At 48.9% G+C, this 141753-nt stretch overlaps 3 protein-coding genes, 3 long non-coding RNA genes and 1 pseudogene across 20 annotated transcripts; 3 read left to right on the forward strand and 4 right to left on the reverse strand.

Moving 5' to 3' along the window:
* Window positions 1-3167: 3167 nt before the first annotated feature.
* LOC146401542 (uncharacterized) lies at window positions 3168-4716 on the reverse strand. Its single transcript, XR_014810124.1, has 3 exons — window positions 4577-4716; window positions 4195-4263; window positions 3168-3441 (listed from the first exon to the last, which is right to left on the reverse strand). It is a non-coding gene; the product is annotated as an uncharacterized LOC146401542 (long non-coding RNA).
* A 331-nt stretch (window positions 4717-5047) lies between these two features.
* LOC110261526 (uncharacterized) lies at window positions 5048-66452 on the forward strand. 8 transcript variants are annotated; one of them, XR_014810121.1, is made up of 8 exons: window positions 5048-5156; window positions 8807-8919; window positions 9637-9743; window positions 31059-31152; window positions 33280-33495; window positions 35039-35293; window positions 43868-43941; window positions 65154-66401. It is a non-coding gene; the product is annotated as an uncharacterized LOC110261526 (long non-coding RNA). The 8 variants fall into 8 exon arrangements; XR_014810118.1 differs by lacking the exon at window positions 9637-9743; XR_014810117.1 differs by lacking the exons at window positions 9637-9743; window positions 35039-35293 and having other exon boundaries at window positions 65154-66452.
* TREML2 (triggering receptor expressed on myeloid cells like 2) lies at window positions 6016-19722 on the reverse strand. Of its 8 annotated transcripts, XM_084968063.1 has the most exons (8): window positions 19463-19531; window positions 18292-18465; window positions 14969-15289; window positions 14711-14833; window positions 9846-10236; window positions 8784-8890; window positions 6478-8530; window positions 6016-6215 (listed from the first exon to the last, which is right to left on the reverse strand). In XM_084968063.1, exons 2-4 carry the CDS (start codon window positions 18350-18352, stop codon window positions 14811-14813), a joined length of 405 nt encoding a protein of 134 aa, XP_084824189.1. In that variant the 5' UTR covers window positions 18353-18465; window positions 19463-19531; the 3' UTR covers window positions 6016-6215; window positions 6478-8530; window positions 8784-8890; window positions 9846-10236; window positions 14711-14810. The 8 variants fall into 8 exon arrangements, with proteins under 8 accessions (XP_084824189.1, XP_084824187.1, XP_084824191.1 ...); XM_084968061.1 differs by lacking the exons at window positions 14711-14833; window positions 19463-19531 and adding an exon at window positions 19627-19722; XM_084968065.1 differs by lacking the exon at window positions 19463-19531 and adding an exon at window positions 19627-19722 and having other exon boundaries at window positions 6016-8530.
* TREM1 (triggering receptor expressed on myeloid cells 1) lies at window positions 34880-56367 on the reverse strand. Its single transcript, NM_213756.2, is given in 4 exon segments — window positions 34880-35244; window positions 41948-42152; window positions 43400-43756; window positions 56293-56367. Coding segments are annotated over 4 exon segments (717 nt in total). The 5' UTR covers window positions 56342-56367; the 3' UTR covers window positions 34880-35138.
* Window positions 66453-67316: 864 nt separating the features above from the next.
* Window positions 67317-77683, forward strand: NCR2 (natural cytotoxicity triggering receptor 2). The gene is made up of 6 exons (XM_084970548.1): window positions 67317-67386; window positions 70051-70198; window positions 70330-70654; window positions 76118-76226; window positions 76297-76444; window positions 77153-77683. Exons 1-6 carry the CDS (start codon window positions 67317-67319, stop codon window positions 77559-77561), a joined length of 1209 nt encoding a protein of 402 aa, XP_084826674.1. The 3' UTR covers window positions 77562-77683.
* A 19758-nt stretch (window positions 77684-97441) lies between these two features.
* On the forward strand, window positions 97442-102573 carry LOC146401543 (uncharacterized). Its single transcript, XR_014810125.1, has 2 exons — window positions 97442-97913; window positions 99902-102573. It is a non-coding gene; the product is annotated as an uncharacterized LOC146401543 (long non-coding RNA).
* A 3570-nt stretch (window positions 102574-106143) lies between these two features.
* Window positions 106144-106867, reverse strand: LOC146401544 (uncharacterized; annotated as a pseudogene).
* Window positions 106868-141753: the final 34886 nt, after the last annotated feature.

Here is a 141753-nt window from a genome sequence, read left to right on the forward strand (position 1 = left end):
GGTGGCACTGTTTCCCTGGTTTGCCCTGACCTGAGCTTGGTCCTAAGTCCTTCCCTCTGCACTCAGCATGCACTAGGCAATCAGGGACCAAGAGGGAGATAAATCTTGAGACCAATGTGCATTTAGATCAGCCCCTCCAAACATGGTCATGAGACGCTCTTAAAATTACTCTAGGAGTTCCCACAGTGGTTCAGCGGGTTAAGATCCTGACATAGTGTCTGTGAGGGTAAGGATGCAGGTTCGATCCCTGGCCTCACTCAGTGGTTTGGTGACCTGGGTTGACACTAGCTGCAGTGTAGGTCACAGACGTGGCTCTGATCCAGCATTGCTATAGCTGTGGCATAGGCTGGGAGCTGCAGCTACGATTTGACCTCTAGCCTGGGAATTTCCATATGCTGCAGGTATAGCCATGAAAGGAAAAAAATAATGAAGTAAAATAAAATAAAAAACTCTAAATTTTGAGACCTCAGCAGGAGCTCTGGAATTATCATTTGTGCCTGGATTAGAGTAGAAAGCAAAACAGCCTTAAAGCCAAATTAGTTGCTGCAAAATTGACTCAATTTGCTGAAAAAAAAATTTAAGCAGAATTTTTAAAATCTCAATTTAGAAAAATTAGATAAATTTTCAAGACCTGGTATTGAAATTATAAGACTCAAGATTTAGGAGTTCCCATCATGGCTCAGCGGCAACAAATCTGACTAGGAACCATGAGGATGCAGGTTCAGTGCCTGGCCCCGCTCAATGGGTTAAGGATCAAATGTTGCCATGAGCTGTGGTGTAGGACACAGATGAAGCTCAGATCTGGTGTTGCTGTGGCTGTCATGTAGGCTGGTGACTACAGCTCTGATTCAGCACCTAGCCTGGGAACTTCCATATGCCTTGGGTGTGGCCCTAAAAAGACAAAACAAACAAAAAACCCTCAAGATTTAACAGTGCTTAGTAAGCAAATGACATATACCAATGATATCAACAATTATTTGGTAAATACTTCTTTTTTTTTTTGGTCTTTTTGCCTTTTCTAGGGCCGCTTCCCGCAGCATATGGAGGTTCCCAGGCTAGGGGTCTAATCAGAGCTGTAGCCTCTGGCCTATGCCACAGCCACAGCAACGCGGGATCTGAGCTGTGTCTGCGACCTACACCACAGCTCCCAGCAACACCGGATCCTTAACCCACTGAGCAAGGCCAGGGATTGAACCCACAACCTCATGGTTCCTAGTCAGATTTGTTAACCACTGAGCCACGACGGGAACTCCAATACTTCTTGTGAAGTCGAAACATCATACTTCCAAGCCATAAGCAATGTCCCACAGGTTGTGCCCAGCTTTAAAGGGAGGTTACATCTGCAACAAGAATAGCTATATAAAATGTTCTCAGCATTTACAAAGTCTTTTAAAAACTATATTCAATTAATTTTTCAAGGCAAAAATATATAAAATTTCACTCAGAAAAGGTAAAAGTTGTCCATAATCCTAACACTTAAAACACACTTGCAGAAGTTCCCATGTGGTGCAGCGGAAACGAATCCAACTAGGAACCATGAGGTTGCGGGTTCGATCCCTGGCCTTGCTCAGCGGGTTAAAGATCTGGCATTGCCGGGAGCTGTGGTGTAGGTTGCAGACAAGGCTCAGATCCTACATTGCTGTGGCTGTGGCGTAGGCCGGCAGCTGCAGCTCCAATTCGACCCCTAGCCTGGGAACCTCCATATGCCACAGGTGCAGCCCTAAGAGGCAAAAAAAAAAAAAAAGAAAAAAAGAGAAAAAAAAATTAAAAATAATCATAATTTAAAAAAACAAAATCATGTTGAATAAACTGTTTTAGCAAAGTGTAGCTTTGTGGAGACTGGTCTAGAATAGCCAGTTATTAAGTCATAGCTTCTAAGGAATGTCGCATGCTTCCACCAACTGCCGATCTGGGTCCTCTGAGGAAAGGGCTCAGCAGACTCACAAAGGGCGATTTGAGCCCCCACCATCACAGAGGAATGCAGGAGAGGATTTGCAACTCGGAAGTTTTCGGGAGGAATACTGGGGGACTCAGGTTAAGGGGGACCCCAACCTCCCATTCTGTCACTTAAGGTCCTTACTCTCAGGGGCAGGTCCAGGCCCTCGGAGCCCTTGGCTGCTACACCCCTCAGCCCCACCTGCTGGGGCCTCACATTTGTCTGGCTATCTGGCTGTCTCCTGTCTGTCGGCCTTTCTTGACCCTCATCCAGCTAGTGACCCATCTCAAGCATAGCCCTTTGAGAGAAGGTTGGGGATCAGGGTCAGGGGTAAGGACGCCTGAGAATGGACCAACAAGCCAGTCTTGTTTAAGTCTCAGGAGGGTCCACGATCATCACAAATCAATTTGTGTTTGTAGCAACAAAAATGTTCTGAGAAATGGAGTTCCCGTCATGGTGCAGTGGAAATGAATCCGACTAGGAACCATGAGGTTGCAGGTTCAATCCCTGGCCTCACTCAGTGGGTTAAGGATCCAGCGTTGCCGCGAGCTGTGGTGTGCACCAGCAGCTACAGCTCCAATTGGACCCCTAGCCCGGAAACCTCCATGTGCTGCGGGTGAGGCCCTAAAAAGACAAAAAGACAAAGAATTGTGCTGAGAAATGTGTGTGGCGGGGAAGGAAGAACCCACAGGGAGCCAGCCAGGTTCTGTCCCTGATCAACTAGTGACCTTGGGGAAGGGACCCCTGTTTTCATCTGTGAGAGGGTTGAAGGAAGTGATTTTTAGGGTCCTTTGGGGCTCTAACACCTTGTGATTCAGGAAGTCTGAGTGGCAACACAGAATGAGAAAGAACTTACCCTGGGGTACACCAGATGGATGGTTCTGAGACCAGTACTCTACAGCAACAGAACCCCGAGTCCTTTGCCCTGAGTTCAGCCATGACGAAGGAGCCTGAGCTGAGGACATCTGGCTGGAGAATCGAGGCCCCCAGGGCTTGTCCAGAGCCTGGGACAGTGACTAAACACAGTTCAATGACATGCTGATGTTTTCCTGCCTGGGTTTTCAACTTTGAGCCTTGCTGGGGCAGGTACCAGTGTCCCTGGCGATTGTCTCATCCTCCACTTTCCACAGCAACTCTGGCTTCTGTTCCCAGGAGCCTGAGAATAAACCCTCAGGTCACGATGTTGTCCAGCTCCTGTTCATCGTCATCGAATAGAAACGTAGAGACAGAGTTTGGGGAGTAGAAAAGCATAGATTTATTGCTTTGCCAGGCCAAGGGGGCCACAGCAGGCTCGTGACCTCAAAACCGTGTCTCACCCTAGAGGTGGGGAAGTGAGGAGTCTTATAGTGTTCAAGGAGCAGGGCGTGGTCAGCTTATGGACAGTCTTCTGATTGGTTGGTGGTGAGGTCATTGGGAGTCAGCATCATCAACCTTCTGGTTCTGAACAGTCTGGGGTCTACATGCGTGTAGGCAGCATACAGTTAACTTCTTCCGCCTGGTGGGGGCTTCAGCACATGCAAAACGTCTCAAATGACACAGCTCAGAATGTTATCTACAGCCCTTGAGGAAGAACTTAAAGGTCCTTGACTTTGACTAATGGCTAAAGTATTATTATTTTATCTTGCTTGACTGTTTTCCTTTCTTTCTTTTCTTTTCCTTTTTTTTTTTTTTTCTGGTGTTTTCAGGGCCACATTCACAGCATATGGCAGTTCCCAGGCTAGGGGTCCAATAGGAGCCACAGTCACTGGTCTACACCAAAACCACAGCAGTGCAGAATCCAAGCTGCGTCTGCGACCTACACCACAGCTCACGGCAACGCTGGATCCCTAACCCCTTAAGCTAGGCCAGGGATTGAACCCGCATCCTTGTGGATCCTAGTTGGGTTCGTTAACTGCTGAGCCACGACGGGAACTCCCTTTTTCCTCTCTTTCTGCATTTTCTCACTTCTCTGATTAAATTTATTTTTGGCTAAAGTTTTTCTACAGACAAAAGGCAAGCTGAGGACATGGTGGGGGTCTATTCTGGGAAGGCCCCATAGGATCCTGCTTGGTTATGAGGGAGCCCCTCAGCTGCCACTGCAGGGCTGTGAGATGTGACCGCCGCCCTGCAGGGAGCCACCTTCTTTGTGTCAACATTCAGAATGTGCCCCAGAGCCAGCCTCTGGTCCCTGCCTTCCCCTCCCCTAGCCCCCTTTGTGCCCATATCACCAAGCCATCTCCCCCTCCTCTTGCCCTCTGCCCTCTTGCCCTGCCCCTCACCTGAGACCAGACGCACCAGCAGAACAGGTGGCAGCAGGTGTGTGACCTCCCAGGCCACAGGCCCTCTTCCTGAGTTGGGGTGGGCACAGAATCAAGGCAACAAGGAAGCTTTTAAGGAGAAAGAGCCGGAGCTGGGGGGATTCAGCCCAGCTACCAAGCCTGCCTGGGAAGTGGGGGCCTGGAGAGGAGGGGGAGGCCTTGGCATGCAGGCAGGACCCTCCGCTGCAGGTGCTCCATCTGGGACTGGCCCTAGGCTCCAAGGGACTCTGGCTCCCTTATGCCCACCTCCTCCCCATCAGCCTGTCTCCCTCCTACTGGGGTGGGGAAAGCCACCAGAGCCCAGGAGGAAACTATGGTGAAATTGTAACAGGGAAGAACAAACCTGACTCCATGTTGGATCTGCTTCTTTTGCTTTAAACTTTGTATCCCATTATGCCTTTGCTACAGTTAGGAATATTTCCTGCAGCCTGAAATAGATAGGATAGCCCATTCTCAAGGCTCTGACCTTTAAAGGTGTAACATTTCCCCATTCATATAGAGATAAAAAGTTGCAGTGCAGAGAAGAGCATTTGTTTTGTCTGGAAGTTTATAGGAACATGGTGACCTGACCTTTGCAAACAGCTGCAAGAACAAAGGATTCTGATACCACCAAGTTTGCAGCAAGCAACCACACCCTCTCCCCTTTCAGTATCGAAGAAGCCTGAAGTCTAACTCAGATGAGATGGTTCTGTGGAAAGTCGGTCATTCTTCGGAATGAAGTCACCATTCCTTCCCTCGATACGTCGTCTCTCGATTTATTGGCCTGGCATGTGTGTCCTCTCTCGATTTATTGGCCTGGCACGGGCTGAGCAGTAGGAGCTTAGACTCGATAACAAATGAAGAACCTCTTTCTCCGTTCTTTCCTACCACTGCCTCCCAAGCCTCAACTTTCTACCCCGCCACCGAAGAACAGGGGGCTGAAGGTAAGCAATAGAATTAGGGGACCCTCCTGAGGTCCCCAGGGCTCAGAGACTTCTGGCCGGGAGAAGTTGGGAAGTTCCATGGGGGTTGAGGGAAGAGAAGGGAGATGGAGAGTCTTTTCCAGGCATGGAGGCGCAGAGAGGGTCCCCAGCAAGGGTGGGAGAGAGCAAAGCTGGGGGCATTAACGCCATGGGTGCAGAAGGAAGGGGAGGGGGGAGGAGGAGAAAGAGGACCTCCACCCCACAGGTCACCCGTGTGTCCCAGCTCCCAGCCGGCCACAGTCTGGTAGTACTTGTTGAAAGGTCGCGCTAATCAAGCACCTTTGAAAAAATTGTCACCAGATGAGCTACAGAACATAGTCCTCACAAGCTGTCTATGGATAATAGAGAAACAGCAAAGAAGAGACGAGTGTGTAAACCATCAGCGGAGCAGGTTGGGCGGGTTGTGGGGAGCAGACTCTTCAGCAGCAGCGAGTGGCCCTGGGAGGTTCAAGGTGCTCGGGACCAGGCTGGGGAAGCCAAGGGCGGGAGAGGTCAAATGCCCAAGGGACAGGAAGCTCAGGTCACTGGGGATGGGAGACCCTTCAGGACTCACCAAGGAGGTGGGGACTACATGGGCTTCGCATCCCTGTGTCAGTTGGGGGGGTTGCCTTGGGAGGTGCCCCCCACAACAAGGGAACAAGGCGACTTCCACCCTCACTACTTTTCATCAGCCCGAAGGAGCAGCACAGCAGGCGTCCACCCACCCAGTTGGATGCAGACGGGAAGCACCAGTTTGCAGCCATTTGGGACCATGAACTTCAGGCTCCCTGGTGGCCTCAGAAGGGGAGGATGTGTGCTCTGAAGGCTCCCAGAAGCGAACACCGAACATCCCTTGGGGGATGGGTTTCCTTTATTTGTTCCTTCCTTTGGCCAGGACAGGAAGTCTTTCGCAGGTGTGTCCCCATTGTCACAGTCCATGGCCCAGGAAGCGTCCGTGTGTGTCGGCCACCAAAGGTGGCAGCAGCGCTGACCTGTCTGATATCTGACCCCGCTCTGCATCTGCCAGGCATCCGGGGTCCCCTGGAGCCAAGAAAGGCAAACAGGAAGGAGGACATGGGAGGAGGAGGTTTGGAGGGAAAAGTCCCGGAGGCCTGGAGGTCCAGGGAGGCCACCCAGGCCTGTAAGAGCTGGGGACCCAGAGGACAGGGTCTGCTCCTCCTCATACCCTGTGTCCATCCTCACCACGGATTGACAGGGAAGCAGGCTCCATGGGTGGGAGGGGGGGATCCCCCTTGTCCCCAGGAGCCCCTCATCCTGGGCAAACAGAGGAAGGTTGACCCACCTTACAGCTACTGTGCATAACATCAGGGCACAAAGGCCTCTGCCAGGGTCCAGACCCATCTCCTGGGGCCTGAGCATGTGTTCCTCCACCCTCTCCAATCAACGGGGTCTGACGGTCCTACAGGTAGAATGTGACAAGCACCAGACCTGGAAAAGACTCAAGGACCAAGCATCACGAGGCATTCACTCAGTGGTATAAGGTCCAAGTTACTTTGTTTTATCCTAAGAACAGTTTTGAGAGGTAGGAATTAGTGTCTTCTTTCCCAAGAGAGAAAAAATGACGCCCGAAAGGGTTAGTGACTTGCACAGGGTCTCACAGTGACAGGTGGCATAGCTAGGTCCCATCCTGAGCCTCTGCACTGCTTGCCCACGGACACCCTGTTCTCAGCAGGGCAGGGCCGTCAGCATGTGGTTTTAGGGTGGAGAATAAACCTCCTCCTAGTTACCCACTGGGTGATGGCCACACCCTCCTGATAGGGGGGATGGTTATCACTGTGTGTGTGTGTGTGTGTGTGTGTGTGTGTGTGTGTGTGTGTGTGTGTGTCTGTCTGTCTGTCTGTCTGTCTGTCTTCTGTCTGTCCGTCTCCTGGCAACAGGCTCTCAGTGCCTTAGTCTGAACCTCCCATCTAGCACCCTTCCCTGGACGTAGGGAAGAGGTGCCGCTTCCCTGCTGTCCCCCAGGATTGCCTCTACCCCTTCCTCTCTCCCTACTTCCATCCTGGGGTAGCCCCCCGCCGGCTGGCTGCCCACCAAAGGCCTGGCTGTGTCCTGCTGGTCCCCACACCCCACCCTGATGAGGACATTTGCTCTCCCACCCTGGGAGGTCTATGGCCCAGGGCCAAGAGAGGAGAAGACACAGCTACCCCGAGGCTCTCATTCCAGTGGCCCCAGGCCGGTGGACACCCCTCTCCCAGGGAGGAATCCAGTCCCTCTTCTTCAGCCTGAGCCACGAGCTAAGGGCAGGGCACACTCCCCCAGGCTTTGGGCCCCTGGCCCAGGCTCCTTGGCTCTCTCCTCCATGTGACCTTTGCTGGGTCACAGGTGGGTCCTTTCTTCCCCACAGGGCAGGTGGGTGATCCCCCCCTTCTCTGAGCCATGGCCTCCCCTCCAGTGGACCCTCAAGGGCCCTGAGGCCCCTCCAGAAGCTCAGACCCAGGGTGGGGTGTGGGGACTGGTGGGGAGAGTCCTGATTGGCCTGTGCACACAAGTCTGGGGACAGACTGGTCCTGAAGGTGAGGGGCTCCCAGCTGCCTGCTCCCAGCTTTCCCTAGGGGAGGGGGTGGCCTGCTAGCAGCAGCTGGGGGCATGTAGGCTCTGCTGGCTTCCAGTCAGGTTAGGGCACACCCAGGGGCCCTGGAGAGGACATGTGGCCCAGGATGTGGGGGGTTGGACAGCTCTGAGGTCCCCAACACCTCTGGCGACCCCCAGCTCTTAGTCACTATCCCTTCTCCAAGGTGGGACCCTTGGGATACAGGCTGTCTCTAGGACTCTTTCTTCCCCCCAAAGGCCTGGCGACGCTTGAGGGGAGCAGAGGGAAAGTGAGGGGAGCTAGTGGCCCCAGCTGTGCACCACTCCCCCCATCAGCTCCACAGTAAGAGGCTCCAAGGCCCATGGGAGCTGAGGTTCTATCTGCAAACAGCGCCATCAGGGCTTCTCTGCCATCCATCCAGGGCCCAGGGGTCTGTGAACAGAATTCCCTGGGGGGAACCCCCCCTCAACCCCTGGGGACTTCCAACCTGGTGCCCTCTGCTCTGCTCCCCACCCCCATCTGCCCCCATCAGGTTCCTGGAAGCCCAGGGGATCTGAGCGGGTGCAGTGCAGCCTCGGTTCTGGAAAGGCCTGAGTCCTGCGTTGCACAGTCCTCAGCCCCAGCCTGGCTCCAATCCAGGCAGGTCCCGTCTTCACTCTTCCTCTGGCTTCCCGGGGTCCCCTCTGGAAGAAGTTCCCCCCGCCCCACAGTTAGATGGCTTCAGACCAGATGGGTTTCTGCGGAGACTCCAGCCTTGCAGGTGGGTGCCTCCAGGATCTGGCAGGACCTCGGCTTATGCTGTAGCCTGTGAGGAGGGGGAGAGAGAGGGAAGAGGGTGGTCCTGCTCACCGCCCCCCAACCCCACTTGCTGCAAGCTCAGCCCCAGAGGACGATGCTCTTGCTGCCGGCCCACCCTCCTCCCTCACCTGGGTGCCGCCCAGTCCTCCTGACCAGACACAGGCAAGGCTGGAGGACCGAGGGCAGTCGGGAGCTTTGGAAAGAGGGTCAAGCCCCCACTGCTCTGTCCTCAGGGGACCGGAAGGGTGGGCTTTACTCACTTCCCATGTGTCTTTTCTTCCAGAACCCGTAGACCATGATCAGCATCACAGGAACTGGGAGCAAGGCCAGCACCCCCAGGAGCACAATGGGATAAGAATCCTGGTGCCTGGGGAGACGGAGCAGAGCGGGGAGCAGGTGAGCACTGGGGTGCCCTACCCTGGCCCGCAACTTTCTGCAGGTCTCGTGAGAAGAGTGGGACCAGGGGAAACCCCGACAGCCCCCAGTGGGCGTAATGGTCCCTCCTCCTTGGGGACCCTGCTGTGGGAGGAAGGAGTGAGGTGCTCAGAGGTCAGGGGATGAAGCCCACCAGCAGATTTACTCCCCCAAATCTGCTGAGGACAGGGCCCTAAGAGGCCTCTAGCGACAGAAGACACCATGGTTCTTCCTCACCTCATGGTGACTGAGGATGGCACCTCTCACCCTTGTCCCCTGTAACAGATGCTGTAGGGCCCCTGCCTGTATCCCTTGCTTGGTCACTTCCATGAACCTGATCCTCAGCATCTCCATCTAAGACAGTTTTGGCCTAAGGGCTTTCTTTTGCCACTGGCACCCTCCATGTCAAGCAGGGCGGGCAATCCTCTACCAATAACCACCGGAGGGGATGTAGAAATACCCTGGCTTCCTTGCCCTCCAGGTGGCAGCTGGACCCTGGACCCTAGAGGTTCCACAGTGGATCCGGGCTCTTGCTGCCACAGGAAGAGCTGCTCTTCCCAGTGTTCCAAGTACAAGGTGAATCCGGGTCTTGGAGTCCACTTCTAGGGGAACCCAAATGCAGGTGTCCCCCATTTCCCACTTGCTCCTACCCACGCTGCTCCCCGTGTCCAGTCCCTACTCTCTCCTCTTCATCCACAGACTCTGAGGCTGACCCGGCCCCTGCCCTCGTTTCCCACTGCCATCCTCTCTATCACATGTCCAGCCCAGCTTCCCGTCTCCCACCTCGCATTCAGCAAGTGACCAGAGTGAGTTCCCGGGGCGGGTCTTCTGTGTCCTTTGCACCTGAGGTCTGTTCAGGCACAGGAACAGACAGGTAAAAGGGCATTGAACCCAGGCGCCCCCGGTACCTGCTGCGGGGGGATAATCGGTTGAGGCGAGGTCTGCTGGTGGTGGCGGGCAATCCGGTGGGCAGGCACCCAGCCTCAGTGGACGTGGAGGCCGGGCCGGCAGAGGGGGCTCGGGCACTGCTGGGAGACGCAGTCACTGTCTGGGACCCCGTGGTCCCCCTGGGCTCCAAGGTGGAGGGGCTGGTGCCAGTCACGGAGGTCCGTCTGACGGTCCCGGTGGGGGAGGGCAAGAGTCTGGCCAAGGTGAGGAATCCAGCTGTGAGCACCGGCACGCTGGTGGTGAAAGGGGATTCAGGGCCTGAGGTAGGGATGGGGCCGGTGGGGACGACAGTTCCGCTCTTGAGGACGGTGGCCAGCTTCGTAAGAGGAGTGTTTCTCTTGGTCGTGGAGGCTGAGGAACCAGGAACATGAGATGAGTAGGGGGCCGTGGTGCTGGAAGCAGATTCTGGCAGCCCACACCCTTGTCTGGGTGCGGGGGTAGGGGCCTGTCCTTGTCTCCCCTCCTTGACCTTGGACCTAGAATTCTGCGCTGCTCAGGGACCAGGTGTGTGTATGCTCAGCGAGTGGGGTCAGGGAGGAGGCAGTAGGCACAGGAAAGAAGGAAAAATCGGAGTTCCCATCATGGTGTAGTGGAAATGAATCTGACTAGGAGCCATGAGGTTGTGGGTTCGATCCCTGGCCTCGCTCAGTGGGTTAAGGATCTGGGGTTGCCGTGAGCTGTGGTGTAGGCCAGCAGCAACAGCTCCCATTAGACTCCTAGCCTGGGAACCTTCATACGCTGCAGGTGCAGCCCTAAGAAGACAAAATACAACAACAACAACAACAAAAAAAAAAAAAAAAAGGAAGGAAAAATCTTTTACAAATTTTTAGCGTCCCCTGTCAGGCCACCTAGGCCCAGAGGACACTTCCCTCCCCACCTTCATCTCTCTCATCACACCTGGACCTTTCTCTTTCCTGTAAGTCAGAGATTGCTGTGCTCTGATGCTGAACAAGAAATTTCCCAATTGCTCCATGATGTGCAGCTGGGATCCAGAGATGAGGACAACGGAGCATCAAAGGCCCAGATTCCAAGGAACATTCAAGGTAGCAGGGCTCAGATGCCCTCCATGGGGGCTGGTTAAGAGACATCCAGGAGTTGCTGTTGTGGCACAATGGTAACGAACCCGACTACTACCCATGAGGACACGGGTTTGATCCCTGGCCTCGCTCAATGGGTTAAGGATCCGGTGTTGCTGTGAGCTGTGGTGTAGGCTGCAGATGTCGCTTGGATCTGGCCTTGTTGTGACTGTGGCATAGGCTGGCAGCTGCAGCTCCAATTCGACCCCTAGCCTGGGAACTTCTATATGCTGCAGGTGTGGCCCTAAAACAGACAAAAATAAGAAGAAGAAGAAGAAACTAAAGAGACATCCAAACCAGTCCTGCCACCCTTGTGCATCCATTCAGGCCTTTACCGCCCCATTTTTCTAGAAGGCAGGAGTTTGGATAATGAAGAGGAGAAAGTGGCAGGAGCTGTGAGGGCTCACTCTAGGGGGCAGTGTTGAGTCTGTCTCAGGGAACAGAAAAGCAGAGAGGGATGGTGGAGAGAGGCTGCTGCTGCATCCCACTATTGTGCACACTAAGATGCGCTCCATAGAAGGTGCCTGTTTTTCTGGGCAAGGGAACCAGAACCAGCAGCATGAGAAGGGGCTGCTCGGGAGTGGGAGCTCCCTCCCTCATCATCTTACTCAGTGTGAAGACCCCCCAGGGGACCCTTCAGAGAATTCAGACACAGATGCCTTGGGAGAGCCAGGACTTGGACACAGACGATCTAATGTTGGGCAGAAAAGGAGCGACATCCAACAGAGACTCCTACAAGGGGGCAGTGAAGTCACACCACCGTTTCCCTCTCCTTCAGCCCTGCCTCAATACACGGAGGAGCTGGGAGGGGCAAGACCAGGAGGAACCCGCCCCCGCCCCCGCTTCCCCACCATCAGGTGCCTGGGGCCCTAAAGCCTGGTTTTCTGGGGGGAGTGGAAAATCATATATCTAGAAGATTCACGCTTTTAACTGGGCTGTGGATTTTCTATTTCCTAATAATTGAAAAGGTCTGCAAAGTTGGAATTTTCCCAAATTGTGCTTAGGAGATGGAAAGTGAGATCTGACATAGTACAGTGCTGGGCGGCAGGGCCCGGGGGGAATAAAACCATTTCATGTTTGCATCCTGACAAAGGAAGACTTCAATAAACTGGCTTCGACCTCTTCCCTGGGGCTTGATCAGAAGTGGAGACGGGAGGACCGGGATTTGCACCACATCTTAGTGACACCAGTTGCAGAGTTCCCGTCGTGTCGCAGTGGAAACAAATCCAACTAGGAACCATGAGGTTGCGGGTCCAATCCCTGGCCTCGCTCAGTGGGTAAGGATCTGGTGTTGTTGCCATGAGCTGTGGTGTAGGCCAGCGGCTACAGCTCCCATTAGACCCCTAGCCTGGGAACCTCCATATACCATGGGTGCGGCCCTAAAAAGACAAAAGCCAAAAACAAAAAAAAGAGAGAGACATCAGTTGCCCCAGCTCGGACCCAACAGAAGAGGGGGATGCAGCCAGGTTAGGGGAACGGGGAGGGTGGAGAACGTGTTTCGTCATCATAGGCTGCTTTTTGCAGGCTCTTTGGCTGGCTTCTCGCCCTTTCCTATCTTATAAATGTGGGAGGAGCACAGGGCTACCTCCTTAACCTTCTCTCTTTTTCTATACTCAAGGGAGCCTTTTTTTTTTTTTTTTAACTTTTTGGCCTTGAAAGTTTCTGGGCCATGGATCAAACCCACGCTGTGCCATAGCAGTGACAATGCCAGATCCTTTTAACACCTAGGGGACTCCTCAAGGGAGAGTTTTGATAGTCCTTTGGTTTTCTAACAGCTTTCCTGAGCTATTATTCACATTCCATATACCGGAGCCCCTCTGTTATAGTGTCAAATTCAATGATTTTTTTTTTTGTCTTTTTAAGGAAGCACCCCAAGGCATATGGGGGTTCCCAGGCTAGGGGTCTAATCGGAGCTGTAGCCGCCGGCCTACACCACAGCCGCAGCAATGCCAGATCCAAGCCACGTCTGCAACCTACACCACAGCTCACGGCAGTGCCAGATTCTTAACCCACTGAGAGAGGCGGGGGATTGAACCCACCTCCTCGTGGATACTATTTGGTTTCGTTAACCACTGGAGCCACGACAGGAACTCCAAATTCAATGATTTTTAGTATATTCACAGTCGTGTGACCATCGCCTCGGTTGAGTTAGAATATTGCCATCTGCTCAGAAAGAACCCTTCACTCATTAGCTATGACCCCTTCTATTCCACTTGCCTGCTCCCCAGCCCTAAGCAACCACTAATCTACTCTTCTTCTCTATTACTCAAGCCTCATCCCCTTGACTTTAAACTGTCTTTACAGAGATACTTGCAAATACATCCCAGCTCTGAGCTCCAGAACAGTATATAACTGCCTATTTCCTTTCTCCACTTGGGGTTCTAGGGGGTACCTTAAACTCAACAGGACAAAACACAGCTCTCAGTTCTTCTCCAAGCCTGCTCCTCGTTCACATTTACCTGACCTGATAAATGGCATTATCACTGTCTTGATGATGAGATAGAAAAGCCTGGAATCATCTTGGTCCCTCCCTTTTGCTTCCCTCTCATGTGAGCAAATCCTTTCTAACCTCTAAAACGCACAGGGTGAGCCAGAAGTCTGAACATCCCCCACTTCTGCCCGCTTCCAGTGTCTATATCCTAGTCCAAGACACTGTGATGTCCAACCAGGATGCCCGTAAGGGTCTCCCCGCCTGCACTCTTACTCCTCCACAATCCATCCTCCACACAGCAGTTATTATAATCTTTTTTTCTTTTTCTTTTTTGTTGAGGAGTCATGTCCACAGTATCCAAAAGTTCCCGGGCCAGGGATCAAACCTGTGCCACAGCAGAAACCAGAGCCACAGCCATGACAATGCTGGGATCCTTAACCCACCGAGCCACCAGGGAACTCCCCTGTCATTATAATCTTTAAGACAAGGCATGATATCACCCCTCTAAACTCTTAATAGCTTCTTATTGTACCTACAAAAAACTCAAACTTGGAGTTCCCATTGTGGTGCAGCAGAAACAAATCTGACTAGGAACCACGAGGTTGTGGGTTCAATCCCTGCCTTGCTCAGTGGGTTAAGGATCCAGTGTTGCAGTGAGCTGTGGTGTAGGTCTCAGACTTGGCTCAGATCTGGTGTTGCTGTGGCTGTGGTATAGGCCGGCGGCTACAGCTCTGATTCAACCCCTAGCCTGGGAACCTCCATGTGCTGTGGGTGTGGCCCTGAAAAGACAAAAGAAAGAAAGAAAACTCAAACTTCATATCATAGACTAAAGAGGGCTGCCATTTGCCTATCCAACCTCATCTTCTGCCACTCTGCTTCACACTCAGTGTGACCAGCTTCTCACCTCAGGGCCTTTGCACATGCTGTGTGCCTACATGGAAGGGCCTTTGGAGCACTGGCATTTCAACGAGGGCTAGAAAACTCATCACCTGCAGGACTCTGCTTGATGTCACCTGCCCAGGAAGGTCTCTGATCTCCAGTTATTCAGTAGCTCCCCCCATCCCCTGCGCTAAACTTCCTGGTTCATCACATTGTTTTATTTTCTTAAGGACATTTATCATTATCTGCAGTTGGTTGACTGATGATGTGCTATTGCCTGTCACCTCCCATCGGGCAGAAGTACGTCTGGTTTTGCTCCTCACTCCTGTATCCTCAGAGCCTGGGATAGTGCCCGGCCCAGAATTGGGCCTCAATAAGTAAATATTGAACAGATGCCTGAATAAACCCAAGCACAATGAGTCCTGAGTTCGAATCTCACCTCAGCCACTTGCTAGCTCTGTGACCCTGGGTAAGGTCAGAACCGCAGAGGCCTTTTTAGATCTCATTTTCTTCATCTGTTCTAATGGTGCCAAGAATGCTCACGAAGGTGTCTGTGAAAGAACTGTGAAAACCCCACTGTACGTCATGGCCGTGGGGGGATTCTTATTCTTGTTACATCCGATGCCAGCGGAGTGCGGGTGGGGAGGACACCACCCCCCCGCCCCCAGCGTCCCAGCGCCCCGGCAGGCCTGCTCACCTGGAGACACTTCCAGCAGGAAGCTCATCAGAGGGTAGAGGGTGCCGGAGCTGTTGCGCATGCACCAGTACCGCCCCGAGTCCTGGCGCCGCAGGGCCGCCATGGTGATGGTGACCACCTTGGCCCGGGTGTCGTCCTGCAGCAGATAGCGCGGCCCCTGCACCCCCGCACGGGGGAACCCCGTCTCACACTTCTTCCGTCTGACTTTGCACCAAGCCTTACCCTCCATGTGGTGTTTGCGGCCCTTGTAGGAGCACTGCACAGACAGAGTCTCCCCTTCAAAGTGATGCACTTTGGAGAACACTCTCTCGAGGGACACACCTGGGGAGACACGGCTTGCTGAGAAAGGAGGAAGGAAGGGTCTTGAAACTCCAAGCTCCTGGTAAAGGGAGAGGAGGTAGATACTGCTCTGCTCTCAAGGATCTCAAAGTTTGAAGGAGAAACACAGCCCAAATCTGATGGAGAAGAGGGATGGATGCACAGGCCCCTCCCCCAGGGAGCTCCCTGTCTGTAGGAGGAGGCACTAGCCCTGCCCTCAAGGAGTTCCCAGACTGATGGGGAAGACAGTCATCCTGTGCCCTTGGGAAATCCTCAGATGATGATGAAGATACAGGGCTAGCCCTCCGGGAACTTCCAGTCTGATGGCGGAGACACAGGCATAGCCCGCAGGGAGCCCCTAGTCTAATGGAAGAAACTCAGCCCTTACAGTCAGGGAGCTCCAGCAGACAAAGTGCTTTTCTTTGTGGCATTTTCTAGTCTGATGGGAGAGTGATAAACCTCCATCCATCTTCAGGGTCTTGTGGGAAAGAGTCAGGTCCTGCCCTCAAGGAGACAGGGACACAGACACAAACAGAGGGCATCATGATGAGTTCCTGTCCTGGTACAATGGAAATGAATCTGACTAGGAGCTGTGAGGTTGCAGGTTCCATCCCTGGCCTTGCTCAGTGGGTTAAGGATCCGGCATTGCTATGAGCTGTGGTGTAGGTCACGGACTTGGCTTGGATCCCGCGTTGCTATGGCTCTGGTGTAGGCCAGCGGCTGCAGGTCCAGTTCAACCCCTAGTCTGGGAACCTCCGTATGCCACAAGTGCGGCCCTGGAAAGCAAAAAAAAAAAAAAAAAAAAAAAAAAAAAAGTCATCATGATGAAATTCTAGGGTATGATGAACTTAGGTAGATAAGAAAATCCAATCTTTAAAAAAAAAAAAAACTAAGAGTAATGTATTTCACAAGCAGGTTTCTGGCTAGAGCTGTCTTTAAGTAGCAAGTTGTGTTTCATTCTAGGTGATGTTTAATTTTTAAAAATATTCTAGTTACCTAAAACCCATAGATTCACTATGTCCAAACATGTATATAAACTCCCAGTGGAGGGTGAACCAGAGAATTGTACAATCACTCCCTGTTCACCTGCAGGGTGTTGCCCTCTGTGCTAGGAACACGTTGTAGTCCGTGAGTTTCATAATCCACGGTCTGATGGGGTGAGGGTAGAACTAGGGGTGAGGGTAGAACTAGGGCTGGAGGTAGAGAGTTAGGGGCAGGGAGACAGAGAAAGCTGCCCAGGGTCCCTCCACCCCTTTATCTGCCTTAAGCTCAGCATTTGCTCCTCTAATACCCTTGAAGCCCTCTGCAAACACACACACACACACTCACTCACTCATTCACTCACACACTTCTCCCCAGTAGGACAGACTAGAGAGGACACATTTTGGGGTCTAAACAAACATGAAATAAAACTCGGGTTCGGAGTTCCTGTCGTGGCGCAGTGGTTAACGAATCCGACTGGGAGCCCTGAGGTTGTAGGTTCGATCCCTGGCCTTGCTCAGTGGGTTAACGATCTTAACCCAGTGGCGTTGCCGTGAGCTGTGGTGTGGGTCGCAGACGCGGCTTGGATTCCGAGTTGCTGTGGCTCTGGCGTAGGCTGGCAGCTACAGCTCCGGTTTGACCCCTAGCCTGGGAACCTCCATATGCCAAGGGAGCGGCCCAAGAAATGGCAAAGAGACAAACAAAACAAAACAAAAAACTCTGGGTTCTACCAGAGTTTCTGTGGCTCAGTGGTAACGAACCCTACTAGTATTCATGAGGACGTGGGTTCGATCCCTGGCCACCTTCAGTGGGTTAAGGATCTTGGCATTGCCTTGAGCTGTGGTGTAGGTTGCAGATGCGGCTCAGATCCCGAGTTGCTATGGCTATGACTGTTGGGTAGGCCGGCGGCCACAGCTCAGATTAGACCCCTAGCCTAAAAAAAACTTGGGTTCTACCACCAGGTAAACAGATCACTTAATGTCTCTGTTTCATGTCTGTCTCAGATGTGAGAACGATGCCCCCAACCAGTGCTTCGCATGGAGTGCACATTCAGTGCATGCCTCCTTTTCCCAAATGCAGGTTGCTCCAGACTTTTCCAGGGGAACCCGAGCTGGGATAGCCAAGGGCCCACCACCCGAGATGTCCCCCTCAATTTCCAACCCAGCTGCCCCTGTAGTTGAGGCTCGGAGTCAGGTAACACCCTCTGTGTATCTCTTGGTCTCGAGCACATTAAGCAGAATGATCTGACTGGCTGAATTGGCAGGTGGCAGGTTTAGGGGACCCCAGGAGGCACTCTGCTGCTCTGGCCGAGGGGGGGGGGGGCTCTCTTGGGGAGGTGCACGGGAGGGGTGACCTTGAAAAGGGTCTCTGGGCCGCTGTGTTCTTGTGTGCCCACCTTCCACCCCTCTCACAGGCGGTGCCCGGAACTGAACGGGAAGTGGTAACTTGGTTGCCATGGCAGCGAGGGAGGCAGGATTGGGTGAGGCCCCCTCAAGGAGCATTCGGTAGATGTTGGGTGGGAAAGAGGGCTTCAGGGATTGCTTCCCCACCCCCACGCCGGGACAGGGGGGTAGGGACGGGGGTGGGGTGGGGGTCGGTGCGTTGCGGCATCGGCATTCTAAGAAGAGCAAGTTCAAAGCACACGCGTCTGGGGTCATGATCCCCATAAAAACCAAACAGGGCTTTCCCTTACAGAGGCCACTTGTGTGACGAAACGGGAGCGGCCCGGGCAGAGGTCCTGAGGAATTGGGGCAGTTAAGCCCCCCCACCCCCACCCCACCCCGGTGGTCCCCCCGCAGGGAGGGTCCAGAGCTTTATCTTAGTTTGTGAGGCCAGGGTTAGCCTTGCCTGGGGCCAGATACTGGGACGGATCCTTCTCACATGTCCCTGGTGAGGAGCTGCGAGGTCAGCCCTTCCTTCTCCTCCTCCAGTCCCGTGAGCGCAGTGGGCCAGGAAAAGCAGGGAGGGCGTCCAGGAACAGGTGGGTCCCTGCCCTCCCCCACGCCGCCCGCCCACCCTCTCACCTGAGAAGGGGCCCTGGAGCCACAGCAGCAGCAGCGGCAGCAGGAGGAAGGTGGAAACCATGGCTCCATGCAGTGAGGACAGGCACCAGCCCCGCACGGGGCAGGGGTCCAAGGCGAGGGTCCCCGGCCTGGGCTGGACGTGCCACTCGGGTCTGCCAGGGAAGGCCTGTGGTTCTAAAAGTGAAGTTGCCCATTTAGGGAAGTGAGTAAGTTGTGGGACCCACTGTGACCAGCAGACCGCAGGGGCCCGGAGAGCCTTCAAGAGGGCGGTGCTGCTGCCGTTTCCGCCTCTTCCTCGAAACTTCGGGCAGGTGTGGCTGCTCCACCCAGTCTGGGGCCTCCCGGCGCAGGGAGGGCTCTCAGGGTCAGAAGACCCCTCACCCTCTTTCGCTGCCCTCCTGGAATCTGGTCCGATGGGAATGGCACCTTGTCTGAAGACGGCCATTCCTCTAGCGGGCTGGCGAGAGGTTTCTAGCCCCTCAGGTGCAGACTTGCCTGGAATCCTCTCGGCTCAGAGGCCCAGGGGTCAAGGCTTTGGGGCTGGGGTGGGGCATCTAGCATCTTATTCACCGGGAGCTTCCTATAAACCCCCACGGTTCATTCATTCAGTCATGCAAGCCCACGCGGGAGCATTCTTTCCAGAACCCTGCCTCTGGCTCCCGGGCTCCTGCTGCTCGGAGCGGTCCCTCCCACTCAGACTTGCAACCCGCCCCTTACATGCTCAACTGCCATCTTATTTTTGTCACGGTTAGAGTGACAGGGGAAAAGACACAAATCACAAGACTCGGAGCATAAGAGCTGGGCTCAGGGAGAGGTCTGTTCTCACATGTGCCCTGGCACACACACACTCATGTCCATACACACACTCTCTCATACTCATACACTCATATTCATACACACACATACTCATTCACATATACATTGTCACACACACCCTCACACACTCATTCACACACACATTCACCTACTCTCATACACACTCATACACAGTCACATACCCACTCTCACACACACTCACCCATTCATATTCTCACACACGTACACACACTCATTCACATACTCTCATGCTCACGTACCCACACTCATGTTCACACATTCACACATGCACTTTTATACTTACACACTCATTCACACACACACACACATGCTGCCCCTCCTTTTCAATATTCACCTGTCTCCTTGTCGCCAGGCCTCCCTCTGCCTCTCCCACCCTCATCTCTAGTCACCCACCAGCTCTCTCCAGATCCCAGCTCCCTCCTGCAGCTTTCCTAAAGCCACCCCAGTGCGCCCCCTTCCCCACCCTTCCCCAGAAGCCACGCCCCCAGCCCTTCTTACCCAGCTCTGGCCCCCAGCCAGCACACAGGCAAGGGCCCTCAACTTCCTCTGAGTCAACCCTATCTCCCCTACGCAGCCTCCCGGCTCCAGCTGAAATGACCCAGCATTTGGCCCGAGACCCCACCCTTCACTCAGTCCCCAGGGCGGAGAATCTGAGGATAGACTTCTGACATCCAGGAGCCGTGTCACAGACTCCTGTGAGTAGGGGAACCCAGGCGGACCCCCCATGACTCTGTGTGCTCCCCCCACTCACGATGCCAACTTGCTTCTCCTTAGAAGGGACTCAGAGTAAAACATCCTGATGTTTGCCTGGCCAAAGTCTTACAATGAGCTTGAACCCCCACATCTCAAACCAAGGAGGTTTTAACTTTGCTGATCCCTAAATTTAGGCTCAACATTCATTCATTCATTCGTTTGCTTGTTCTTACAGTCTGATATTCTGTGGGGGATGCTGGGCATTTGTGGGATAGGAATGAGAGACACCTGTCACCTCAGACCCCTGAGTCTCCATAAGACATATTATTTATTTATTTATTTTTTTGGCTGCCCCATGGCATATGGAGTTCTGGGGCTGAGGATCAGATCCGAGCTGCAGTTCCAACCTATACCTGCTCAACACCGGATCCTTGACTCATGGTAGGTGCTAGGAGTCCAACCTGCATCCCAGTGCTGCAGAGATGCCGCTGATCCTGTCAGTGTCACAGTGAGAACTCCCTCACCCTTCCTTTTAAATATTCTCCCCCAAGGAGTTCCCCTCGTGGCTCAGTGGTTAACAAACCCGACTAGGATCCATGAAGATGTGGGTTCAGTCCCTGGCCTCGCTCAGTGGGTTAAGGATCCAGCCTTGCTGTGAGCTGTGGTGTAGGTCACAGATGTGGCTCGGATCCTGCGTTGCTGTGGCTGTGGTGTAGGCCAGCGGCTGCAGCTCCAATTCGACCCCGAGCCTGGGAACTTCCATATGCGGCAGGTGCTGCTGTAAAAAACAAATAAATAAATAAATATCCCCCCCCCCCCCCAGTTTAACACTTACCTTCAGACCTCTGAGCTCAGAGGCAGTCTCTCCTTCCAGCACGCATGGTGTCTTCCTTTCTTTCCTCCATCAGAACAGTAATTGGCTTCAGGACACTGGAAGAATCTGATTTGTCCCTTGTGGGGACTTCGTGTGCCTGGAATCTGTGCTTCTATTAACCCCCACGGCCTGCCCAGCCCCGAGCAAGGCCTTGTGCAAGGTGCAATCACTGATCCGTGTGTCCCGAAGGCTATAAAACCCAAATCCTCCCTCTCGTTCCCCTAGGAGAGGAAGTATAAACTGGATTCATTGTTCCCGGGGGGACCTTTGGAAGGATTTAGCCAAATCTCTAAAAAGGTGTCTACATGAGTCTTTTACGTACAAAATAATTTTAACAGCATATTTTTCTGTATCTTCTATTTAGTTTTGATTATGAAATTAAGGTCTAATTTACGTGGAGTAAAATTCACCCTTTTCAGGAGTTCCCATTGAGGCCCAGCAGGTAAAGAACCCTACATAGTGTCCCGCCATGCCAGGCCTCGCTCAGTAGGTTTAAGGATTTGGCATTGCCAGTGTCGGTCACAGATGAGACTCGGATCTGGCATGGCTGTGGCATAGACTGGTAGCTGCAGCTCCAATTTGATGCCTAGCCTGGGAACTTCCATATGCCGTAGGGGTGGCCCTGAAAAGAAAAAAAAAAAAATTCAGCAGAAGGTTCTGGGAGTGTTTGGTTTGGGTTTGGGTTTGGGTTTTTTTGTTTTGTTTTGGTTTTGGTGTTTTTTTTTTTTTTTTTTTTTTTTTTGGCTGTGTCCCTCAAGTTCAGATACAGGACTTAGTGGAAGGATAGAGAAGGACAGGTAGGACATTCAGCCTTTTTTTCTTTTCTTTTCTTTTCTTTTCTTTTTTCTTTTCTTTGCCGAACCTGTGGCATGGAGATGTTCCTGGGCCAGGGATTAAACCTGCACCACAGCAGTGGCCCAAGCCACTGCAGTGACAATCCAAACTCTCAGCCCGAGTGCCACACACCTACAGGGACTTGTAACCGCCGCCATCATCAGGATGCAGAGATTTTGTCACCCTCCAGAGTGCCTTTTGTAGTCTTCCCCTCAGTTCCTAGCAAACTGATTTTGCAGTTCCTAGCAAAAAAAAATCTGATTTTTTTTTTTCCTCTTCCATAGTTTTGCCCTTTCCAGAATGTTATAAAAATGAAATGGTACAGTATGGAGCATATGGCATTGGCTTCTTCACTTAGTATATGCATTTGAGATGTTGTGGGTTGAATGTATCAGTGCTTTGTTCCTTTTTATGGCAAAGCAGGATCCCATTGTATGAATGAATCACAGTTGTTTACACATATCCCTCCCAGTTCAGGACATTTAGGTTGGTTTCCAGTTTTGGGTTATTCCAAATGAACCTACTACAAATATATGTGCACAGGTTTTTGTGTGAACATTGGTTTACCTTTCTCTTGGGTGGATTCCTAGAGTGAGAGATGGCTGGGCTGTATGGTAAGATTACATTTAATTTTAAAGAAACTGACTAATTGTTTCCCAAAGTGGGTGTACCATTTTGCATTTTTACCAGTGATGTTCCAGGTGCTCCTCATCCTTTCCAGCATTTTTTTTTTTTTTTTTGTCTTTTTAGGGCCTCACCTGTGGCATATGGAGTTTCCCAGGCTAGGAGTCTAATCGGAGCTGTAGCCGCCAGCCTACACCACAGCCACAGCAGTGCCAGATCCAAGCCGTGTCTGCGACCTACACCACAGCTCACGACAACACCGGATCCTTAACCCACTGAGCAAAGCCAGGGATCGTACCTGCAACCTCATGGCTCCTAGTCAGATTCGTTTCCTCTGTGCCACGATGGGAACTCCCCTTCCCAGCATTTTGATATTGTTAGGTGTTGTTTCTTTCCCCCACTTTAATAGTGTGTTAGTATTCGTTGCATGATTTTATTTTGCATTTCTATAGTAACTAATGATATTGAGTATCTTTTGTTGTGTCTATTTGTCATCAATATATCTTATCTGAAATGGAGTCTGCTCAAATATTTTCTTCATTTTTTATTTCTTTTCTTCTTGAAGTTTGGGGGCTCTTTGTATATTCTAATATGTCTTCGTTATTATTATTATTATTTCTTTTTAGGGCCATACCCTCGGCATATGGAAGTTCCCAGGCTAGGGGTCAAATCAGAGTTGTAGCTGCCAGTCTATGCCACAGCCTCAGCAATGCAGGATCTGAGCCGAGTCTTTGACCTACACCACAGCTCACGGCAACGCCAGATCCCCGACCGACTGAGTGAGGCCAGGGATCAAACCTGCGTTCTTATGGATACTAGTTGGATTCATTTCCGCAGCACTACAATGGGAACTCCTCTAATATGTCTAATATGTATTTTGAAAATATTTTTCCCAGACTGCAGTGTACCTTTTTCTTTTCTTTCCTTTTCTTTTTTCTTTCTTTTTTTTGACTACACCCGCAGCTTGCAGAAGTTCCTGGGCCAGGGACTGAGCCCTGCCCACAGCAGTGACCTGAAATACAGCAGTAACAATGCCAGATTCTTAACCTGCTGAACCACCAAGGAACTCCATGCTTTTTAATTTTCTTTCAAGAGCAAAAGTTTTAAATTTTGATCAAGTCCAATATATCACTTTTTATGGATCATATCTTTGGTGTTACATTTAAGAAATCTTTGCTTAACTCAAGGTCATAGAGATTTTTTAAGTCTTACTGGAATATAATTCACATAATATAAAATCGACCCATTTAGAGTATACAATTCAGTGGTTTTTAGTATATTCACTGAGGAGTTCAATCATCACCACATTCCAATTTTAAAACTGTTTCTTCACCCCAGAATGATGCCCTATGTCTGTTAGCAGTCATGCCTCATGTTAGTTTCCTATTCCTGCAACACCAGGATCAAGGTATTGGCAAGACTGCTGTCCTTTGAGAGACTCTAGGGAAGAAGCTAGTCCCTGCCTCCTCCAGCTTCCAGCGGGGCCAACATTCTGTGGCTCGTGACTATATCACTCCAAGCTTCAAAGCCAGCATCTTCAAATCTCTCTCAGCTCCATCTTCACGTCACCTTCTCTTCTGTGTGTTCAAACCTCCTCGGCCTCCCTGTTATACACGTAGGGAAATCCCTGGTGGCCTAGCCGTTAAGAATCTGGTATTGTCACTGCTGTGGTGCAGGTTCGATCCCTGGCCTGGGGAACTTCCACATGCCACTGGTGCAGCCAAAAAAAGGAAAGAAATGAAAGAGAAATGACAACCAAATGCAATGTGTAATTTCTTAATGAGATCTTAGATTGAAAACAAAATTAAAGAGCAATAGTTTTTTTTCAAAAAGGATACATGTAATTCTTTTTGGTGCCCATCACATAATCCAGGATAATCTCCCATCCCGAAATCCTTAATTTTTTTTTTTTTTTTGCTTTTTTTTTTTAGGGCCACACCAGTGGCATATGGAGGTTTCCAGGCTAGGGGTCTAATCAGTGCTATAGCCACCGACCTACGCCACAGCCACAGCAATGCCAGATCCAAGCCGCATCTGTGACCTACACCACAACTCACGGCAACGACGGATCCTTAACCCACTGAGCGAGGCCAGGGATTGAACCCACAACCTCATGGTTCCTAGTTGGATTCGTTTCTGCTGCACCACGAGGGGAACTCCTCAAAATCCTTAATGTAATCGAATCTGCAAAGACCTTTTTTTTTTTGCCAAATGAGAGGATAGTCACAGGTTTCAGGGATTAGGACGCGGCTTTCTTTGGGGGCCATTTTCCAGCTGATCACTCTCCCTATCCCTGTGTCTCTCCCCCACTGCATCCCCAGACAATCTACTTTCTATCGGCTGAGGATCAAACTGGCTTCCCAGTGCTCAAGAGAAACCACCAATCCTGCTGCCCCACAGTGGGAACTTGTGACGGTCTTCAGCGCCTTGTTTTCAAGGTTTGTCTGTGGTTTGTCAGTACTGGCTGCAACAAATTCTTTCAGTACTTTCATTCCTTTAAATAGCTGAATAAGGGAGTCCCCACTGCGGTGCAGCAGAAACAAATCCGACCTGTATCTCTGAGAATGCAGATCCAATCCCTGGCCCCAATCAGTGGGTTAAGGACCCAACATTGCCATAATCTGCAGTGTAGGTTGCAGGCACGGCTTGGATCCGGCATTGCTGTAGCTGTGATGTAGGCTGGCAGCTACAGCTCCAATTGGACCCCTAGCCTGGGAACTTCCATATGCTGTGGGTGAGGCCCTTTTAAAAAGCAAAAAAAAAAAAAAAAAAAAGGAAAATATGCTTTAGTTTAATGGAAACTATAAAATCAGACTACCCAGATGTGAAAGTACAGTGTGCTATAAAAAGTTTTAATCTGTATTAATAAGGAGCTAAATTTATAATAAGGAACTGAAAGCTTAGCCAGCCAGTTATATTGAAACAGAAATATAGAAAGCAGTTCCCACCGACAGGATTTCCACAGTGATAGAAGATGTTTGTAACTTACCATCCAACATGGTAGCCCCGCGCCGCCTGTGCTTGTTCTGACGTGTGGCAAGTGCGACTGAGGAACTGAATTCTTATTTTTCATTTAATTTTAATTAACTTAAATGTAAGTAGGCACATGGGGTTAATGACTAGAATACTAGCACTGCTTTAACCAGCCCCCAGCCCCACTCCTAAGGCGCAGATTTCTTTGTTGTGTCCCATTTGTGTCAAAACTCTAAAGCTAATAGAATATAATATGTGAGGATATCTTTGTACATGGTCTAAAAGACAATATTCAGAATATTACTGTGCTTCAGATTGGGAAGAGCATCTTAAGTAAGATCCCGAAATGTCAGTCTTAAGGGGGAAATGGATGGATTTAATTACATTGCGATGGCTCGTTTCCCGAATGTCATCAATAGCTGTTGATAAGAGAAAACTGAGTTGACTGCTCACGATGGTCAGGGAGAAGTCCACCAGGAAGAAGTCTCATGGCAGAGCTGTGAGAGCATCATTAGGCAAGGTCAGGGAGTTCCTGTTGTGGCTCAGTGGTAATGTATCTGATTAGTATCCATGAGGATGTGGGTTCAATCCCTGGCCTCTTTCAGTGGGTTAAGGATTCAGCATTACCATGGCTGTGGCATAGGCTGGCAGCTACAGCTCCAATTGGACGACTAACCTAACCTGGGAACTTCCATATGCCTAAAAAAGGCGGGGTGGTGCTGGATTAGATTGTGGAAGGATCACGATACAGTAGTCCAGAATTTGTAGAAAGATCAGCCCTTATCCCCAAAGATCTGCTCTTGGATCCTAAAATAATCATTTCTGATTTTACAAAGCTCTGAAAACCCTCAATTTACAGGATGCTAAAATGAACTATTTTCCTTTATGTGCCTGCCTTGGAAGCTGAATTTTCCAAATGTCACTGCACAGTGAGTGGTCATGTCTGTATTCCAGGAGTAGATTAAGGCAGATTGATGGGAAAGAGGAGTCATTTTTTAAAAACACACTGGAGTTTCTAAGAAAAGTGCCATAAATTTTGGAGTTTAGGTCTGTAACCTTTTATGGTTTCAGGGTGATATATAGCCCATAATCATATCCAATATATTGTTTTTGGCAGCAGGAATTGGTGATTATGCCATAACTGTAATAGAGAAAGGACTATATTTGCCATAACACAACAAAGAATGGGTGTTTGTTTTCCACTCAATTTGTCTTTCATTGACAGGAAAAAACCAAAAAACCAAAACTTTAAATTTTGAACTGTTTTCATCTCAGTTTTGGCTCAGATTGTTCATAGCATCTGCCCAAACAATGTAGATGCTTAGACTTACTCAACCTCCTTCTCGTGGGCCTCTTTATGGTGGAAAGTCTGCAAAATCATTTCTCAGGCTTCCTGGCAGTTAGGGCTCCAGAGATAATTTACAAATCAACTGCATTTGTATGAAACTTAAATTTGGAACTGAGTTGAATGGGAGGAAAGGCAGCCTTTGCTGGTGTGGAATGTGGCCCACATGGAGTGGTTCTGGAAGGTCCTCTCACCTTTAAACCAACTGACCATCAGAGCAGCGCCACCAAGTAAGATATTCCTTCTCCCTTCCTCTCTCCCTTCCACTCCTCCAGTCCTGGAGGCACGAGAAGCTGCAGCGCGAGAGTATTAGTTACTCCATCAAGCATTTAGGACTAACCTAGTAAATTATTTTGAAATGGTTCCGAAGTTATATACCATTGATCCTTGAACAATATGGAGGCTAGCAGTGCCAATGCCCCATGCAGTCAAAAACCCAAGTACTACTTTCTCTGCTCCAGAAACGAAGGCAATGATAAATGATGCCCCAAGGGCAGGAAGCCAAACTGTTTGGATGGAATTAGGACTCAAACGCTAGTTCTTCTGAGTCCACAGGTTGTGATCTCTAATCAAATACAAACTTTTCCTTAAACGTACTTAATTTAAAGATCTGTAAAATGAAAGTACAGGCACCATATTGATTGGAAAAAACCCACATATAAGTGGATTCGCACAATTCAAACCCATGTTGCTCAAGGGTCAGCTGGATAGATAGATGGACAGATAGATATACAAGTGGGGAGACAGATACAAAAGAAACAACAGACCCAAAATGGAGTCACACGCGCTAACCACAGCAGAGAACCAAGATGTAATAGCCAACCTAACTGTAGTTCCAGCCTCTCCTAGGAATGTGACCTTTAACCAGTCAGTCTAGAATTACTTGGTCAGCATGAGTTTGGTCATCTGCCTGATAACCCCCCTGATTTCCCCCAAGAGAAGGTGACTTTGCCGGAAACAATCCGCTCTGCTAGAAACTTCCTTTTTTCTGCCCTGTTCTGCCTTTAGTACAAGTCTTCCATTTTGTACAGCTCCCTGGAGCACCTTTCTCATCGACTGAGATGCTGCCCAATTCATGAATCATTCAGTAAAACCAATTAGATCTTTAAATGTATTCAGTTGAATTTTGTTTTTTAACTATAAATGTGCACGAGCACACACACACACATACAGGCATGCCCTTGCACGTGAGTGCATGCATGCATCTGTGTGTGTGTATCAGCAATATACACACATGGAGTAAATAAGGCAAAAATATCAATCATGGCTGAATGAATCTATGCGATGAGCTTATGGTGGCTATTCTTTCTATATTTTGTAGATGGAAAAAATTTCATGACAAAATGGTTAAAAAGAGAGAGAGAGCTGATAATGTTTTTTTTTTTCCCAGAAATTCTTCAAAGGCTACTTTTTTCTTATTGAAGTGTAGTTGATTTACAATGTTGTGTTAATATTGGCTATATAGCAAAATGGTTCAGTTATACATATATACACTCTTTTTTCCGTCATGGTTTATCGTAGGGCAGTGAGCACAGTTCCCTGTGCTTTTTTTCTTTTTTTTTTCTTTTTTTGTCTTTTTGCTATTTCTTTGGGCCACTCCCGCGGCATATGGAGGTTCCCAGGCTAGGGATCGAATCGGAGCTGTAGCCACTGGCCTACGCCAGAGCCACAGCAATGCGGGATCAGAGCCGCGTCTGCAACCTACACCACAGCTCACGGTAACGCTGGATCGTTAACCCACCGAGCAAGGGCAGGAACCGAACCCGCAACCTCATGGTTCCTAGTCGGATTCGTTAACCACTGTGCCACGACGGGAACTCCTTCCCTATGCTTTAGAGTAGGACCTTGTGGTTTGTCCCCTCCGTGTATAATAGCTCACATCTGCCAGCCCCAGTCTCCCACTCCATCCAACCCTAAACCCTCCCTTTGGCAACCACACGTCTGTTCTCTGTATCTGTGAGTCTGTTTCTGTAGATAGGTCCATTTGTGCCGTATTTTGGAGTCCACATATAAGTGATATCATATGGTATTTGTCTTTCTCTTTCTGATTTACTTCACTTAGTGTGAGAATCTCTAGTTGCATCCATGTTGCCACAAATGCCATTATCTCATTCTTTCTTATGGCTCAGTAGTATTCCATCATATACATGTACCACATCTTCTTAATCCATTCATCTTTCTCTGGATGTTTCATTTGCTTCCATGTCTTGGTGATTGTGAAAAATGCTGCTGTGAACATAGGGGTACCTGTATCTTTTTGAATTATAGTTTTGTCCCCAACAGATGCCCAGGAGTGGGACTGCTGGATCATATGGTAACTCTATCCTTACTTTTCTGAGGAGCCTCTATTCTGTTTTCCATGGTACCACCAATATTCTATTCTTGTTATTGTTCCCCAGACATGTCCCTTGCTTTCAGGTACCCAGTACCTTATAGTAGCTCCTGGGATCCCCAGGTTGAATGCTCTTCCGACCCCTCTCCACCCATATTCTCCCATTTTGCTCCAGAGGGGAGTCTGCCTGGACAGGTCCAGCTGGCACTAATCTCCTTCTCCTCTGAACCCTCAATACCATTGATCACCCCACACCTGTTTACATTATCACCGTCACCATCATCACCATCACCATCATCACCGTCATCACCATCATCCACCATCACCGTCATCCACCATCACCATCATCACCATTACCGTCATCACCGTCACCATCATCACCATCACCGTCATCACCGTCATCACCATCATCCACCATCACCGTCATCCACCATCACCATCATCACCATTACCGTCATCACCGTCACCATCATCACCATCACCGTCATCACTGTCATCACCGTCATCACCATCATCCACCATCACCGTCATCACCGTCACCATCATCACCATCACCGTCATCACCGTCACCATCATCACCGTCATCCACCGTCACCATCATCACCATCACCGTCATCACCATCATCACCATCATCCACCATCACCGTCATCCACCATCACCATCATCACCATTACCGTCATCACTGTCACCATCATCACCATCACCGTCATCACCGTCATCCACCATCACCGTCATCACCGTCACCGTCACCACCATCACCATCATCCACCATAACTCCTACTAAGCACCTACTCTTCCCTAAATCCTGAGCCGAGAATTTACGCAATCAGTGGTTTCTTAGGAAAACACTCTGAAATAGGCACTGTTAACAAATGAATACTTCTGGAGTTCCCTGGTGGCTGTGGCCTAGAGGTTAAGGATCTGGCATTATCACAGCTGTGGCTTGGGTTCGATCCCTGACCCAAGGAACTTTTGCACGCCGTGGGTGTGGCCAAAAAAAACAAATGAATACTTCTAAGTAGGTACTCTTTTTTTTTTTTTTGTCTTTTGTCTTTTGAGGGCCATACCTGCGGTGTATGGAGGTTCCCAGGCTAGGGGTCTAATCAGAGCTGTTGCCACTGGCCTACGCCAGAGCCACAGCAACATCAGACCTGAGCCACGTCTGTGACCTACACCGCAGCTCACAGCAATGCTAGATCCTTAACCCATTGAGTGAGGCCTGGGATCGTACCCACATCCTCCTGGATACTAGACAGATTTGTTTCCACTGAGCCACGATGGGAACTCCCACTGTAATTTTTCCTTCATATTGCTGCTTGGCCCTTTCATTGCTATTTGCCTTTTCCTCTGTAAATGCTTCTCTACCTCAGCGCCTGATTTCTTTCAGGGGACACTGCCTTGCAGTTCTTTATATCTCCCAGGACATCAGCACAGTGATGAGAGATGGTTTGGTTGACTTGACATAACTTTCTTAACCCCAAGATGCGCTAGAAGAACCTCCAGCTTCTAGGTCATCATCCAGTCCCTGCTGGGACCAAGTCAACCAGCACTGGCTGCATTCTTGACCTTCTCTCTCCTTTCCTGTCTCTAACACGTACCCTGATCCTATCCTAGTCCCTCCTTAAGAGATGCAAGAAAGCCCCTCTGGTAGCTGCCTCCCCCTGGCCGTCTGCATCCCTCTCCCTGCCTCTCCTTCCCTGAGGCCCAGATCAGCAGCAGCGGTAGCCATGGCTACCCCCAGAGCTCCTCCCCTCTGCTCCATCCCTGGACCACTGGCTCCAGTGTCTCTTCCATTTCCTGGAAGAGTTACCCCACTTGGGTGTTTTCTATCTTCCCTGAAAGGCTTGGTTGTTACTTCGCAATTGGGAAACCCCGAGGGAAATGTGATGGGAGGGAGCAGCTCAGGGAAATGCAGAAGAAGGATAAAGAGAAAGGAGAGGTCACTGCCCTTGTGACATCTTCCTTCCCTCTTTCATTATGTCACAGCCCAGTTGGGCAACACTCAGTAGCTCCTCGTTTTCCACCAGAGCAAGTCTAGACCCACGCATCTGATATCCCACCTCTGCTCCACTCACTTCCTGGGGTCACCAAGATAGTCATCATTGATGGCCACTGACCACTGCATCCCGCAGCATCTCCTGCCATTCTCGCTACCTGGGGAGTGCTGGCCTGATACTGCACATCCAGATTTGACTTGCCCTTTGAGATCCGAGATAAATCTTCCTGACCCACCGTCTTTCATCTCACTCCACAGCAAGATTCTCAAGGATGGGCGTGTGGCTGAATCCCTTAGGAACCTGGACAGACACATACACCTGCTTGGGATCCACCCCAGAGGTTCTGATTTGGTAAGTCTGGAGAAGACCCAAGACCCTTCATTTTTTTGATTAAAAAAAAAAATTGGGGAGGAGTTCCCATTGTGGTACAATCGTGGAAACCAATCCGACTAGGAACCATAAGGTTGCAGGTTCTATCCCTGGCTTCGCTCACTGGGTTAAGGATCTGACGTTGCCGTGAGCTGTGGTGTAGGTTGCAGACACAGCTCAGATCTGATGTTGCTGTGACTGTGGTGTAGGCCGGCAGCTGTAGCTCCGATTAGACCCCTGGCCTGGGAACTTCCATATGCCTCAGGTGCCACCTAAAAAGCAAACAACAACAACAACAAAAAATGGAGTTCCCGTTGTGGCTCAGCAGAAATGAATCTGACTAGTTATCCATGAGGACACAGGTTCAGTCCCCCTGGCCTTGCTCAGTGGGTTAAGGGTCCAGCATTGCTGTGGCTGTGGTGTAGGTCAGAGGCTATAGCTCCAATTCGACCCCTAGCCTGGGAACCTCCATATGCCACAGATGCAGCCCTAAAAAGACAAAAAATAAATAAATAAAAATAATTTGTTTTTCCTGTTAAGGCTGCTCATGTGGCATAGGAAATTTCCCGGATTAGGGGTGGAATCAGAACTCAGCTGCCGGCCTGCACCACAGCCGCAGCAACGTTAGATCTGAGCCACATCTGAGATCTATGACAGATACCATGTCTGGTTCTTAACCCTCTGAGCCACAATGGGATCTCCAGAGCCTGCATTTTAACAAGCAGCCCAGGAGATTCTGAGGCAAGTGGTCCCCACAGAGGATATCTGTAATAGCTCTGTGTGAGTCAGGTGGGCTCCACAGCGTTCCTCAGGTGCTCTCCTGTGTATGAAGTGTGTGCATTCCTGTGCTCCCAGTCTAGACATGGACATGGAGGCTGGATTATAATAGTCACAGGAGTGACTGCCATGGATTGAAGGCCTACTGTGTGCCATGTGCTTTCCTCAGGTTATCTCATTTAATTCTGTCAGCTTTGCAGTCGTGTCATGGATATTTGTCTTTTCTTTTTTTGGCTGACTGCAGTGGCTCGTGTTGCTGTGGAGGCAAAGGTTCAATCCCCAGCCTGATGCAGCGGGTTGAAGGATCCAGTGTTGCCAGCTGTGGCTCGGATTCAGTCCCTGGCCTGGGAACTTCCATATGCTTCTGGGGCAACCATAAAAAACAAAATGAACGAACAGACAAAAAAGTGTTCTGCAAGAGTTCCCATTGTGGCTCCATGGGTTTAAAACTCTGCTAGTATCCATGAGGATGCGGGTTCAATCTCTGGCCTCACTCACTGGGTTAAGGATCTGGCATTGCCTCAAGCTGTGGCAAAGGTTGAAGGTCACAGCTGTGGCTCTGATTCGACCCCTAGCCTGGGAACTTCCATGTGCCACAGGGGAGGCCCTAAAAAGAAAAACAAACACACAAACAAACAAGCATGAGAACCACCCGAAGACAGCCCATGCCAGGATTCAGTAGGTCTGGGGGGACCCCAGGCAACTGCGTGATTTTTTTTTTTTTTTTCTTTTTTGGCTGCCTTTTGGCATATGGAGCTCCCCGGCTAGGGATCAGAACAGAGCCACGGTTGCAACCTATGCAGCAACTGAAGCACCACCAGATCCTTTAAACCACTGTGCAGGACCAGGGCTTGAACCTACATCCCAGTGGTGCAGAGAGGCCACAGATCCCATTGCGCCACAGCATCCACATTTTATTTTATTTTATATTTTTATTTATACGTTTTTTAGGGCCGCATATGGGAGTTCCCAGGCTAGGTGTCGAATGAGAGCTGCATCTGCCAGCCTACGCCACGGCCACAGCCATCCCAGATCCAAGCTGCATCTGCGACCTACACCACAGGTCATAGCAATGCGGGATCCTTGACCCACTGAGCAAGGCCAGGGATTGAACCCACATCCTCATGGATACTAGTTGTGTTCATTACCGATGAGCCACAACGGAACTCCCCAGCATCCACACCTTAAACAAACACTCCAGGAATATCAGATGCCAGTGGTCGAAGGACTGCAGTTTGAGAGTCACTGCCCTGAAGCATCTGCGTCTCCTCAGTAGCATTCAGCGGTGGTACCTCCCTTGACTCTGAGCTTTTTTGTCAACTCCGCAATCAGGGAAGCATTGCCACTGCTACAATGCAGGTCCCAAAGGAGCAGCCTCAGGAAGCAAACACTGTGCGCCATGTACTCCCTGCTTCGGTGCGGCTGGGCTGTCTTGAGCAGGAAAAGGGATGCGCTGACTGAGATGAGCAGCTTCTGGATCTAGGACTTCTCAGAAGACTCACCAGGGAGCCAGAATTCCCTTCACCACCTTCTGACAGAGTTGACTGGGTAATGAGAGATAATCTCTCGGAGGATTCAGCCCTGGGGTGGGGGGAGGGAGGGGACTGGAGGGTGTTTGGTGTTGTTTTTGGCTGCGCCTGTGGCATGCAGATGTTCCTGGGGCCAGGGATCAAACCCATGCCCCAGCAACGACCGGAGCCAAGCAGTCCTTAACACGCTGCACCACCAGGGAACTCCCAGCTCTGGATGGGGACATCTTCATAGGATGGCAGGGGGCCCAGGGTGGGGAGGCCACCACCTGAGCACTCAGGCTGCTTGTTTCATGGGAGCAGGGGAGGGGCATCCTGATTGTAGGAATATGTTTTCCGAACACAAGATGGATTGTGGACAGTAGAGTGTGTCTGCCCTTGGGGATTGTAGATGAAATTGGCCTTGGCCATTGCTGAAGGGGAATGGAAGGACCGACCCTCTCTTCCTCACTAATGCGGCCAAAGTGGTAGAAAAACAGAAACTACTGATTTAAATCCATGGATGGGCCTGGACCCTTATATCATGGGAGCCAAAGGGGAGCTGTAGGGGCAGAGGGAGAGGAGGAGGTAAGCAGGGGTCAGAGCTAGCAGTGTGGGTCAGGGACAGCCGCCAGCAGCCTGACTGGTGAGTGCTGGTCGCCCACCATCTCTACCCCTCAGGGGATACAAGGAAGAGGCATTTAGCTAAGAGCTGACTCCTGGATATTCTGTTCTGTACGGCTTTGAGGTGCCAGGTCCTCAGTGAAGGAGCTCCAGGTTTTGTTCCTGCCAGTCAGCAGTGACTCACTTCCAGCCACATGCGTCTCTGCCTTCCTGGGGTTGATCCAAGGATCCAGGGATAAAATGCATCCACCAGGAGGCAAACCATAGATGCACACAGTAAACAAGTGACATTCTCTAAGCTGTCTTCTGCGCTGGATCCTATCTCATCCTCCCAGTATTTTCCCAGGATACGACATTCTTGTCTTGTTTAGTTTGGTTTTTTGGGTGCATCTGTGACGTGCAGAAGTTCCAGTGCCAGGGATCAAACCCTCACCCCCGCTGTGAACTGAGTCACAGCAGTGACAACGCCGGATTCTTAACTCGCTGCGCCACCAGGGAACTCCAGGGTACGACATTCTATTTAGCTCCGTTCCTCTTTCCCAGGGTGGAATTCTCACTGTAACATCTAATCTTCTCCTTGTTCCGTGGTTTTCAGCACACTTTTCTGGGAGTGTAGGAAGGGCTGTAAAGGAAGGGGTGGAACCCAAGCATCTGGTTCTAGAGAAGAGGATGCTTCTGTAGCGGGAACCCTGACCGAGTCAGGCCAGGATGCTGTGGTCCAGGGCGAGGACCAGGGCAGAGTTAGCAGCTGCGCCCTCTGTTCTGTGCCTGGTGACCCCCAAGAGACATGGACAATGAAAAGCATTGGCAGTGTCTTTATTGAATGGGCACCCCTGGGGCTGTACCTTCTCTCCTGAGAGGGTAAAAGCGCACACCCCGGGTTATCAGTGAAATGAGGGGAGCTCATTTCAGGGGCCAAGAAGGTGGGATCCCGAGCCTTAGAAACACCTGTGTTACAGATTCAACTCCGGTTATCACCCTTCCTCCCCCTCCCACTCCGGTGGAGCTGCCAGATGGATGAGGATGGAGGTCAGAGGCCATTCTCCTGGGTCACTGGGCCTAAGGTGTAAATGACATCCTGGTGACAACAAACAGAACAATGAAGACCAGGCTCTTACTCAGAAGTCCACACACCGCAGGAAGGATAAGGCTGATCTCAGTATCCCTGGGGGAGAGAGGAGAGTCAGTGCTGCCACGGGGATGCTCCCACACACGTGAGTGCTTGCAAAAGTCCTTCTCTTATCTGCTCGGGTCCTTCCTTTCCCCATACTCCCTGGCGCTGAGCATTGCCTGAAACCACTGATGAGAAACGCACTTCACAGAGGTTGCAGGTCCAGATGGGGTGTGGGGAGAGGGGGCAGGCTCCTTCCTGCTGTGATGCAGCAGAGAGCCCGAAGGTCCCAGGGCAAGGCCGTCTGGTTTCCATCCTCAGCATCAGGACCTATTCACCTCCTTGGCCTCAGTTTCCTCATCTATAAACTGACAAGAATCCAATAATACTCATCAAAATCCCATCATGAAATTGTATAGACTCTAGCAGCAGGCTTCTCAAAATCCTGGGAAAGGAGTTTCCATCGTGAGTCAGTGGTAGCCAACCTGACTAGTATCCACGAGAATGTGGGTTCGATCCCTGGCCTCGATCGGTGGTTTAAGGATCTGGCGATGCATGGGCTGTGGTGTAGGTTGCAGATGTGGCTTGGATCTGGCGTTGCAGTGGCTGTGGTGTAGGCTGGCAGCTTCAGTTCCGATTCGATCCCTAGCCTGGGAACTTCCATATGCCTAAGGTGTGACCCTAAAAAAGAATAAATAAATAAGTAAATAAGTAAGTATCATAAGAAAGTGACACAAATGAGCGAGGACACTTGGTCTGTCTAGACTCAGCAGGTGTGGAAATAGGTTGGAGCCCAAGCAGTCGGCACAACCAAGACACAGGCTCAAAAAGAGAAACAGGCAGCAGAGAAACAAATAGATGTCCAGACATAGACCTGAGGATATCTAAGACTTTAACATCGGAGGAAATCGGCCACCCAGTAGGCAGGCGAGGACTGTCTAGTAAATAGTTTCGTGGTATCTAGATAATAATAATAAGAAAAAGTCGACTGTTGTACAATTTATACCACATAGCAAGATAACCTCTTCAACATGGGTTTAAGATTAAAATAAAGTGAAAAAAAAGGAAATAGAATTAAGCACAATTAAGGAATAAAACAAAGCTATCATGTAAAAAGCAACACATTTGCTTATGCAAAACTTAAAACTGAAGGTCCAAACCAGCAAAGGAAGAAAGGACGGAATGGCTACAGAAGGCCAGGAAGGAGGTCCTTTTGTGCTAAAATCCACCCCTAGCCTGCACTGCTGTCCTGTGTCTCCGGGAACCAGGGGTCCAAGGCAGCCCAGGCAAGTGCAGCTGCTGGCAGCAATGGCTGGGGACAGGGGACATGGGCAGGGGCTGGAAGCCAGCGCCTCTCTGGACCCTCCAGCTGGCAGCTATGCAGGCTTATGCCCGGTTCCAGCCCTGCTGCCCAGGTGGGCTCCCCTAAGTCCACCTACTCCAAGTCTCTCCTGCCAGTGTCTTGCTTTGTTCCTCCCAGCCCTTGAACATTTTCTTGCACAGAATTTCCGGAATGTGTCCACTCTCAAGGGCCAGCAGTGCATTCCTTTTCTTTGTCTGTCTGTGTCTGTCTTTCTCTCTTTCTTTCTTTCTTTCTTTCCATTTCTTTCTTTCTTTCTTTCCCTTTCTTTCTTTCTTTCCCTTTCTTTCCTTCCTTCCTTCCTTCTTTCTCTTTCCTTCCTTCTCTCTTTCTCCTTCCTTCCTTCCATCCATCCTTTCTTTCTCCTTCCTTCCTTCCTTTCTTTCTTTCCTTCCTTCTTTCTTTTTCTTTCTTTCTCCTTCCTTCCTTCCTTTCTTCCTTCCTTCCTTCTTTCCTTCCTTCCTCCCTGCTTGCTTTTTAGGTCCACGCGTGCAGCATATGGAGGTTCCCAGGTTAGGGGCCGAAACAGAGCTACATCTGCTGGCCTACGCCACAGCCACAGCAACGTGGGATCCAAGCCTCGTCTGCGACCTACACCACACCGCAGCTCACTGCAATGCAAGATCCCCAACCCCCTGACTGAAGCCAGGGATCAGACCTGCATCCTCATGGATTACTAGTCGGATTCGTTTCTGCTGAGCCACTACGGGAACTCCATTTCTCTCTTTTTTTTCAATGGCTGCACCCATGGCATGTGGACGTTTCCAGGCCAGGAACTGAATCTGAGCCACAGCTGTGACCTACGCTGCAGGTGCAGAAACATTGGATCCTTTAACCCACTGCACTGGCTGGGAATGGAACCGGCGCCTCTGCCGCAACCTGAGTTTTTGCAGTCAGTTCTTAACCCACTGCACCACAGCAGGAACTCCCCCCCTTTTTTTCCTGCATCCCTTTTTAAGGCTACATGCAGGTGGCCAGGCACCCCCACCCTACGTCTATCCCAGCCCCAGTGCCTGGGAACTCCTGCGCCCCCGGGGCCACCCCTCCCCAAGTTCTGGAAGTACAAAAACTCCAGCTCCCCAGCCCTGGATACAGATAACTCCTGTGGGCCTCAGGACCCCCTGCAGGACCACACAGAGGTTCTCCCTGTGAGACTTGCCTTGGTTATGACACCTTTTGCTAAGTGTCCTTCCTTCCCCAGTCCCCCTTTCAGGGTGGCTTTACCTGGGATCACTTCGTAAAACACTTGCACAAGACGTTCCCCATGGGCTGCCTGCAGAACCCCCCAAACAGGGTGACCGCAGCTTCCTCGGAGATACCACCCCCTCCATCCCCCGATCAGTGTCTCAGCTCTTCTGCTACTCGGACAAACCACTCCCTCCACATCATTCCCTCTTTTTGAAACAGCTCAGAGGCTTCTGCTTTTCTGAGTGGACTCTGACTCACACCGGTTCATGTCATTAATAGACAAAGTTAACAGATGAAGTAGGTGCGCCTTTAGTCGGAATGTGGGTGGAAGGTGATCTCTTAATTTACATGTTGGAAAATTAGTGAAAAAAGAACAGCACTGACTTTCACTAGTTCTTTATTTTAATTAGTCCACAAAGATTTAATGAGCACCTACTATGTGCCAGGCACTTAGCACAATATAATGGGGAAAGGGCACTCACTGCCTCTACCCTTATGGAGTTCAGAATACACAGTAATAGATTAAAGTGGGTCCCAGCTTGCATCTATTTTGACAGCAATTTTTTTTTTTTCCTTTTCTATGGCTGCACCTGCAGCATATGGAGGTTCCCAGGCCAGGGGTCCAATCAGAGCTATAGCTACTGGCCGACACCAGAGCCACAGCAACACAGGATCCGAGCCACGTCTGCAACCTACAACACAGCTCACGGCAACGCCAGATCCTTAACCCACGGAGCAAGGCCAAGGATCGAACCCGCAACCTCATGGTTCCTAGTCGGATTCGTTAACCACTGAGCCACAACAGGAACTCCTATTTTGACAGAAAATTTTTTAAAAAAATACTAAATCCCTATAGGCAAGCTGCAATAACTCTGCTTCCCTTACTCACTATGGCCCACTGCAAATTGTTTCCAATCTTTGGAAGGTCATTTGGCAATATGTTACAGAGCAATGCAAATGTTAAATTCTCTTAGGGGAATTTCTTTTGAATAAACAATTTAAAATAAGAAAAAAGATAGTGTCCATGAGGATGCAGGCTCAATCCCTGGCATCGCTCAGTGGGTCGGGGATCCGGCATTGCTGTGAGCTGTGGTGTAGGTCGCAGACGAGACTTGGATTCCATGTTCCATGTGGCATAGTCTGGCAGCTGTAACTCCAATTCGACCGCTAGCCTGGGAACTTCTGTATGCCATGGGTGCAGGCCTAAAAAGCAAAAAATATTTAAAAATAAAAGAAGAAAAAGAGGAGTTCCCTGGTGATCTAGTGGTTAGGCCTTTCACTGCTGCAGCCCAGGTTCAATCCCTGGCCTGAGAACTGAGACCCCACTTCAAGGTGCTGCATGCTGTGGCCAGAAAAGAAGAAGAAGAGGAGGAGGAAGAAGGAGAAGAAACCTGCCAAAAACATGTTCATTTCAGAGTTGTCGATACTTAAAAAAAATGAAAATAATCTCAATGTCTAAAAACAGGCAAGTGACTATGTAAGCTATGGCTTTTAGGAAAGTATGTTGAAATTTTAATTATGAAGACTAGGTTGTGACACTGACGAATAGGTTTAGCACAGAGAAATGATGAAGATGTGTATAATTGGAACTATTGCATTCCAGTCAGGGTGGCAGAGTAGGACTCAAGCTCACCTCCCTTCATGAAAAAATACCAAAATCACAACCAACTTCTGAACAACCATCAGCAAAATAGACTGGAAGCTACCAAAAAAGATGTCCTACACCCAAAGACGAGAAGTCACGATGAGATGGTAGAAGGGTGCTTTCACAATATAAGCAATCCCATACCCACCGGGTGGGCGACCCACAGACTGGAAAATAACTGTATGGCAAAGGCTATCCCATAGGAGTGAGTTCCAAATGCCACATCAGGTTCCCCAGCCTGGGTGTCTGGCATTGTGAGGAAGAGCCTCCAGAGCGTTTGGCGTTGAAGGTCAGCAGGGCTTGTATGCAGGAGCATCCCAGGACTGAGGGAAACAGAGACTTTGCTCTTAGAGGGCACATATAGGGCATCATGAACACTGGGCACCACAACAAAGCAGGGACTATATAAGAATCTGGGTCAGACCTACTTGCGGGTCTTGGAGGGTCTCCTGGGAAAGCAGAGTTGTTATGGCTCACTGTGGGGGCAGGACATAGAAGCAGAGGTCCCAAGGAATATTCACTGGCATGAGCTACCCTGGAGACTGCTATTTTGGAAAAATCTGGCCCCACCCACCACTGCTGAGAAGCCCTGGGCTGAACAATAAACAAGGTGGGAACACAGCCCCACCCATCAGCAAACAAGCTGCCCAAAGTCCTCCCAGGCACACACCTGCTTCTACTTACACCCAGAGACAAAACCCCACCCACTGGAGAGACAAGACTCAGCTTCACCTAGCTACCAGTGGGCAGGCACCAGTCCCTCCCATCAGGAAGCCTATAACAAGCCCCTGCATCAACTTTGCCCACCAGGGGGCAGACACCAGAAGCAAGAGGGGCTAAAGCTGTAGCCTGCAAAAAGGAGATCACACAAAAAGCTATACAAAATGAGGGAGTTCCCATCATGGTTCAGCAGTAACAAAACCAACTAGGATCCAAGAGGATGTGTGTTCAGTCCCTGGCCTCCCTCAGTGGATTCAGGATCTGGCATTGCTGTGAGCAGTTGTGTAAGTCACAGACGTTGCTGTGGCTGTGCACTGTGTTGCTGTGGCTGTGCATTGTGTTGCTTTGACCCCTAGCCTGGGAACTTCCATATGCTGCTGGTGTGGGCCCTCCCCCCCAAAAAAAAGAAAAGAAAAAAAGCTAAACAAAATGAAAAAGCAGGGAAATATGAGCCAGATGAAGGAACAGGACAAAACCCTCCCCCAAAAAACAGCTAAGTGAACTGGAGATAAACAAAAAAGACTTTAGAGGAGTTCCCATCATGGCGCAGTGGTTAACGAATCCGACTAGGAACCATGAGGTTGCGGGTTTGGTCCCTGCCCTTGCTCAGTGGGTTGAGGATCCGGCGTTGCCGTGGGCTGTGGTGTAGGTTGCAGACGCGGCTCGGACCCCAAGTGGCTGTGGCTCTGGCGTAGGCCGGAGACTACAGCTCCAAATGCCGTGGGAACGGCCCAAGAAATAGCAAAAAGACAAAAAAAAAAAAAAAAGACTTTAGAGATAGTAAAGATGACACGAAATCTGGGGGGGGGGGAGTGGAGGCAAAGATGAAATTACAAGGAATGTTTAACAAAGCAAAAAATATAAGATTTAAAGGACAAACAAGCAGAGGTGAACAATACAATAACCAAAATGAAAAACTCACTAGAAGGAAGCAGCAGCAGAACACAGGAAACAAAAGAGTGAACAAGCGAGATGGAAGATAGAATTATTGCTATGATTAAATATGTATAAACACAAATTAAAAACTGGAAGAGAAGATGGAGGGAAAAAAAGACCTGTCAGACTAGTGGGACTATGGTAGAATATTTCTTTCTCTGTTAATTCATGTTTAATGATAAACACATTGTAAGATAAATCAACATTTACTAATTCATGATATAGAGGGGTGTGCATGCAAAGGTAGTGGTTCTTATCTTTGCCTTCACACTAAACGAGTCTCCTGAAGATTGTGTGAAAAAATACTGAGACCAGCCCCACATCCAGAAATTGTAATTCTGTTGGTCTGCAGCAGGACACATGCATCAGTATTTTAAAAAAACAAAAACAAAAAAAAAAACTTAGCACTGTAGGTAATCCTAAAAGGCAGCAGCTGCTGGGAGCTCTTGTCCTAGATTATTGCTTTCAGCTCTGGTCTTTCTCCACATCCTCCCCGCATTGTAGAGACAAGGAAACTGAAGCCAGAGAGGGGTCCTGCCTCACCTAAAGCTGCTCTTTCAGTCGGTCTGGCTGGCACTAAAATCTGGGTCTCTTTTTTCGCTATGCCATTAGGGGTTGACTGAGGTCCATCCATCTAAGATGCCACTTCCCTTTCCTTTCTCCTCTGATGTGCAAGAAGCAAACACAGAGTGAAACTGGGGAGAGTGAAAGCCTCCACCACTGCCCCCAAGAGCCTCCTCCTCACTCTAGAACCACCCCCTTCCTCCCCTGGGAAGGCCCACCAGGCTGAGATGACTCCAGTTCACCCTGCCCTCTACCTGCCCCCATCCCTCGCTCTGCACATCCTATCAGCACTTGCTCGGGGAATTGAGGGGCTCAGTTCAAACCCAGAGACCTGGAAACCATACCTGGTGATATCCGTCACATTTGTGAGGGTAACTTTGAGGCCAGGAGAGGAGAGGCTGGTAGTGAAATCAGTGAGGAATTGGGTCACAGTCCTCACGGTCCTGGGCCTGGGACGGTGCCGGTTTGTGGTGGTGGTAGGAGGAAGGGTGGTCGTTGGACTGCAACTCTGGGTGGGAGTCTCAGCAGAGGCAGGGGTTCCTGAAGAATCTGCAAGAAGGCACATTGAATGGATGGTCAGATGGATGGATGAGTGGCAAGATAAGTGGAACAGAGGAGGGAAATGAAAATGGCCATTCATGAAGCAAGATTTTCTTTAGCAAAGATGAAAGAAGAAGTGTAGCATCCACCTGGGGCAGAGACAGGAAAAAAGAAAGAAGGAGAGAGGGAAGAAGGGTGGGAAGGAGGGAAATAGGAAAGAAGAAAGGAATTTCCAGGCTATACATGTCATTGGACATGCACTTGCCTGCCATTCTTCACCATTCCACATGCGCCCCCACTTCTTCAGGAATAATTCCCTGATTGCCTTATACCATTCTCTCTGCCTTGCCCTCATCTGTGCATCTGACATGTGGCTTTACAATTTATCTTTTATCAATATCCTCTGTATGTATCTTGACTTCCTTAGGCTTAGAATCCCATAGGTGCTAGAGACTCAAACCTGCTTCCCGCTACTCTGCCTTTCTTAGCTTGTCTAATCAACATCTATGGAAGGCCTACTGTGTGCCAGGCTCTTCATTAGTTTCTAGGGATATAGAGCTGAGAAAGTCCAAGTCTTTCTCTCAAGGTTCTGAGAGATGAACAGGGGGTGGGGGGAAGGGGGCAGATAAGGAAACTGGCCACTACTTAACCAAAGAGATAGTGTGATCTGAAAGGGAGCACGAAGTGGGCTCTGGATCTTGGCTACCCAAAAATGGGAGCCATGGACCAGTATCACCTGAGATGAGATCAGAAATGCAGAATCTAGGTCCCACCCTAGACCTGTTGCATCCGAGTCTGCATTTGAATTAAGATCCCCTGGTGGTTGATGCCCACAGTAAGTTCTGAAGAGCACTGCTTTGGAAGCACACAGGAGGGCCAGCAAATGCATCCATGGGAGGGAGAGAGTGACTCACAGAGGCTTCCCATGGAAATGACTTCTACGTGAAGACCTGAAGAATGAGACTAAATCGTTCCAAGCCCACCTTTCACTGTACCCCCACTTCTTGCAATAGCATAACACATTAGGCTCTGCTCCCCAAAAGAAATCCCATACAAAGAAGAAATCCCATACAAAAATTCCCATTCTGGACCAAATGTCTCTAAGACCTCAAATGAGAGACATGGAGCTTCTGAGAGAGCACAGGCTTCTAGAAGTCCTGAGCCACAGCCCTGTTAGTGCTACCACCACTGCTCCCCACCCCCAACCTGGCCTGGCTCGCCCCACTCTCTACCCCTCCCTGCCTCCAGTCACTCACAGTTGGTCACCACCAGGCGGACGGGGTAGAACAGGATGATGGGATCCTTGGGAGGTTGATAGATCACACATCGGTACAGTCCTGAGTCTTCTGCTTGAACGTTGGTCATTTGGACATGCAGCATGCCCTCACTGGGTTCATCTGTTAGGAAGATCTTCCCCACCTGGACTTTACTGACCTGTCCCGAGACCCTTTCTGTGATTGCCAGCGTCTGGAACTTCCCATTACGATTCAGCTTCTGCCAGGCCTTCCGGCTGTTGGAATACACTCCAACAGTGACAGGACAGTTCACATTCAGGGTCTCTCCCTCTGCTAGGATGTACTTTTCCTCAGGTAGTTCAGTGGCAGCTTGGATTTCTGTAAGTGGAGAATCAGACTTAGGCTCTGGGAGGAATAGCTTTTCTCTCTTTGGAAAAAAAGAGGAGACTTTTTTTTTTTTTTTTTCATGTTCAATCACCTGTTTTTCAGACAAGATCCTCAAGGTTTCTGGAAAAGATGCAGCTTTCCCTGCAAGCCAGCACTTGACCCCAGATCTTATCACTGTGAGTAATTTTGTGGGTTATAGTTTTTCTTTTTTTTTTAACTGCAAGAGCTAGACTGCATATCGTTGGTGCAAATGAACTTTTGTAAATGATTGTTTTTGAGAGGAAGAAATGGCCTGTATAGAGACAGGGGACATATTCTAAGACCCTAATTGAGGGGGCACGGTGGGAGGGAAAGATTTCAGAGAAGGACATACAGGGTATAGAGTGGATGTGAAGACTTGCTACTAGCAGAGAATGATGTCACCGAACAGCGAGAGGAATTTCACTTAAGTCAAGGGAGAGAGACTTGGAAAAATGGTGAGGAAGCCGTCTTGAGGACATGGTGGATATTGATGTCTGGCCGTGTGGTTCTCCTCTCTCCCTTCCTTGGGAAGCAGAGCATCTCTTTCTTAGGGGATCCATCCTATGTGGCTTTACTGACAGGCTGTCCCACATTCTCAAGAACAGGCATGCTGAGACAGGGTTAAAATGGTGGAGTAGAAGGACTGGAGCTCACCTTCTCTCATAAAAACAACAAAATTACAACCAACTGCTGAACAACCTTCAACCAAATAGACTGCAGACTATCAAAAAAGATACCCTACTCCAAAAGACAAAGAGGAGGCCATATCAAGATGGTAAGAGGGATGATTACATGATATAAGCAATCCCATACCTGCCAGGTGGGCAGGCCACAGCCTGGAAAGTAACTGTATCACATAGACTCAGCTATGAGAGTGAGAGTTCTGAGCCCCACATCAGGTCCCCATGCCTGGGGGTCTGGCATTGGGAGAAGTAGCCCCCAGGGCATAAGGCATTGAAGGCCAGTGGGGTTTGTGTGTGGGAGCTCCATGGGACTGGGGAAAACAGAAACCCCATTCTTGAAAGGCACACACAGGCTTTCATGTCCACTAGGTTGGACCTGACTGCAGTTCTGGGAGGATCTCTGGGGAAAACAGGGGGTGACTGTGGCTTGTTGTGGGGGAATGACATTGATGGCAAAGGTCTCTGGAATAATCATCAGCACGTGTTCCTCTAGAGGTGGCTATTTTGGAAAAGTCTGGCCTCACCCATCAGGGCTGAGAAGCCCCAGACCAAACAATAATCCAGGTGGAATCACAGACCTACCCATCAGTAAACAGGCTGCCTAGAGACCCCCATGCACACAGCTGCCTCTAATCTCACCCAGAGACAAAGCCCCACCCACCAGAGGGATAAGAATCAGCTTCACCTACCAGTGGGCAGGCACCAGTCCCTCCCATCAGCAAGTCCCCATACCAATTTCAGCAAAAAGGGAGGTGGACATCAGAAGCAAGAGAGGTTACAACTCTATTGTCTGAAAAAAGGAGACCACACCAAAAATCTATACAAAATGAAAAGGCAGAGAAGTATAACTCAGATAAGGGAGCAAGGAAGAAAACCCAGAAGAACAGCTAAGTGACCTGGAGATTATCAACCTCCATGAAAAAGACTTTAGACTGATGATGGTGAAGATGATTGAAGACATTGGAAATAAACTGGAGACAAAGATGGGTAAATTACAGGAAACACCGAGCAAAGAAATACAAGATTTAAGGATTAAGCAAGCAGAGATACAAAATACAATAACTGAAATTTAAAAATTCATTAGAAGCAACCAACAGCAGAATACAGGAGGCAAAAGAATGAATAAGCAAGGTGGAGGACAGACTAGTGGAAATCACTGATGTGGAACTGAAAAGAGAAAAAAGATTGAGAAGAAATGAAGACAGTCTAAGAGAACTCTAGGACAACATTAAATACACCAACATCCATATTATAGGGGTGCCAGAAGGAGAAGAGAGAAAGAAAGGGTCAGGAAAAATATTTGAAGAGATAATAGCCAAAAACTGCCCTAAATGGGAAAAGAATCACTCACTCAAATCCAGGAAGCACAATGAGTACCATATAAAATAAACCCAAGGAGGAACACCCTGAGATACTATTAATCAAAGTGACCAAAATTAAAGACAAAGAGAAAATATTTAAAACAGCTGGGGAAAGAAACAAATAACATACAAGGGAACCCCGATAAGGTTTTTTCAGGAGAACCTCTCAGGTCAGAAGGGAGTGGCACGTTATACTTCAAGTGATGGAAGGAAAAAACCTCCAACAAAGACTACTCTACCCAGCAAGGCTCTCATTCAGATTTGAAGGGGAAGTCAAAAGCTTTACAGACAAGCAAAAGCTAAGAGGATTCAGCACCACTAAACCAGCTTTACAACAAATATTAAAGGAACTTCTCTAGGCAGAAAAGAAAGGCCACAACTAGAAACAAAAATACTACAATGACAAAGCTCACCAGTAAAGGCATATATACAGTAAAAGTAGGAAATCATCCACAGACAAATATGCTACCAAAATCAGAAATCGTGAGGAGGGTACAAGTGCAAGACACTGGAGATGTACTTGCAATTAAGAAACCAACAACTTAAAACAATCTTGTGTATATATATACACTCCTATTTTGAAACTTCAGGGTAGGTGCAAACCAAAAATCTACAATAGATACACAAACAATAAGAAAAAGCAACTCAAATACAACACTAAAGATAGACATCAAACCACAAGAGGAGAGAACAAGAGAAGAAGGGAAGAAAAAAAGAACCACAAAAATAAATCTAAAACAGTTAATAAAATGGCAATAAGAACATACATATCAATAATTACCTTAAATGTAAATGGGCTAAACACCCCAACCAAAAGACACAGACTGGCTGAATGGATACAAAAACAAGACCCATATATATGCTGTCTTCAAGAGACCCACTTCACTTCTAGGGACACATACAAATTGAATGCTGTAAAGCTGGTTTAGTGGTGCTGAAAGGATGGAAGAAAATATTCCATGAAATGGGAATCAAAAGAAAGCTGGAGTAGCAATACTCACATCAGACAAAATGGATCTTAAAATAGAAAATATTATAGGAGACAAGGATATTACATAATGATCAAAAGATCAATCCAAGAAGATATAAAAATTGTAAATATATATGGACCCAACAAAGGAGCACCTCAATATATAAGGCAACTGCTAACAACCTTAAAAGGAGAAATTGACAATAACACAATAATAGCAGGGGCGTTTAACACCCCACTTACAGCAATGAACAGATCATCCAGAAAGAAAATCAACAAGAAAACACAGGCCCTAAATGAGGTATTAGACCAGATGGACTTAATATTTATAGAACATTCCAACCAAAAGCACCAGAATACACATTCTTCTCAAGTGTACATGGAACATTCTCTAGGATTGATCACATTCTGGGCCACAAACCAAGCCTTGGTAACTTTAAGAAAACTGAAATCAAGAGTTCCTGTGATGGCACAGTGGTTAACGAATCCAACTAGGAACCATGAGGTTGCAGGTTCGATCCCTGCCCTTGCTCAGTGGGTTAATGATCCGGCATTGCCGTGAGCTGTGGTGTAGGTCACAGATGCGGCTCGGATCCTGCACTGCTGTGGCTCTGGAGTAGGCCAGCGGCTATAGCTGCGATTCAACCCCTAGGCTGGGAACCTCCATATGCCACAGGAGCAGCCCAAGAAATGGCAAAAAGACAAAAAAAAAAAAAAAAAGAAAGAAAGAAAAAAGAAAATTGAAATCACATCAAGCATCTTTTCCAGCCACAATGCTATACAACTGGAAATCAACAACAAGAAAAAAATTGCAAAAAAACCCCGCAAACACATGGTGACTAAATAACATGCTACTAAACAACCAATGGATCACTGAGGAAATTAAAAAATACCTAGAAGCAAATGACAACAAAGATATGTCACTCCAAAACCTATGGGATGTGGCAAAAGCAGTTCTAAGAGGAAACTTTATAGCAAGACAAGCCTACCTCAGGAAACAAGAAAAAGCTCAAATAAACAACCTAACTTTACATCTAAAGCAACCAGAGAGAGAAGAACAGACAAGACTTAAAGTTAGCAGAAGGAAAGAAATCATAAAGATCAGAGCAGAAATACAGGAAATAGAAACAAAGAAACCCATGGAAAAGATCAATGAAACTAAAAGCTGGTTCTTTGAAAAGATCAACAAAATTGATAAACCCTTAGCCAGACTTATGAAGAAAATAAGAGAGAGGACTCAAATCAATAAAATTAGAAATGAAGAAGGAGAAGTTACAATGGACATCAAAGAAATACAAAGGAACCTAGGAGACTAATACATGCAACTATATGCCAATAAAATGGAAAACCTAGAAGAAATGGATGAATTCTTAGAAAAGTACAACTTCGAAGACTAAATAGAAAAGATGAATGGACCAATCACAAGTACTGAAATTGAAACTGTGATTTAAAAACTTCCAACAAACAAAAGTCCAGGACCTGATGGCTTCACAGGCGAATTCTATCAAACATTTAGAGAAGAGCTAACACCTATCCTTCTGAAACTATTCCAAAAAATTGCAGAGGAAGGAACACTCCCAAACTCATTCTCTGAGGCCACCATCACTTTGATACCAAAACCAGACAAAGAAACCATAAAAAAAGACAATTACAGGCCAATATCACTGATGAACATAGATGCAAAAATCCTCAACAAAATACTAGCAAACCGAATCCAACAATACATTAAAAGGATTGTACATCATGATCAAGTGGGATTTATTCCAGGGATGCAAGTGTTCTTCAATATCCACAAATCCATCAGTGTGATACAACACCACATTAACAAACTGAAGAATAAAAACCATATGATCCTCTCCATAGATGCAGAAAAAGCCTTTGACAAAATCTAATACCCATTTCCGATTAAAAAAAAAAAAATCCTTTGAGAAAGTTGGCATGGAGGGAACCTACCTCAACATAATAAAGGTGATATATGACAAATCCACAGCTAACATCTCAATGGTGAAAAGCTGAAAGAACTCCTGCTGAGACTGGGAGCAAGACAAGGATGTCTGCTCTTGCCACTACTATTCAACATAGTTTTGGAAGTCCTAGCCACAGCAATCAAAGAAGAAAAAGAAATAAAAGGAATCCAAATTGGAAAGGAAGAAGTAAAACTATCTCTATTTGCGGATGACATGATACTATACCTAGATAACCCTAAAGATGCTACCAGAGAATTGTTAGAGCTCATTAATGAATTTGGCAAAGTCACAGGATACAAAATTAATACACAGAAATCGACTCCATTTCTATATACTAAAAATGAAAGATCAGAAATTAGGGAAACAAGCCCATTTACCATTGCATCAAAAAGAATAAAATACTTAGGAATAAACTTACCTAAAGAGACAAAAGACCTGTACTCTGAAAACTATAAGAGACTGATAAATCAAAGATGACACAAACAGATGGAAATACATGCCATGCTCTTGGATTGGAAGAGTCAATATTATCAAAATGACTATACTGCCCAAGGCAATCTATAGATTCAATGCAATCCCAGCAAATTACCAAGGACATTATTTACAGAACTCGAACAAAATATTTTAAAGTTTTTTGGGGAGCACAAAAGACCCAGAATAGCCAAAGCCATCCCAAGAAAGAAAAATGGAGCTGGAGGAATCAGGTTCCCTGACTTCAGACTATACTACAAGCTACAGTCATCAAAACCATGTGGTACTGACACAAAGACAGAAAGATAGATCAGTGGAACACAATAGGAAGTCCAGTATTAAACCCACGCACCTATAGTCTATGATGAAGGAGGCAAGAATATACACTGGAGAAAAGAAAGTCCCTTCAATAAGCGGTGCTGGGAAAACTGGACAGCTACATGTAAAAGAATGAAATTAGAACACTTCCTAACACCATACACAAAAATAAACTCAAAATGGATTGAATACCTAAATATAAGACTATATATGGATCTATAAAACTCTTAGAGGAAAACATGGGCCAAACACTCTCCAGCATAAACCACAACAATATCTCCTCAGATCCACCTCCTACAGTAATGACGATAAAAACAAAAATAAACAAATGGGACTTAATTAAACTTAAAAGTTTCTGCACAGCAAAGGAAACCCTAAATGAAACAAAAAGACAGACCACAGAATGGGAGAAAATATTTGCAAATGAAGCAACTGACAAGAGATTAACCTCAAAATTTATAAACACCTCCTGCAGCTCAATACCAAAAAAACAACCTCATCAAAAAAATGTGTGGAAGGAGTTCCCATCATGGCTTAGCAGTTAATGAATCTGACTAGCATCCATGAGGACACAGGTTTGGTCCCTGGCCTTGCTCTTCAGGTTAAGGATCTGGTGTTGGCTGTGGCTGTGGTGTAGGCTGGTGGCTGTAGCTCCAATTTGACCCCTAGTCTGGGAATCTCCCTATGTCGTGAGTGTGGCCCTAAAAACAAAAACAAACAAACAAACAAACAAATGTGTGGAAGGTCTAAACAGACAATTCTCCAAAGAAAACATACAGATTGCCAAAAACAAAAAACAAACAAACAAAAAAAAAACGAAAAAATGTTCAACATCATTAATTATTAGAGGAATGCAAATCAAAACCACTATGAGGTACCTCATTATACTGGCCAGAATGGCCATCATTAAAAAGTCTACAAACAATAAATGCTGGAGAGGGTGTGGAGAAAAGGGAACCCTATTACACTCTTGGTGGGAATGTAAATTGGTGCAACCATTCTGGAAAACAGTATGGAGATTCCTCAGAAAACTAAAAATAGAATACCATTTGACCCAGCAATCCCACTCCTGGGCGTCCATCCATAGAAAACCATGACTCAAAAAGATACATGTACTCCAATGTTCATTGCAGCACTATTTTCAATAGCCAAGACATGGGAACAACCTAAATGTCCATGGACAGAGGAGTGGATAAAGAAGATGTGATACATATACACAATGGAATATTACTCAGCCATTAAAAGGAGCGAAATAACAGCACTTGCAGCAGCACAGATGGACCTAGAAATTATCATGCTAAGTGATATTAGACAGGGAGACACCAACATCACATGCTATCACTTACATGTGGAATCTAAAAAAAGGACAGAATGAACTTCTTTGCAGAACAGATACTGACTCATAGACTTTGAGAAACTTAATGGTTTCCAAAGGAGACAGGTTGGGGGATGGGAGGATGGGCTGGGAGTTTGCGATGGAAACGCTATAAAATTGGGTTGTGATGATCACTGTACAGATATAAATGTAATAAAATTCATTGAGTAGTAATACAAAAAAGAATGGACACACCAACACAAGTTGGGCCAATCAAAGAACATCATCATCCTGGCCGTGCTGATTGGCTTAGAAATAGACACATGGAGTTCCCGCCGTGGTTCAGCAGTTAACGAACCTGACTGGCATCCATCCATGAGGATGCGGGTTCGAGCCCTGGCCTTGCTTAGTGGGTTAAGGATCTGGCGTTGCCATGAGCTGTAGTGTAGGTTGCAGACTCGGCTTGGATCCTGCGTTGCTGTGGCTCTGGCGTAGGCTGGAAGCTACAGTTCCTATTGGAGCCCTAGTTTGGGAACACCATATGCCGCAGGTGCAGCCCTAAAAAGACAAAAAGCCGGGGGGAAAAAAAAAAGAAAAAGAAAGAAATGGGCACGTGACTGAGGCTGGACCAATCATAATCCTCCCCAAGACTGCCGTAGGTGTTGGGTAAGATGCTCTTTCTTGCTGTGTTGATTGGTCAGTGGAATGTGAAACTTCAATTGCCACATTTCCACTATGTAGAAATAGTCTGCCTGAGAATGAGGTCAAGCAGAGGCAAAGAGAGAATGTGAAAAAGAGAGAGAGGGAACACAGGGAGAGACAGGGAGATCTGGCAACATTTATCTGAGGTAGGAACTCAGCTGTGCTCTGGAGCCTCACCCCTGGGACTTCCCAGTTGCCTGCACCAAGAAATCCCACCCTCCTATTTTTACCTCGGTTGAGTTTATGTTGTGTGCATCCAAAAGAGTCTAAACATGGGATGTCAAAGAATCCAGTAGTGGTTCTTGACTGGGGGCAAATTTCCCTCTGGGGATATTGGGCAATGCCTGGAGACACTTTTGGTTGTTATCACCGGGAGCAGGGGGATGCTAATGGCATCTAGCAGGCAGGGATGCTGCTGAAGATGCTGCTGAATATCCTACAGTGCCCAGGACAGCCCCCATGACAAAGTTATCCCACCCAAAATATTAATAGTGCCAAGGCAGAGAACACTTGGGTTATAGGGACAAAGGTTTCCATCACACTCTTGGATGTTGAACCAGGTCAACTACCTAGAATTGGAATGACTTTCTGGTCTGGTCCAAGAGAGCCTTGCTGATGGGAGGGCCAATCAGAGTGGAAGTAAGAAGATCCAGATCTGTGTTTTCAGCTGGACACAACAGGGCTCTATAACTTTACCGAGGGACTACAGTTTATCCACCCAGGCCTGGGATACCTTCCTCCATGGAACACCAGACAATGAGCTGGGCAGTAATGCTGGGTCAAACTGCTACCGCTGCCAAGGTCAAGCTACCGCTGCCTACAACCCTTGCTGCGATTATTAATATGCTACTGCACACACACTTTAATCCTTGAGCAGCAGCGCTGAGAGTGCCCATGGAAAAATGCCAACAGCTGCCCCTTTGATGGGCTGTCACCAGAGCCCTCTGCATGGGCCAGCAGGTCTAGCGGACCTCAGCCTGACCTTGGGAAGACCCAACTCAGGGACTCCTGAGGATTTTGAAAGTGAAACCAGGCTTGAAGGCTAATACTGCTGCTGGGACCAGACTTCAGTTTCTAAAGAAACTTTGAAGACAAGCTTCCTGATGATTAGCATGAACTCTAATCCTGAGACACAGGTGGAATGTCTGTTTTTTTTTTTTTCCAACTAAATATGCTTTATTTGTTTTATCTCTCAGCTGACAAGGACCTAGCACATTCATGGAGATGCAAGTGACTGTCCTGGGGCCCGTGGTAGAGACAGGGAGGGAGGGAGCGCAGGGCTAGCTCTGGGCCAGTGTCTGTGAGCAGGACAGGACCTCAGCCATCATTTACCCAGTCTGTTCCCACCGAGGGGCACCAAAGAGAGAGCTAGAAACAGAGAAAGGCTGATGAAATAGTCAGGGATAGCAACATAGGGGAAGGAGAGACCGAAGGAAGGAATGGGAGTGGTTTTAAACCAAGTTTGTTTCACTCATTCTTTCTCTCATTCCTCAAACTGTGGTGAGAGCCTATTCTGCGCCAGGCACTGTTTAGGGCTCTGAGAAACATACACGAGACCCACTCTCCACCCTCTGTAACATTCATTTAAGAGGTTAAGGCTTTGGAGTTCCCATTGTGGCTCAGCAGAAATGAATCTGGCTAGCATCCATGAGGATGCAGGTTCGATCCCTAGCCTCGCTCAGTGGGTTAAGGATCCAGCATTGCTGTGAGCTGTGGTGTAGGTCGAAGACACAGCTCATATCTGACATTGCTGTGGTTGTGGCGTAGGCTGACAGCTGTAGCTCTAATTCAACCCCTAGCCTGGGAACCTCCATATGCCGCGGGGGCGGCCCTAAAAAGACAAAAAAAAAAAAAAAAAAAGAAGAAGTTAGGGCTTTGGTGGTTCACCATGGTCACCATAGTGAATGCTTTGGTCTGAATGTGTCCTCCCCAAAATTCATATGTTGGAATTTTAGCCTCCAAGGCCATGGTATTGGTGGGTGGGGTCTTTGGGAGATGATTAGGTCACGAGGGCTCTTCCCTCAGGAATGGGAGTAGTTAAAGAGTCTTTATTAAGGAGGCTGCAGAAGTTCCCATTGTGGCTCAACAGGTTAGAAACCTGACTAGTATCTACGAGAACTCAGGTTCATCCCTGGCCTCACTCAGTGGGTTAAGGATCTGATGTGGCTGTGGTGTAGGCTGGCAGCTGTAGCTCTGATTTGACTCCTAGCCTGGGAACCTCCATATGCTGCATGTGTTGCCCTAAAAAGACCAAGAGAAAATGAAAAATAAAGAGGCTCCAAGAATTCCAGCTCTGGTGCAGTGGGTTAAGAATCCAACTATAGTGGCATGGATCATAGCTGCAGTTTGGATTCCATCCCTGGCCTGGGAAATTCCATATGCCTTGGGTGTGTATATATACACACACACAAACACATCAAGAGGCTCCAGAAAACTCCCTTGCCCCTCCCACCATGACAACACAGTGAGAAGTCTGCAGTCTGCAGTCCAGAAGAGGACCTTCCGAAAAACCCAACCACACTGGTACCCTGACCTTGAACTTCCAGCCTCCAAAACTTGAAGAAGTAAATTTCTGTTGTTTGTAAGCCACACTGTCTGTGGCATTTTGTTACTGCTGCCAAGATGGACTAAGACAGTAGAAGCTACAGGAAACAGATTGCACACAAACCTGCCTGACTCTTGTGAAAGGAGATAGTAAGAAACTGATGGAGAAGTGCTCTCTGTGCATCAATTTTGCACCATTGTGAGAAAGGAGTTCCTCATCACATGTTAATAAAAAAAAAATAACAGGTGTTTCCTTGTGGCACCGGGGGCTAAAGATCTGGCGTTGTCACTGCAGCGGCTCGGAAACTTCCATGTGTTTTGGGCAGGGCCAAAAAGAAAGGAGAAAAGGAATAGCAAATACCTTTTATTGCTAAGTGTTTAAAATACGATCTCCCTGAATCTTCATAACTTTTAAGGTTGACACCACTGTTATTCCCAGTTGAGAGCTAAGGAAATTGGGGCACAGAAAGGTTATTTAATAACGCAGAGGTCGTTAAGTGATTTTCCCAAGGTCCCACAGAAGAAAGGGGTGCACCCAGGATTCTAGCCCTATTAGTCTGACCCTAGGGTCAGCTCTAAACCTCTGAGCCAGATGGGCCAGGCAGCTGCCTGCCTGGAATTCGAGCTGTGCCAGCCCTGGTGTGAAGAGCTGCCTAACCATTCCTTTGGGATACGGGAGCTAGAAGGAGTTTTATGTTACCCCTAACCTACCCCCTCAGGACACTGTGGGAAAAAAACAAAAGCAAAAAAAAAAGCCACTGGTTTTCTCTCAGTCGTCAACCTTCCATCATCTTCCAGTGCTCCTTTGGAAGAACATGAATAAGACATGAGGAAATGCACTGGTCCCTGAGACCCAAACTCCTGTGTGTCCATCTGGATTACTGCCCCGGCTCCTGAGAGACCATAAGCAGCATCGGTGTGCGGGCTTTGCCAGATGATCATCTGTGACCTTGCTCAAGGCAGTGGGCTCCCCGGAAAACACCCTCTCCCTGGAATCTTTGTGTCCTTCCAAAGCAAAGTTTTCTCTTCACTCCCTGTTGACATTTTTCCTTTCTCTGATCATTTCCCCAGTGTCTTCGCAAGGATTAGAAGCAGGAGCAACACAAGTTTCAAATGCTTCCGTTTTTTTTTTTTTTTTTTTTTTCTTTAGGGCCATACCTGTGACATATGGAAGTTCCCAGGTTAGGGGTTGAATTGGAGCTGTAGCTGCCGGCCTACACCACAGCCACAGCAACGCCAGATCCTTAACCGGCTGAGCAAGTCCAGGGATGGAACCTGAATCCTCATGGATACAAGTCGGGTTCTTACCCCACTGAACCACAACTCGAACTCCCCCAAATGCTTGCATTTTTAGAGAAGGCGTGAGCTGTTCAGTCAGAGGTGAGGGCCAGAGACGGAACAGCCCTGCCGAGCCTGGGTGACAGAGCCCTGCAAGGCCAGCAGACAGTGGACCCAGGATCACGGCCTCCATGAAAATGGGCCCATTTTTTGGTTCCCGTCTGTGTCCTTTTGCCAATAACATATTTCGTGGCCCCTGGCTGGCCCCTGGGGAACATCCATTGAATGAACTATGTCTTTGGGGTTTAACAGCCTGTGAACATCGGAAGAACCAAGAAGGACTCTAAGGGGAAGAAAACCTTCAAACTTGGAGTTTCTGTTGTGGCTCAGTGGTAACCAACCCGACTAGTATCCATGAGGAAGTGGGTTCAATCCCTGGCCCCTCTCAGTGGGTTAAGAATCTGGCATTGCTGTGGCTGTGGTGTAAGCTCTAATTTGACCCCTAGCCTAGAAACGTCTGTATGCCGCAAGTGCAGCCCTAAAAAGACAAATAAATAAATAACTTAAAACTCAAATAAAACTCCTTTAGATCATGTCAAGTGGAGATTTACTCCATCATTATTTTCCCACCCAGGGGTTTGCATGTCCCCGAGGACATGGAAAAGCACCAACCTCCTGTTTCCCTAACTTACCCCCTTTTAGTTCTGTTCTCAGGCCCTGTGAGTCCTGATTCTGTAAAGCTGGGGCACCCGGCCTGGCATACCCACTGGTTTGGTGCCGCCTTGGGTGGCCACATGCCCTGGAGCCTCTGAAGTAAAGACCTTTCTTGTGGTGGGATTCCCCAACCCCAGGTCCAGGGAAGAAGCCTCACCTGCTCGCATCTCTTGCCGATCTTACCTGTGATGAAGAGCATCCAAAGCAGCCTCCCGAGCCTAGCGCTCCTCATCGTCACGCGCACCAGCCCCAACTGCCCCCGCCTCATGGGACAGCTGTGAGGAACACTCTAACTAGAAGCTCCAGAAAGTTATGCAATAGGATATTACGCCACTTCTCGGAGGTGTTGGGTTGGATGCTCTGTCATCACTAGTTGCCTTGGCCCCAGACGTCAGAGACAACAAACGTGGATCCGAGACAGGGCTCAAGTCTCCAGGAAGTTTCTCCAAACCCCAGTTTCCTGTTCTTGGGGGATAATAACAATGATTCTTTTCAAGCAACCTCTTAGTGAGAACACTACTTCTGGGTAAACAGAGTAAGGAGTTAATGTTATCCGGGGATCAGAAGCCCACCTTGCTCTCCTGAGGCCCACCCTCTGCTCCCATCCAGTTCAGTGCAGGTAAGCGTGCCAGATGCACAGAGCCAGAGGTTGGAATAAAAAGCCCTCATTTTTAGGGGTTTTGTGAGAACTAGGTGAGGGCCCCATGGAAAGCGCTCAGCACTGTACCTAACATGGGTGTTGTTTCTGCATTCTGTCCTCAGCTGCACCCTGCTCCCCTTGGCTTTTTCTTTTGCTTTCCAGGGCCACACCCTGGCATATGGAGGTCCACAGGCTAGGGGTTGAATCAGAGCTACAGCTGCTGGCCTGTGCACGGCTCAGATCTGGTTGCTGTGGTGTTGCTGTAGCTGTGGCATAGGGAATAAAAAAAAAAATCCAGCAGCTTCCATACTAGAAGCAATCAAAGGCAGATTCGACAGGGTAAAAAATCAGTCACGGAGAAGATTCACTTCAGAAATACTTCCAAATGTAAAATCTATAAGGACATTTCAAAGAGCTCAAAAATGGTGAAGGACAAATCATGGATATCCAACCTACAAATAATGTACTAATAAGGGATATTTTTGAAATTTAACATGGGACAGTGGATCATAAATGAAGTTAAAATATATATTAAAAAATTTTTTTTCCAATATCCATGCATCCCAGTGTTGACTGCGGCACTGTTTACAATCACCAAGACCTGGAAACTACCTATGTCCATTGAAAGATGAATGGATAAAAAAGATATGGTGTACATATAAAATGGAATATTACTTAGCCATAAAAAAGGATAAAATGATGTCATTTGCAGCAACATGGATGGACCTAGAGATTATTACACTAAGTGAAGCCAGCCAGACAGAGGAAGACAAATACCCTATGATATCACTTATACCTGAAATCTAAAAAGTGATGCAAATGGACATATTTACAAAACAGAAACAGACTCACAGATGTAGAAAACAAACTTACCAAAGAGGAAAGGAGGAGGAAGGGATAAATTAGGAGTTTGGGATTAGCAGATACAAACTACTACACATAAAATAAATCAATGACAAGGTCCTACTACATAGCACAGGTAACTATAGTCAATATTCTGTTATAAACTATAATGGAAAAGAATACAAAAAAGACTATGCATATATTCTGAATCACTTTGCTGTCCACCAGAAACTAACACAACATTGTAAATCAACTATATTTTAATAAAAACTTTAGGAGTTCCTGCTCTGGTGCAACAGGATGGGACAGCATCTTGGGAGCCCTGGGAAGCAGGTTTGATCCCGGGCCTGGCACAGGGGGTTAGGGATCCACTTAGGTTGCAGCTGTAGCTCAGATCTGATCCCTGGCCTGGGAAGTCCATATGCCAGGGGTGGCAAAAAGAGAGAGAGAGAGAGAAACTTAAAAAAAACAAACAAAAAAAAACATTCTCTAGATCTGAAAAGCAATCTGAAATTGGAGGTTGAGAGAATTCAACCTGGGCAAGGAAAAATTCATGAAGTGAAACCAAGACTATAAAGTTCCCGTGTTGAAAAAGTTTTCGTTAACACTCTTGCTGCTAAACAAACAGGAAAAAAAGAAAAAAAAAAAACTTGATTCCTTCAAAAAGGTTGAAATGAGCAGGAGTCAAATTTCTTTTCTGAGTAGCAAATACAGTGGGAGAATGTATAAAGAAAACCTTGCCTCTAGAATTTTATACTCAAGCCGAATGCTCTTCAAGTATGAAAACAGCAAAAAGGTGCTATCGTGTCTGCAAACTGAAAAAGCAAAAGATAAAAACAAGGGAGTTCCTGTTGTGGCTCAGCAGAAACCAATCTGACTAATATCTGTGAGGACACAAGTTCGATCCCTGGCCTCCCTCAGTGGGTTAAGGATCCCTCATTGCCCTGAGCTGGTGGTGTAGGTCGTAGACACGGCTCAGATCTGGTTGCTGTGGTGTTTCTGTTGCTGTGGCGTAGGACAGCGACTATAGCTCCAATTTGATCCCTAGCCTGGGAACTTTCATATGCCGCCGGTGCGGCCCTAAAAAAAGACAGACAAACAAACAAAAAAACTTCCAAGGTTAACGTTCATGTTCTACCTTAAAACTGTTGAATGCAGCAATTTATAAAATAGAGATGATAATAAAGAAATGTAAATCCTACCATTATACCTGCAGAGGTCGTTGTAGTTAAGATTTTCTAAAGTTTCTTCTATTCTTTGTTCTATAAATAATAACAGAAACTGTGCTTGGATTGAAACCTGCCAGACTTACAGTTTGTTTTATTTCTCTGGCCCACAGGGAGGAGAAAGTAGCCAGAGAGCTTTTGAAATTTTCTGATTCAGGCGATTTTGACAGGGTGAGTCAAATTAGCACAGTTCCCTTAGCAAATCCCTCTTCTTACATGTGTCTCTCACACTTAAATAAGTAAGACAATGCTAATTTGTCTTTGACTCCTGTGTGTTAAGGGTCAAATTCCTGGAAGATTAAGAAGAACTTTATACACACACACACACACACACACACACACACACACACACATTTTAGGGCCACACTTGTGGCATACGGACGTTCCCGGGCTAGCGGTTGAGTTGGAGCTGCAGCTGCTGGCCTACACCACTGCCATGGCAACATCCCATCCAAGCCACAACTGTGACTCATGCTTGTGGCGATGTGGGATCCTTAACCCACTGAGCGAGGCCAGGGATCCAACCTGTATCCTCATGGACACTACATGATGTGCTTAACCAGCTGAGCCACAACAGGAACTCCAGAATTTTTTTTATTTTTAATTTTTTTATTTTATGGCCACATAACATTTGGCTTTGGACGTTCCTGGGCCAAGGACTGAATTCTGATCCTTGCTCTGAAGTCTACTTTAACCATATGTGAATAAAACCACACTGGCTTTTGAAAAAGTTCATGCTTCCATGTGTATATTTTTCCATCCTTTTTCTTTCAGTTTACCTAATCATTGGCTTTGAAGTGAATTTCTCATAAGCAGCATCTACTAGGATTTTGGTCTTTCATTCCTGTTACTCTCTGTCTTTTGTAAAAGGGTTCAGATAATTTACCTCTAAGGTAATTATTCATAGTTTGGCACTTTAGTCTACCATCTCATAACTAGTTTTCTATTTCTTTCCTCTGGTTCTCATTTCTGTTTCTCTTTGGGGAGCTCTTAATTAAATAGCCTGAGAAGGATTTCTAACTAAACTTAACTAAGCAGGTGGCCGCTTCACGCCATCCTAACTAGAAGTGACACCTGAGAGACTTTAAATGAAAATAGTCTCTCTCTACCTGTCTGATGCTTTGCAAACTTGAGGTAAAGAGAATGTAAAATATTCTCTCATCTTTTTTTTTTTTTTTTTTTTTTTTTTAGGGCTTTGCCAGTAGCATATGGAAGTTCCCATGCTAGGGGTCGCGTTGGAGCTGTAGCTGCAACCTACAGCACAGCCCACGGCAATGCCAGATCCTTACTTAACCCACCGAGCAAAGCCAAGGATTGAATCCTCGTCTTCTTCGTAGACACTAGTTGGGTTTGTAACCCCCTGAGTCACGACTGGAACTCCTCCATCCTCTTTTATCCATCATTTTCCTGAGGAATTCGATGGCCCCTCCGATACTTCAAATGCTCAAAACGACTTCTCTTCAAAAGCTATCATCTCTTCAGGCTTCTCATTCAATAACCTTGAGATTTATGATCTAGGATTTCTTTTCATTTTATTAAGGCCCAGTTCAAAGTTCCATTCTCAATACTTCCTCTTTCGGTGGCCTCAGCACCAGGAAGTTTTTATGTGTAAGGTACCATGAATCCTTTTGGCTTTATTTTTCAAGTGTTATTTTCAGCACACTTATGAAAACCTGTGTAAATACTATTCTCATTGCTGTTTTCTTCTTCTTCTTTAGTAAGTCATTGGTCAAAGGCAGTGGATCCCAGTCTTCATAATGGGATAAGGGAGCAGTTTCTTTCTTAACACACATTGGTTAATCACATATCTGTTCTAACCTACCTAGAATATACATGTTAGCTTAGGGAGAGTAGCTAACAACTTTAGGGAGACTTTCATATGATAAATAAAAGGGATAATACAGACAAGAACAAGTTTTTGAAGCTTTGTCTAAAATCCTCTTAGTTCCAGGACTTCCCATCGTGGCTCAGTGGTTAACAAACTCGACTAGTATCCATGAGGATAAGGGTTCAATCCCTGGCCTCGATCAGTGGGTTAAGGATCCGGCATTGCTGTGAGCTGTGGAGTAGATCAAAGACGCAGCTCGTATCCCGCATTGCTGTGGCCGTGGTGTAGCCAGTGGCTACAGCTCCAATTCAATCCCTAGCCTGGGACCCTCCATATGCCCTTGGTGTGGCCCTAAAAAGAAAAAAGGCCAAAAAAAAATCCTCTTAGTTCTTTATCACATATGTGTGTGCATATGTTCAAAATTACATATATGTGTGTCTGTGTATATACGCATCATATATATGCATGTACGAATGATATATATTAGATCTTGAATTTAGATTCAGTCCATGGTATATGCTAGTATTATTTTCTTGGACCACAATTTGTTCAAATTCTGAACTCCAGGAGTTCCCGTCGTGGCACAGTGGTTAACGAATCCGACTAGGAACCATGAGGTTGTGGGTTCGATCCCTGGCCTCACTCAGTGGGTTAAGGATCCGGCGTTTCCGTGAGCTGTGGTGTAGGTTGCAGACGCGGCTTGGATCCCGCGTTGTTGTGGCTCTGGCACAGGCTGGTGGCTACAGCTCCAATTCAACCCCTGGCCTGGGAACCTCCATATGCCGCGAGAGCGGCCCTAGAAAACGCAAAAAGACAAAAAAAAAAAAAAAAAAATTTTGAACTCCAGTTTTTCAAAAATATTTAGATAGAAATATTCATTGTCCCAGTGTTGTATTAGTCCAAAATTTATTAATAAGCTCATAAAATGTGATTAGATTATAACAATTCAATTATGTGAAGAAGTTTAGAAATATAATATGGTTTTAAACTTTGTCAAAATGTCCTAGTGGAAGGATAGCACTGGTTCACACAATTTCCCACTTTCTATAGATTACAAGAACCAGTTTAGGAGTTATCGAGTGGCCTAGTGGCTAAAGATCCTTCTTTGTCACTGTTGTGGCAAGAATTTGATCCCTGGACCAGGAACTTCTGCATGCCACAGGCGTGGCAAAAAAAAAAATTATATGGACACTAGATATTTATACACTAACCAATATGATAATGGCAACTTTGAAATCTTTCATAAAATAATTATATCAGAAACTCTTAGCCATGTAATTTTTAGTAGGGAAAAAAAGCCATTCATTCCACACTACTGCACTATTATCAAAAAGAAGGAATACAAACTCACTTTGTAGAGAAAGAAGTTTTTTTAAAAATCAGTTAAAAATGTCCAAACTCAGACTTTTTTTTTGTCACAAAACAAAACAAAATAAACTCTTCAGGTCTCAACCTTATGTAAATCTAAAGTCACCACTAGAGGGAGCAATTTACCTGGTTTATCTTGGGATATGCTTCTATAACTTCCTTTGGCCTTTTAAATTCAGATGGCATTCTAAGAGGGTAGTAGTTTTTAGACTTTGTAACCTCAGCCCTCAATACTCAAAAAGTTTTATCCAGGAGTTCCTGTCGTGGCTCAGTGGTTAACGGACCTGACTAGTATCCATGAGGACATGGGTTCGATCCCTGGCCTCCCTCAGTGGGTTAAAGATCTGGCATTGCTGTGAGCTGTGGTGTAGGTCGCAGACGCAGCTCAGTTCCGGTGTTGCTGTGGCTGCGGTGCAGGCCAGCAGCTACAGCTCTGATTGGATCCCTAGCCTGGGAACCTCCATATGCTGCAGGTGTGGCCCTGAAAAGACCCCCCCCCAAAAAAAAAATTTATCCTAGTAATATTTTTTCACACTAAATTTTTTTAACGTAGGATGTTTTTTTCTTAATAGCAGCAAGGAGGTTTACCCATGGACGCACAAAGCTGTCTTGTGGCCTGGCTAAATCTTGGTTTACTTGTAGGGTTTATGACCTGGGTGGTCCCAGGAACATGTGGTTCCTCTATAAATGAGGTCTGGTTCTGATTCATTTAGAATTAGCATGCTCAATACAATAGAAATCTCCAATAAGAGCAGCTTAAATAAAATCATAGTTTATTATCTCTTACTAGAAAGTTTGGAGGTAGGCACCCCAGGGCTGATATGGTAGTTTTACATCATCAAGAACTTCAGTTCCTTTTCTCCGCCCCAGCAACCTAGTTCATAGCCTCCAAAGTTTGTCATCTTGTGGCCAAAGTGACTGCCAGAGCTCCAGCCATCACAGTTGTTCTTGGCAGCCAGAAAGTTTTTTCTATACACTTTCTTAGCTTCAGTGGGTCTTTGTCTCTCTTTCCTGGGGATGACAGGGCTTAGTTCTCCTAACTCGATGGCTTGATACTTTTATTCCAGAAAGGGTAAGGCTCTATTTTCCCACTCCCTTGCTCCAGGTCCTCCCCTTGAAGGGAGATTTTCTGCTTCCATCTTTCTCATAAGCACCTGGAATAGAGATGCAAATGGATGTGAACACTTCTCTTGTGTCCTGGGATCCCGGGAGTTCTTTACTGTTATGCTAGCCTGCACTTGACCTTTGATAATTTGTTAAAATCTCAGCTGAATCGTTCTGATCCACTTGTTCGGTGTTCAGCATCTCTTCCTCCATTTTTGTGGGCAGGTGAGCCCATGCTCACGTCTCAAGTCCACGTGCAGTGGCCTGTCTTCCACTGGCTTTTAGGATATTTTGGTTCCCTCGCACTTTCAGCTCTCTTGTGGGTTCAGGAAAAATTATGACTCTGTTGTTTGCCTGGATTTTTCTTCTTGTTCAGAGGGGGCCAGGTCTCATTTGAGCTCTCTACATCCTGGACATAACTGAACTTGAGAGGCCATATGTGAAAATGGAATGGCTGAGCATTTTCCGTAGCTATGAAAAATCATTAAGCCACAGACATAAGCTATCATAAACCAATAACATAAGGAAAAAGACATCCTCATCTTGGCATATCGTCGAGAATTGTCGAACACAAAACAGAGGAAGCCGTCATCACTAAGGAAACAGCAGGCTGCTCACCTGCAACACGGCAGCTGGGAGGCGGTGGCATGATACCATCGAGATGCTTAGGAAGAATAATTGTGAAACTGAAACTGTATACCTCACAAAACTCTCCATAGTGACAGCTGTTATTTGTTGATCTCAAAAGAATAGAAAAACTCCACCTGAAGGTGTTTAACACAGCTTGGAGGTTTATTTCCATCTCGTGCCAAACTCTCTGCTGACTAAGGGGTGGAAGGGGCTGTGCTGTGGAATGTTCTCAGGCCTCTGGTTTCCTCCCTCATGATACGTTGTCATCCCAGATGTGCTTCTGATCCAAGGCACCTTTCGCAATTTCAAAGTACCTTTTCTTTAAAGAAAATGATGGTCAGGAGTTCCCATCGTGCAGCGGAAATGAATCCAACTAGAGACAATGAGGTTGGGGGTTCGATCCATGGCCTCCTTCAGTGGGTTAAGGATCCAGCGTTGCCATGAGCTGAGGGGTAGGTTGCAGATGTGCCTCGGATCTGGTGTTGCTGTGGCTGTGGTGTAGGCCGGCGGCTGTAGCTCTGATTCGACCCCTAGCCTGGGAACCTCCATATGCCGTGGATGTGGCCTTGAAAAGCAAAAATAAATAAATAAATAAAATTGTCCTTTAAAAAAAATGATGGTCATGGAAGATGGAAGTAATTTTTTTGTAAAAGAAAAATTCAGCTTTAAGGCCGCATGTAACCTATTTTATGAAATGCTGTTGGTCTGAGGCATCCACGCTCTTGGGAGCTGGGACTCAGTGTCTAGAGGAAGGATCTAGCCTTGATCAAGCCCTGCTGGCAGTGTGAGTAGGGTCAGGACCCCTTGCTCTCCTTCCCTTTAGCCCGTAAAGCCCCTGAAAGGCAATCAGAGCCATTGTTGCCTGCTGGTCTTCCCAGGCTCAGACACGGCTTCAGCCATCATCCCGCAAAGCCTCCCGCCCTACACGCGCCTGGGCGGGCTGCTTCGTAGTTCACTGTTGTCTGAGAAAGTCCTCGTCACAGACCAAAGGCGCTCCCACCGCTCCCAGCTCAGATGGCTGACTGCTCAAGACCCCCCAGCTTCCCACCCGCAGACCCACTCCAAGACAAGGGTCAGGAATGCTCTTAGACATTGTCAGACTGGCATTCTCAGGGGCATCTCTGAACTGTGGGCAGGGCCCGTGGGAACATGGGAGAGGGTGACTGGAGCGTGGGGAGGGTGGCGCAGAGGCTGGTCACAGGAAGAGAGATTCCTCTTGCTGTCTCCCCTCCTGGACCCCATAGGGACAGCAGCAGAAGAAGAGGGAGAAATACCAGGTAATAGAGGCAGTGGACAGGTGCAGTCTTGGTGGGGCGGGGTGGGGCGGGCCAGAGGGGCTCAGGGGGCAGAGTTTGCAAGGGATTCTCTCCAGTTCTGAACTTTCTCCTCCTCCTTTCCTTTGCAGAAAGGCAAGGGAGCATCCATCATGAAACCTCCAGTTTGGTCTGGACCACAGTGTCCACGAGCATCTCCAGCCACACCTGGACTCCCAGGAGGCACTCTCGCTCCCTTCCCATGCAGGTCTCCCGGGAAGCCCCTGACCAATGAGCCACACAGCTCCCATGAAGGAGACCTTGAACTTGTGTGCTTGCAGAACACCGCCTGGCACCTGTGGTGCATTCCTCACCCAGCCTGAGGATTCTCAGACCTTCTCCTCAGCCAGGACCTCCCCTTCTTCGGCGTCTCCCTCTCCTGTTCCTGGTCCCATCACTCTGCCAGCCACCCCAGCTGCTCTTCCTGCTTCTCTCCTTTACCTCCCACCTCCTGTTTCTGTCAAGACCGATCAAATCCATCTCAACTTAATTCTCCAGCATCTCCTGCCCCCTCCCCAGTCCCATCCCCCGTTCCTCCCTGGTCAACTCTCATCACATCGCCGTTGGAGCCAATCTTGCTTCACGCTCTCTCTGCTCTCTGTTCTCAGACCGTTCTTCCTGCAGCCCGTCTTTCTGCATCACTGAGCTTTTGGAAACCATCCGTGGTGGTGCTAAGAGATCAATAAGACAACGGCCAGGAACCTAATGAGAAATGCACAAAGGACATGAACCAGCAGGTCACAGCAAAAAAACAATGCCAACGGGGCATCGACATACAAAAAGACAATCCCTTCCTTACAACTGAAAAGGCGCAAAACAAAACAGCAAAATATCTGGAGCCATCAGATTGACAGAAACGGAAAAGATCACTAACATCAGTCGATCCAGCATTAGCAGGGCTGTGGGCACCTTCACGCCCAGTTGAGAAGAGTCCAGGTTTAACTTCAGAGCTTCACATGTAACCTCTGAAAAGGACAAGCTTGCCAAAAGTGGTAGAAAGGGGTGTCCCCATCAACCCAGCAATTCCACTGCTAGAAATATACCTACAGATATTCCTGTGGTGGCGCAGCGGAGACAAATCTGACTAGGAACCATGAGGTTGCGGGTTCGGTCCCTGCCCTTGCTCAGTGGTTAAGGATCTGGTGTTGCCATGAGCTGTGGTTAGGTCACAGATGAGGCTCGGATCCTGCGTTGCTGTGGCTGTGGTGTAGCCTGGGAACATCCATATGCCTCGGGTGCAGCCCTAAAAAAAAACAAAACAAAAACCCAAACAAACCCCAAAATATAAAGCGCCTATGCACTAGCAACCATTACAAACGGAAGTAATTTGTAATTACAAACAGAAGCTTTGTTTATCTTTAAAACAAAATTACAGCTGTTATCTCAGCATATCTTTAGGCTGGTTGGTCTCTGATTAACTCCGTATTTGTAAACCACAGCTTCCTCATTCATTTTGTTTTTCACTTTTTACCCCGGTGAACTGAAGTAAGTTTTCAGGCTCTATTTGTAAAGAGAGATACCTAGGCTCTTGCATATGAAAGCTGTTTGGGGTTGTCTTTATAAATGAGGACAATTTAATGAGGCATAAGTTACTGGATCATAATATTTCCCCCTCTTCTCAAGGAAGAATAATTTGTTATCTTCTGACATTTAGTGCGGCAGCAGAAACTTGGAAACCAAAATTTTTTAGTAAGTCCTTTAGAAGTAACCCTTTCTTTTCCCCAACGTTGATGCTTGTAGAGGATTTTTTGGTTTTGTTTTTTAGTTACCATAGAAAAGATGTGTTTTCCTTTGGCCAATTATCTGGTTTTATTTCTCATACCTGACCAGACCCAGGGCCCTCCCCAATATGCGCAAGCATCTTGGGCATTGCCTTAGACTTCAAAAATACATAGCATTTTTGGGAGTTCCCACTGCGGCTTAGTGGAAACGAATCTGACTAGTATCCATGAGGATGCGGGTTCGATCCCTGGCCTCGCTCAATGAGTTAAGGATCTGGCATTGTCATGAGCTGAAGCGCAGGTCACAGATTTGGCTCCAATCCTATGTTGCTGTGGTTGTGATATAGGCTGGCAGCTGTAGCTCCAATTCAACCCCTAGCCTGGGAACTTCCATATGTGACCCTAAAAAAAAAAAAAAAAAAAGATAGCATTTTTGGAAATATTACATTTTATATGGTATGAACTAAAGATATTTCCTTTAATAGGAGAAAGGGGACCCAAAGCTGATTGGGAAATGGCGACCTGAGCGACCAGATGTGCCGGCTGATGGAGAAACACGAAGCCCTGGAGGGGAGGGGGGCGCGTGGGGGAGGATACCTGCCAGGTCAGTTTGATTCCACAGAGACGAGCCGGGTGGGAGGGGACAGCCTGGATGCTCTGGGAGAGTGATAGACCCATGACTTGGGAACATGGAGTTGGAGAAGGCAGTCTAGGGGAGATGCACCACCCCGGTGGTGGCTCAGGCACCTGTTCTCTGAGCTCTCGGAGCTCAGCAGTCATGGAGGAGCAGGAGGAAGTAGGGGACCCGGGCTCAGTTGGGAGTGCCTAGGGACCCCAGGGCCTTCAGGTGCTGCTCTCACAGTATTGGTCCAGGAAGAAGAAGAGGAGGAATTCAGGACATGAAGTCCGTTCACTCCCTGTTCCATGCCTTCTCCTCCATCTGACCCTCTTCCCAGCTTCCCACACCCATAGAGCTTCCTGTTTTGGGGAGGGAGTACCCACAATGACATAGCAGACAACAGCACAGGGCCGACCTCAGGCTGGAGGAGCACAGAGACAGGAGGATGTGGGCAAAGAGGGACCTAAGGGCCTGGGAAGGGCGAGTCCTGCCTGGTGGGCACGGCAGCCAGACAAGGGGGAAGTCAATGTGGGAAAGGCTTGCCACGTACCCTGACACAGTTCTGTGCCAGCCAGGGTCCCCTTCCTCCCCTCAGGAGGGTGCCCTCCCCCATGTGGTGTGTAAGTGAGTTCATACAGGAGGCTCCATGCATGTGTCACGTGATTCTGCTTCCTGTCCTATCTGCGGGCCAAACTTCAGGTGAAATTCAGGTCCGGCCGGAAGTCAGGAAGCCTGATCTGGTTACATGGTCCCCTTGCTGTCCGACTTTGAGCAGGTCAGTGGCATTTCTGGGTCTTCTATATGAGAAAAAACAATACCTCCCTCACGAACCTAGTGTGGGAATTAAGAGAAGGGGCCCACGGAGTTCCCATCGTGGCACAGTGGTTAACGAATCCAACTAGGAACCATGAGGTTGTGGGTTAGATCCCTGGCCTTGCTCAGTGGGTTAAGGATCCGGCGTTGCCCTGAGCTGTGGTGTAGGTTGCAGATGCAGCTCGGATCTGATGTTGCTGTGGCTCTGGTGTGGGCCGGTGGCTACAGCTCCGATTAGACCCCTAGCCTGGGAACTCCATGTGCCACAGGAATGGCTCTAGAAAAAGGCAAAAAGACAAAATAAATAAATAAATAAGAGAAGGGGCCCAGGGACATGCTTTGTAAACTAACATTTTGCAAGAGGGTGGTTGGCGCTTTTCCCTGGGTTTCTTCGAGCTCTCAACTCATCCTGCTTTCCCAGCTGTGGACCCTCCAGCACTCATAGGATGGCCCTGCTGAGTCCATCCTCCCTTTGCCTTATCCTCAATCTCTGCTCACTCCTACCATAAGAAGGAAGCCACTGCACCAAGGCGGAGTGGGGAGCAGGGGAACAGGAGTCGGGGGGAGGGGCGGCGGCAAAGCTGTGGACATGGAATCAAGTCCCCTTGATAGGTTCAAATTTCCAGTTATTAACATTACATTTAAATTGTAATATTAAATTTAAATTTCCAGTCATTAACTCTGCACAGAGCTCCCTGTGGCTGGTGTTAGGCTGGAGAGCCCCCCAGTGGCCATAACTGGAATTTGTACATCCCCACAGTGCGGTGATCCTAATTAATCTCTCTCTTCTCTTTCTCTTTCTTTATAAATTGCGTCTTTTTCTGGCCGTGCCTGTAGCATGCAGAAGTTCCCAGGCAAGGGATCAAACCTGCGGCACACCTGCGACCTGAAACACCACCGTAGCAACACCAGATCCTTAACCTACTGTGAAAGCTCCTAAATTGCATCTTTTAAAAATGAAATCGTAGGAGTTCCTGACATGGCTCAGAGGTAACGAACCTGACTAGTATCCCTGGGACGCAGGTTAGAGCCCTAGACCTGATTAGTGGGTTAAGGATCTGGCATTAGCGTGAGCTGTGGTGTAGGTTGCAGACGTGGCTCAGATCTGGCATGGCTGTGGCATAAGCTGGCAGCTACAGCTCTGATTCGAATTGTATTCAGCCTGGGAACTTCCATATGCTGAGGGTGTGGCTGTAAAAAGAAAAAAAAAAGATTAAAAAAATAAAGTGCTGGGGTTCCCATCATGGTGCAGAGGAAACGAATCCGACAGGAACCATGAGGTTGCAGGTTCGATCCCTGGCCTCGCTCAGCGGGTTAAAGATCCAGCATTGCCATGAGCTGTGGTGTAGGTCGCAGAGGCAGCTTGGATACGGTGTTGCTGTGGCTGTGGTGTAGGCCGGTGGCTACAGCTCCGATTGGACCCCTAGCCTGGGAACCTCCATATGCCACGGGTGCGGCCCTAAAAAAGGACAAAAAGACAAAAAATAAATAAATAAAAATGAAGTGCTATCATTGGCTAAATAGAGAAAGATATTAGGATCTTTCATCTGTTCATGTACTAGTTACACCGAAGTTTCTCTAGTATCCACAGGTGGACAGTTGAGGGTGCAGAGATGATGCCTGGTTCCTTGGCTTCTGGGTTCCCTTCTCTCCCTACACGTGACCACTGATCCATTCCTCCCACCAGCCCCTCTGAGGTCCCCGATCTTTTGGCTCCCAGGTCCCCCATCCCCCTCCCTTCCCAGGAACACTCCCTACACTTCCTTGCTGGAATTCAGTCTTCGCCTCCTCTCTCCTGTCCCCTCTAGCGCCCATAAGACCTTCCTGACCCTCCAGCCAGGCGCAGCCAGGCGCAGTCAGGCATGAAGGTTCTGACCACCCCAGGGGCCAATGGGGCTTATGGCTCGTGCTCAGACCTCAAAGTGCTCCTGAAGCTGTCACCCACCTTCAGCATGACTTTCCCTGGGGAGGAGGACAGAGCCAGGCCCTGTCAAGAAGAGGCAGCGCACAGAGAGAGGAAGAGGAGAGAGAGCTGGCAGCTCGTCACTTGACCACAGCTTCCTCCTGGCCATCTCAGCTCCTCCCCCAGGGCAGGTCACGGTGAGGAAGGGGCAGCTGGGCACAGAGGAGGGGAGCAGCCTCCACAGAGACAGGGGCTGTGTGCCAAGCAGGGCCGCGCCCTCCAGGGCTAGAGTCACAGTCTCAGCCGGAGGGCCCTGCTTCCCCCTGTCCAGGCCTCTCACCTTCCAGCCCAGACTGGGGATTTCTCATTTTATCCACCTCAGGTGCTGGAAGAATCGGGCCCAGCTGCTGGTTCCGTCTCCTGGACCCCCACCCCCCACCCCCGCCATGTCCTCTCCCACCAGCGCACTGGAAAAGGGCCTTGTGGCCTGGAAAGCCCCTCTGCCACCACTGCTGCTGCTGCTGCTGCCACTTTCAGGTGAGCAGGGGGTGGGGGGGCCAAGCCAGGACGAAGAGGAGGACAGGAGAGGCTGGGACTGCGGGGGACAGAAGGGGTGCCAAGCAAGTGGTTCTGGGCCTGGGGGCTGGCGGTGGGCCTGGCCCTGACCGGCAGCCTTTTCTCCAGGCTCCTGGGCACTCTCAAAGGCTCATCATCTTCAAAGCGTGGCAGGGCAGACCCTCTCCCTGAGATGCCAGTACCCACCCAAGAACGGGCCCTACGAGAGGAAAGGCTGGTGCAAGGAGGTGTCCGAGCTCCTGTGCACTGGGCTGGTCACCAGCTCCAGGCCCCACATGCTGGCTCAGGCCTCTCGGTTCTCAATCTGGGACAGCCCGAGCTCTGGCTTCTTCGTGGTCACCATGACGGGTCTAAGGGAGGAGGACACGGGACACTACTGGTGTTGAATCTACCCCACTTCCGGCCACTCTGTCTCCAAGTCCGTGAGGTTCCATCTGGCCGTGTCTCCAGGTGAGGCCCTTGCCTGGGGTCCCCTTGCTCCCCGTCGGTGCCTCCTGGTTGCTTGGTTGTGGAAGCCAGGCTGCCCTCCCCCAGCCCTTTCTCCTGGGAAAGGCTGTCGGGACAAGTGCCCTGGGGACTCGCACGTGCACACACACGTGCACCCACTTCACGCGCTGTCTGGATGATTTACAAACCTCTGCAAAGATGCTCAAACAGAGGAGTGTGGACCAGTCTGAGGTCATACGACCTGGTCCCGGGGGAGCCCAAACCTGCCGGCAACTCTGGAGCAGGTACCTGCACCCAACACATCGTAGGTGCTGATTGAATGTGTATCCACGGGCCACAAACCACCCCCCACCCTGCTGGTATGTTGGTCTGTCCATTCCTCCTGCCCCAGATCAGGGGTCTGTGAACTACAGTCTGAAATCGAAGGGTGGTTTTTTGTTTGTTTTTGTGTTTGGCTTTTTTTGGTTTGTTTGTTTGTTTGTTTTGCTTTTGAGGGCAAAGTGGGCATGGAACGTGATATTTAAGCTCCTTTCTTTGCCACAGATTAACCCAATATTGTGAAGCAAACATTTCTGTTGGAGTCTTTCAATCATGTTTGGCAATTGCAAGATAGATTTTTAGTCTTAGCAACACAAAGTGTTCCTTCACAAGAAGCCCACAAAACACTAGAGTTTATCTGCTTTTGAGAGCTTTTTAACTCAATAGTCTTTTTTTAACAAGGATATTTTGAACTCGTGTTTTTATATTTTGCATGTAGATGCCACTTGTTTTCATGACGTATTTGCTTCATTACATTGCAATAAATAACTCACTGAGTTTTAGTGGTTCACCATTAATTGCAATTACAAAACTCAGGCTCTATGTGAGCCAGAGTTGCCTACTGCTGCCGCAACTCCCTACCCAAACATAGTGGCTTAAAACGATACCTATGTATGATCCGACAGTTCTGTAGGTCAGGAGTACAGTAGGAGTCTCACTGGACTAAAATCAGAGTCAGCCAGCTGTGTAACCGTCTGAAGGCTCTTCCAGAAAATTCTTTCCTTGCTCATTCAGGTCTTGGGGGCAGAATTCAGTTCCTTGCAGCTATGGGACCCAGGTCCTGTTTTCCTGCTGGCTTCCAAAGTCTGCCATGTCCCTTGGCTCATGGCTCCTTTTCTCCATCTTTGAAAGGCCCAAATCCCTTCTCACATCAATCACTCTCTGACTGTATCTGGGAAACAGTGTCTGTTTTTAAATACTAATGATTAGGCTGATCCCAATCAGATAATCTCTCCATCTCAAGATCTTTAAATTTTAAAAAATTAATTTTTAATTTTGTAAATGAAAATACAGTTGATTCACAATATTTTGCCATTTTCTGCCATACAGCAATGTGACTCAGTCATACATTATATATATATAATATATTCTTTTTTTTTTTTTTTTTTTTGCTTTTTAGGGCTGCACCCATAGCATATGGAGTCCAGGCTAGGGGTCCAATTGGAGCCACAGCACAGCAACATCAGATCCCAGCTGCGTCTATGACCTACACCACAGCTCATGGCAATGCCAGATCCTTAACCTACTGATGGTTAACCCACTGCGCGAGGCCAGGGATCGAACCCACAACCTCATGGTTCCTACTCGGATTCATTTCTGCTGCAACATGACAGGAACTCCTATATATTCTTTTTTTAATGTTCTTTTCCACTGTGGTCTATCCCAGGAGATTGGATAGAGTTCCCTGTGCTGTACAGTAGGACCTCTTTGCTTATCCACTCCAAATGCAATCATTTGCATCTACTAACCCCAAACTCCCAGTCCGTCCCACTCCCTCTCTCACCCCTGTTCTCTACGTCTGCGAGTCTGTTTCTGTTCTGTAGGCAGGTTCCTGTGTGCCTCATCTTAGATTCCACGTTTAAGTGATATCATATGGTATGTGTCTTCCTCTTTCTGACTATCTTGACTTAGTATGAGAATCTCTAGTTGCATCCATGTTGCTGCAAATGGCATTATGTCATTTTTTATATGGTACAGTAACTTTCCTTTGTATACATGTACTACAGCTTCTTAATTCTACTCTTTAACCTTAATCACATCTGAGGAGTCTCTTTTGCCGTGAAGGTAACCTATTCACACGTTTCTGGGACTAGGACATGAACATTTGGGGAGCTTGGGGGGTGGCATTATTCTGCTTACCACAGTTTTCCAGGACAAAGTCTGGAATAACACTAGAAGAAAATTTTTCTTTGGAACCAATTCCACTATCAGCATTGGGTTTGTCGTTATTATTACATTCAGAAAAGAGAGACCTTGTCTTCACAAAAAGATGAGTGACTTCTGTCTTGCTATCTGTTAATTGGTACCCAAGTTAGCTCATCACAACTCTGCTGTAAATTAGTTAATTGTGTTAAATTTTTTTTTTTTGTCTTTTTGGGCCATACCCACGGCGTATGGGGGTTCCCAGGCTGGGTGTCTAATCCCACCATGACGGGAAATCCCTGCGTTAAATTTTAAACAAAGGTTTGATTAAAAATTAAAAAGGTTGTAAAAATAGCAAATTATACAAATACATTTTTCAGGTGTTTATACACTTTGGGGCTATAGTTACGACCTGTAGTAACTATAGTTAGTTATAGTTACCAGCTAACCTTAAAGTATCACAGCCCCACAGGGTTCCTAGCACACAGCCATCTCTGTATTTGGCTCTCAGGGCCCATTTTTGTTTTTTTTAAATTAAAGTATAGTTGAGTTCCTGTCATGGTGCAGTGGAAACGAATCTGACTAGGAACTATGAGGTTGTGGGTTCGACCTCTGGCCTCGCTCAGTGGGTTAAGGATCCGGCGTTGCTATGAGCTGTGGTGTAGGTCACAGACGTGGCTTGGATCCCGCGTTACTGTGGCTCTGGTGTAGGCCGGCGGCTGCAGGTGCAATTCAACCCCTAGTCTGGGAACCTCCGTATGCTGTGAGTGCAGCCCTAAAAAGCAAAAATAATAATAATAATAAAGTATAGTTGATTTACAATGTTGTGTCAATTTCTGCTGTACAGCAAAGTGACCCAGTCGTATATATATATATATATATATACATTCTTTTTCTCCTGTCATCTTCCATCATGGTCTATCCTAAGAGACTGGATACAGTTCTCTGTGCTCTACAGCAGGACCTTGTTGTTTATCCTTTCCACACGTAATAGTTTGCACCTACCAACCCCAGACTCCCCGTCCATCCCGCTCCCTCCCCCCTCCCCCTTGGCAACCACAAGTCTGTGCTCTGTGATTCTGGTTCTGTTCATAGGTAGGTTCATCTGTGCCACATTTTAGATTCCATGTGCAAGTTATATATGGTATTTGCCTTTCTCTTTCTCACTTACTTAGTATGAGAATCTCTAGTTGCGAATAGCATTATTTCATCGAGTAATATTCCATTGTGTATCTGTACTACATCTTCTTAACCCATTCATCTCTCCATGGACATTTAGGTTGTTTCCATGACTTGGCTATTGTGAATAGTACCGCAATGAACCCAGGGGTGCATGTATCTTTTTGAATTGTGCTTTTGCCCAGTTACATGCCCAGGAGTGGGATTGCTGGATCGTATGGTAGTTCTATATTGAGTTGGTTTGGTTTTTTTTTTTTTTTTTTTTTTTTTTGTCTTTTTGCATTTTCTTGGGCTGCTCCCTCGGCATATGGAGGTTCCCAGGCTAGGGGTCAAATTGGAGCTGTAGCCGCCGGCCTACACCAGAGCCACAGCAACGCAGGTTCCGAGCCACGTCTGCGACCTACACCACAGCTCACAGCAATGCCGGATCTTTAGCCCACTGAGCAAGGCCAGGGATCGAACCCGCAACCTCATGGTTCGTAGTCGGATTCGTTAACCACTGAGCCATGACGGGAACGCCTATATTGAGTTTTCTGAGGAACCTCCTCTGGGCCAGTTTGACAACCCCCAGACTGGCCTCTACCCTGTTTAGGGAGACAAGTTTACTAATCACATGCTTAGACCTTGAGGCAACGTCAAACTACTGTAAAATTTTCACATTTTTTACACCCAATTTCTATATTGCCCCTGCTGCAGGAAGTTACAATTTGAGTTGCTCCATAGCTCAGGGCTAGAATTTTCCCTGAGGCTCCTGCACCTCCTCCAGGCTGGACGCACAGGTTGCTCCAGGTCACCGGTGCCAGGCAGCCTCCAAGAGTGTGTCTGTGGGGCAGCATCATGTCCCCATATCCAGCGGCCTGGGGGGTCTCTCTGGGGAAGACCTTCCGGCCTCAGGCACCCCCTCCTCCAGGCCTCCCCTGGCCCTTGCCCCCCACTCTCCACTTGGGGGGCAACTGCTCCTCCCCTGGACCCTGGGTGGGTGTGCAGAGCTCCCTGAAGACACAGAGTGTGCCCAATTCCTGTCACAGCCTTGGGGCCCCAATCCCTTCTTTCCCTCCTGGGCCTCCCCCCAGCCCCAGAGCGCTGGTCCTTTCTCCACCACAGCCCATCCTTCTCCAGAGAGGACCTCCACCCAGTCCCCACCTTGGGCTCTGGCCACAGGCAGGTCAGGGGTCTTCCTGGGAAGCAGAGTAGTGGCGGTGGTGGGCAGTGGCCCACAAAGTCACTGGAGGGACGGGCATGTGAAACAGCCCCTAAAATTCCCCAAGAGAGGCCCCCTCCCCTGACAGCCTCAGGAGGGTTGAGAAAGGACATGGGTGGCAGAGATGAGGGAGTTAGAAGGCAGGGACCATTTCCGCCCTCGGGGAGGCCCCTCCAGAGACCCGGGGATGCTCAGCGGGATGCCAGGCCTGCTAACTCCTTGCTCCCGGGCCGCAAGTCTGTCTAGCCTCTAGCCAGGATACTTCAGGGCTGGGTCCCCACTGCCCCCCACCCCACCCCCTGCCCTCTGCCCCTGGGGGCTGATGGGCTTCTGTTCCCAGTCCAGCTTTTCTGTCAACAGACCAGGAGGGCTGCCCCCACCCCCACCAACCAATGTCCTTTCTCTTTCCCTGACAGCCCCTGCCTCCACGCAGGCCACCCAGGCTCCCCAGAACCCGGTCTCGTCTCAGACCCAGAGCTGTACCTCCTCCACGGTGGCTTCCTCTGCCATCGCTGCCCTTTCACAGTGAGTTCTGAGTGGGCCCTTCTTCCCAACGGGCCGGGCTCAGGGGCCCATCACCCAAGTACCACCTCAGGCTGGTCTTCTCCCCTTTTTATTCCTCTGGCCTCCAGGCAAGAAAACTCCACCCTCGGCTCCAGCCCTGCACCCCCCAATGCCCTGGCCCCCCTGCTCTGCGGGTTCTTCCTGACGAAGGGCCTGGTGCTGTCAGCCCTGCTTGTCCAGTGAGTGGGGTTTGGGTTGGACTTGGGGGAAAAGGGGTAGGGAACAGCTCCTGTCCCTGGATAGAAGGTCCGAGGGGGAATCACCAGAGAACACGGATGTGGGAAAAAATGATCCCTGACAGGGTTCTCGAAACGAAACCCTCACTGTTCATGTTGGGCCCACCTTTGTCCTTCAGCTTCAAACTCTCAAGCGTCTTGTCTATTTTTCTCTGTGTTTTCTCCTTTCCCTCCCCTCCCCCCCCTTCCTTTCCTCCCTCCCTCCTTCCTCCCTTCCCTTTCTTTCCTTCCTTCTTTTCCTTCCTTCCTTCCCTCTTCCCCCTCCTCCCCTCTTCCCCTTCCCCCTCTTCTCCCCCCCCACCTCTCCCCATCCCTCACCCCAGAATCCTTCCATCAGTAACACTGACCAGTAGGACCTCAAGTCCCTCCCACCACCCACCCTCCCAGGAATACCTACCACCAGCCCAGGACACAGCCTTACTATCCTCAGCCCTAAGGGGGGGAGGGCGTGCCCAGGAGGGAGTCACAAGCTCTGGGGGGAAGGGTAACCCACGCGGGACAAGGTGGGGCTGGGCGAAAGCTGCGCGGACAGCACGGGAGTGAAGAGGGGCCAGAAACAGGGTCAGCTCAGGCAGGGCGCAGGCAGGGGAACAGGGTCAAAGCATGAATTTGAGTCACTTCAGGTTTTCCTTCCCCCTCCCCACATCTCAGGGTCTTAAGGAATCGCCTCGTGCAGTGTAGACGGAGGTCTCTGAGGCGCCTGGCTGGGCCCAGTCCCCAGGCCTCTGGGCGCTTCCTGAGGAGCCTCAGGACCCAACGAGAACGGCCAGTCTCGCCCAAGGCCCCAGGAGCTCCTCCCTCATCCCTGAGCTCGGAGTTCCCAGCGGAGGCCGAAGCCTGGCTGAACTCGACCCAGCGCCCCGCCCGCCCTGCCCGCCTCGCCCTCGGTCGGGAGCCGAGGATTCCCCAGACTCCGCCTCCTCCCCAGACTCCGCCTCCTCCCCAGGTCCCCGCTCGCTCCTCACGCGCTCACTTTGCACTGGGCCAGGCGGTCCACAGCCTGGGGAGCATCTCTCCACTGAGCCCTGAGCTGGGGCCTCCAATGCTGCCGGGTCACTGATTTCCCCTCCCTTTCTCCTTCCTGGAGCCCCAGAGCTCAACCTCCCCTTGCTCACCACCTTCTACAGGCCTTCTCTGTTCTTCCCCCCGCCCCCCAAATTAAAATGTTTTTATTACATTGTCTTCATTAGTATTTTAAATATGAAAGCAACACTTTTTCATGCTAAATAGGAAAAATATGTAAAGATGAATTTTATTTTATTTTATTGTCTTTTTAGGGCCGCACGCCCGGCATATGGAGGTTCCCAGGCTAGGGGTCCAATCGGAGCTGCAGCTGCCGGCCTACGCCACAGCCACAGCAACGCCAGATCCGAGCCACATCTTCAACCTACACCACAGCTCAGGGCAACGCTGGATCCTTAATCCACTGAGTGAGGACAGGGATCGAACCTGCGTCCTCATGGATACTAGTCAGATTCGTTTCCGCTGAGCCATGTTGGGAACTCCAAGATGAATTTTAAAAGAACATATCTTCTCTTTATTTCCCCCCTTTTCCTAGCTCCTTACTAATTTTTAGCAAATATCTGATACACCATTTTCTGTACATAGTGAAACATGTACAGGCATATCTCATTTTACTGTGCTTTATTTTTTAAAAAAATTTTTTATCAAAGTGTTGTTGATTTACAATGTATCTTCAATTTCTGCTGTACAGCAAAGTGACCCAGCCACCCACACACACCCGTTTTTTTTGTTTTGTTTTATTTTCCATCAGCTTCTTTTTTCTTTGCTTTTGCTTTTTTAGGGCCACACCCACGGCACTTGGAGGTTTCCAGGCTAGGGCTCCAAACGGAGCTGCAGCCACTGGCCTACACCACAACCACAGCAACGCAGGATCTGAGCCACATCTGTGACTTACACCACAGCTTACCACAAGGCCACATCCTTAACCCACTGAGCAAGGCCAGGGATCAAACCTGCGTCCTCACAGATGCTAATCAGATTTGTTAACTGCCGAGCCCTGACGGGAACTCCTCCATCAGGTTCTTACCTGAGAGACTGGATATAGTTTCCCATGAAGCCTCTGTTCAGTATCTGTCTGTTGGTTCTGCCTCTTCCTCTCCCTTTTCAAGTTCCTGTCACCGCTCCAGTACCTGGACCCCTCTGTCAGTCACCTAGTGGATGCCCTGCTTGGGCTTCCACCTCCTGATTGCTCCCCACGTGTTCAACACCTCAGTGCATTTTCACTGGGTGGGAATTGAAGCTCAGGATCATTATCAGGGCCCCACCCTCCCTCTGCCAAGATAGCCACCCCTCGTCCCCAGGTCGCTGTGGATCCCCCACGCTGTCGCTCTTCCCGCCAGGAGGGCTGCAGGCTCTGAGAACAGTGAACTCTCCCTTTTTCTGCATGTGTTGGTGGGGGCTCCTTAATCCCCCCACCTGGATCACCCTGCTCTGACCCCAGGATTCTGATTCTGGACCTTCCAGAATTATCTTTTTTTCCTCCTGTTCAACATCGTTTTTCCTTCCTCTTCCTTCCTGGGAAAGTTCCTCTTAATTCCATTCCATTTCTCCTATTCAAATGTTTAAGATCTTGTGCCATCACATTGAAAAATCTCTAAATGGTCCATTTGCTCTCTGAATGTTCTTTTCTCTTTTTCTTTTCCCTTTCTTTTCTTTTCTCTTTCTTTTTTGGGGGGAGGGTGGGGCACACCTGTGGCACATGGAAGTTCCCAGGCGAGGGGGGCGGTCAAATCACAGCCACAGTGACTCGGAATCTGAGTCTGCAACCTACACCACTGAGCGAGGCCAGCGATCGAGCCCCCCATCCCTCATGGATACTAGTCGGGTTAATTTCCACTGAGCCTCAAAGGGAACTCCTGAATGTTCCTTTTTCAGAGTTCCCACCGTGTCTCAGTGAATACCAACCTGAGGAGCATCCATGAGGATGCAGGTTCCATCCCTGGCCTCGCTCAGTGGGTTAAGGATCTGGCGTGGCGGTGAGCTGTGGTGTAGGTTGCAGATGTGGCTCAGATCTGGCATTTCAGTGGCTATGGTGTAGGCCTGCAACTCCAATTCAACCCCTAGGCTGGGAACTTCCATAGGCCAAGAGTGTGGCCCTAAAAAGCAAATAAAAAAAAAAGTGCATTGCTGAAGCCCCCAGTCTGTGGTATTTTTGTTACATCAGCTCAAACAGAGGAAGACAAGCAAGATTTCATTTTGTTTTCTCTCTGACAGCCCAGTTTCCCCCCAAAGACCTCTTTAATTGTCCTCTGGGTGGATATGGGGGGTTATTGGCCTGGATGCCAGTGTTCTAGGTGCCAAACGTAGGAAAGCGAAGGGGCCTCACTGCCCAGAGCTGGTTCTCCCTCACTCGGCCCCCCTGTTGTCACACACTCCCCCACACACACACCCCCAGTCGTGCCTGATGTCCTGAGCGGAACAGCTCAAGATTCACCCTCATCAGAGACCAACCTCAGGCTCCCTGGCGAGAGCTGAGTGAGCGGAAAGAGGAGGATGTGGGCAGCTGACCCCTCTCAGTCTCACGGGAGGCAGAGAACCGGGAACCCCGTGGCTTCTCTTTCAACCCCTTCTCAGTTTCCAGACCCCGCTTCTACTCCGCCTTCTGAGACACCCAGGCTTCCACCTTGGCTGGGGGGGGCGGGGGGGCGCTTTTTGCAGTTCTAAGGCAAAAAGAGTGCTTCCTTATGCTTTCTCGGGCCCATTAAGCCTTCCGATAGTTACCCTGCTTCAAAACATTGTGAAGCGCCCTCTCTCTCTCTTTTTTCCTTTTTAGTTGCATACATGACATATGGAAGTTCCAGGGCCAGGGATCGAATCCAAGCCAGAGCTGCGACCTATACCACACACACACACAGCTGCAGCAATGTTGGATCCTTAACCCATTGCACACGGGGGGCCAGGGATCAAACCCATGCCTCCACAGAGATAAGGCTAATCATGAACCCACAGCAGGAACTCCTGGAGCTCTCTCTTTCTCTCTCTTTATCCTTGAGAAGGGAGGATGGATTCATAGGATTTTTACCCCTTTGAACTGCCAGTTTCCTCACAGTTTCCCCACCTCCTTACAAGGTGTAGAGAGGGACCCCATGTGGTTCATCAAACCACCCCTCCCAAGCCCACCACAGGCAGGAGTGAGTGAGACCCCAGAGGTCCACCCGCTCCTGTGAAGACTCCCTGCCACCACCACCCCCCGCCCCTGCCCCGCCAGTGTTGAGATCCCCAGACCAGCCTCTTCACCCCTGTACCCTAGTCTCTCCTCCAGTCATGACAAGATACTCAGGGCTCCCCGGTCCTGCCTCCTGGTCACCCAGAATCCCTTCTCAATAAGGCCTTACAAATTCATTAAATGAACCCCATTTCGGCTGCTTCCCCAGATCCGTAAATGTTCCCACTCTCTCCTTTGAAACACAGAGTGGGTCCCTGGGAGAGGGTTTTGTGAATGTCATTCTGAGCAGAATATTAACGCAGCTCGTTAGTGGAGGAGCGTGGGCTTCGATGCCTTCTTTGCTGTGGCCATTGATTAACGTTCGTGGCTGAAGGGCTCCAGGGGGTAACATCCCCACAGGCCTTGTTTACTCTAGGGAGTGCGCCTACGCCCAGAGGGACATTCATCCCGAATCCCCTGTGACTCAGTTTACGGGGAGAGAAGGGCAAAGAAACTATGAGACTTATAGGACGTTTCCACCCCTGAGACCCTATTGGACAAGGACTGATATAGGTAATTGAACAAGGCCACTGGGAGAAAACCACATCTGTCTGGACCCCGTGTTGGTACCCACCCATCTTTAAGGGATAAAAACCCCTACAGGACAATAGAGAAGAGGGCTCTTCTCCCCACCTCCCAGCTGTCCTGGGAGCTGTTTGCTTTGTTGTAATTAAAGGTTTTGCTCACTTGCTGCCTGTGTGTTTGCCAAGTTCATTCTTCAGTTGTGTGCACAAGAACCCGGACTCTGGTAACATCTTTCCGACATCAATTCTCTCTCTCTTTTTTAAAGTATGGGTCTCCCGTGAATCTTATTGGGAGTCACTCAATTAGACAAAAGCCGTACTCACAAATTTCTCCAAGGTAAGATCTCTTCTGTCTTTGGGGCTTCTGTTGATGTTCAGGAATGATGTCTTTTTTCTCTCTCTCTCTCTCTCTCTCTATCTTAAAAAATTGAAGTATAGTTGTTGTATAGTATTATATAAATTACAGGTGTACAATACAGTGATTCATAATTTTTAAAAATTTATTACTGCAGTTCCCATCGTGGCTTATTGGTAGTGAACCCAGCTAGGATCCATGAGGATGCGGGTTCGATCCCTGACCTTGCTTAGTGGGTTAAAATCTGACATTGTTGGGAGCTGTGGTGTAGGTTGCAGACATGGCTTGGATCCCACATTGCTGTGGCTGTGGCATAGGCCAGTAGCTGTAGCTCTGATTAGACCCCTAGCCTGGAAACTTCCATATGCCATGGGTGTGGCCCTAAAAAGCAAAAACAAAAAGAAGAAGAAGAAAGAAAAAATTATTACAAAATATCGGCTATATTCCCTATGTTGTATAATATATCCTTGTAGCTTATTTTGTGCATAATAATTTGCTCCTCTTTAATCCCCTACCCCTATCTTGCCTCCTCCTCCCTTCCTTCTCCCTACAGGTGAAACTGAGCAGGGCCCTGTGGGGCTCCTGGGCGCACAAGTTTTTCCCTGTCCCCCATTTCTTGTTTTTGGGGAATGGGCTTCAGCCTCCACGACCTTCCCTGAGTTCCGAAAAGCAGGTTCAGACGGTTGCTCATCAGGGCGGGGAGGAGCCGTCCAGAGACAGTGGGGCAGCCTTGGGGCAGGGTCCTGGTTCCTCCTCAAGGAATGTACTGTGAGTTCTTCTGCAGAACTAAGACCCCTACAAAAGGAAGATGTTGCTGAAACAGTCTTCATTCCAAACGAAGGCTCCTCAGAACCAGTCCTGGGACCCCTAACACCAGCTTTGGAAAACAATGCAAGCTCTTACCCACCCTGATCCTTATCATTGTCCCCACTTTTCACTCCCAGACTATAAACCCACCTCCCTCTCCCTCCCAAGGGGGGCATAGTCTTTAAGGCAGTAGCTTGCCATGGCTCCCTTTGCCTGGCAAAGCATAAAGCTGTCTTTTTCTCCTTCACTCACAGCTCTGTCTCCACGTTTCTATTTAGCACAGGTAAGCAGAGGCCGAATTTCAGCAACACCAGTAAGCACTAGGTTATTCTCTATAAGTCTCTTTCTTTTTTGCCATATTCAGTAGTTGGTTGTATTTTTCAGATTCCACATATACGTGATATCATACAGCATTTATTTTTCTCTAACTAACTTATTTCACTTAGCATAATACTCACCAAGCCCATCCATGTTATTGCAACTGGCAAACTTCATTCTTTTTTATGGCTGAGTAGTATTCCAATGTATGAATGTATCTATGAATATGTACATATACCATTTCTTCTTTATCCAGTCATCTGTTGGTGGTCACTTAGGTTGCTTCCAAATCTTGCCTATTTGTAAATAATGCTGCTATGGACACTGGAGTGCATGCATGTTTTCGAATTCATGTTTTCATTTTTTTTGGATGTATACCCAGGAGTGGACCACTGCTGCCATGTGGTAGTTCTACTTTTAGTTTTTTAGAAACCTCCATACTGTCTTTAAGCTTCTAAGAAGAGCTCGTGTCTGAAAGAATCTGCGAGGCACATGCCCTTAAACTCATTAGAGGGCCTTTGGTCTGAGACACTACCTTTGATCTGAGGTCTTCACAAAGACCTCAGATCAAAGTCACTCCCTTGGCTTCATCTTTAGATCATATTTTCTTGAGAGTGCTCTGGATTTGATTTTAGCATTGTTTGCTGTCTGGAGAGGCTGAGCATCTTCAAAGCCATCAAGACCCAGCACCTTCACATTTACCCAGCCTGTAGTTTCTCTCTCTCTCTTCTCACATTTTATTGCCACCATGACAAGAACCCCTTTCCTTCCCAACTACTGGCTAAGGAAACCCAGAGACCATCCTTTGTTTTTTTTTTTTTTTTTTTTTTTTTTGGCCTTTTTAGGGCTGCACCAGGGGCATATGGAGGTTCCCAGGCTAGGGGTCAAATTGGAGCTGTAGCAGCTGGCCTACCTCACAGCCACAGCAAGGCAGGTTCTGAGCTGCATCTGCAGCCTACACCACAGCTCATGGCAACACCGGATCCTTAACCCACTGAGCAAAGCCAGGGATCAAACCTGCACCCTCATGGATGATAGTCAGATTCATTTCCACTGAGCCACGATGGGAATTTCAGAAACCATTCTTTTTTGTTTTTTGGCTGCATGCAGCATGCAGGAGTTCCCACACCACAACAGTGGCTGAATCCTTAACTTTCTGGGCCACCAGGGAACTCCCCAGAGACCATTCTTTTTCTTTTCTTTTCTTTTTTTGTCTTTCTAGGGCCATACTCTTGGCATACAGAGGTTCCCAGGCTAGGGGTTGAATCAGAGCTGTAGCGGCTGGCCTACACCACAGCCACAGCAACACCAGATCTGAGCCGCGTCTGCAACCTTAACGCAGTGGCAGTGCCGGAACCTTAACGCACTGAGTAACGCAGTGGCAGTGCCGGAACCTTAACGCACTGAGTAAGGCCAGGGATCAAACCTGCATCCTCATGGATACTAGTCAGATTCATTTCCACTGCGCCATGATGGGAACTCCCACCAGAGACTCTACTCCCATTCGCCTCACTGGTAAAAACAGAATGGATAATATCCACTTTACCAGGCTATCTGGATTACTAAGCAGGGTGATTCATTCACAAAGCATCACACACATGGAGGAGAGAAAACAAATGCCGAGCTTCAGAGGGAGAGAGAAAGAGTAGAGAGAAGACTGGCCCGTGACCCAGCAGAGAGCTGATCTCAGCTGGAGGGATGGATGATAATGTGTGTGTTGGCAGAGGGCGAACTTGCAGACCCACAGGAAGTGGGCTTCTCTTCTCTGAGAAACAGCTGAAGAGAATACAGGAAAGAGTCACCGGAGAACACTGACCACCCTCGGCCCGGCCCACATGCAATCTCACTGACACCCTTTTCTGAACGGCAGAGGCCAAGGCCAGACTTCCTCGTGGCCAGAAGGCTGTGGCCTCCAGCCTGATGTATAACCGGAGGGGATGGGGCTGCCCCGCGTCTATGGACCACTCTGCGGCAACCCCTGTGTCCCTCCTGGTTTCCTGTTGTGACTGCAGGGGGAACATGCGGTGGGAAACCTTGATGGGACTCAAGAGCTTAGATGCCAGTAAAGCCACCTGCCACTCTCAGCAGGTCACCGACCTTCTCTCGACCTGTTTCCTCATCAGAAGGGAGATGAATATTGCCTCCATACTGTTGTGAGTATTAAGATAAACACTGCAAAAGTCCAAGCCTTGAAAATTATCAAATTATCTGAATACACATTGTTTCCTGCGTATCCCTCAAGCTCTGAAACTCTAACCTGCATTTCCACCTTGGATCCCTAGGGGGCGACCTTCCCTACTTTGCCTTTTGTTTTCCCATCATCATCCTTTCTGATCCTGGATTATTTTGTGGGCCATCTGAAAGCCCTGGAGCCCCTGGGGATGCTGTTGGAAGCAGGGGAGAGCTCTTCACCTAAGCCCAGTGAGTGGAGGGGCCCAGGGTGAGCATGGTTTGGAACTAAGACCTGGATTTGTTTTCTCAGCTCAGCCCTGTGTGGGCTTAGGCAGGTCACTGCCCCTCTCTGAACCTCTGTTTCTTCCTCTGGGAAATGGAGGGGATGAAGATGAGTCAGAGAAGCCATGATCTCACATAAGCTCTGTTAAAAAAAGATAACAGACCCCAAATGGAGTCACTTATGCTAAGTCCTATGTTACCAAACTTATAAACTTGTTCTCCCAGAAAAGGAATCTTAATGCAGTCCATCAGGAATCACCTGATGATCCCTGGTGAAGTAATCTGAATGGTGGATCCCACCATCCCATAAAGGAAAGCAACTTAGCACCAACTAACCTGGGTTTTGTTGTTGTTGCTGTTGTTTCCAGTATAACATCCTTGTTTCCACTCCCTTCTGTCTAGAAGTCTTTCATTTTGTAAGCTTCTCAGACCTCTTTTCTAAGCTAGATTAGATGCTGCCTGGTCTGCATTGATTTTTGCTCAAATAAAATCAAACACTTTAATATGTCTGGATTTATCTTTTAACAGTTTGCTAGAGAGGGTACATAGTCTCAGGAAGGCACTGAAGCCCCAGTTCTATCACCACTCACCTCTAAGAGTCTGGCAGCATGCTGGGGACATTTGGGGCTCCCCAGGTGGGGGTCTTTTCCTCAGAAAGCCCAGTCTTCCATTTCCTCTTTCAAATTCTCAGCCTTCTTTCCGGGCATCTCTGGGGACCAGGCTCTGCTCCTGGTCCAAGGCAGACTGGAGATACTGGAGGTCCCAGGCAGACCAATTTTTTTTTTTTTCTCTTTAGGAAGTTCCCAGGCTAGGGGTCAAGTCAGAGCTGCAGCTGCTGGCATATGCCACAGCCATGCAGAATCCTAGCAGCGTCTGTGACCTACACCACAGCTCACAGCAACGCCAGATCCTTAACCCACTGAGCAAGGCCAGGGATCAAACCTGCATCCTCATGATGCTAGTCAGATTCATTAACCTCTGAGCCACAACAGGAACTCCAAGACCAATTTCTGTTCAAGGCTAAAGGGCTGAATTTACTGGGGCAATCTGCATATGGACTGGGTAATGGAGGCTATGAAGAAGGGATTTTTTAATTGCATTGACTGTGATAACATTAATTTCCTATGTAGCAAGAAGCTCTATTTTTTTAAGCGATGCCTGCTGAATTATTTAAAGGTGAAATGTCAGGATATCTTCAATTTATTTTTAAATACTTCCTCATAAAAAATACAGTGAGTTAAAAATAAAGAAATGGAGTAGACTCTGGACCCTTAGCCAAGATGACAGTGCCTGCCGCAGGCACATCCTGCTCCTCTATGGAAATTAGACAAATGGTCCCCCCTCTCCTTCCTGTGGGACAGTTGCAGAAAGACACCTTTGTGGGCCTGCTGCTTAGAAAACTGCACCCCTCTTCTTGGGGGTGGGGGCCAACTCAGGCAGCACCTGGGAGGATATAGCCCCCCACACACACCCCCATAGCCGCTGGGGAGTGCCATCAGATGACAGTAAGTGCAGCTACCATCACAGCCACAGTCCCCACGTCTCTGTGAAGCCCTCAACTTGGCACTGGTTGGCAGAAGTCTGTAATGACCATCCCTTGAATTGCACCCACCACACTAGGTTTTGGGGGGTTTTTGCTTTTCTTTGTAAATTATGTGTAAAAACCAGTGTTTTCCTGATTCTAAGAACCTTCAAACTCATGAAGTATATTAGATTCTCTCATCTACTTATTTTTTCCAGCAGCATTTCCCAGCCTCAGTAGGTCAGGGAGTGTGGGAGCTGAGGGGCGGGGCACCGGGGCTGCCTCTCAGCTCCTCCCTGCTCCTCCTCCCCAGCAAGCCCCGCCCCTCAGGGGACCCCGCCCGCAGGCTCTGCTTCTCTCCAGCCCCTGCAAAGCCTCCCAGGGTGGAAACACATCGCTGACCCACCAGTTAGACCCAGGGGAGGCGTATGGGGTCCCATTGGGCTTAGGGCCATGCTCAGGATCCACCCGATGCGCTGAGCCTCTCAACTGTCTTTAACCCTTCCGGGGGAAGGAGTAAAACCAGGACCCAGGAAATGAGAACTTATCATGCTGAGAATGAGAGAGGTGGGGGTGGAAAGAGTGGGCAGCCTTGAGATGACCACAGTTTCCTCTGGGGACTTCTCAACTCCTCCCCTGCCTGTCCACCCTTTCCCGGCCCCCCCTGAACTGGGGGAGGGGAAGCTGGGCAAGCTGGAGCCAAGAGCACCTCAGTGTCCTGTGGCTGCCGCTGGGGGGCAGAGCTGAGGCCTCTTGGCCAGGGGGCCGGGGCAGAGATGCTCTCCACACCTGGGAAGAGGAGCTTCTCCTGGCCCCTCTTCCTTCCTCCCCTGTTTCCTCAGAGCGCATCACCCCAGCCTCCCACTTTCTCAAGGAGTCCTTAGTCCTTCGCAATTCTTTCTTCTCAGAGGTGCGGGAGACCCCCAGGGACCACGTCATTCCTCAGCCCCTCCACCTCCACCCAAGGGCTTCAGGTGAGAGCCGGTTTGGCTGGGAGGACCCCCTCTGCTTCCACCACCTCCACTGGCCTGCATGTGCCCTTGACTTCAGGTGAGGGGTTGAGGAGGAGGATAGGAGAGAAGGTAGGAGATGCAAGGGGCGGGCCAGAGAGAAGCGGCTCTGTGGCCAGAGGACCAGCCAGGAGGTGTGTTTCAGGTGTGGGCAAACAGGACAGCGCCATGGGGTGTCGGGGTGTGGGGCACTACCCTTCCCCAATTTGAGGGCCCTTGGGACCTGGGGGCTTGTATTCCAGGCTCCTGAGAGGAGCTAATGAGTTGCCCCTCGCTGTCCCTGCTGGGGTGGTGTCAGAGGAAGACTAATGGATCAGCAGGACTTTGATCGCTGCTGTTTTATTTAACAAGGCGCCCCCTTCCCTCCAGAGTGGCAGCAGTGAGGCACTCCTTCTCCTCCCAGGAGGGTGGAAATCAGCAAAGGTCCAGCTCCCACCGCACAGGAGGCTGTAAGGAGTGCCTTCTCAACAACCCCTGCCCGCTCTCCATGTGATGTCCACAGGCCAAGAGTAGAGCCTGGACCCGGCTCCCCTGACATTAAAAGGGATGCTAAAAGATGAACTTGAAATAAAATCCAGAGTCTTATAAATAACACTCAAAATGTCCAGGTGTCAATAAAAAATTACTCATCATATCAAAACCTAGGAAGATCTCAAACTGAAAGAGAAAAGACAATCAGCCGTCAGCAACACTAGGATGCAGAGACGCCAGAAGCTTCATGTGCAAAGGGGTAATTATTGAAGAGTTAGGTTCAAGTCTGCCATTTTATTTTCCTTCCCTGTTTGATCCCTCTGCTTTTTTTTTTTTTTTTCTGTTTTCTTTTTCTTGCTTTCCTGTGGGTTACCCAAACAGGTTTTAGAATATCATTTTGATTTATCTATAGGGTCTTTGAGGGTATCTCTTTGTACAGCATTTTTCATGGTTGTCCCCATTATATATACATAACTCAGGTTCCCATTTTACCAGTTTGAATGACATGTAGAACCCCCCTCTATTTACCTCCCTTTACCCTTCTCCATCAATAATAAAGATAATACTAAAGATAAGAGCAGAAATCAATGAAACTGAAAACAGAAGAACGTTGGAGAAAATGAAAGCAGCTCGTTCTTTGAAAAGGTCCATAAAATCCGCAAACCTCTAGCAAGACTGAGACATGAAAAAGAGAAAAGATACAAACTCCTAATATGAAGAACAGAACAGGGGACATCACTACAGATCCTACAGACATTGACACAATAATAAGAATACTCTGAACAACTCTACACACAAATTGGACAAGCTAGAGGAAAGTGGCCAATTTCTCAAAAAGTACAAACTACCACTCAGCCAATATGAAATAGATCATTTGAATACCTCTATAACTATTAAGGAAATTAAATATGTAATTTAAAACTTCCTGAAGAATCTCCAGGCCCAGATGGTTTCACTTGAAAACGGCACCAAAATTTAAAGAAGAATTAACACCAATTACACACAATCTCTTCTGGAAAATAGAAGAATGAAGTCACAATTACCTTGATACCAAAACCAAAGACAGTATAAAGAAGAAACCTACAGATTTATATCCCTCATTAACAGAGATGTAAAGATTTCTTATGAAATATTAGCAAACAGAATTTAGTAATATATAAAAATAATTATACACCATGACCAAGGGGAATTCATTCCAGGGAAATAAATCTGGTCCAAAATTTGAAAATCAGTGTGTCATCTATCATATCAAGAGTCTAAAGAAAAAAAAATCATGTGATCATATAGCAAGTGAGGCATAAAAAGCATTTGGTAAATTCAACACTCATCCACGATGTTCTTAGAAAACTAGAAACAGAGGAAACTTGCTCAACATGATAAAAAAAAAATACCTATAAAAACCCCACAGCTAACATACTTAATAGCGAAAGGCAATTATTTCTCACTAAGATCAGGAATGAGGCAAGGCTGTCCTTTTTTGACACTGTCATTCACATAGTTGTGGAAGTTCTAGAGAGTGCAGTAAGGCAAGGCAAGGAAATAAAATGCATACAGATCAGAAAGGAAGAAATAATATGTTCCTATTTGCAAATGACATGGTAGTCTGTGAAAAAAAAATCCCAAAAAATCTACAAGGAGAAGAAGAAAGAGAAAGAAAGAAAGAAAAAGAGAAAGGAAAAAAGGAAGGAAGGAAAAAAACCACTTTGAGAACTAATAAGTGAGTTCAGTAAGTTATTGAATACAAGATCAACTTACAAAAATTAACTGTATTCCTAAATGCTAGTAATAAACCCAGGAAATCATTTAAAAAGTATAGCACTGGAAGGTCCTTTGTGATGCAGCAGGTTAAGGATCCCTTGTTGCCACAACTGTGGTGCAGTCTGAGACTGTGGCATGGGTTCCATCCCTGGCCTGGGAACTTTCACATGCCACAGGTTTAGCCAAAAAACAAACAAAAAACAGTATTTACAACTACTCACAAAAAATAACATACTTAGATGTAGGAATTCCTGTTGTGGCTCAGCTGTTCATGAACCCGACTAGTATCCATGAGGACTCCGATTTGATCCCCCGACTCTCTCAGTGGATTACGGATCCGGTGTTGCTGTGAGCTGTGGTGGCGGTCGCAGATGTGGTTCAGATCTGGTGTGGCTGTGGCCTAGGCTGGCAGCTGCAACTCTGATTCGACCTTTAGCCTGGGAACTTCTTATGCGGTGGGTGCGGCCCTAAAAAGGCCAAAAAACAAAACAAAACAAAAAACAAAGCTTAGATGTAAATCTAACAAAATGTTCTGGAATTACATGCTGAAAGCTACAAAGCGCTAATGAAAGAAATCAAAGACCTGTTAGATGGAGTATTCACAGACTGGAAGACTTGAACGTAGTGAAGGTATCAGTTCCCCCCACATTAATGTACAGATTTAATGGAATTCCTATCAAAATCCCAGCAAGTTGGTTTTTTTTTTTTTTATGGACAGAGAGAATACTTTCTTAAAACTTATATGGAAAAGCAAAGGAACTAGAAGAACCAAAACAATCCTGAAATAGAAGAGTAGAATGGGAAGAATCATTCTCCCCAGTTTCAAAATACAATTTTGTAGCTACAGCAATCAAAGCTGTGCAATATTTAAAAAAAAAAAAGCTGTGCAGTATTGGTGGATGGAATTAATGGAACAGAACAGAGAACCCAGAAATAATATCACATATGTATAGCAAATTGATTTTTTTTTTTTTTTTTTTTTTGCTTTTTTTTAGGTCTGCACCTGCCGCATATGGAAGTTCCCAGGCTAGGTAGGGGTCGAATCGGAGCTGCAGCTGCCATCCAGCGGCCGGCGCAGCCACCACAATACAGGATCTGAGCTGAGTCTCGGACCTATACCACAGCTCACAGCAATGCCAAGATCCTTAACCCACTGAGTTAGGCCAGGGATCAAACCCTCATCTTCAAGGATAATAGTTGTGTTTATTACCGCTGAGCCACAATAGGAACTAACCGGCCGATTGATTTTTGGCAAACATGCAAAAATAATTCAATGGAGGACAAGTAAAGTCTGTTCACCAAATGATGCAGGAGCAACTGAAAAAAAAAAAGGTCTTTGTTCTAAACTTCACATCTTATACAAAAATTAACTCAAAATGGAGCAGAGATTAACGTGAAAGACATAAAACCACAAAAGTTTAGAAGGTAACCTGGGAGAAAGTCTTTGGTCCCTAGAGCTGAGTGAAGCGTCCTCAGACTTGACACCAAAAGCGTAATCCAATCCATGAGAGAAAAAAATGATAAAAGGACTTCATCAAAACTAAAAACTTTTGCTTCTGCCAAAGCCTCTGTTAAGAAGATGTTAAGACAAGCTAGAGCTGGCAGTGTCTTTTAAAAACAAAACATGCACTTGCCATAAGAAACAGTTACTATAAGAAACCATCAGCAATTGTACTCTTGGGCATTTATCCCAGAGAAATAAAAATTTATGTCTACATAAAAATCTGTATGTCACTGTTCAGAGCAGTTTTATTTGTAATAGCCCCAAACTGAAAACAACCAGATGTCCCTTGGTGGATGAACAATTATGGAGTACTACTCAGCAATAAAAAGGCATGAACTGTTGATACATGCCACAAGTTGGATGGATCTCAATATTTTTTTTAAAGGCAAAAAAGATAGCTTTATTGCTTTGCCAGGCAGAGGGGGCCACAGCAGGCCAATGCCTTAAAGACTGTGCCCCTCAATATTTTTTTCTGAGTGAAAAAGTCTCAAAAGGTGACATACCATATGATTTCATTTATATAACATTCTTGAAATGACAAAATTACAGAGAGGAAAACGCATTAATAGTAGTCAGTGCTTAAGGATGTTGAGAGAAGGAGAGGGGTGTGTCTATAAAGACAGAGCATGGGGGAGATTTTTGTGGTGCTGGAATAGTTCTGAATCTTTTTTTCTTTTTAAAAGTTTTTTAAAATATATTTTTAGAGCTGCATGTGTGGCATATGGAAGTTCCCAGGCTAGTGGCTAGATCGGAGCTGCAGGTGCCAGCCTACCCCACAGCCACAGCAACGCCAGATCTGAACTGCATCAGCAACCTGCGCTGCAGACTGTGGCAATGTTGGATCCTTAACCCACTGAGTGAGGCCAAGGATCAAACCCACATCCTCCTGGACACTATGTCAAGTTCTTAACTTGATGAACCGCAATGGGAACTCCATTTTATTTATTTTTATTTTGGAGCTCTGAATCTCTTCTCCTTTTTTGTCTTTTTAGGGCCACGCCCATGGCATATGGAAATTCCCGGACTAGGGGTCCTATCAGAGCTGTAGCTGCTGGCTTAGCCACAGCTCAAGGCAAGGTAGGTTTTTTGGTTTGTTTGTTTTTTGCTTTTTGCTTTTTAGGGCCACACCTGCAGCATATGGAGATTCCCAGGCTAGGGGTCAAATCAGAGCTACAGCTGCCAGCCTATGCCACAGCCACAGCAATGCAGGATCCAAGCGGCGTCTGCAAACTGTAACACAGCTCACGCAACGCCAGATCCCTAACCCACTGAGCGAGGCCAGGGATAGAACCCATAACCTCATGGTTCCTAGTTGGATTCGTTTCCGCTGCGCCACGACGGGAACTCCCATGGTAGACTCATTAAAATGTTTTTTTGGTGATAAACTTGGTGTTATATGGACACAGCCCTGGGATGTTGTGTGGCCAAACCTTCCCAGAAGTTTCACATCTCTTTCCCAGAAAACCTGTTGGGCTTCTGCAAAGGAGTCTTTGTCTAGGGAAGAAAGGTGAGATGACTAGAAGGCTCTTCCTCTGGGAAGGAGGCCGGAGGTGGCAGACATATAATAGACCACTAGGGGGCAGCAGAGGATGGAGAACGGTACCCAGGTCCAAGACGGAGCTTTTCCAGAAGTCCTCTGTTCCACTCTGAGGACTGCAGGTACAAAATGAGCTTGAGCCGTCCCAGCATCTGATAAGAGTGAGCCCCGATGCCAATCAGGGGCCTCTCGACCTTGGGACTAAAGGCAGAGAAGGAGAAATAAGTGAGCTCAGTATGGTCACCCCCTGCCTTTCCTCCTGTCATGCCATCTAAGTTTGACGAGCTCCCCACTCAGAGCGCCTTGCTCTTCCCCCGGTCCACCAGCCTGAATCTCAGAGAGGGGACAGGGACCCCTGATCACCTGGTCATACATCAGGCGGGACAGAGTTGTGCAGCTGTGCCGGAACTGGTCTCAATCTGTACACCATGGACGGGTCCGAAATGGGCTCAGAGGGAAGGGGGGAAAAATTCCTGGAGACGGATTTGGAACCTCATTGCCCCCGCTAAGGACATTTTCTAGATGATTCTTCGGGGCCAAAGAGCGGGAGAACTTTCTAGAATGGAGGCCAATATTTGCCTCTTCTCACACCGTATGTGCACCAGGAGACAGTGCACTCTGTCACTTACTAGCCCTGTGTTCTCAGACAAATCACACAGCCTCTCTTAGTTTCAGTTTCCTTGTCTGTATAGTGAAGGAGATGATAGCTCTCCCTCCCTGAGTTACTCCGATAGTTAAATGGAGTATAAGCGAAGCGCTTGCACAGACCCTGGTAAACCATCAGTAAGCCTGTTCCGGCGCCCCCTGCGGTCCCTGGTACTGTTCTGCACCCTGCACCCACACCTGCTGCAGTACCCGGCTTTGCCACTGGGAGGCGATGCGGGACCACGGTGCTGGCTGTGCGCGCAGCCAGACTCTGGGAGAAAGAATTCCGCAGCCTGAACGGCGGAATTGGAGCTTCCCTGAGAGACTGAATCTTACCTTCTTGCATCAGGATGGCCCTCCCAGTCTCCACAGCTCGGGAAAGGCCAAGGGTACGCAGAACAGAGGTAACAGGTGGGGTGGGGAGTCGGAAAGTGGAAACACCAGTGATCCTCAAGCTGGAGGTACTGAAGTCTTCACCCACTGCCCAGATTCCTGATCTGGCAGGTAGTTTAGGGACTCTACCCAGTGCCCAATTCTGGACACCTTCTTAAAAGTATGGGTGGGGGGAACCGAGTACTGCTCAAAAGTTTCCCAGGCCCCTTTTGGGGCAGTCTTGCCTAAGCATGCATCTTTTAAAAATTAATTTATTTTTAATTAAAGTATAGTTGCTTTACAGTGTTGTGCCAATTTCTGCTTTACAGCAAAGTGACTCAGTCATACACACACACACACACACACACACACACATTCCCTTTCTTATATATCTTCCATCATGTTCTATCCCAAGAAACTGGATGTAGTTTTCTGTGCAATTCAGTAGAACGTCATTGCTTATCTATTCTAAATGTAATAGTTCACATCTACTAACACCAAACTCCCAGTCCATCCCACTCTCTCTTCCCTCCCCCTTGGCAACCACAAGTCTGTTCTCTAAAGCGCGCAACTTTGACATGTTGAATTGAGGCATATCTGGAGATATAGGTTGAGAAACTCACAAACCTGGAAACCACGGACAAGTTACTTAAATTCTATCTTTGTGTATCATTTTATAAAACACAGGTTGTGTCAGTCCTTAAAAAAAAAAAAAATTCTCCAGTGTCTTCCCGATCACACCCACTCTGTATATAATCCCAAACTCCCCTCCAGGACCTACAAAGCCAGGCCTGACCTTCCATCTCACCTCCTTCCTCCCCTCTCCCTGTCAGGTTGCACCCCTGGGCACTTCCCACATCTCCACCTCTGCGCTGGCAGGTCCTTCTGCCTGGACCCTGTCCCTCCAGAAGTCTGCACGGCTCATTCTCTGACTTCATTCGTCCTCGCCTCCTCCCCCAGAGAGGCCCTCCCTAATCCCCTCAATCTTTGCTTCACAGCACAAAGGGCTACCCAGAATAACATCATATTTTGTGTCTGAAGGTTTTGTTTTGTTTTTTCCTGTCCCAGGAGAATGTAGATGCCCAGACGACCAGGCTCTTGGCATCCTGTTTCTCTGTCACTTAGTAGGAACTCACTAAATATTTGTTGAATGAACACATGACCTAATGAATCAATCTACAAAATATGGAGGCTCACATGATGGTGACGGCTCTTTGTAAAGTGAATTCAATAAATATTATTGCATGTCTAATGTATGCCTACCCTACAGGTTCTAGCATCATGGTTATTTTCACATAGAGAAAGAAGTGAGAGGTAAATCTGATCCCTCCCCAAAGCTCCAGCTGTGGGCCCTGTCCAGTCCATCCTCTTTTCTGCTCCCTTCCCATTCTTGGAGCAACGGGTACCCATTGTGCCAGAGAAGAGCAAGCTGCCCAGGGCGCCCCCGAGGCGCCAGGCGGCTGAGATCCTTCTGCTCCATTCTCTGCCCCATTCAGCCCTCAGGGCCAGGAGCTGGAAGAGAGAAGAGATACCTCCATCACTCTCCCCAATCTCGGACAGCCCACGGGTCCCCCTTCCCCTGAGAGCCTTGTCACCCGGGACTTGTGCCTCGGTTCTGGCCCAGGACAGCTGGAGCCTCCGGAGATTCTCGACTAGGATCACGGACAGCGCACAGGGAAACATTGGCCTGGAGCATCGCGCTCTCCCGGCGGCTGGTGGAAAGCCGAGGGTAAGAGGGAGCACCATGGTAGTGAGTGTCGGCGAGACCGGGAAGCGGACTGCGGGGAGAAAGGACTAGGGGCCGGAGTCGCGCGGCATGAGGACAGCGGAGAGCAGCCGGCTCTGGGATATTGGATTTCGATCCCCGCTGGGCGCCTCGGCGAGCCCCGGCAGTTGTGCGCGCCGGTAACAAGTGTGCCACTACGAGTGCAACTGGCGTGTGCTGGGGCAGGGGAAGCATTGAAATGTCCCTGAAGAGGCTGGGTGTAAGGAGCCTCACCGTTCACCAAAAAAAAAAAAGACCGCTTAGCACCTTTTAAATGGCGGGGGGAGGGGCGGGGGGGGTGCGGAGGACGGAGAGAAAGGCGTTGGGAAGCCTGGGCTGAAGGATGCGGACGGGGATTAAAGAGGGGATCTCGCCTGGGTCTGGGACCAGCCGAGGCGGGAAGCGCGGGGAGGGCGAGAGCCTGGGCGGGCTTCTCGCCCATTCTCCGCAGAACTTTTCCCCCTCCCGCCTTCCTCGCTCAGCCTCTCTCGGGGCGGTCTCCAGGGACTGTCTCTCACATCCATTCTCCTTTCCTCCTTGATTTATGCTGCAGAGTGGAACGACCTTCCTTGACCTCATTTTCATGACGGCGCGAGCACACCCGGAGCCGGCTGCGCACATTCCTGAGCAGGCGCGCGCCGACACTCACACGCACGCAGCCGAGCCCCGGGCTGCTGGACCCTGCCCATCCCTGAGTCCGCACCAGCTCCGCCACTCTTCCGGGCACCGCCGGGTCTGTGGACCCTCAAAGGATAGATCCTCATTAGCATCTGGCTTTGAATATCATTTGCATTTTATTCATTTCATGTCAAAACGCTCAGAACTCTCTCCCCGGCCCTCGCCTCTCCCCAGAGCTGGAGAGTCGTGGGCCTCCTGCTCGAGTCTCTTCCCGGTGGGCCACGCACTTGCTGGCTGCCCCCACCCGACCCACCCTCGCGTGGCCAGAGCACCAACAAACATCTACAGCCCCGACAAGAGGGGCTAACATCTCCTGAGCTCTGCAAGTTCCAGGCCCTGCGCTTAAATAGGGGTCTATGTGAATGAGCTTATTTAGTCCTTACAATCCAAAGAGCTAAGCACTATATTATATCCATTGACAATGGAGGAAACTGAGTCACAAAGACAGCCTGCTCGAGGTCACGGAGCTAAAAAATGGAGCGGAACTGAAATCCCAGGCGGCCGGACGCCAAAGCCAGAAAGCTTAACCATTTTGCCGCCCAGCCTTGCGCAAGGTCAAAGCTAAGGTAACTGCGACAGGAGAAAGTAAGTTTTCCTACAAGGAAGAAAGTCGTTCTCTGCTCCACCGCGACCCTTCCCCCTACTGGGCCGCGAGGGGACCCGGGCGCATTCCCCGGGAGGGGCTCATAGCGCCCTTCCCTTCGAGCCGTCCCGGGTCCTGACCCCCTTCCCAGCGAGGGCTTGGCCGGGTCCGACCGCCGTGCTTTCGGGGTCGTCTGTCGGCGCTGGCTAGTTAAGAAAAATAAACAACGTTCCAAATGGAGGCGATTCCTTTCAAGCTAAGCCCCGCCGCCTGCCAGAGAAATGCAAACAGCGGGGGACAGCCCGAGTCCGCCCGGGCCCCCGCGCCCGAGCTGCGGGTGGGAGGGCCGGGCCGCGTAACCCGAGCCGCCGCGCCGGCTCCCCGCGCGCTGCCCTCCGCCTGCCCCTTCGCCCCTGACCCCGCCGGCGGCGCGCCCGGCCCGCGCCCGACTTCCCTGGCGCCCCCCACCTGGCTAGGACCCCGACCCGCCATCTTCGGCTGCTCGAACTGCCCCCGCCCCAGTGCGCTAGGCTCCGGCCCCCATCCCGACTTGCCAGCCTGGAAGCCCAAGCCGAGCCCCACGTCCTTGTGGCCACATGGCTCCCGTCACCTACGCTCCCCTGCTGGGGCCGCGCGCCAGGCCTCAATCCTAGGATCATTAAACACCATGAAAAAAATGGACAGGGGTGTCAAAAACTGCCTAACTGTTGCCTAGTGAGTGGAGCAGTGTGGGGAGCTGCTTCCAGGTACGTCCTCTCTCCATCCTGCGGTGCGCGGCGGGAGAAGCTAGGGGCGCCACAGCAGGGTAAGGCCACCCTGGGCCCACGAAGCCGAAGAGGCAGCACATGCTGGGGCGGGGTTCTCAGCCCAAAATGAACCAGGTGAGCATCGCTTCTCTCTCTTAGGGGCCTGGTTCGCCTAGGTCGTCCGCAGCCGGGGAAACCTGCGTCCCGGGCCGCCAGGGGGAGCCCTCGGGCGAGTGAGGCTGACCCCACTCTCCAAACTGCACTTCAAGGATGTGCAGCCCGGGGTGCGGTCCACATAAGACGCGACAACGCCAACCTCATTTTTACTGCTGCGCAAATGACTCTAGGGAGTCGAACCGTGGCTTATGTGCGACAAGGCGTCGCGAACAGTCCCCCGGGGTGAGGCGCGGGGATCTGAGGGAGTCCTGAAACCCCAGCTATATGCCCTCACCAATTCAAAAAGGGGTCTCTGTGCCTCTGGGCCTACGGGCCCGCCCATCACAATGGCCGAAGGATTCACCCGAGATTCATCCCTTTCGGCTACGTGGCCGGCGTCCTTCTGGCCACCATTCGAGGGGGCTGGAGTGTTGGGTAGGTGCCATGGGGCACCCGCTTCCTCCGAATTCTTTCAGCGCAGAGTTGGGGTGCGCCAGGATCGGTGGGAGATACCCGGAGTAAATCTCCTGTCTTCTTCGAGAGAGTCGGGGAACAAGAGGAGACAGGGACCCCCTGGGCTTCGGTCCCCTATAGCCCCTGCTCCTTTTCTCGGGACAAGCGTGTCTGACTGTCGGTCTGTCTTTCGTGCGTCCCTGCGTTTGCTTTGGCGGCTGTATTGGCTGGCTTGGGAGCGGAGCGTTCTCCCGGGGGCCAGGCTCATACACGTGCGCACTCGCGCGCGCAGACGCTCGGCCACATTTCCAAGTCGGGGGCCCACGGTCGCTCGGCGCCACTGCGCCGCGAGCTTGTTGGCCGCGGCGCTCAAACACCTCTCGAGCTCCTGGCGTTTGCTCTCCCTTAGTCTCTTGACCTGAAGTGCAATCGATACTCTCTAACTCTGCTGCGCCACTTTTTTGCCTCCTGCACACATATATACACTATATTAGAGATTTCCTTTTTTTCACTTCCTTGAAGGGGGGAGATGTGCAACAGAAAATTGCTCTGTCTTTAAGGATTTCCCATCTAGGCTTCAAATAAGTATTTTTCTCCCATTATAGTAAGGGGGGGGGGAGTTTGCTTAGACTGTAAGGGGAAAAAAAAACAGGCATGAAAAGTACTACCACCATCTCTCTCCAGCTTCTTAATTCGATTCCTTTCCGCCAGCTAAAACCAAGCAGTTCTGCCAGGAAGAAATCTGTTCCTTTAGGGTGCTTCAAAAAGAGCCACTTTGGAGGAGGGCGATAGATGATAAGTCAGCGCTGCTTGAATTATCACCAGCACTACCACCCCACCCAATCATTGCTCTACCCGGACTCTGCAGTGTAGACCTGACTTTAAAGAGCGCACTAGGGAGAGGATTTGGAAGAAAAAAAACAAAAAACAACCAGCTCCGAGTTCCTGGGGCAGCGTTTGACAGGTCACCCCCTCGCTCTTCTTTCTCCTCCCCCCAGTCCGGTTTTCCTGTTCCACCCCACCCCCGATCCTCGCGTGGGACTCAGAACTGATCCTGGGGCTAAGATGCGGCTGACAGTTAAAATTGCAATGTAGGCCGAGGGGGGGAAAGGGACGGTGTCTCTTTAACGGGTCCTGCAGACAAAGCGTCTCCCCTCGGAGCGAGCCGAGTCGGGCGCAGCCGCGCGCAGACCTGTCAGCGCGTCTCCCGCGCTTGGGAGAGAGTTTGCAAAGTCATAATTATATCTCTTAACCTGTCTTGCTCTCTGCAGAAGAAGGTCCCATTATATTGAAATGAGATTATTAGCCATCAAATACTTTCTTTCTCGGGAGTTTTTTTTTTTTTTTTTAAATTCAAATACCTTAACGACTTGGCAATTGCATTTTGATCAGATTTAGTTGGCGCCCCAGCCCGGCGCGGGAGCCAGGGCGGGAAGGGAGACGGTTGGGGAGGGAAGAGGGGGTGCCAAAAGAGTTTGCAAAGAGAAGCAACCCTTCTTTTATCCTTCTCTTAGGTCTCATCTACCTGCTGGGAACCTCTGGACTTGGGAAGGAGGTGTGAGCTAAGAGAAGTTGGGGCAAGGTAGGGATTCGTCTTCTCTTCCTTTTTGAGGGTCACCTTAAGTCACTGTAAGGAGAATGGAAAGTGAATTTCAGGCGAAGCAGGATGTGGACCGTGGGGGGCAGACCAGGAGGCGGAAGTTTGAGGGCTGCAGAAATAGGAGTGAGTTTGGGGCACCAGGTAAGGATGGAGACTGCAGCTGGTGGTCTCTGGGGCTTAGCTGTTTCCGCTGGAGGTTGGCTCAAGGCTCCCGCCAGGTTCCTAGTGGATGGAATTTCAGTACGTAATAAATGGGATTTTGCTCTATGCCCAAGGTCTGTCTGGTTTTGCTAAGGATTGTGAGCCCCTTGAGGGGGAAGCCCATCTTGTTTCCAGATCCTGGAACCCCTGTCCCTACTGCCATCCTCTCCTTGGACTGAAAGGGGGAGGAGAGGAGGCTTCGAGGTGGAAGATTTTCCAGACTTTAATTGTAAAGCCCCTCACTTTGACTTCCCCTGGTGGGAGGAGCAGCCAGGCTTGTGTTTTCCTTGGCTTCAGCCCAGGCCCAAGGAAAATAAAGGGAGCAAGACAGCTCACCAGTCCAACCTGCACCCCCCTCCGCTCTCATGCGTCACATATAATCCTGGTGGGTCCAATGGAGCATCAAGTTCCACCCATCACCTTCCAGATGAGCAGCTCTCTTTAAGTAAAAGCAAAATGAGGATCTAGAATCCAGAAACTTGGCTCCGAGACCAGACTAGACTCACACCAACTTGGACCAGTCAACCCTTGTCTCTGAGCCTCAGTTTTTCCCTGTGCATAAAGAAAGCTTTGGACTCGAGCTCTATATGATCCCTTTCATCTCTGCATTATTTTCCTATAGAGAAAGTTATTAGTACAGGCATGGTCATCTGGAAGATTCCAGGGAGGCCATATCATCCCATCCCTCTCAGTTCCCTGGTGGCCCAGCAGTTAAGGATCTGGCATTGTCGCTACTGTGGTTTTGTCCTGGCCTAGGAACTTCCACATACCTTGGGTGCTGCCAGGTGGGGAAGAAAAAGCCTCCAAATATGAAAACTTTGGGGAAATTTCTGTACCTACTAAAGCTGAAGCATGATGCAGACCTATGACCCGGCAGTTCCTGAGGCAGGCAGTGCTGCAACAGAAATGCATGCTGTGTTCACCAAGCAACGTGGACTCTGATGTTCACAGTAGCACCCTTCACAATAGCTCCGAATTGGAAATGACTAAATGTCTATTATCCATAAACATCCGTCAACAGTCAACAAACTGTGGTATAGTCACACAGCAGAATTCTCTAGAGAGAAGGGAAAGAACTATTGCTCCATACAACACCACGGATGATTTTCATGCTGCTGGGCAAAAGAAACCAGATGCAGGGGGTTCCCAATGTGGCTTGGCAGGTTAAGAATCCATACCAGTATCCATGAGGATGTGGGTTTGATCCCTGACCTCGCTCAGTGGGTTAAGGATCCAGCATTGCCGTGAGCTGTGGTGTAGGTCGCAGACAAGGCTGGGATCTGGCATTGCTGTGGCTGTGCTGTAGGCCAGCAGCTATAGCTCCGATTCCACCCCTAGCCTGGGAACCTCCATATGCCATACCTGCAGCCCTAAAAAATAAAAAGTACAAAAAGAGGCAAAATGAATCTCTGTTATTAGAAGGCAAGATGGCAGTCAGGCTGAGAGGATGAGTGGAAGGGAGTATGAGGGAGGCTCTGAGCTGATGGTGAGCTGATGCTTGATCTGGTTACATGGTGAGTTCATTGTGGGAAAATTCACTGAAACTTTGTGCATATGTATTTTATTTATTCCTCAAATTGAAAATTTCTTCTCTCCAGTCCTCCGTCTCCTTCACATACTCACATCTTCTAATGCCTCCAAATCCGTCACTATAGTTGTATTTGGCCCTCCTGCCCCCTGCTGGGCAGTGCCTGCCTTCAAAGGGTTTGCAGTCGGGTTTAGATGTATAGGAAACAAGTGAGGAAATGTCCAATGACATAGAGGTGAGTGGTTTTTGCTCGCTGTGAGCCAGACAGCGTGGGTTTGAATCCCAGATCCACCACTTCCCAGCTGTATGACCTTGGACAAGTGACTTCACCTCTCTGGGCCCCAGCGGCTGAAATATGGAGAGGAATACTCATGTATCTCCTCACTCATCTGTTGTGAGGATTCCATCAGATAGTTTTTGCAACAGCCTGGGAGAAGTGCTCCAGAAATGCTAGACGCTGTTCTCAGCTAGTGTGATGGCAGCTCTGGCTCAGGTTGCTCAGAGAAAGGGGGACGAGTATAAGTTGGACAAGGCAGGAAGGGCCTATTGAGAGAGAGATGGTTTGAACTGGGAGAGGCTGATGAAAAGGGGGCTTTAGAAAGATCACCTGGGAGTTTCCGTGGTGGCTCGGTTAACGAATCTGACTAGCATCCATGAGGACGCAGGTTCAATTCCTGGCCCTGGGTTAAGGACCCGGTGTGCCGTGAGCTATGGTGTAGGTGGCAAACACAGCTTGGATCCCGCATTTCTGTGACTATGGCTGTGGCTGTGGCTGGCAGCTACAGCTCTGATTCAACCCTTAGCCTGGGAATCTCCATGTGCCACAGGTGCAGCCCTAAAAAGCAAAAGAAAAGAAAGGAAGGAAGAAAGAAAGAAAGAAAGAAAGAAAGAAAGAAAGAAAGAAAGAAAGAAAGAAAGAAAGAAAGAAAGAAAGAAAGAAAGAAAGAAAGAAAAAGAATGATCAGCTGGGGCAGTGGTTCTCAACAACTCAGTGTGCGTGTGTGTATGTGTGTGTGTGTGTGTGTGTGTGTGTGTGGTGTGTGTGGTGCTCCTTGCATCTAGTGGGTAGAGGTTGGACATGCCGATAAACATCCTTCCATGCACAGGGCCACCCCCACAACAAAGAATCATCTGGTCCAAAATGTCTGTGGTGCCAAGGTTGAGAAACCTTGACCTGGAGGAGAGGATTTGTGGCAAAGGGAAGGCATTTCAGCAGGGAGATGGGTGAGTTCTGATACAAACTGAGAGTGGGCAGCACTGGGGAGTGTCCAGAGGTGCCCTTGTTCCAGTCTTCATCCCTCAGGCTTCAGGTTTCTCATCTACCTCCCTGATTGCAGACCTTGCTGAGGGTTTAGAAGGCTCATCCCGGATCTGGTTTCTTTGCTGCTCTCAGGAGAGACTTTTTTTCTTTTTTCTTTTCTTTTGTCTCACCTGTGGTAGGTGGAAGTTTCCCAGCCAGAGATTGAACCCACACCACATCAGGGACTTGAGCCACAACAGCAATCATGCCAGATCCTTAACCAGCTGAGCCACAGGGGAACTCCAGGAGAGATTTAAATAAAGCTGAGCAGACTCTCAGGAGATTTGAAAGGCGACAAGTATCACATCTCACTGGAACCACAACTGGAGGAACCCCCTAAGGTCTCAGGGGATTGGAGGGGGAGGGAATTGCCCAGCATCATGCAGAGCAGCTGGGAATGCCGAGACTTGACCCTCCTACTCTATTCTTTTTTTGGGGGGGGGGAGTCACCTTTATTTATTTATTTTTAATTACTCAATGAATTTTATTACATTTATAGTTGTACAATGATCATCACAACCCAATTTTATAGCATTTCTATCCCAAACCCCCAGCCCATCCCTTACCCCCCAACCTGTCTCATTTGGAAACCAGAAATTTTTTTCAAAGTCTCTGAGTATCTGTTCTGCAAAGAAGTTCATTGTGTCCTTTTTTTAGATTCCACATGTAAGTGATAGCATAGGATGTTGGTGTCTCACTGTCTGACTAATATCACTTAGCATGATAATTTCTGAGTCCCTCTGTGTTGCTGCAAATGCCGTTCTTTCTTTCCTTATAATGGCTGAGTAATATTCCATTGTGTATATGTATCACATCTTCTTGATCCACTCTTCTGTCCATGGCCATTTAGGTTGTTTCCATGTCTTGGCTATTGTATATAGTGCTGCAATGAATACTGGAGAACATGTATCTTTTCCAGTCCTGGTTATTTCCTCCAGCTCTATTCTTTTTTTTTTTTTTTTTTTTGTTATTTCTTGGGCCGCTCCCGCGGCATATGGAGGTTCCCAGGCTAGGGGTCGATTCGGAGCTGTAGCTGCCGGCCTACGCCAGAGCCACAGCAACGTGGGATCCAAGCCGTGTCTGCAACCTACACCACAGCTCACGGCAACGCCGGATCCTTAACCCACTGAGCAAGGGCAGGGACCGAACCCGCAACCTCATGTTCCTAGTCGGATTCGTTAACCACTGCACCATGATGGGAACTCCCCAGCTCTATTCTTAATGTGCAACAAGGTAGGGGAGAAGAGATTGCAGAAATTGGTTAAATAACCTAGAAGAGGGAGGTATGACGCTTTTTAAAAGTCAAAAGAGAATTATGTGATTCTCTAAGGGACAAGTATAACTCTGAGCTCTACAGCCATGCTTTATAGCCGTAGAGTTCCAGAAAAAGGGAAATAGACATTGATTAATCAAAAATTTTCTTTTCTGAAGCAATTTCTATATACCAGGCACGGTTCTCAACATAAGGAATACAGCCCTGAGCAAGAGAAAAACTTCAGGGAGCATATATATGACGCAGGGAGGTGGGGAGGAGAATGATAAATAAAACAGTATATAGTGTAATGCCAGGCGTTTAATTGAACACCTATTATGGGTTGGGTGTTCTCTATAAATATTCCCAAATTCATGAGAAATTTTAAGACAGACATTCTTTCCCACAATTTAAGATGGAGAAACTGAGTCTCAGAGAAGCTCAGTGACCTCCCCAGAGTAGAATGACTAATAGGTGGAAGATTCAGGATTTGAACTTGGGTGACCAATTCATGATTTAAAAAACAACTTAGTAAAACTTATAGGATACTGCCTTAGTCTGATAAAGACCGTCTATAAACAAAACCTTATGGCAATCATATTTAATGATGAAATAGCGAAAGCTTCCTCCTTTTTTTTTTTTTTTTTTTTTTTTTGCCGTGCCCTCTGGTATGTGGACGTTCCAGAGCCAGGGATAAAACCTGCACCACAGCTGTGACCTGAGCCACAGCATTAACAATGCTGACTCCTTAACTCTCTGCACCACCAGGGAACTCTGAAAGTTTCCTCCTTTAGATCAGTACAAGATACAGATGTCCAGTCACAGCAGTGTTTTGTTCAACACTGCATTAGTGATCCTAGCCAAGACAACGAGACAAGAAAGAGAAATAAAAGACAGGGATTCGAAAGGAGAAAGTCAAAATATTATTATACATAGATGACATGTCATACGTAGAAAATCCAAAAGAATCTACAAACTCCTAGAATTAATATGTGTCCTGAGCCAAGTCACTGAATTTGAGCGATACACTTAGATAAATCTATACCAGCAACAAAACATAGAACATAATATAAAAAGCAATACATTGAGAGAGTAATAGCTAAAGGACATGGATTTCTTTTTTCTTTCTTTTTTTTCCTTTTTGCTTCTTAGGGCCGCACCTGGGGCATATGGAAGTTCCCAGGCTAGGGGTTGAATTGAAGCTGCAGCTGCTGACCTACCCCACAGTCACAGCCACAGCAATGCAGGGTCTAAGCCGTGTCTTTGACCTACACCACAGCTCACGGCAACGCCGGATCCTTAACTCACTTAGTGAGGCCAGGGATCAAACCCGCAACCTCATGGATCCTAGTTGGGTTTGTTAACTGCTGAGCCACAAAGGTAACTCCTCAATAAAATTAAAAAAAAATAATAATCTAAGGGTCACAGTGTCTCCAGTACACAGGGTTAAATGCATCAAGACCTTCCATCAGGAGTTCCCGTCGTGGCTCAGTGGTTAATCCGACAAGGAACCATGAGGTTACAGGTTTGAGCCATGGCCTTGCTCAGTGGGTTAAGGATCTGGTGTTGCCATGAGCTGTGGTGTAGGTCACATATGCAGCTCGAATTCTGAGTTGCCGTGGCTCTGGGTAGGCCGGTGGCTACTGCTCCGATTAGACCCCTAGCCTGGGAACCTCCATATGCCCTAAGAGCGGCCCTAGAAAAGACAAAAAGACAAAAAAAAAAAAAAAAAAAAGACCTTCCATCATAAGATCAAGACCCCTGGAAAACCTGACTGAGTGGAAGGAGAAGGTAAAATATATTCTCAGTTAATACAAATCCTTACCATGTTTTGTGTACATACAAGAGAAAGACCATAATTGAGTAAATATAGTTTTATTTAAACAAGAATGGGAGAGAGGACTGGGGTTTGTCAGCTTCCACAAGTAAGATCATTGGGGATATGACCCCTGGCTGAGGAAACGGCTCCCTCCAGATGGGAGGTAGGTTTGCAAGGGCTTCTCTGACCAGGACTTGGCCAGTGGGTTAAGAAATCCCTGAGGCCACACGCCCATGGGTACCAGCCTGCGTAGTGGCGTGGCATTGCAGCAAACTCTTGACCTGTCCCAAGAGAGCAGCTGGGACTTGGCCTTGGCCTTGGGCTTTGGAGAACTCTGGGAGAGTTGAGACTTGAACGAGGCAGTCACTGGAGAAGACAGCTGCTTCCTTCCAGATGACAAGCTGGGGAGCACCCGAGAGGCTGGGCGGGGGGCCGGAGCAGGGCGAGGGTGCAACATTGCCTTAGTCCTCAGACTGCACCCACAGAGGCAGGGCTTAGAGTCGTGGGGTACAGAGAGTCCTGCCAAGTGAGAGGGCAGAGCTCCCAGGCTGCCTTCTGCCTCCCATCTTGACTCCTTGGGGTGCCAGGCTTTCCTAAGAAGGGGGAATTTCAGGTCAGTTGAGAAGTCTCAGAAGAAAGTGTTCGTTGGTTGGTTTGTTAGTTTAAATGCAAGGGCAGTGCCTCCCTGCCTCAAAACAATACTCACTCTGCATCTTTCCGAAGAACATTCTCTTCCTCCAGGAATGATGACTTAGCTTCTACAACAGGGTGTCTCTTCATTCTGTCTGGAAAGAGAGAGATCGAGAGCGGGCAGGGGCATAGCTGATGGCTGGGAAGAGCAGGGGGCCAGAGGGGGCCCTCCTCCCTTCCGGCGGAGGGGGAGGGAGGACCACAGACCAGGAGAAGAAGTGAAATGCCTTCAGGCTCGAGGATTATTAGGACACCCCCAAACCCTCTCTCCCAACATGCACCTCTTGTGAAGGAGTCCCCTGGCCTGGAACTGAAAAGCGAGAGGGCAAAGGGAGGAAAGACGTAATGGAGAGAGAATGAGGAATTCTCTTTTTCCCACCACGGAGGTGTCTTTTCGAGTCCCTGGAAGTCTGCTTGGTACGCATCACTAGGACCCTGACCCTACTATGATGTCACAGAAGCGTTGCCGCTCTGAAGAGCAGTGGACCCCGGGTTCTCCCTGGAGCCCGGGAGGTCCTGCCCCTTCCCCTGGTGGAACACGAGGAGCATCCATGCCGGAAACACGTCAGGCTCTTTTTTCACACTCATTACCCTGTGCCCCACCCCACGGGGCCTGACATGATGGATGTGCCGCTCTTCCTGATCTCCTGGGGCTTGCAGTCTAGCTGGGTCACACAGGACACCGTGGAAACCTCCCGTCTATGCGCCGAATGGAGGGTGTTGACCTCAAGAGCTCATAGGGTCCATGTCTGCAAGGCTGGGGAGTCCAGGAAGCTCCCTGTGGGAGGAGAAGGGGTGGAGCTGGGCTTAAAGATGGAGGAGATGTGGGTGGAGGAGCCCAGAACAGGCACCTGGGACAGAGGCAAAGCAGGGCGAGGAGCCGAGGGGCCAGCTTGGCTGGGGCAGTGGATACACATGTGTGGGAACTAGGCGGTGAGAGGGGCTGGAAGAGCCGTGGGAAATCCTGGTGGGGAGGGTGGGTGGTGCCAAGGTGAGGATGTGGGGCTTGCTGAGGGTGACGGCAAACCCGTGAGAGATGAGGTGAGCTGAAGGCAGGGTCCCCGCAGGAAACAGATGGGACATTCAAGTTTGGAGAATTGAAGGAGCGCTTGATAGAGGATGTATTAGAATTGAAGGAGCGTTTGATAAAGGGTGTGTTCGCTTACTAGGGCTTCTGTTACAAATTGCCACAAACCGGATGCTTCCATCTTGTTCTATTACAAGTGACTGGATATACGTCTCTGTGCTATACAGTTGGACTTCTTCGCTTATCCCTTCTAAATGCAATAGTTTGCATCTACTAACCCCAAACTCCCCATCCATCCCTCTCCCTCCTCCTCCCCCTTGACAACCACAGGTCTGCTCTCCAGGTCTGTGAGTCTGTTTCTGTTCTGTAGATAGATTCATTTGTGCCATATTTTAGATTCCACATATGAGTGATATCATGTGGTATTTGTTTTTCTCTTTCTGACTTACTTCACTTCATATGAGAAGCTCTAGTTCCATCCAGGCTGCTGCAACTGGCATTATTTCGTTCTTTTTTATGGCTGAGTAGTATTCTACAGTGTATATGCACCACATCTGGCTATCATTAATAAATCTACAAATAACAAATTCTAGGGAGGGTGTTGAGAAAAGGGAACCCTCTACACTATTGGTAGGAATGTAAATTGGTACAACCACTGTGGAAAATAGCATGGAGATTCCTTGGAAAACTAAATATAGAACTACCATATGATCCAGAAATCCCACCCCTGGGCATATATCTGGAAAAACTTTCATTCAAAAAGATACATGCACCTCTATGTTCATTGCAGCACTATTCACAATAGCCAAGACATGAAACAACCTAAATGTCCAGCAACAGATGCATGGATTTAGAATGACCTCATCTTGGAGTTCCCGTCGTGGCGCAGTGGTTAGCGAATCCGACTAGGAACATGAGGTTGCGGGTTCGGTCCCTGTCCTTGCTCAGTGGGTTAAGGATCCGGCGTTGCCGTGAGCTGTGGTGTAGATTGCAGACGCGGCTTGGATCCCGCGTTGCCGTGGCTCTGGCGTAGGCTGGTAGCTACAGCTCCGATTAGACCCCTAGCCTGGGAACCTCCATATGCCGCAGGAGCGGCCCAAGAAATAGCAAAAAAAAAAAAAAAAAAAAATAGAATTACCTCATCTTAACTTGATTAAATCTTTAAAAACCTGGAGTTCCCATCATCGCTTAGTGGTTAATGAACCCAATTAGCATGCATGAGGACACAGGTTCGATCCCTGGCCTTGCTCAGTGGGTTAAGGATCCAGCATTGCCATGAGCTGTGGTGTAGGTCACAGACATGGCTCGGATCCTGTGTTGCTGTGGCTGTGGTGTAGGCCAGCAGCTACAGCTCTGATTCAACCCCTAGCCTGGGAACCTCCATATGCCGCAGGTGCGGCCCTAAAAAGACAAGAGACAAAAATAAATAAATAGATAAAAATTTAAAAAAGAAGTATTGAGACCAGTCCAGGGATTTCCCCCCCCCCCCATCCCCACAATTAGCCAGTCACACATCCCTAGCCCTGCAGGAGACCTGATGTCTGTTCCGGAGTTAGGGAGTTAGGACATAAGTGAAGCGGGAAGGTTGCAGAATGGCACCATCGGAAGGGCCGTGAAAACCAAAGCAGAGTCTGCCTGGCAAAGAGCTCCCTGGACCCTTCCCCACCCAGCTCTGGACACCAGTGTTTGGCTTCCACACAGGGAGAAGCCTTCTCCAGTAAACCAAATGACCCTGCAGAAAAGACAGACAAACAGTGGATTTGTAACTCCTAATCAAAAGAGCCCCCTGGCCACCTTATCAAGACATACTGGGCCACAAGCCCGCCTGTGCACTTCTAATCAGAAACATCCAAGATTAGGGAGTTCCCACTATGGCACAGTGGGTTAAGGATCTGGTGTTATCTCTGGGGTGACTCGGGTTCAATCCCCCAGCCTGGCGTGGTGGGTTAAGGATCTGGCGTTGCTGCAGCTGTGGCCTAGGTTGCAGCTGAGGCTTGGATTGAATACCTGACCCTGGAAAGTGCAGCTATAAAAAAATAAAAAAGGAAAAGAAACATCCAAGATTAATCAAGGAATTGAGAAAAGACTCAAACATTAAAAGAAAATAAGGTGATGAAAAGAATTCATAAAGAAATGAGTGGAAATGAATCTGACTAGCATCCATGAGGACATAAGTTCGATCCCTGGCCTTGCTCAATGGGTTAATCCAGCGTTGCTGTGGTTGTAGGCCAGCGACTACAGCTCTGATTCAACCCCTAGCCTAGGAACCTCCATATGCCACAGGTGCGATCCTAAAATGACAAAAAAGAAAGAAAGAAAGAAATGAGGGAACTGGAGTTCCCTGGTAGCGCAGCAGTTAAGGACCCTACATTAGCTCCATGAGGATGCTGGTTTGATCCCTGGCCTCAGTGGTTAAGGATCCGGTGTTGCCACAAGCTGAGGCATAGGTTGCAGCTGCAGCTCAGATCCGGTGTTGCTAGTGGCTGTGGCGTAGGCTGGCAGCTGCAGCTCCAGTTTGACCCTTAGCCTGGGAACTTCCATGTGCCACAGGTGTAGTGGTGAAAAAAAAAAACCTAAAACAAAAAAAGAGGGAGTTGTAGAAAGCAGAACACTTGAAATTATAATTTGTAGCCTCAGAAAGACAATAGAAGATATTATATGCATGAAATGAAAACAGAATAGATTATTATTATTATTGTTTTTGTCTTTTTGCCTTTTCTAGGGCCACACCATGACACATGGAGGTTCCCAGGCTAGGGGTCTAATGGGAGCTGTAGCTGCCAAGCCTACACCAGAGCCACAGCAACGCGGAATCTGAGCCGCATCTGCGACCTACACCACAGCTCAGGGCAACGCCGGATCCTTAACCCACTGAGCAAGGCCAGGGATCAAACCCACAACCTCATGGTTCTTAGTCGGATTCGTTAACCACTGCTCCACGATGGAAGCTCTGGAGAATAGATTATTTTTAAAAAAATAAAAAAGGAAGTTCCCGCCGTGGTGCAGTGAAAACAAATCTGACTAGGAACCATGAGATTGCAGGTTCGATCCCTGGCCTTGCTCAGTGGGTTAAGGATCCTGCATTGCTGTGACTGTGTTGTAGGCCGGCAGCTGTAACTCTGATTGGACCCCTAGCCTGGGAACCTCCATACGCCACGGGTATGGCCATAAAGAGCAAAAAAATAAAAATAAAGAAATAAAAAAGAACAGAAAACAAATTTAAAATGGTAGCCAAAATGTAAAAGTTGGTAGTAAGGTTGATGATGAAGTCAATGAAGTCCTGAAAGTAGAACAAAAAGATGAAGTAAGGGATAATAATAGAATAAATCAGAAAATTAAAGGATTAGTTCAGAGGATCAAGCTGACTATTAGGGAGTTCCCGTCGTGGCGCAGTTGTTATCGAATCTGACTAGTATCCATGAGGCCAAGGGTTCGATCCCTGGCCTCAGTGGGTTAAAAATCCGGCATTGCCGTGAGCTGTGGTGTAGGTGGCAGATGCAGCTCGGATCCTGCATTGCTGTGGCTGTAGTGTAGGCCAGCAGCTGCAGCTTCAATTCAACCCCTAGCCTGAGAACCTCCATATGCTTCGGGTGCGGCCCTAGGAAGCAAAAAACAAACAAACAAACAAAAACACCCGACTATTAGGAGAAATATAATGAAAGAACTGAAAGGAAAAGGAGGAGTGTCCTGGTGGCCTAAAGGATCTGTCGTTGTTACTACTGTGGCACAGGTTTGATTCCTGGTCTGGGAACTTCCACACGCTACTGTGCAGCCAAAAAGAAAAAAAAAAAAGAAAAAGGAGGAGGAAATTGGAGCCGACTGTATTTTCTAAAGGTGACTGCACTGCGATATCTCCTATCCTACATACTTTTCTAGAACCTTGCCATGCACCCATCAAGGGGTGATGTCTAACTCTCTTACCCTTGAATCTTGAAAGGTTTTTGTGACTATATTTAATAATATAGTGTGGTGAAGGGCAGACTAATAATATAGTAGGGTGAATTCTAGAAAAAATTCTGGAGAGTTGCCCTGTTGCCCTGGCCACCATGTAAGCTATCTGACTGCCCCAAGGCCACCATGCCACAAGGAAACCCAAGCTAGGACAAGTGGAAAGACCACACAGATGCCCTGAGAAGAGAGCAAGATGCCAAATAAGGCTCCCACTGTTGTGGCTTCAGCCACCATCTAACTACAATCTAATGAGCAAGAGGAGCCCAGCTGAGCTTTTCTCTGATCCACCTGAGGTTATAAAATGATTGTTGCAGCTTTAGGTCATTGAGTTTTGGAGATGATTTGTTTCATGGCAATAGCTGACCAGAACATTGCCTAAGAGATAAAGCTTTTTCCAGATTGAAAGATCTGAGTTGCCAGATTTAAAAAGACCCAACAAGGGAGTTCCCTGGTGGTTCAGCAGGTTAGGGATCTGGCTTTGTCATTGCTGTGGCAAGCGTTCAGTCTCCGGCTCAAGAACTTCCATTTGCCAGGAGCATGGCCCCCCCAAAAAAAATTTTTTTAATAAAAAAATAGACTCATCAAAGGCCTGTAAATTTTTTTTTTTAGCTGCACATGTGGCATATGGAAGTTTCTGGGCTAGGGGTCTAATCATAGCTATAGCTGCCAGCCTATACCACAGCCACAGCCACCCAGGATCTGAGCCATGTCTGCGATCTATGCCACAACTTCCAGATCCTTAACCCACTGAATGAGGCGGGGAATCGAACCTGCATCCTCATGGATACTAGTCAGATTCTTAACCTGCTGAGCCACAACGGGAGCTCCTCAGGCCTGGCATGATTAATGGAGCCACTCTAGGGCACAATATGTGAAATTTCAGAACAAAAAGATGAAGTAAAAAAATGTTTTTAAATTGGAGTGAGGGTTCCCTATAGCAGAGAAATGACTCAGGGGAACAAATGTGGGTTTGGCACTGAAGTGCTCAAAAGTGACAACAAAAGCAACAAATCAATGCACCAATTTCTTTGCTTGAGGTAGGATGTGTTCTGGCAACAACAACCCCCAAGTTAACATAACCAAAGTTTATCTTTTGCTCATATAATAGCCCCGGATGGATGTTCAGGGAATAGGCAGGCTCTCTTCCATGGGACCCAGGCTCCTTCGACACTGTGGCTCAGCCTACCACAGGCTCCTCCCCAGACTTGTGGGTGCCCTAGTCCCCTTTGGCTAACTGGTGAAGGCTGTGGACCCCTTCGCAGAATATTTTTAAATCTATAAAACTCATAGTAGTAAAGAGTAAACCAATTACATGGACCTATAGCTCTGAAAATATAAGATGGCAATCTGTGATGGAGTGATTAGTACATGTGTTCTTCTATTTATTCAGTGGCTAAAGAAACAAAACAATACAGTGAAAGTATAGGTGATTTAAAGTTGCCCTTTTTTTTAAAAAAAAACTTTTTAGGGCTGCATCTGCGGCATATGGAGGTTCCCAGGCTAAGGGTCGAATCAGAGTTGCAGCTGCCAGCCTACGCCAAAGCCACAGCAACTCAGAATCTGAGCCATGTCTGTGACCTACACCACAGCTCACAGGAACACCGGATCCTTAACCCACTGAGCCAGGCCAGGGATCAAACCCACAACCTCGTGGTTCATAACCTGCTAAGCCACAAAGGGAACTCCAAGTTGATTTCATTTTTTAAAGACATATCTATGGGAAGGCAGACAACATTTGTGGTCTGCATACCTCTCAATATTGAGGAAAGTTAGAAATTCTTATTTAAATCATCCAGTTTTCAAACATTAAAAAAAGCACAATGAAAACTACTCACCTACCTTCACATATAAACTGACCAACAATTGCAGACAGGGGCCACTGGAAAGCAGCCCAGATCTCTGTTTTACCAGTGAACACGTGTGACTTCGCCATTGGGTGGCTGCATGCCTCCTCTGCTCAGTGCTGGCCAGTTGTGTTACACGGCTGTCTGTCAGCCGGAGGGCTGCAATTATGTGCAATCTAGTGGCAGGTCTAATAAGTGCCGTAATTTCCAAGTAGTGATGAATGTAATGATATTTTGAGACATCTGCAACAGCTGGAATGTGATACGAAAATATCTGTGATTTCTACTGGTGACAAAATCACAGGTACTGATGTAGCTTATCATCTAGCTTTGTCATAGAAAGAAATAATAAATTTTCAGTTCAAGGTAAGGGAAAATAGAGACTTTTCCCGTCCTGACTTTTGGATCCATGGATCCCCCTGACCTTTGGAACCATGCACTCTCCCGGACCTTTGGATCCTGGACCCCCCTGACCTTTGCATCCATGGAACCTCCTGATCTTTGGGTCCATGACCCTCCTGACCTTTGGGATCATGGGCCCCCCTGACCTTTGAGTCCATGGAACCTCCTGACCTTTGGGTCCATGGACCCCAGGTTAGGATAGTGGCTCTGGAGCCCTCTTGCCCTATCTACAGCCAGTCAGTAGACAGGGAAACCCATGGGAGGCTGCACTGGAGAATCTACAGGGGTCAAGCCTGAAATTGGCACATGTCATTTTCATTCACGTTCCATTAGAGAGATTGTAGCCACGTGGCTACACCTCCCAACAGGGAGACTGGGAGATATAACCACTTCTGTGTGCCCAGGAAGAAGAGAGAACAGATTTGGGGGCCCAGCTAGCAGTCTCTCCTAAAGTCAGCGACATGGGTGGCCTTCTGGGCCACTCAGAGCACACTTGGTTCCTTTCCCAGGGAGTCAAAGCAAAGCCCCCTCCAGCCTCTGCTTTCTGCTTATGGCCAGGGGCTCTGGGTGATGTGCAGTCTTTTCTAACAAGTTGGCATTTCTCTTGCTCCAAAGACTTAGGAACTGGGCCCCACCCCCCAACCCTATGCACACCCCCAATATGTAGGATAACTGCGGATACGATTGAGCAACACACAGTCTCTGGTCCCTAATAATGGGGGAACCTGCTGGGACTCCCAGCCTCGACAGTGGAGGTGATGACTTCATATGAGCCTGTACCTTCTCTTTTGGAGGCACTGCCCGTTGTTTTCGTAGCCCTGATCTGCCTTCTGGGACATTTTCCATTATCTTCCATACCTCAAGTGGGTATTGAGAGGATTCCCTTTTTCGGGGTCCCGCTGCTTTCCCAGTCCAGTTGTTGCTCATGGAAGCTTGGGAGTCCAAGTGTTGCTTTAAAGATTGTTTTAGGAGTTCCCGTAGTGGCGTAGTGGTTAACGAATCCGACTAGGAACCATGAGGTTGCGGGTTCGGTCCTTGCCCTTGCTCAGTGGGTTAACGATCCGGCGTTGCCGTGAGCTGTGGTGTAGGTTGCAGACGCGGCTCGGATCCTGCGTTGCTGTGGCTCTGGCGTAGGCCGGCGGCTGCAGCTCCGATTCGACCCCTAGCCTGGGAACCTCCATATGCCGCAGGAGCGGCCCAAAGAAATAGCAAAAAGACAAAAAAAAAAAAAAAAAAAAAAGATTGTTTTAAGGCCATGTTTGTGGTTTCCTTGGGAATTTAATTTCTTCCTTCAAATAGATTTCTGATCTACTTGCTTCCCATTGGTTACATGCACCAGTAACCACATCCAAAGTTTCCTACACATGGTTCTTAAATCTATTTGATTGTTTTTTTCTGCTTCTTTGTCCTTATGCCAATTTCTAGCTGTCAAATTAATATCATCTACTGTAAAGCCATCTGTAGGAAGAGGCTTATAAGAGAGACGATATCCTTAACTGTATCCTGCTGCAGGGATGAGTCCCTTTGTTTAACCGAGATGACTTCATGGTCTTAGCGACTCAAAGACTTATTTAGTCTTATCAATTCCTTTGTGAGGTCCAGAAACTGTTTCTTCAACCTTTAATCTCTTCTTGCTTTCCTGAGCTCATCTTTTCCTGATGTGAAGTAACTGACAGCAAAGCCTGCCTTTTTCTAACTACTGTTATGTACAGTCTCTGTAGGCTATTAAATTATCTCTGGGATCAGTTTTATCAAATGCGTTTGTCCTAGCATAACAGGTATCTCCCACTTTCCATCCTGATATATTTGTTTCTCTACCGTATAACCCTAGACAATGCCACTATTTTCATTTTTAGGGTGGCCTAGAATCAATTTCTGTACTAATTAGAGTAGGTTAGACTACAAAAACAAATAGATCCTGAAATTTCACTGGCTTAATAGGGATTTATTTTTAACACAATAGATGTTTATTTTTAGCTCGCATCACAAACCTGGGTGGGTGGTGCTGGGCAGCACCTTTCTCTAAGTGGTCATTCGGGAAATAATATTCTTTTCATCCCATGGTTTTGCAGACCTAGAATTTCATTTTCATCTCCTCCATCCATCTTGCCAGAAGGGGGAAAAGCACGAAGAGGCATATGCATAGAGGGTTTGAAGGAGCCAGGTCTGGAATTTTAATTTCCATGAAAGGGAAATTAATCTCACGATTAAAGTTCATTGCAAAGGAGGCTGGAAAATGCATTCTATGTGCCCAAGATTTTGGTGGATAGCTAGTAGTCTATGCCATGATTATTTGCAACCTAGGCTTCTATAGCCCACCGATTTTTTTTTTTGGGGGGGGGCCTTTTTGTATTTTTAGAGCCGCACCCGAGGCATATGGAAGTTCCCAGGCTAAGGGTTGAATTGGAGCTGCAGCTGCAGGCCTACACCACAGCCACAGCAACATGGGAGCCAAGCCGCATCAGAGAACTACACCACAGTTCAGGGTCCTTAACCCACTGAGCAAGGCCAGAGATCAAACCCGAGTCCTCATGGATGCTAGTTGGGTTCGTTAACCACTGAGCCATGACAGGAAGTCCTATACCCCACCAATTTAAACCAGTCATGTATGTGGATGGCAAAAAGATGTTTTTAGACACTCAAAATCTCAAAAATACATCTTCCAAAGACCTTGTCTCAGAAAGCTACTGGAGGATGTGTTCCACCAAATAGAGAAATTAAACCAAAAAAGAATAAGCAACCCAGAAAACAGAGAACAATTGTATCGATCTAGAAAAACTTCCGTCTCTATTAGAGCAGATGTTTGGGGGGCTCCAGGAGATCGCCAAGAAAAAGAAGAATGGAGCTGATATGCTACAGTGTGACAGAGTAGGAACAAGTAATGAGGGAAATTTTATACAAAATTGTTGAAAATTGAGATGTAATTAGTAGGATTTGGAGAAGGTTTTTTTTTTTTGGCTTTTTAGGGCCACACCCGCAGCATATGAAGGTTCCCAGGCTAGGGGTCTAATTGGAGCTGTAGCTGCTGGCCTGCACCACAGCCACAGCAACGCCAGATCCAAGCTGCATCTGCAACCTACACCACAGCTCACGGCAATGCTGGATCTTTAACCCACTGAGTGAGGCCAGGGATCGAACCTGCAACCTCATGATTCCTAGTTGGATTCGCTTCCACTATGCCAGGACGGGAACTCCTGGAGAGGGAGTGTAAGTGAGCTAAACTCATGTGTTAGTCAGGATGGATGAAATTATTCTGTAGCAACAAACCCCAAATCTAAAGGGCATAACAGGAAATTCCTGTTGTGGCTCAGCATAATGAGCCCAACTGGTATTGATGGGATTATGGGTTGGACCCCTGGCTTCACTCAGCAGGTCAAGGATCCAACATTGCCATGAGCTGCAATGTAGGTCACAGATGAGGCTTGGATCCTGTGTTGCTGTGGCCGTGGTGTAGGCTGGCAGCTGCAGCTCCAATACAACCCCTAGCCTGGGAACTTCCATATGCCTTGGGTGCGGCCCTAATAAGCTAAAAGGGGTGGGGGGCGGATAGCATAATAGAGGTTTGTCTTCCTCACATGCTTCTCCTCACATGGGTTGTCAAGGGGTCATACGGGGAATTAGTCAGTGGCTCTAGCAATGAGTAGCTACTGGAACACATGACACCCTGTCTCATGGCAGGGCAGAGACACGAGGGAAGCGGCTTAGAGTTCCTCCTGTCTCAGAAATGATACCCAGCACTTCCTCTTACAGCCTCATTGGCCAGAAACAGTCACATGTCCCTTTCTAACCGGAAGGAGACTCAGATGGGGTCTTCCTCGGGCTCTGAAGGGAAGGAGGACTGGAGACGTTCACCCGCGGACGTTCACAAAACAATCTAAAATGAATGAGTCAAGAGACAGCCTCATAGGCATACTGCTTTTAAATATGGAAGCAAATACCAGAACATGTGGCAAATCAAAAAGAAAATGTGAAAAAAAAAATATGGGCATGGTGCATAACCATGTAACCAGCCCAGGGAGGGAAGCAGAGCGGGGGCACAGGAGGCTGCTGGGCTGTGGGTGAGCTTTTTAGCATTGTTTCACTTGTTTAACCAGCTGCATGTATTTGCTTTGATTCAACTATATATAATTTCTTGTTTGAAGTTGCTTGAACAATAAAGAGGGGAGCCGGGGAGCCTGTCACAAATGTACCCTGGGGAATCCTCTCTGGAATCACAACTGAGGTCAATATTAAACAAGTGGTCAGCAGTTTGCAGAATCTGCATCCTCCCCAATTGCTCCAAGGCGCCTGACGAGCCTTGGTGAAAGACCTTCTCCCGGGAAACGAATTTGCTTCCAGAACCCAAGTGCTGTCGCATAGCTCTTAGCCCTTCTCAGCCTGAAGCTCCCTCTTACCAAAGTTTACCTTCCACTCCTCGACCCAAAGAGTCCTCTCCTTGTGAAGATGAATGCAAAATACAAGTGGAAAGCTCTCATTCTCAATCTTATTAACAAAACCTCATCGGTCCAAGGCTCTTCAGCTCGCCCTGACACTTTCTTCTTAACTTGCTTTTTGAAAACTTTAAGTTAGGGATTCAACCCATGAAAAGTTTCTATTTCCCCCCTTTTGTCCTTGTCCCATGCTCTTCTCACCACCTTTATCGGTGTTCTGTTCACACTAGACCCTCCCTGGGGACTCCCGAAGCCTGTCCCTTGGATGGCTCCTCTTTTGCTCCACACAATGGCCAGAGAGAAAGCCAATGGAGTGCATTTGATCATGGTAGCCTTCATAACTCCCCTTTGTCTTTGCAAAATATTCTGGCCCTTTCCAATCGGTCCCCACCCCCCTTTCTACTCTCACCCATCCCTGCCCCCACGTTCAGGTGCTCCAGCCACACCCCTTCTACCTGCTGATCCCAGGAATCTTGGGTCCTGCCAGGCATCCTTCCTGGAATGCCCTTCCCCTGCTGGGTGTGCCTCCCCCAGTTTCCTGGCAGTGATGGAGGAAGGAAAAGGGATTCATTAGAATGGCTGGTATGGGAGTTCCCTGGTGGTTCTGTGGGTTAAGGATCTGGCATTGTCACTGCTGTGGCTTGGGTCAGTGCTATGGTGTTCGTTCCATTCCTGGTCCCAGAACTTCCACTTGCAGAAGGCACAGCCCCCACCCCGAAAGAATGAGTGGTGTGAGTTCAACACCCACTTAGTAATTCTAACATTGGAAAGTCACTCATCTTCTCAGATACTCGGTTTTCTCTGGATTATCTTTAACATCTCCTTCAGATCGAATTCTAGCCACCTCCCCTCCCTTGCAATTAACTGAATTGCAATTTCGTTTTATTTATTTATTTATTTTTTTCTTTTCCCCGCCAAACCCTCAGCATGTGGAAGTTCCCAGGCCAGGGATGGAACCTGCACCAGAGCAGTGATCCAAGCCGCTGCAGTGACAATGCCAGATCCTTAACCCGCTGCACCACAAGAGAAGGCCACGCTTTAGTTTTTAAAAGCACAAACTCTGGAACTAGAGATAAGTCCCAGCTCTACCACTTACTAGCTGTGCAAACTTGAGCAAGTCCCTAAACCTCTGTGCTTTATTTTCTCACTGTTTAGTGGGAGAGAGTAATAGTAACAGTCTCATAGGGTTGTTGTGCCAATTAAATGATACATGTGTTACACATATTCATCAGTTGTGACACAGGTGAAGCGCTCTGTAACAGCTCTAATAAGCTCTCAATTATTATTAGCCATCTCCTGCACCAAACAGAGCGATTGGAGGAATACGGCCACACCCCCTTTCTAAATCCCCAACACCGAGGATTTTGCCCAGCATGTGTAAAAATCTCAATAACTTTTTTTCCCCAATGAAAGAGAGAGAGCATTGGGATAAACCATCATCGCATCATTTGAGTTAGGTTTTCAGGGCTTTGCCTAATCTCCTCAAACTGTCTTCCCTTTCAGAAAATCTATGAATTAAAGAGATTTTTTTTTTTTTAAATCCCTAGGGAGTTCCCATTGTGTTGCATCAGAAATGAATCTGACTAGTATCCATGAGGATGCAGGTTCAATTCCTGGCCTCCCTCAGTGGGCTGGGCATCCAGTATTGCCCTGAGCTGTGGTGTAGGTGGAAGATGCGACTGGGGTCCTGAGTGGCTACGGTGTAGCCCTAGCCTGGGAATTTCCATATGCCACGGGTGCGGTGCTAAAAAGGAAAATCCCTGGAGGGCTAGGAGTGGTTGAACTTTTAGGTCACCCAGGAGCTTCCAGGAGGCCACCCCTCTTTAGGGAGACCCAGGCGGCCCTGGCCCTCCCTGAAGTGTACAAAAGGCAGATGGCTTCTTCACTCCAGGGTACTGCCCAGTGATGGAGGGTGGGGGAAGGAGGCAGTGGGGAGGAGAGTCCCTGAACTCTCCCTGGAAGCCTCGAAAGCATCCCCTAGGCAGAGGCGGTAAAAGCTGCAGCTGCAAAAAGGCTGCACCGGTCCAGGTGTGAACCAAAGAGAATGAGTGACAAAGAAAAAGAGCTGAGCTGAGGACTGGATCAGAGAGGACCCAGGAAGGCAGGAGGAGGGGGCAGGTCTCAGGAAAGGCTGGGGAGGTAGTAATCCAAACTGAACCGAATACCTCTGCCCATTGTCTCTATTGCAGGTTATTTAATGAAGAGCTGCCAAAGTGACTGCAATTTCACTGCTCGAGTACCGTGCCTTGCAGTTCTGCATCTTAACCTCATTGCTGAGGCTCCCGAGGCCCCCTCCCCACCCGCCTCCCCAGCCCAATGTCCCCCTGCAGCCACTGGGGCGGAGCGTCTCATTTTGCTAGAATGTCATCCATTTATCAAAGGACAGGATGAGCCCCCCTCCCCCATGTTCAGAAGGCAGCGCCTTCCTCTTTCTAATTTCAACTTGGCAACAGCTTAGGTTATTAACCTACTGAAACATCCTCCAGGGTCTCCCTCTCACACCACACTGCTCCCCCCATGTTTTCCCAGCATTCTCTCTCTGATTCTCTTTTTTTCCAGGGCTCTGAAACTTAGACTTTTTCCATCTTCAGCTCTGGGGCTTCAGTTTATGTGGCTAAAAGGCACCATCTCCCCACACCTATCTGATGCTAGACGGGGCACAGGGCGCTAATGGTGAGCAGAGGGGCAGAGAGGATGCTCCCAGGGACAAAGGGAAAGACTGGGTGCCACCTTGGATGAGACACCTTGGGGAGCCAAGAGGGAAGTGTTGAACTAGGGCGTTGAACTAGGAGTCAGGACGTAATTCTGACACTCAACCCTTGACCTTGGGCAAGTCAACACCTCCTCTCTGGGCCTTGGTCTCCCTGTATCTGAGCTCAGAGGCATAAATAAGAACCAGGGGTTCAAGTATGCAGGAAACTCCAAGGGTCAGGTAGACTACTCCAGTGAAGGAATCAGCTATCTAAGGTCATAAGGAGAGGGAGGGAAACTGGGGGTGGGGGTGGGGTTTGGGGAGGGCATGTCCAAACTAAAGGCATTCACATTTTAGAAATCAGGATTTCAGGGAGTTCCTGTCATGGCTCAGCAGAAACGAATCTGACCAGCATCCATGAGGATGCAGGTTCGATCCCTGGCCTCGCTCAGTGGATTAAGGATCCAGCATTGCCATGAGCCATGGTGCAGGTCACAGATGCGGCTTGGATCTGGAGTGGCTGTGGTGTAGGCCAGCAGCTATGGCTCCTACTGGACCCCTAGCCTGGGAACCTTCATATACTGGTGGGTGCAGCCCTAAATAGACAAATAGAAAAAAGAAAAAAGAAATCATGATTTCACCAACCTAAATAGATCCACTAGACAAATTAGGCCCAAGAATCACCAGTTTGTAGCCTCCGAAAAGTCCTCCAAGGTCCCTTTGCACTCTAACAGTCTACCCTATAATCGTCCCCATGAAGAGGGCCCGTCTTAAACGTGTGCTAAGTGGATATAGTGTGAATTCAGAAAATTGGCATTCCCATTGTGGTGCATTGGGTTTTGAATCTGACTGTAGCAGCTTGGGCGGCTGCAGAGGCGTGGGTTCAATCCTGGGCCCGGCGCAGTGGGTTAAAGAATCAGCATTGTGGCAGCTATGGCTCGATTCAGTCCCTGGCCTGGGAATTTCCATATGCTTTTCCCTCTAAGTCTCCAGGTCTCCATGAATGCCATCAACCATGCATCCCGGGCTACGGCAGAGTGAGCCACTTCAGGCTCCAAGCTCACCGGGAACTTCCACTTGAACTATTTAACCAGTGAAAGGCAGTAAAGAAAACAGGGAAGGGCATGGTTCTGAATTTTTTCAGGGCATTGCCATTGCTTCAAGGACTTGCTTATCTGTCTTTGCACATTTCTGGTTATTTACCTCTGAGTAACACACCACACTACACTGAGCGATTGACAACAACAATCATTGACTTTGCTCATGAACCTGAGTTTACGTGAGACCCAACAAGGACAACCCCCCTCTGCTTCACAGTACCTGGGGTCCCAGCCTTGGTGATTCACGTGGCCAGAGGCTGGACACCTGCGGGCTGGCCAGCAGTGGTGTACAGAAGCCAGCTTGTGCCAGCCGTTTGTAAATACTCAGAAACTTTGGCAAGCCAGCTCGTAAACCATCATAGCTTGAAACCAGCCCTGATGGGTCTAGTTACACTCCCGAAGCAACAAACACTCTAAACCAGGACACCTTTTTTTAAGAGAGGAGGTTTACCAGCATACTACCCCTGTGAGATGAGGATCCATCTCTCTCCCGGCCACATGGCTAGCTTGGGCTTCCTCACAGCATGAGTCTCAAGGCAGGTAGGCTTCTTACAGGATGGCCGGCTTTCCCCAGAGCAAATGTTCCCAAATGTTCCCAAAGATCTAATCAAGCTATGCCACTTCTTCTTCCTCCTTTTTTTTTTTTTTTTTTTTTTTTTTTTTTTTTTGTCTTTTTGCTATTTCTTTGGGCCGCTCCTGTGGCATATGGAGGTTCCCAGGCTAGGGGTCGAATCGGAGCTGTAGCCACTGGCCTACCCAGAGCCACAGCAACTCGGGATCCGAGCTGCGTCTGCAACCTACACCACAGCCCACGGCAACGCAGGATTGTTAACCCACTGAGCAAGGGCAGGGACCGAACCTGCAACCTCATGGTTCCTAGTCGGATTCGTTAACCACTGCACCATGATGGGAATTCCAAGCTATGCCACTTCTCCTGATCTAGCTTCAGAAGTCCCAGAGTGTCACTTCTCTTACATTCTATTGGTTATGCAAATCACTAAGAGCAACCCCGATTTGAGGAAGGAGACAGACTCCACCTTTCAATGGAAAGGTTTCAAAGAGCATGTGGCCATAGCATCGTGCAGGAGACTCTGGTATAGCAGATGTTAGAAGTTTCAAGCCCACCCCCTACCTCTACTTCTTCCTACGTGTGTGCTTTTAGCAAGGCACTTAATGTACTTGAATCTCCTTTTCTCTGTGTATTAAACAACAACAAAGAAATAGGAAAGAAATAGGAAAAGAAGGGAAGGAGGGAAGGAGAGAGGAATAAAGGAAGGAAGGAAGGAGGGGGGAGGGAGTGGCAATAACCTTGATCCTGCCTGCTTCTCAGAGTTATCCCTGGAGCAAGGAAGATCATTTAAGATACCTACCCCTAATTTTAGTGCCATCTGGATTCAAAGATTTGTTGCAATTGTTTTTTCATGTATGTGCTTTCTCTGGGGTAACCACATAATTCCTAGTTCAAAGCAGGATGCTTTGCAGAGTGAAAGGGGTGCTCTTAATAATTATAGAACAGGTGCTACCTGCTCTCATGGTCACCTCGCTATAATAAATAGGCCAGTTTTCAGAGAGGAAACCGAGAGATGTGAACTGGGTTGATTCTTGGGGGGAAAATAAGGAAGCGTTCCAAGAAGAAGTTAGGGAGTCAGAGGTCTAGTGGACAATCTCTAATGGAGTAAGGAAGATGATAAATAGTACAGGAAAGGGAAAAAAGCTCCCTTCCTCTAGTTCAAATCAATTCTTCATTCTCAGTGTCAAGTAGTCTATTCAGATTCCCCACTTGACTCCCAGCTGGTGTCCATGCCCCCAGTCTCGAATCTGTCCAGTGCTTTCTCCACTGTGTTCCCCTTCCCCAGAATCTTACCAAGAACGCTCAATTCCTTAGAGTTCCCATTGTGGCTCAGTGGGTTAAGAACTGGACTAGTATCCATGAGGATGTGGGTTCAATCCCTGGCCTCACTCAGCAGGTTAAGGATCCAGTGTTGCTGCACGCTGCAGCGTAGGTCACAGATGGGGCTCAGATCTGGTGCTGCTGTGGCTGTGGTCGGCAGCTGCAGCTCTGATTTGACCCCTAGCCTGGGAACTTCCATATACCTCAGGTTGGGCCCTAAGACAAACAAACAAACAAACAAAAAGGTAGTTTCTTGCATCACTCCTGGCATAAAGGCTTGGATGGCTGTTCATCCCCTACAGAAGATACCTTCAACTCCAAGCTCCGTACCAGCTCATGGTGGTCCTCCTCCTGCCTGACTCCCCAGCCTCCTCTTCCATGTGCTCTGACCTCACACTTTATGTACATTCTAGAAATTCCAGAAAGCGTTTATCTCCTGGCATGCAGTACTGGCATTTATATTGTGATGCCTCTCTGTGCCATCCTTTCAGCCTGGAATGTTCTTTCCTACCTCCTTTGCCTCTGCAGCCACCCAGGGGTCATCTCCTCAAAGAGACCTTTCCAGATACCCAAGGACAGGAGCTCCCATCGTGGCTCAGCAGTAATGAACCTGGCTAGTATCCATGAGGATGCGGGTTCGATCCCTGGCCTCACTCAGGGATCAGAATCCAGTGTTAAGAATCCAGTGTTGCCATAAGCTGTGGTGGAGGTCAGAGACAAGGCTTGGATCCTGCATTGCCATGGCTGTTGTGTAGGCTGGTGGCTATGACTCTGATTCAACCCCAAGCCTGGGAACTTCCATATGCCATGGGTGCCGCCCTAAAAAGACAAAAAAAAAAAAAAAAAAAGAGAGAGATGCCCACAGGACAGGGACAGTGGTCATCAAGCATCCTAGGAAAACACCCTTGGCCTTGGGTTTCTGGAAGGGTTCAGGGCACAAATGTGGAACCCAGACTGCTTGGGTTCAAATCCCAGCTGGTCTTGCGCAAGCTATCTAATCAACCTGTGCCTCCACATCCCCCTCTGTAAAATGGATTTAATGAGACTCAACTCTTGAGATGAGGGAATATGTTAATATAATACATATACTACTTAACACAGTGCCAGGCACGCAGAAGGTACTCAATAAATAGCAGGTTGTCCTCTTCTGAAGGGGCACCCAAGGGCAAAAGACAGGGTCTAATTCACATCCTTATTCCAGAAGCATCCTGGTAAGTGTTGGTTGGAATGAATGGAATTTGGGAGTTTTGGAGAACTTCAGGGAGATTCTCTGCTGGGGAAGAGACTAGAAGTCAGAGGGTGGCCAGAAGACTAGGAAAACAAGGCTAGAGATAAAAGAAAAATTGTAGGGTAGAGTAATATAATAAGGAGACTGTGAAACTTCAGTCTTAACAGGGAATGCGGTGCCTTTGCCATGAAGACAATGGTCTAACCCTTTGCCCAGAGCCATGCTCCTCCTCCGGCAAAATCCCTAGGGTAACTCAGCTCCGGCCCTGGCTCTGCCTGCCCTTGTCAGCTCTCCATCTGTTAGTCCTTCTCCCGGCCTGTTCCTTGGGCGGCTCCCTCCTGAGATGGGAGGCAGCCTCTGACACCCAACCTCCAGAACCACACGTGTCCAACCACATGAGGAGACACACAAAATTTCTAAAGAACCTGATATTAGTTTTCCTGGTCCAAGTCAGGGAGTTGGAGGTGTTCCCTCAAATTTCAGCTTTCCTTTCTCCGGCCTCCCCTTTCTAAATACACCCAAACGAAGATTTTTATGAGCAAACCAAGTTAGACATAAAGCATTTTTACATTCCCAAACTGACAAAGTGATTTAACTTTGTAAAGGGCACTTAAAGTCAAAGTATTACATATGCTTCAAAATGTCCTCAAATTTCCACTTTAAAAAAAAAAAAAAAAAAGGATTCTGAACGGCTCAGGAATTCCCAGACATTTTCTTGCTCTGGGCTGACCCTTGAGTAGCAAGTGGGGTCCATGCAGCCGCCTGTCCCATGAAGAGCATTCGAGAGGAGAAGACTAGAGCGTCGCTCTGTTCTTTGTGTCCAGATGCCAGCAGCGACGCCACCCTTCCCCACCTCCCATCCCGTGCTGACCTTCACAAGGAGAAGAGGGCATAAACAGCTGGCGCTGCCTCTGCAGGCAAGCTCCCAGGGGCTCCAGCTCCCCCAGGCCTTCTCCATTTCAGTGACAAAAATGCCCCCTCTTTCTCCCCAGGCCACTTGGCAAATGCCTAACTGCCTTCACGAGAAAATTAAACCCTGGAGGAGTTCCCGCTGTGGCTCAGCGGGTTACAAACTTGACTAGTATCCATGAGGACACGGGTTTGATCCCTGGCCTCGCTCAGTGGATGAAGGATCTGGCGTTGCCTTGAGCTGTGGTGGGTGGAGGTCACAGATGCAACTCGGATCCCCCATTGCTGTGGCTGTGGTGTAGGCTGGCAGCTACAGCTCTGATTTGACCCCTAGCCTGGGAACTTCTATATGGCATGGTTGCAGCCCTAGAAAAAAGAAAGAAAAAAAGAAAGAAAGAAAGAGAGGAAAGGAAAGGAAAGAAGAAAAGAAATTAAACCCTGTAAAGTGCTTCATCGGGTCCAAGAAGAGGAGGAAAGAAGCCACGTCACCCACCAGGATCCTCTCCTTAAAAGCTTTTCAATCCAGGAGGGGGACCCAGAATGAGAGGCTGATAGCCTTGGCCTCTCACTAGATAACAAGAGATGGTCAGAACTCCACCAGCAGGAACTCAGGCTTAAAGTTCCTGAAATTCGGTTGGTGGGTGAAATGAACACCCAGTGCTTAGAGACGGATGTGTACAGAGCAGGCACTCCCTGTGACCTTGGCATTCAAGGCAGTTTGACCTGAAGGCTCAGAGCTCTAGATGCGTTCAGTCCTGGCTTTGAATCTTGGCTCTCCCACTTACTGGCTGGGTCCTTGGGTAGATTTCCTAGCCTCTCTAAACCTCCACATCTTCTGTGAAATGGGCGTAATAACACTAATGCCCACACCACAGGTTTCATTTGAAGATTTAATACAAGAGGGCTCCATAGAGAGCTTGGCCTATAGGAAGTAACCAGTAAATATTACAGTCACTATTGTTATTCCCTGGGTTTGTGTTCCCCTGGAATAAAGAGATGACCAGTTTCCAAGCCAGCACCTGCCTTAACCACCAAATAACTTACCTCCACTGTAAGGCAGGTCCAGCTCATTCCACCTGACAAAGGCCTCAAGAAACTCATGCAGGCCCTTCAGCTGGCCACCCCACCCCCCACCCCCACCCGACCCCTCCAGGACCTACAGTCTCACCAATTACCTGTGTCTACAGGTCTCCTCAGGCTATCCCACCAAGCTCAGAGAATGAAAATTGTGGGTGGGACCCCAAAGATCTATCTGCAACTCCCCAACTCCAAGAAAAGGGGCTCCAACAAGGCAGAGCCGAGCTGAGATGGAAGATCTGGGCTAATCCCAGGCCCAAGGAGGGTCTAATTCGTGTTGTAAAAATCTGTCAGCTGCTAGTTAACAGTTCCTCCGGCCCTGAGCTTGGGGGGAGGGGCAGGCCGCCGATGGCAGGAGCTTTCGGGCCTGTACCTAGGGTGTTGTTTTTCTCCCTTTTCCTTGTTTTTTCGTTTTTGGAATGTGAATATAAACTTTATGGAGGGGCCTGGTCTCTGTTCACACCGGGTGCTAATAGCCCACAGCTGAAAGCAGAGGTGCAGAGAAACACGGGGGAGATGGAGCCCCCAGAAGGGGGGAGGGGAACCAGGAGGGGGGGTGGAGGGGCCCAGGAGGCGGTGGAAGGATATTTAATATTGAATTTGCTTTTTTTTTTTTTTTTAATGTGGAAACTTTTAGACACAAACCGGCCCTGTGTTTAAGTCATTAAAACATCTTTAAGCATTTTCTGGTTTGAGTTTGCTCCGCAGCCGTCCTGGTTCCTGGAATGTATTTTATTTTTCTTTTAAGTCGGTGAAAGCAGAAGGAGTGTGGCGGGGGGGGGGGGGGGGGGTAGGGGGAAAAGTGCATTTCCAACAGATTTTTCTTTTTCTTGTTCCTGGGGTGGGAAAGCGGGTGGAGAAGGAGAGAACAGGGCGCCCAGTGTCTGCTCGTTAAGCCCCAGGAACCCCGCTTGGCCTTTTAAAGCCGATGCACTTGCCGACTCCAGATACAGATAAACACCCTGGGTCCTTGTCAGGGGCGTCGCCTGCCCCTGCGGAGGCCCGGGGGATCGCCACTGGCTGGATTTAACGTCGCTGGGCCTAGGGGGCGGGCGCGGAGCTGCGCATGGTGTCCCATCCGGGGCACAGGAGCGCGGGTTCCTCTCCGGACGGCGGGCGGCGGGATCTCACCCGTTTCCGCTTGGCACCCAGGCGGGGCGTCTGCCTCGGCCGCCTGGGCTGGGCGCCACCGGGACGGTGACTAATGCGGCCGCCGGAAGGAAGGTGCACGTGGCGGTGAGGGCCCGAGGGGATGCCCGCCGCGCCTGGCTGCCCTGACCTTAGGGTGAAGCTCTTATGCTCGAGCGCCAACAACACTGGCGTCCCCAAGTCGGAGGCCTAGAATTCGGATCCCTGGGCCTCGGCGTCTGAGCCTGACTCTTACGAATCCCCGGGAAACTGCGCTTTCAGCCCAGACCCCAGGCCTGGAGCGCCGCTGGGACTTAAGCAGGGTTCGCCAGGCCACGTCTCAAAAGTAAGGCAGTGACCCTGGCACAACTCCGTCCTCATGAGATTGCTCAGAGGACCGCAGACCAGGGTCGGAACCCTACGCAGGAGGGGCCCTATAGGGCGGCGTTGGAGTTCTTCCATCAGAGTCCCAGCCCCACGCCCAGCTCTTCCGGGGCTCCCTGTCGCCGATGAAGCTCTCTTTTTCCGTGTAAACGGTGGGGAGGACCGAACACCTCTGAGGGAGGGAGGGATGCTCAGTTTTCCGAAAAGGATTCTTTTTCACAAGATGGGAAAATGGGATGAATGAAGGTGCGTTTGAGAGATTGGACTGGCAGTCCCCAGGGGGTGGTGGGAAACTCAAGGAGCATGTGGGGGAGTGTGTGTGTTTGTGTGTGTGTGTGTGTGTGTGTGTGTGTGAAATAGACAGGGGACTCTCTGTGGGGGGCGGGGCAGGGAGACAGACATTAGGAAAACTCTTCGTCTGGGAAAGCGCTCTTGTAAGGTGATCCGCCTTCTATCCCAGTGGCAAAGAGGCCGCTGGGCACGGATGGCCAGTCTTCCTGCTCCTGAGGGTACCTCTCCCGCGGAAGTCTTTGACTTTCAGGCAAGCCAGTCTGGTTGGCTGGCAGGGGGCTCAGGGAGGGGCTGGGGGCAAAGAGGAAGGAAATTATTAGACACCTAGGCACCTCTTCCTATGGAGCCTAGTGCTCTGTTACTTCAGAGCCCCCTGTGGGTCTCAGATACACAGAGGGCAGCCCGCCTTGGAAACCCTGAGGGGCACTGTGGGCAGAGGGCTAGCTCTTTGCCAAAGACCTGCCAGGAGCTGGATTCATTTCTCCTTCGCCACCTTCCAGGTTGCCTGGAGGTCGGGGGAGGAAGAGGAATTTGCAGCAAGTGAGGAGAGGAGGATGCAGTCAGAACCCGTTGCCCTGGTTCTCCCAATGCTTGAAGTTTGAATCCTGGCCCAGATTTAACCAGTGGCCTTATCAGGATGTAATTAATCCCTGTTTTGGAGGATTCGGTCTAAAAACCAAAAGGCCTCTACAGGTGAGGTAACTAAAGTTTTGCAGGTCCCTGACTGCCCCACACCGTGGCATGAATGCAGGTCCCAACCATCCTCACCCTGCCTCCCCCCCACCGTGCAGGTTGGGTTTGTGGCCTCTGCGCCTCAAGCGAGCCCCTCGGTGCATGGCTGGCACTCCCGCGCTCCCAGTGGAAAGTGGCAAATATTGCTTGATACTCACCCCCCCACCACCACCACCAAAAGAAAGTGTCAGGGACCAGCTTCCTTTGAGGGGAGCTCGACTTCCTAAAAGAGCCTGCTGCTCTCCTCTCCCCGGGGCCAAGAGCGAGACCTCGCAGCGTAGGGCACTTGGAGTGAGGCTGAATGCCCCCTGGGCCATGCGCCGTGGGTTCCCGGACTGTGGCGACGGGGACCTGGTGGATGCTTCCCGCGAGACCCAGGGCGCGCGGCCCGCTTCGCTCCCTGGGGAGGGGAGTTCCAGGCAGCCCCCTGGCGCCCTGCGCTGCGGATTCCGGGGACCTCGGAGGCGCGAACGCTTCTGCCTCCCAGAGGCATTTCTGTGCTGCAGACGGGCGGACCCTGGCAGTAATTTGGCTCTCAAAATTGGTGCCACAGAAACAGCTGAGAGCTGGCAAGCCCGGCGCCCTCGAGGGTCAGCGTCTGTCAGTCCGCATTAAGATATGCAAAGCCGAGGGGCCCGCGCAGCCGCCGTCGCCTCTCCGCCTGGTGCGTAATTGGTGTCAACTGTTTGATTGCGGTAATTGCTACTGTCTGGGGAAGTGGCTTCCAGGCCCCAATGGGACAGAGTTTGCCGGCGGCTGGGTCCGCTGCTGCCCCCCGCCCCTCCACGCCTCCCCGACCCCTCACTCTTCTGCTTACTGTTCCCGGGGATCTGCAGGCCTGGGACTCCAGTGGCACTCCCCTCCCCGGCCTCTCTTGTCCTGAAAGGGACCTAGGGACCAGCAGCGGGGAGGAGCGAAGGCCCATCCCCCTCCCCCCACCAACCACACAAAGGGCATCACCTCTTGGAGGGAGCAGGAACAGGCAGGCTTAGGCCTGCAGGATGAACCTCAAGTGAATTCATTTCTCACCCTGTAATAGTCACAGAGCAATTACCTTCCTGGCCATTACCTTGGCTGACCCTGACCATGACCTGTGAAGTTGGTATTAAGTCCTGCTTTAGAGGAAACTGAGACTGAGCTGGTCTATGCATTAGGTGCTGGTATCTCAACACACTTCTCTTCCCAGGTGGGACAACCACAAATGCCCCCAGAAATGGTCACATGTCCCCAAGGAGGAGGGAGGCACACCATTCCCCAGATGAGAAGCCCTGGTTCCAGTTGGACCCCCACCATGTCAGGAACTAGGTGAAAGACTCACCTGGTTCAGTTCATTCAGAGAAAAGTGTCCCCATCACCTGTCACTGTGGGAGAAAGACCCGAGAGGCCCAGGTTTGCAGGGGCTGCAGAGAAGACTAAAGAACCCTTCCTGCTCTCAGAGCTTAGCTTGGTGGTTAAATATACACGGAGTTTGCCATCACACTGCCTGGGTTTGAATCTCAACTACCATTTACTAAGTGACTATCTGTGCCTCAGTTTCCCCATCTGTACAGTGGAGGCAATAATAGTAACTACCTCATAGGCTTATGATGAGAACTTTTTTTTATGACTGCACCCACGGCATGTGAAAGTTCCTGGGCCAGCAGTGGTTAACAAATCTGACTAGGAACCATGAGGTTGTGGGTTCGATCCCTGGCCTTGCTCAATGGGTTAAGGATCCAGTGTTGCCATGAGCTGTGGTGTAGGTCGCAGACACGGCTCGGCTCTGGCCTTGCTGTGGCTCTGGCGTAGGCCGACAGCAACAGCTCTGATTAGACTCTTAGTTTGGGAACTCTATATGCCGCAGGAGCAGCCCTAGAAAAGGCAAAAAGACAAAAAAAAAAAAAAAAAAGTTCCTGGGCCATATGTGGCAGCTGTGGCAATGCTGAATCCTTTAACCCACTGCACTGGGCTGGGGATTGAACCTGTGCCTCCATAGCTACCCAAGCCACTGCAGTCGGATTCTTAACCATTGTACCACAGCAGGAACTCCCTATAGTGAAGATGTAATATCTAATATCTGAAAGTATTTAGAGCAAGCCTGGCACATGGTAAGCACTCAATAAGTGTTTATTAAATAAAATAAGAGAGAAATAAAGCCCTTCCAACTGTGTAGGGGGTGGGAGTGGGGGGAGGGATTCTCCCATGTCTGCAAGTAAGTGCAATGCAGGGCAGAATCAGAGAAGGGTTAACCAGAGGCAGGAATGATGGAGGAAGTGAGACTTGGCCTGGGAGACAGAGGTGGCCTTGGAATGGGAGGCTCAGTCTTCAGAGAGAAGGAAAAGATTTGGGCCTGGGGTGACCCAGAGCTAGGAGCTCTGCTCTGATCAGTCACCAAGACAAAGCCTGTTTTACCTGGATGAGGAGTGGGGGTGGGGAAGCTGATACTCCTGAGGGCAGCCTGCTTTAAAGCCTCAATGGAGAGTGCCCTCCTCCAGGAAGTCTTCTCTGACCCCTGGGCTTTTTGTTGTTGTTGTTCTTTTTTTAAAAAGGCTAAAGTAAAATTGATTTACAATGTTGCGTCAATTTCTACAGTACGGCAAAGCGACCCAGGCATACATATATATACTTTCTTTTTCTCATTTTATCTTCTACCATGTTCCATTCCAAGAGACTGGATATCGTTCCCTACACTCTATAGTAGGATCTCATTGCTTATCCATTCTAAACATAATAGCCTACATGTACTAACCCCAAACTCTCAGTCCCTCCCCCTCCCTCCCTGACTCCCCTGGCCCCCACAAGTCTGTTTTCCATAGAGTCTGTTTCTGTTCTGTAGATAGGTCCATTTGCACCACATTTTCGGTTCCACATATAAGGGACATCATGTGGTATTTGTCTTTCTCTTTCTGACTTACTTCACTTAGTATGAGAATCTCTAGTTGTATCTGTGTTGCTGCAAATGGCATCCTTTCATTCTTTTTACGGCTGAGTAGTATCCCATTGTGTCCATGTACTATATCTTCTTAACCCATTCATCTGTTGATGGACATTCAGGTTGTTTCCATGTCTTGGCTATTGTGAATAGGGCTGCTATGCGCATATGGGTGCATGTATCTTTTTGAATTGTAGTTTTGTCTGGATGTGTGCCCAGGAGTGGGATTGCCGGATCATATGGATCCTATGGTAGTTCTGTATTTCGTTTTCTGAGGAACCTCCATACTGTTTTCCATGGTGGTTGTAGCAATGCACATTCCCCCCAACAGTGTAGGCGGGTTCCCTTCTCTCCACACCCTCTCCAGCATTTGTTCTTCGTAGACTTACTAATGATGGCCATTCTGACTGGCGTGAGGTGGTACCTCATCGTAGTTTTGATTTGCATTTCTCTAATAATTAGTGATGTTGAGCATTTTCTCATGTGCTTGCTGTATGTCTTCTTTGGAGATATGTCGAGGTAGGTCTTCTGCCCACTTTTCAATTAGGTTGTTTTTTTGTTGTTGTTGAGGTGTATGAGTCCCCTGTCCTCTGAATGAGTCCCTGTGCTCTGAATGTCTGCCGCCTTGCTGGCGCTACTCGTTGGAGTCATCAGATAGAGCCTTGTACTGCCGTTCCTCTTAGCTGCTCGCTTTGTGCCAGGAACATGCAAGCACTTTCTATTTATGACTATATTTCAGAATCATGATTACCTTGTTGTTATGACTCTTATTAGGATGCATCAAACTATGGGCTAATCACTTGTTTGCACTATTGCACTTAATTTGCACACAACTCTATCTGCCCATTGCATGAAGGGTAAAAGCACGGGCTTTGCAGATTGAATTCATCTCTGACACTTGCCAGCTACGTAAACTGAAGTCCCCCCAAGCCTCAGTTTCTTCACCAGTGCAAATGGGGTTAATAAAACCTACCTCCCAAGATGGTTTGTGAGCATTAGATGAGCTAATGGACAGGAAGTACTAAGCATATTGCTTAGACCATGGTGCAGGTACTATTAGAAACTGGTTGGTTCTTTACTTTTTTTGGAAAATAACAACAGTGACGACAATGATTAACACGTATCGTCATTTGCCTCTATTTTCTTAACTTGTCTGGAATGGGAAGGCTTTGGAGCCAAGGTTTCTGGCATAAGGGGCTGTAAACGTGCAAAGCCCAGTGGAGAATCGGGGCTGGGGGCGCGGAGGGAACAGTCTGCCTCAGGTGCAGGCAAAGAAAAGGTTCATTGTCTGTTGAGAACGTTAAAACAATAATAAAATTGCCTAAAAGTTGGTCTGCTTTTTTTCTTATCACCACATACCAGCAATGCTGTGCCAGTGATAAAATATTCCTCCCTTGGAAAAAAAAAATCTTCTGTTGTGCTATGTTCTAAGCAATTACTGCTGTTACTGTTGAGTTTCAATAACAGACGTGAGCTTCAAATGAGCGTGTCTCTATTACTCATTCTTCCCTAAAGATAGGACTTGGGAGTTCACTTGAAGAAATCTCCTGGATACAGTCAGCTAGAACACACAGAACTCGCTACACTCTTCACTTCCAGATTAAGTTTGTAACAATCAGGGTCATTAGCTCCGGCTTCAGTCACGGAGCAGGTCTCAGCTCCTTGAGTCATACGCATCCCAGCGTTTAAATGGTAGATTCAAAAATAAACCATGATGAAGGGAATTCCCGTCGTGGCTCAGAGGTTAATGAACCTGACTAGTAACCATGAGGTTGTGAGTTCGATCCCTGGCCTTACTCAGAGGGTTAAAGATCCGGTGTTGCCGTGAGCTATGGTGTGGCTCACAGATGCGGCTCAGATCCCCAGTTGCTGTGGCTGTGACTGTGGTGTAGGCTGGCAGCTGTAGCTCTGATTCGACCCCTAGCCTGGCAACTTCCATATGCCGCAGGTGCAGCCCTAAAAAGACAAAAAATAAATAAATAAAAAATAAACCATGATGCGCAGTGGCTGCAAAGACAAAGCCTCAATCCTGTCACTCTCGATGCAAATCTCAGCAACTTGCAGAGTTCACTCTCTGGGGAGAGTTTCTCCGTGGGTTTCTTCCCTACCCTCAAAAAAGCCATAAATCGGAGTTCTCTGGTGGCCCAATGCTTAAAGGATTCGGTATTGTCACTGCTGTGACTCAGGTTTGATCCTAGGCCCAGGAACTTCAACATGCCATGAATGCAGCCAAAAAAAAAAAAAAAAAAAAAAAAGCCATAAATATAATTTTAAAGTATGAGTTAATTTTGTTTTTTCTGTGTGTAATATTTAGAATATTTATTACTTAGTGATTGGTATGACTATACAAGGTTTCATAACAGAACCATTTCATTGTTTGATTCTTTTCTGGCCATTATTATTATTTGTTATTTATTATGACAATAATTGTGTAACCTGTGAAGGTGTTTACAATGGTTTACTTGGGATGTCTAATAATTAGGTACGCAACTGGTCTGGAAAGGGGCACCTCAGGAGGCTGCCAGTGCCCAGAGCCTCATGGCTGCCCTGGGACCCCTCCTTATCTAGGGGGCTGGCAGACAGCCCCCTCCAAGCTGCCTTCCCCAGGCCTCTTCTGTGCTAGGTCTTCCCCCCCACCCAGCAGGCCCCCACCTCCACCCGCTTCTCTCTGCCCTGTCCTCCAAGCCCAGTCTCCCCTGTGAGTGAATGGGCAAGGCTCCCAGAGGTGCCAATGTGTGACATCAGGGGCAGGAACAGTTGAGCACAGGCCACAGCCTCCGGCAGGACCCGGGGGAACATCGTGTTCAGATCCTCAGCATGCTGGGACAAGTGAAGGCCAGAGAGAGGCAGAGCCAGGCTGATGTGGCCCAGCTAAGTGGGTGGGCCAGGGGAGAATTCTGGTGCTCTTCCACAACCCAGCCTTAGCTCAACTGGGATGGGCTAATGATGGGACTTCAGTCATCAGACGCAGGCCTCAGTGGATGCTCTTTTTGGCCAGGAGGACCATCCTTCGAAGTCGGGAATAGCCAGCACCCCCTCCCCAGCCTGCCCTTCCCTCCCCTGGTGTGCGCTGAGAGCAGGGCCAGGTGTGTGATGGAATTCTCTAGATCCCTGGTCCCCATGACCTGCCTTGCCCTTTCCCAGAGGAGCTGGGATTGGCCTCAACCCAGACCTCTGGACTCTGGGTCTAGACTGAGGGAGGGTGGGGGTGGGGGGTAGAAGAACCATGTGACCAGCACAGTGAGGACACCCCTCTTTTTCAGGAAAAAGCAAATCTGGGGTCCCTTCAAGGCAGATGCGCAGCATCTGGGAGTTCTACTTCCAGGAAGCCCCCTTCCCTCCTCCCACCGGTTCTGCTGCTGCGGAGACGGCTGCTGCTCCCATTTCAACCAGCACCAGATCCATTAATAGCATCAATTTTATTTGCACCAGTCTTGGCTCCCTCCCCGCTCCCCAGGGGCACTCGATCCAGAATGCCAGGCCCTGCTTCCTTTTCTCCTGGAACACGCTGACTCCCTCCCTTGGGCGCCCGGGGAGTTGGCAGGATAATAACCTGCGAGAGGAAAACTCTCTTCTCCCTGCCTTCTAATCTTCTGCGCTCACCAAATTAGAAAAGGCGTCAGAAGCCCATGGGCCGACTGCCGCAGGGGTGTCACGCCATGAACCCCAGGCTGCCTTCTGTGGGTGTAGGCAACTGGGGGAGGATGTTTTAGGCACTCCCAACCCTTTCCAGCCCCCTTCCCCCCTCACCTCTAAGCAGGAACCCGACCCCCCTCACTCGACTTCTCCATCCCCCATTCCTACCGCCATCACTTGGTATAAGACCCCTACCCCCTCATCCTCATCCTTCCCATCCCCCTCTGCTACAGCCGCCCTCAATATCCTCCTTGGCATCCCACCCCTGTTCGTTGGCATGGATTCCAAGAATAGCCAGCAAGGCCTTTGGATGCCAGTCCAAGCCCTTTTTCCACATAGGAGGAGACAGAGGCCCCGGGGGTGGGGGGGGTTGTCAATCTGCTCTTCCTTTAGGACCTGGCTCAGCTGGCTCTCCACTTGTCTGGGCTGCAAAGATTGACAGCTCCTACTCACCACCAGGCCCCATTCTAGGCACTGGGGATGTAGCAGCAGGCAAAACAAAGGTCCACCCCCACCGAGCTCATGATCTACTTCTTCTAGGAGGCTGCCCCTCATCCCTGGGGCTGGGCCGGAGATGGGACCACAACCTCGGATCGACTTGTCTGCCTCCCTGCTAGCCTGGGCTCCTCCTGGCCACACAACCACGTGCAGTTCAACCCTGCATCCTTAGCGCCTGGGATGGGGTGGGGCCGGGAACATCTAGATGTCCGGTACATCGTTACTGAAGAGTCCTGCCTAACACTGATGCAGCGCTGTGAGCCAGGCACGAATCGCTGAGCGCTATCATTCTCCCCACTTCAAAAGAGGGGACTGAATCCCAGATTTGTCCAAGGTACCCAGCTAGCCCACAGTTCAAACCTAGGTCATCTGGCTCTAGACCCTCAGCTCCTTAACATCTTGCTGTGAAGGCAGGATGGAATGTTACCAATGATGCGGATGCCAGGCCTCTCTGGTCCCTTGTCCCCAATGTCTCAGAGTCAGAAAATTCTTCTCTGCAACTGTAAATGCTACTGGTGATGGAGCAAGCAGGCAGCGCCTGAGCACCATGAGATCATTCTAGCGTCTCCACAAGATCAAGCACAGGAGCCAGGCCAGAACCAGACTGGGGTCTCCAGTGACCCTCGGGTGTTCGTTTACATCTCCCTGCCTTGGAGTCTCACCATCCCAAATCCTCCCCGTGCCACCTCCTCCAGAAAGCCTTCCCGTGTTGGCAGAAGCAGCTGGAGCGGAAAGGGGACTAAGACGCCCCTGTATGGCTCAGCCTGGCTGTTCTCTCCAGTGGCCTAGGATGGGCCCATAGTACGTGCCAAGTAAATGTTGGTTGGTTGACCGTTTCTCCTCGGGAGAAAAGCCAGGGCTGAACTCTAGCCCCAGCCCTGCTCTAACACCCTGTGAGACCTGGCCCAAGTCATGCCCTTTCAGAGCCTCCACCTCTTCCTGTACGTAAAAGGGTTGGTCTAGATGGTCTCCGGGTTACTTGCCTCTGTAAAATTCTAAGTTCAGTTGTACACATCACCCCTTTTATAGGTCAGTGTCAAACAGAGCCTCCTTTCTGGATCCCGGATAAGACTTGTCAGCTGAGACAGGCGATAACGTGAGGAGCATCTGCAAAGTGGCCTAGAGAGGATGTGTCATCTTCAGGGAGGGACTGGGCAGCCTCTGGGAAGGATCTTTCCAGAGAATCTGGGAGGCAGGAAAGAGGAACAGCCAGAACACGGCACCTCTGCCACGTGCCAGGCTCTGCTGTGGTTTCCCTGGGTGTTTTTTTGCGGTCGGTACCCACAGCCCGGCTGAGTGTTCTTGTGCCCATTGTGCAGATGAGGAAACTGAGGCCCCTCTCCAAGGTCACACAGCCTGCGAATGCCTGAGGGAGGCCTGAAGCAGGTCTGTTTGACTCCAAATATCAGGCTGTGCCTGGGGCACCGAGTGGCATCCTCCAGCCACTCCGGTCTGCATGTGCCTGGACTGTGTCCTGTCCCCATGCCATATGCACAGCATCCAAGTGCGTGCGGGGTGGCAGGGAGGGCGTGCATGGGCCTAATGGTATTCACACTCTGTCACAGCCAAGTGTGCGTGTGCGTGTGTGTGTGTGTGTGTGTGTGTGTGTGAAAGAGAGAGAGAACACAGCGAGCTGGGGAACGCTGGAAACCCAAGGACCCAAAGAGGCGGGGGGCGGGGGTGGAGAGTGATAAGAAAGAAAGGATCAGTGAAAAGAACCGAGGGAGGGAGTTAACACGCAGCGTCATGAGGGTGACAATAATAACAATAATAATAACGATGAACGCGCAAACCTTGCCTTTTTTTTTTTCCTCCAAGGCGAATGTGAGCGGGAGCAGGGCTGAGGGGATTAATCTCTTAAAAAATAAGTGCCGTGTGAGGAGACAGGCAGTGATTAAGGTTTTAACTGATCAGTCTGCATCTGACAGTGAACCAGCTATTATCTTAACGGGATCAAACGAACATTCAAAGCCGTGCTCAGCCCCAAACATGAAAGGAGATGTCATCTGCTGGCAGCTGGCAAGCCGCAAGGGGAGCCGAAGGGGAGAGAGGAGCGGGGGAGAGGAGGAGAGAGCGGGAAGAGTGTCACGGGGAAGGAGAAGGGAAGATGGAAAAGAGAGGAGGGACCCCAACGGGGGGGCAGGAGAGCTCTGGCAGGACCCCGCCTCCCGCCATCCCTGGGGACCACAGATCCCTGTCCTAAAGCACAGGTGTCACTGCCCGGCCCGCAAGCCCTCAGAGCACCCCACTTCCCAAAGGATGAAGATGGACGGGATTGAAACAGCGGCCAGGGGGTGGGCTGCTGGGCTGCCGGGCTCTGGCTGGAATCCTGTTTCCTGGAAAGCAGACCCCAGGACTCTCACCCCGATCCTCCCCCTCTTCCCGTTCCAGCATTGCGAAGGCTCGGTACGTTTTTCTTAAATAAATCCAAGAAAAGAGACAAGTGGAAAGAAACAAGACCAAAAGGGGGGATTAAAAAAAAAAATAGCTTTGTGGGCGTTCCCATTGTGGCCCAGCAGAAATGAACCGGACTAGTACCCAAGAGGATGCGGGTTCGATCCCTGGCCTCGCTTAGTGGGTTAAGGATCTGGCGTAGCCGTGGGCTGTGCTGTAGGTCACAGATGCGGCTTCGAACTGGTGTCACTGTGACTGTGGCATAGGCCGGCAGCTGCAGCTTCCACTTGACCCCTAGCCTGGGAACCTCTATATGCCGCGGGTGCCGCCCTAAAAAAAAAGAAAAAAAGAAAAAGAAAAATAGCTTTGTTTGGCACTTCAGTTCATTCTCTAATTTCAACCTCCCACCAACCCAGCTGTAAAACTACAACCTGGGACCAAGAAATGCAGAGGCCAGAGAGGGGAAGCCACTTTTTACGGCAGATCCTGTCAGCTTGAAAGAGGCAGAGCTGGGGTGTGAAGCCAGGCCTCTCTGGCACCCGTGTCCCTGTGTTTCTGGAGGAAGGGAGCAAGAAGGGCAGAGACCAAACCAGGAAGCGCCAGGACAAAGCAGAGAGGTGCTGAGAGGATTTCCATTCCTGCCCATCATCAAGCAAAAGATGCTCCCTTTCCGCCCCACTCTCCCAAAGCGAGACTCCAGAATCCTCTGGCCCCTGGGCCCCTGGGCCTGGACCAGCCCCTGGTGCATCATTTGGGCTTGTTAAATGTTTATTGAAGGAGAGGCTGAGGGAAGGGTGTGGGCACAGAGGCAAGGGGGGCGGAGGCAAGACGGGGTCTGCCCTGGTCTGTGACCCCACCCACTGCGGTCCAGCTCTGACCGAAGGAGAGGCCTGAGCAAAGGAAGGGGGGCCTCCCTGCTCCCCGCCAGCCGAGCCGCCAGACAGAGGGAACAGTGCCTGTGTCTGCGCGTGGGTGTGCGAGCTTGGGGGGGGGGGGGAGAAACCACTAGAAAAGGAAAGAATGAGAGAGAGAAAGGAAAATATCGAAAAAAATCACAAAAATTGACACACACAGAGGTCTGTGCATGGGCCCATTTATTGGCTAATGCGGAGCTGAGCCTCCAACCACTTCCTCCCCTTCCCTCGCTGATGCGACTCCTCACCCACTTGAGGAGACATCTGTTTCCCAGAGAAAATAGACATATGGTCGCCCCTCTTCCGTCTTTGTCACACACTCACAGTCTCTCTCTCAGACACAAGCGCACCCAACAAATACACACACCCTCGCACACAGACCACAAATACGCACTGTCACGTACACACACAGTTTCTCTCTCACACACACACACACACACATACACACAGCCAGTGCTGGGTTCTGGCGCCTGCTGCCAGTCTGCCGCTCTGAGCCTACAGGCCTGGCTTGGGCCACGGCCCCCTCCCAGAATTGTTCCTTGTGGTCCAGGTCTGTGCAGTGAGACCAGATGGGGTCCAGTCGTCTCTCTAGGGGTGGAGCTGGCCCTGTGCATCCCCTTCCTGAATGCAGCCTGCAAGCCTGGTGGGGAAGGGGGGAAGCTGGGGCAGAAGCCAGCAGCCAGGCGTGGTGCATGAATGGGCAGGAGGTAGGGGGCTCCCCCAAAGCTGCAGGGATTCCCTCTCCAGGTGGCCAGTTCCTCCCTGTCCCTCTGACGGCACCCAAGTCCAGGATGTGCCCATTTCCTGCCTGAGTTGTGGCAATGATCTCTTAAGCCCTCTGGTTTTAATCCACCTGCCCACCACTGCCAGGGATTTCTTGCACACACAGCCCAGATGGCATCCTTTGCTTGTTAGGAAGCTGTTAAGGATCAAATCCAGACTATTCGAGCTGGGCGTGAAGGCTCCTGAGGTCTGCCCTTCACACTCCCCTGTCTTAGCTCCTGCTGCCCCCTCCCCCCACCGAACATCTCTACCTGTGCAAAGGTCACTGTCTCAATCCCTAAGCCTAGCACATGCATAGCCCTGCTTCACACCCATAGTCACTGTTTCCATCCACCTGGAGACCCCTGTCCCTCCCATTCACCTGGCCAAAGCCTCCTCTCTTGAGGGATGATGAGGTTAATGCAATCTGCTGGGCACCTAGCCCATGTCCAACCCTGCTGCCCTTTGTCGAAAATAAATGAGGAGTTCCCGCTGTGGCACAGTGAGACTGGCGGTCTTGGGAATGCTGGGATGCAGGTTTGATCCCTGGTCCAGCACAGTGGGCTATGGATCTGGTGTTGCTGCAGCTGCGGCTTAGGTCAGGACTGTGGTTTGGATTTGATCCTTGGTCAGGAAACTCCATATGCCGCAGAGGCAGCCAAAAAAGAAAAAAAAAGAAGAAGAAAAGAGATGAGTTCCTCCTCACTGGAGCCCTAGGAGATGGATACATGTTACAGAAAGGAAACTGACAGAGAGGCCAAGCATCTTGCAGGAT

Source organism: Sus scrofa, chromosome 7, assembly GCF_054392235.1.
Source record: "Sus scrofa isolate SSC_HxYL_T2T_F1_AM1 chromosome 7, Sscrofa_HxYL_maternal_Yorkshire_Landrace_v2.0, whole genome shotgun sequence".
Classification (NCBI taxonomy): Eukaryota; Metazoa; Chordata; class Mammalia; order Artiodactyla; family Suidae; genus Sus; species Sus scrofa.

Excerpts from the sequence above, each read along its gene's own strand:
- TREML2 (XM_084968061.1), bottom strand. The coding sequence starts at position 18,352 with ATGGTTTCCACCTTCCTCCTGCTGCCGCTGCTGCTGCTGTGGCTCCAG. Across the intron at positions 15,290-18,291 it reads GCTCCAGGGCCCCTTCTCAG|GTGTGTCCCTCGAGAGAGTG; the intron begins GTGAGAGGGTGG and ends GTGTCTCCCCAG. Across the intron at positions 10,237-14,968 it reads CCTGCTGGAAGTGTCTCCAG|CCTCCACGACCAAGAGAAAC; the intron begins GTGAGCAGGCCT and ends CTGGTTCCTCAG.
- NCR2 (XM_084970548.1), top strand. The coding sequence starts at position 67,317 with ATGTGCCGGCTGATGGAGAAACACGAAGCCCTGGAGGGGAGGGGGGCG. Across the intron at positions 67,387-70,050 it reads TGGGGGAGGATACCTGCCAG|CCAGGCGCAGCCAGGCGCAG; the intron begins GTCAGTTTGATT and ends CTGACCCTCCAG. Across the intron at positions 76,227-76,296 it reads GCCATCGCTGCCCTTTCACA|GCTGGTCTTCTCCCCTTTTT; the intron begins GTGAGTTCTGAG and ends GTACCACCTCAG.